The sequence below is a fragment of the Megascapheus bottae genome, chromosome 21 (genome assembly GCF_031878675.1).
Source record: "Megascapheus bottae isolate mThoBot1 chromosome 21, mThoBot2.hap1, whole genome shotgun sequence".
Classification (NCBI taxonomy): Eukaryota; Metazoa; Chordata; class Mammalia; order Rodentia; family Geomyidae; genus Megascapheus; species Megascapheus bottae.
The window spans coordinates 21,308,529-21,452,707 of NC_143529.1; the positions used below are offsets into that span (position 1 = coordinate 21,308,529).

At 36.9% G+C, this 144,179-nt stretch overlaps 1 protein-coding gene across 1 annotated transcript; it reads right to left on the reverse strand.

The window, feature by feature from the left end:
- Positions 1 to 11,334: 11,334 nt before the first annotated feature.
- Positions 11,335 to 76,052, reverse strand: Bard1 (BRCA1 associated RING domain 1). Its single transcript, XM_090354759.1, has 11 exons — positions 75,819 to 76,052; positions 64,962 to 65,018; positions 61,451 to 61,599; positions 51,697 to 52,649; positions 42,551 to 42,631; positions 40,874 to 41,046; positions 29,239 to 29,347; positions 22,991 to 23,123; positions 22,343 to 22,435; positions 13,912 to 14,009; positions 11,335 to 12,825 (listed from the first exon to the last, which is right to left on the reverse strand). The coding sequence occupies exons 1-11, from the start codon at positions 75,962 to 75,964 to the stop codon at positions 12,493 to 12,495; spliced, it is 2,325 nt and encodes a 774-aa protein (XP_090210885.1). The 5' UTR covers positions 75,965 to 76,052; the 3' UTR covers positions 11,335 to 12,492.
- Positions 76,053 to 144,179: the final 68,127 nt, after the last annotated feature.

Genomic DNA, 144,179 nt, shown 5'->3' on the forward strand with positions numbered 1-144,179 from the left:
ATACACATTTTATAGGTTCCCATTTAATTTTTATGGGCATTCAGGGCATTATTATCCTTCTGGTACAGATGAGGAAACTGAATGCCAGGTTTAAAGCTACCTAACATAATTATGCAAGCTAATCTTTTCAAACCTAGAATTAACCAGTTATTGACCAATACAATATACCTCTTTTTGTTAACAGCCTTTCAGATAGATGTTGCTTCAGTAAGTTCAGGAGTTTATTCTTTGTCTCAAAGACTTTTTTGTGGGGGGGGTTCATGGGACTTGAACTTTGGGCTTGGGCATTGTCCCTGAGCTCTTAAGCTTAAGGCTAGTGTCCTATCTCTGGGCCTGGGGATTGCCCCTGAGCTCTTCAGCTCAAGGCTACCACCCTATCCCTGGAGCCACTGTGCCACTTCCTGTTTTTGAGTAGTTAATTGGATATAAGAGTCTCATGGATGTTAGTGCTCTGGCTGGCTTTGTATCACAATCCTCAGATCTCAGTCTTCTGAGTAGCTAGGATTACAGGGATGAGCTACTGCACCCAGCTCAAAGACTCTACTTCAGAAATACAGATGGTGAAAGTAGTAATTATTTAGGACCTGGAGTCAGTAGGTCTGAGTTCAATTTAAAACAGACTAAAGCTAGGTAGCTGCATGAGTTTGGTCAAACTCTCAGCATCTGCTTTCTTATCTGTAAAATGGGGCAAGAGGAGTACTAAGAAAATGGAAACTGTTTTGAAAATTATATATAAAACAATGAAACAGCCTCTAACTCTGGTAGACATACACAAGAGTATTCACTGCTATGAGTACTCCACAGTCCTTGCCTTGAGGAGTTTATACCATTAGAACACAGTTACTTTACTAATAAGAACCAAAGAACAAATGAATATTACTAGTTCTTGGAAAAAAAGATTTTACTTGTCTTGAGGAGTTTATACCATTAGAACACAGTTACTTTACTAATAAGAACCAAAGAACAAATGAATATTACTAGTTCTCGGAAAAAAAGATTTTACTTGTCTTGAGGAGTTTATACCATTAGAACACAGTTACTTTACTAATAAGAACCAAAGAACAAATGAATATTACTAGTTCTCGGAAAAAAAGATTTTACTTGTCTTGAGGAGTTTATACCATTAGAACACAGTTACTTTACTAATAAGAACCAAAGAACAAATGAATATTACTAGTTCTCGGAAAAAAAGATTTTACTTGTCTTGAGGAGTTTATACCATTAGAACACAGTTACTTTACTAATAAGAACCAAAGAACAAATGAATATTACTAGTTCTCGGAAAAAAAGATTTTACTTGTCTTGAGGAGTTTATACCATTAGAACACAGTTGCCTTACTAATAAGAACCAAAGAACAAATGAATATTACTAGTTCTTGGAAAAAAAGATTTTACTAACTTTTGATAACAATACTCCATCAGTGTAGAAGACCAAATTAGCAGCCAGTGGTAGAAAGAAAGAAAAATAATAAGTTAAAGAGAAAATAAAAACATAGTGTTCCACTCACTGAAGTAGCACTTCTGATCTTTGTAAAAGTAGGCAATCCCAAGAATCTTGTGCAGTGTGTGTATGTATGTGTGTTCAGAGCATGGGTTATCTCTGGGATGACAAAGCTAGAAACTAACTAGGGAGCATATAAATTGAGTTCTAAGCCTAAATACTACTAAACACTAAACAAGGATTTTATAAAAGGGAGGAAAGTAAGGGGGGGGGGGTTATCACAATAGATAGAAGGCTACCAGAATCAAAAAATAATTACAGCAAACCAAAGACAATGCGATCAGTCTTTTATTCAATATCCAACTCAGGGACAGAGGGCAAGAAGCCTTTCTATAGAAGAAAACCCTATTAACAATACCTAATGATTAGATTAGCTGAGAAAACATCCAAATACCAGATGGGAAAAACATAATGGTAACAAAGCTGTGAGCTCCATTCTGTCACATTTTAGCATGCATGTGGCATAAGACTTTTTTTTTATTGTAATTAGTAAAAGGGTTACATGATATTTGCCAGATAGAAGGTGCATTAATTCACATACATTGATACCCTTTCACATGTCTTTGTACCCGTTTCCCTCCCCCCCACACCTCCCACCCGTCTTGGTTTTCCCCCCCTTCCCTATCAAATTTCAAATATTCAAATACAAATAAATTCAATATATCAGATAACAAAGTGAGATACTATACCAATATGAGATAACCAAGGGACAGCAAAGGAGATGAGAGACAACATAGTACATTAAGGACAACATTCATTATATGGCTTTTGTTTCACTATCCTGGAGGTCCTTTCAATTAGCTTCACATTATATGTCCTTATGTATCAAGATTTTGCTCTATTGCAAATCTCTGCTAGTAGAGCCCAAGGTTTCTACTGATTATGACAAATGAGGGAAACCATTGAGCCTAAGTTCCTTTGAGTCTGGCTTACTTCACTTAATATGATTTTTTCTAAGTCTTTCCATTTCCTAACAAATGGGGCGATGTCATTCTTTCTGACAGCAGCATAGAATTGCATTGTGTACAAATACCACAACTTGTTGATCCACTCATCAACTGAGGGACATCTAGGTTGGTTCCATATCTTTGCTATGGTGAATAGTGCTGCAATGAACATTGTTGTGCTACTGGGTTTAGTATGTCCTTGTTTCTGGGTGGTTGGGTAAAGTGGCATAAGACTTTAAATAAGTGATAAGTAAAGCAGCATGCTCTTTTTATTGATCTTGATGCTCACCTACAAAGGAAAATGATTTACAAAGGAACAACATTTTGGAAAAGATTCAACACAAGAGAAGGAAATGGCTCACTATAAATATTTTAATTCACTATTTCCTGATACTAAGCATAGATTGACAATTTTAGTAGGTATGAGATCATTAAAGAAGTGTCTCCTCTTAAATTCTGCTTTCGTGATCTATGGATTCTTTTCTATCAAAAAATATTATATAACATTCCCTAGAGGTAACTGACCATATGTAATATTTCTACTACTAGTCAAAAAGGACTCAACTCCTACAAAACACAAATATAATGAAACCTGAACAGCTAAAATTTCTTTCAGATGGAAACCATACAGTTGCCTCCAATGAAAATCAACTCACCTGCCAACTCATAAGAATTTACAGAATGGCATAAAAAATTAAAAGCAATCATATATTCTTAGTTATTTTTTCCACTTTCTCTTTTGTATGATATTAGCCTGCTTTCTGCTTGATATTCCAGTCCCTAAAATGTCCAGTGGATCATCAATTGATAGCTTTATCTTTTGGTGTCATTATTAACTGATAACTTTCTTTTATTAGGCCTTTTAAAACTCATCCCCTTCTTCTCACTTATATGACTTACATTTGCATTTTAGCAGATCTCCTGTGAATATTACTTTTACTTCTGAATTGCAATTCAAAAATTTATAAATCTCTATGCACTAGTATTACCTAAAGGCAAATGCCTGGCTAGAAAGGCTTGCTACTATTAAAAAAAATAATAAAATAATAACAGGCTGAGAGTATTGGTGCATGTGTATTATCCTAGCACTCAGGAGGCTAAGGCAGAAAGAACATGAGTTCATGGTCAACACACACACACACACTCACACACATCCCCCTCAGGCCCTATGGGTATACTGGCATATGAGAAAAAAACATAGCTCTGATACAGCATTATGCCAAGGCCCAACTCTGATTTATTTGGGGGAAAAATGCTGAATTTTAATAAAAGATTGTACCATGGCTCATGTAACAGCTTTATTTTGTCAAATATTACTTTCAAAAGGCCAGCTGACATCATTTTAAATAATACTCTGCCAATTATTTCCAAATGGGACACATAATCTAAAGCATCATTAAACATATATGAAAGGTAAGAAATTCTGGTTTTTAGAAGAATAAGGATGAATGCTAAAGACAATTTTCCATTTAATGTCTCCTTTTCTGCTGGAAAGTCCTATTACAATAACACAATAGGCAACCAAATGTGACCCTAGACACAAGATATGGTGGAAAAAGTGAATCAGTTGAGATTAAGATCCACCCCAAGTCCCAATATAGGGATATAGACAAGAAAGTTGGTTTACCTCCACAAATCCCACTAAAGAAACCAATTTAAATTATTTGGAACCAAACAGGTGTGGTAGCAGGATGTAAATCTTTTTTCCAGGAAAAATATTCATAGCTATTCTTTTTCATGAAACTATTGAAGGATAAACACCAACAAAATATTAATGTAAAACAGACTACAGAGAATTCAAAGAGAAGAGAAACAGTGGGGTTGCAGGATGTTGGAAGCAAGAGTACCAGCAAGAAAGGAAGCAGCAGCCAGTCTGGATGGGAAGCAAGATGGAGAAGCTGCAGATTTAACCCTTCCAAGAAAAATGGTGGTCTGTCATCTCAACAGAGTTCTCTCTCAATGAATAAACATATTGTGAGACTATTTGCAATTTATGTCACTGAATAATGGAAGATTTACATATAGATTCAAAAGTTTAAATATAATTTTTAAATAATAACTTGTTGAAGAAAAAATACTAAAGCTTACAAAAAAGAAAAAAATGAAATTATAATCAATAGTTTGAAAGAACAATGACTATTTCCACAGTCATGGGGAAAGCTCTTGGAAAGAGACTTAAATGAATTATTGGAAAGATGAGGAATAAGAAGGAAACTCAGAGCAAAAACCATCATCTTCTCTTATAAGAAAATCAACAGAAGTTTAAATGGACGAACGAAGAGAGTGTAATACACTCACTGTGTAGAAGGTAGAGAACTAAACAAGCCACTGAAGAATACAAAACAGTGACTTCTAGAGAAAGGCTGAGAGGAACAGGTGACATTTTATTGTCTAAATTTGTTAGCACTGCTAGACTTCTAAAACTACCTATCAATTATTTTGATGCAAAATACTTTTTAATGCCAACAATCCATTTCAGACGAATGGCATTAAAAATCAACTCTCCCTTCTAATTCATAGATTTTTTTAAAATATGCATTTTTAAAAAGGTAGGCAAAATAAGCCTGGCTAGATTTTAATACTGCTTAAATTATCTTCAGGTTAACTTGCTAACTGAGCAAAATAAACATGGAGAACAAAAAATAAACTCATTTTGAATTCATGGTTTCAGCAAACTGCTTTTTACATTTCTGACTTTAACTCCTAATTAAAAGAAAAAAAGAAAACCTTTGGTAAATGGAATTCTCCTCTGCAAAAATACCAGAAATATTAGTCAAGGGGAATGAAAAGATGTTTAGTATCTATCATAGTGATTATTAATTTATCTGTGTCTAAGGTAAGGCTTGGATGTTTTCCCCACAAACACTTATGTCAGGAGCAACCTTGGTTCTTTTACCAAGGAAGTCATGGTTAACAAGAATGATTCATCTTGACTTTGCCAGGCCCATTGTTGCACAGTGCTCCAACAAGGCATTCTTCCTCCACAGGCTAACTGAGCCCTGCTTGGCCACAAAACAGTATGGATGCACTCATGCTGATTCTTCTGGCTTGTCTATTGAAATATATATAGCCACTTGTGGACCAGCGTCAGGTCTTCTGATTCGAAGTCTGATACCCACAACCTTCTCAATAAATATTCAATGAATCAATATACAGATGACTCAGAGTATCAGATTTGTTTGCAGTTTCCTTTAAACACTTAAAACTAAGCCTTTATTTTTAAAATAGTAAAGGATAAAACGCATATGTATAACCGCATGTGACTCTCTGCCTAGCACTATGTAAGAGGGTGCTTACCGGAAAAGTCAATTGCCTGCTCTTTATGCCTTCTGTCACATATCTGCCAAAGAAAGGTCAATAGAGAGAAATCTCTAGACTTCATTTACTTTCCAGAATCTTAATTCTATTTTAATATAAATTAAGCATTAACTGTGTTAATCATTACTTCTACAAGCAGGAAAGTAATTTGAATTTACCACCAAGTGTCAGAGCTTCTGCACTCATACAATAAAGGAAATGACTATTAGAATGAGAATAGCAGTGACCTTAAAGCAATCATCATATTCTATTGCAAATTTCATATAGCTTAGCTTAGAATACTGTGACTTGGGGAATCAGATACATACAGTACCTTGAATCAAAAAATATAGTTCCCAAATGGTGTGACCATAACACAGGTAATTCTGATTATAAATAATGCTAAAGCAATAACCTATAACTGTGGGAAGTAGACCTTGAAATCTCTCCAAATCGTATCCTTTATTCCCATGCTCCTCTCAGCCTTTGGGAGTGTCTGTTACCACTCCTACATTCAATTTGGACCATGGGCTCCAACTGAGAGTTCCTTTGTGCTGAGCCACAAGGACTGATTGTTGAGTATTTTATCAATTTCCTTGGAGTTTAAAGGAAACTTAGCTTAGTGATGGTAATTTCCAGCTGGCAAACCAACTTGAGCAGTTAAAAGTTGTGGTTATCTGCCACAAGAGATGAGAAATACATTAAGGACCATTTTGTTCTCATAAACCAAAATATAGTGATAGGTATTGTCTTGTTGGGATGGCAATTTCAGCTCAAATGTGATCTTTCACCCTCACTGACCTAGACTAGACTAGTCCAGTAAGATCAGCTAAGTACACGTAAGATCAGATCAGGGTCCCTTGAATAGCAAATGCTTTAACAGACAAAAGACACAAGGTACCCCGCGAGGTGGCATGACACAAGAAAAAGAACAGCTGCATCTGGTGTAAGCCCTACCATTAGTGAGAAGCAGGATGTTGGGCTCCACATCTTGTCTAAAGCCCCATGGGCCTCTCCTCATCCTAACCCAGGAACTCTTCATAGAAACATCTCAGGTCATTCCCAGAGGCTGCTTTCTTCCCATTCACCCCATTATATCTCTGGGAATGGCTAGTGTTCTGAAGCTCATCATCTCACAGAAATCACAGCAATCACATTTTAAGTAGAACTACAAATATTAATTTAAATGTGTAAGATGTACATTCTATAGTACTGCAGTCTGATTCTGACTTGACTTGATACTTTTAAGAATCTCTGCTTCCCTGACCAAATATTATTCTGTATTTTTACAGATTTATAATGAAACAATGCAAATCCTCAATAGAAGAAACTTGGTTCTTCAACAATATACCCTGTTGATAAGGGATACTATATATTTGAAATTCTGTACAGTTAATTGCATGGGAAAGTAACAGATATAGGGAAATAACCCTTCAGTTACAACAACTAGTCAATCCTCCATATTGTTTCTCCACCCAAAATTCAGCAAATCTGCAAAATATTCAGAAAAAAATCCATCTGTACATTAACTTCTTACTCGTGTCATTATTCCTGAAATATAGTACAACTACAATTTACATAGCACATATATGGTACTGTGTACTCTTAGATGACAACAGTACATAGAAGCATTTGTACATAAGCTTATGTACAAATGCTATTCAATTTTTTATAAGGTACTGGAGATAATGCAGATTTTAGTAGCTAACGGGAAGTCTTCGAACAAATCCCCCACAATACTTGACAGTTGATTGTATGCATGCTTAAGTAACAGTTATTATTCCTGAGTTGTGAACTGAATGGCATTCAGTAATTTTAATACCATAAAATCCACACACAAGTTTGTTAGTTACCAAAGTATTTGGAACTATTTTTTTGAGGCTTTGTAGCTGGCAATGCTTCTACAGTTAACTATACAGTATTTTCATTTACAGTTTCTTAAAATTTCAAATACAGCCATATGTATCAGTGAATTTCAAAAGAAAACCATTATGACAGTACTTAACTAATTATTTTAGCTAGTAGACTCACAGGGAGTTGACAAATTTATAGAATTATTAATAAAAATATAAGAGCCTGACAAATTATAAACTAAATGTAGGCAAAAATCAGCATATACTTTTGCTAGAGTTATGCACTGAAGTGGCAAGGGCATGGTCCAGAAAGTTCATAGAGATTTCCAGAGTTCCCTAAGGAACATGCTTAGTGGCCTATGCAGTCTTGGTATTCACAGTTTGTGCATCCAGGGATGAAAACTAAACAAAATATTAACAGAAAGTGTTAAGACTCAGGACAGTTAGCTTGGTAGCTTTCTGGGTCTCCCATACATAGACTATAATCCAGATATCTACCAATGCCTCCCGCTGGACTCTTAATCCCTCTAATCCAGCCCTAGCCCCTCACTAGTTACTCTCAACCAGTCTACCATACTCTCCACTATCCAGTTACCCTAGAGACTCCCTTTCTGCCTCCTACCCAGTCTTCCTTCTTTGAAATGGACCAGAAATGGAACTTTTCTAGCTTATGTCCAGGGTGTGTTCTCCTACATCATTCATGTTAACTGGTCCTGTCACCTTATCAGCCTTTTGCTTAACCTTTCAAGTTCCCTTCTCACAGGATAACAGGCCCTCACCAAGGACAGCATCTGGGAATAAGTCAAGGCCATTCTGTTACTACAGACAACTTGAAGCTTCATTTACATTGCCTTGCCCTGCACAGCACAAATATGGATACTACCCCAGCTCCAGTGACTCCTTGACACCCTCAAGCCAGGGAAGCTGGTAACACTGCCCTGCCCTGCCCTGCCCTAGAACAGGCGGACCCACCAGCTCCCTTGCCAACATGGTCTCCTCCCACCTGCTCTCCCTGCACACCTGGTTTCCTGCCTTTAACCTGTACCTCCTAACTACCTGGGGCATGGCTGCCATCCCTCTCTCTGCCCCTTTCCCTCTCCTGGGCCAATAGGGCCCTCCTAATAAAATACTTTATTCTCCTCCAAAAGTTGGAATAGGGTTAGTGAGAGAAGGGGTAGGAGAGGCTATACAGATGATCAGTGCAGATGGGAGGACAGATCAGACAAGAAACTAATCAGACATGCCAGGTTCTTGTTAAAAGATAGCAGTACAGCAAGGAAGGAGACAACAGCCTGGACTCATAGATTGAGAAGAGTTGCTTATTAGAGACATCTCTGAGGCCTCTCGCTTGCAGTAGTACTGTGTTTACCATGTGTTCAGTACATGACATGTGTCAAAGGACCATATATCATGGACTAAGGGGAAGGATGGTAACTAAAGGACCTCAAGTCCTATGCAGGATCCTCCTCACAGGCTGAGTAGTAAGACAGTATGCCAGGTCAATGTCCAAATAATCCAGTGATTTCACCTCTTTTCCCATATCACCTCTAAAAGAAATCTCCAGGTACCAAAAGTATCTGAAGGGTCATTTATGCCTTAAAAAACTATAACTTAATCAACAATCCCTAATTCACAGGGAATATGTAGCTTAATAAGACAAGACAGTTGAAGGTAGGTTGTTTTTGTGAAAGGTCCTAATCCCATGTTAGCCTGGATCTCTGTTTAGCCAAAATTGGCCTGAAACTGTTTTCCTGCCACATGTTTCACAGTTCTGGGATTATAGCTATGTACCATAATGGTCTGCTAACACATACTGCTTAACTACAGAAAATTCAACCTCTCAACTAAATAACTGCTTTGTTTTTGCAAAGGTAGTTTGTAGTAGGTATCTTTGAATAGGATGTATAAACGCTCATATTAAGATCACAAATTGTAGTTCAATTCAATTTCAAAGTGACATTCAGTAATAAAATAAAGGTTTTTATCTCCTGTCATTTTAGTTTACTCTGACTTGGAAAGCAGACAAAGCGTAGGCACCTTTAAAACACAATTCTTATTTTTTTTTTTTGACAGCCCAGTAAGACAGTAACATCACGTGGAGCACCCACTGTTGAACCTTATTCCCATAGGATATATTGGGCCTCCCAAATATAATCTTCACCCATGTGTATGCAGGTCACTTATCATGTTTACCAAGCCAGGAGTGCAAGAAATTAAGACAGAAAAAATTATGTTCATGAAAATTTGAATATCAAACTCAAGTGATTATTGGAACTCTTACATTTTTTACTCATTTACCATTTTTTTACTCATAATCCTTCCATACTTCCTATCTGCTTCCCTTATTTTAGGAAGGCCAAGAGAAAATAATAATAAATTAGATATAATAAAGTACTAGAGATGGAAAAATCTTAGCAGCAGCAGTAGTCGGGGGGGAGGGGAAGCTACAAGCATATACAGAACAGGATCAGAGCTCTGAAATAAAGTGGGACAGCTCCAACCTTTGGACTCCAATAGAACCAAGACAGGATCACTGTAATGGATGCTCTCCCAGTTAATGCCAAGCTATCAGTTACAGTACATTTAGAGTAATTTATTGAATATAGTAAAGTGTCTAATATACTTTAAAGTATTTCTACTCAAAATTAAATGTTCAATGCTCAAAAAGACAGTTGAAGGATTTCCTCACAAATCATACTGAATCACTTTCTTTGGTACATAGAAAAAGGCAGTTTTAGACAACAGAAGACAACAAAAACATGAAAACACAAGTTAACTTTAATGATTTATAGTAAATACAAAGGAAGCTAGAATCTGATTGGAAAAAAAAATAATTATAAAGAGCACCATACAGCAAAAAGTACAACCACATTTCAAGAGGTTAACAAATCACATGGTGTTTTTAAATAAATATTTAAACAAATCAGAAATACTGTTATTTAGTAGTGGGGAAAGAAAAAAATCAGAGAGGAAGGGGGATAAGAAAGTAAATGCAGATTAGGCACAGAAACCTCAATTATGATTTCCTGATGAGGAGTCACAGCGAAGAACAAAGTGCAAACCTGCCTAGGAATGTGGCCTATGAGGCGGCACTAAGCTACTGGAGTCAGATATAAATCAAAAATGACAACCAACACTCCAATCTTCAATTATTTAATCCAGACATTATCTTACCCCTCAGATTTGTTTGGTACAGTGGCATTCATCATCTATGAGGAGGAAATATGCGACAGGTACATTAATAGTGGTAGAGTTTCGAAGCAAATTCACACTGGAAGGTCAGGGTCAGAAAAGTATTTGTTCCATATTGAGATGGAATAATAATATGTCAAAAAAAGGCACTGATGCAAAATGTATTCTCAAAAGAGAGCAGCAGAATTTCAAATAGCCGAATCTCAGAATGTCAAAAGTAAGTGAATCATAAAAATGTTAATTAACTTCAGACTCTATTTTTAAATATGAGGGCTGAGTGTATCTATTCTAGAGTGTATCTGTCCTCAATGGCTGAAGAGGAATGAAACTGGCAGGTATTCAGTGTTTCCTTCCTACAGCATAAGAGCATACATATGTTTAATTTCTAGAATGATATAAGAAAGAATTCTGCTCCTTAAGACTATTTTAAAATTATGTAATCCACCCTGTCAAGTCACAGGAAGAACACTTGGACCTTATTAAAACAAAGTCAGCTCCCAAATCAGGCTAATCTGTAGTGGCCTGTCTACCACTTGACCTTGACCTTTAAGTGCTAGGTAGAAGAAATGCTTTTTATTCCTTATCCAAAATGCCAAATGTAGAGTATCTGGGGAAAATCTGTTCTAAATTAAGTAATCAACATCAGCTTACATACTACCCTAAAAACTTAAGTAAGACTAAAACAGAGGTGGTGTGTAGCTCAGTGGTATAGCACTTGTCTGAAACAAGTAAGTCCCTACATTCATCACTGGTACTACAGAAAAAAATAAAAAAGCAAGAAATTAAGATTTTCCAAAAATTATTTTACTAAAACCTAGCAAGATCTATAGAAAACAACTATTTCCAATCTAATATACTAAAATTTAAAAGAGAATTTTCTATACTGGGAAGACCTTGTAAATGTTGGTATGAAAATATTCTAAAGATATACACATTATACAGTAAATAAAGTTATAAAAAGATGACTGACAATAAGCAGATATACACAATAGAAATATGTGCCATTAGCCTAATATTGTCTCTTCCATCACAAAATAATGGTATTATGCTTTGAACCATGATTTTCTAAGAATGCACAGGATTTTTTAAAAAGGACAAAAATTAAGAAACCAAGAAAATTTTAAAAGCTAAATAAATAGTATGTGCAATAAAGACAACTGCAGATAGAATTTAACACTATAGTGTCACTGTTAAATTAAATACTCTCTTTTCATCACAATAAAGTAAAAATAAATCATTTGATAAATTCTCTATTTACTAAAAAGTGGAAAGCATTTTTGCTGGTGACAAAGACTTTGTCATCAAAGAACATTAAAAGGTTGAATCAGTAATGAGATACCCCATAAATTTAACTAACAGTTCTGATATATTTGCATTCATCTTTGATAACTAACAAGTAGGAAGATAAATTGATAAAAAAAATTTTAAAAAGTCAGTTTTAAAAAGAAAAAAAATAGGATGTTGGGCCTGAACCCAGGACCTTGCACTTTGACCTTTAGCTACTCCAATGTTCTTAAAAACACTCATAGCATCTATACAGTAAAAATAATTCCTAATCTGGCATAAGACTCTTTAATTCAAAGAAAATAATGTGAATGAATCTACTTATCTGTAAAGTGTGAATGATCAAGAATAGTGCAATGGCTAGATTGCCACAAACTATGCAAGTTCAGTGTGAAATGTAGCTGTTGTAAAGTTTCAGCTAGCTGTCAAGTGGAAGCAACTCAAATGACATCACAGAGCTTATAATCCAACTCGAAGGAGCCATCCAGACTTTGCCCTGTCGAACCCTTTCTGGGCAGTAATCAGACAAATCTTCATAGACGATGTACTGTGTGCAGAAGCGCTGATCAGAATCAGGCTTGGCATGGTACGAGACTGTATTGATGGTCTGAGTCACATCACTGTCTGGCTTGGGTTTTCTACTGAGGATTTTACCCCCTCCAGCAGTGACAAGCTTAGTAAGGTTGTCTTTTGGATGATGTATGAAGGTTCCCCAAAAGTAGAAGTAGCATCCATCAAACAGCTTTGGCAACTGAAATAAGAAAGTATTTGTTAAGTGCAGATCAAAAATATTTAAAAACTGTCTATTAAGAACATAAACATAGTAGTCTTGAGTAGTTAAACAATTTGAGGTGCTGGTACCAACTAATTGGGTCAAAAAATAAATAAAAAAAGCAGAATGGTAGCAGCTATACTTCTAACTCTATCTACTACTTAGGAGGCTGAGCTAAGGATCATGACTTGAGACTTTCTTCCCAAAATTATTAACAAAAACACAGCTGAATGTGTGGCTCAAGTAGAACATATTCTGAGCAAGCAAGGCCTAAGTTCAAAGCTCAGTACTGCTCCCTCAAAAAATAAATGTGTACAAGTAAGAGTTCTAAATACATTTGCAAGTATCCTCCTTAGATTCACTACCTCTACTCCTTTTTATTCTTTTACAAATGTAAGTATATTCTGTACTAAGAAGAAGAAAAAAGATCTTCATCAAACATAGCACCATTTCTACATACCATCCAACTCAAGTCACGACCACCAACCTAAGGTCCCTGGGCAGCCGAGCCAGAGTAGGAGCGGGGCTTCTGGATTCCAGAGATACATTACTGGGCGTATCCATTATTAAGTCATGGATAAGGATCCAATTAGCCAAAAAAATACTTATGAAAAATACTTACTTCATGGAAACACAAGGCTTCACAATTTCCTCCCATGAAAAATTTTGTCATTTCTAATTTACTTATACATATCAACAGAATAATGGAATAGTATCCATTAAAACTGCAATATTTGGCAATAAAGACATATGGTAACTAAATCCGAGCAGCAGCTGTAAGTCTTCTTTCAAGCTCCTTCCTGCATCTGCGATTTACCTCAGATTCTGAAAGGTTTATGGAAATGTTCAAGATGCCAAAAATCCATTAACAGTAGGAAATTATTGCCTTCTGGATTTTACTGCACATCGTAATCATCTTTCAGAATCAAGTGCTTGAAGTAAGTACAATTAAAACTCTAATCAGTCACTGATACTTATTGAAAGGGCAGACAAAGTTTTCCCTGAAGGTGTTCAAAGTATAAAGTCCTAACAAGACCAAGGATAGGTGTATGGAAAGAAAAGTACCAGCAGTTCTTTGTTGATTCTGCTTCTCTGTGGACCTTCAGCAATTTCATACATTTCTTCTTCTTCAAATGCTTTTGTTTGTAAACATGCCTTCACCCCTAACAAAAAATAGGGACAAATCAAATGATCTGTCAGGCAAAATATGTTTCAAAGAAATTAAGTAATTTACCTTAGTTTCTATTGTTGTTATGTTTGCCTTTTCATGGTTCTAAAACAATATTCTAACAGAAAGTACAATATAACTAGTCCAGACATAGTGGCTGGCAACTTTATTCAAGTTACTTTTTGGGTAGAGACTGGAAGATTACAGTTGGAGCACTCCCGGGCCAAAATGCATGCACGCATGCACGCACATGCGTGCACACGCGCGCGCACACACACACACACACATACACACACACACACACAGCTCCATTTGCAGGGAGGTAACTAAAAGATTTGAAGTCAAATGACTTACTTATCTCAATTATTTGCTTTGGGATAATTAAACTCTTTAAAAACTTAAGGCTTCATTTCAGCCTTAGCGCCCTAGCAGATGGGAAAAAAAATTCCACACTACCACATATTTCACAAAACCGTAGGGGTTAGGTGTGGTAGAGGTATGCCTGCAATCACAGAAAACCACGAGGTAGAAGCGAGAGGATCTCCATGTGAGGCCACCTGGGAAAAAGCAGTGTCCAGACTTTACCTGAGAGAAAAGTAAAAGGTCTGGAGAAATGGTTCAAATGAGGATTGTGGAGCATGCAATAGGCCCCAAGTCCAATCTTCTCCAGTATCAAGAAAATTTAAGAGCATTTCAGCCAAGTAAGTATCACTACTTTTCTCGAGTGTTGTGAAAAATCAACATTCGGGTTGTAAAAGCAGAGTCTGTTTGAAAGTGTTATATATTAGACTTTTTAGACAAGTAGACTATGGTAACACTAAAGAACACAAAAATCTGACAATAAAAAGAATGGAAAAAACAATGTTCCTATGAAATGAAAGCTGAAATGTAAAGTTAAAAGCTAAATAATCTCTTCTTAACATCACAAATATCAACAGAAATTACTGTGATAGTTTATAATTGGCTACTTCCGGAAGCTCATGTAAAATATATTTCCTAATAAGATAAATGTTATGCGTATTTTATTTAGAACATATACAAAAGCCATAGTCATGTTCCATATAAAGATGTAATGAATATTTTAGTTTATGGATACCCAACCACTGCTCCTCAAGTGGTAACATGGGGTTATGTTCCAGTGAGTCTTTGCTTATAAGATTTTTGTCAACTAATCACTACTTCTTGCTTCATGGCAATGTTTAAATGTCTTAGTTATTCTGCTGTGTTGCTTTGTTACCAGTAAACAAAAGACAGCAGCAATATAATCAGGCTTTGTCAAAGCTTCTCCCACAAGTAATTTCTCAGGAAGGCACAGTTTTCAACACGAAACAACACTGAAGCTTCATACTTGGGGACCATTCTAAACAATAAAAATCAAAGTCAATCAACCAATCAATAAGGGCAGGAAACTGAGAAAAATGTGGCTTTGAAATGGACACTTATTTCCTGTGAGAGCTATAAAAAAGAATGTAAATGGCCAGGCGTAGGTGGCTCATGCTTGTAATTCTAGCTACCCATGAGGCTAAGATCTGAAGATCATGGTCCGAAGCCAGCCTGGCAGGAAAGTCCATGAGACTCTTATATCCAATAAACTACTCAGAAAAAGCCCGAAGTGGCACTGAGGCTCAAGTGGTAGAGTACTAGTCTTGAGTACAAAGAGGCTCAGTGGCAGCACCCAGAAGCTGTCAAAAAAAATTAAATTTATAAAATTTAAATAATAATAATAATTTTTAAAAAGAGAGGTAAAAGCATCAACTTGTTTCATCTCTGCTGGGAAAATGCTTACTAAGCAACTAAAATTCTGAGTTACTCCGTATGTCTACAAAACCCTAAGAATTGACAAATACAGACCCCAGAGCCATGAGAACATACAGTACTTTATTTGCACTTCAGCCAATTAGTGATTGAACAGAAATCTGAACCCAAGTCTGCTAGTTTACTACAGTCTATGGGTTTGACACTAAAATATAAAGTGGGCAGGGCACCAACAGCTCACGCTTATCTTATTCAAGAAGCTAAGATCTGAGAACTGTGGTTCAAAGTCAGCCTGAGAAGGCAAAATCCATTAGACTCTCATCTCTTATTAGCCAGAAAAAAAGCCAGACCTGGAAGCATGGCTCAGGCAGTCAGCTTAGAGTGAAATATTTGAGAAAAGACACAAGGCCCCAGTTCAAGTCCCAATACTAGCGCTCATACACAAATAAAACCTGGGTTTTAAAAAGCATAAATGTGAATGTGTCAAATGCTTTAAAGCTGTTTTAAGTGTTCCAGAATGTTGCTTTAATAAAAAAAATTTTTTTAAACCTCAGATAAATGTTTTTCTGGTTTTCTTTTTAAAATTTTATTTTAGAAGCCGGGAATTTGGCCTAGTGGTAGAGTGCTTGCCTACCATGCACCAAGACCAAGGGTCGAGTTCTTGGTACCACATACAGGAAAAAAAAGCTAGAAGTGGTGCTGTGGCTCAAGTGGCAGAGTACTAGACTTGAGGAAAAAGCCCAAGGACAGTGCTCAGGCCCTGAGTTCAAGCCCCAGAACTGGCAAATATATATATATATATATATTCAAAAAATATTTTATTATCAGGGTGATATATAGCAGGGATACAGTTAAATTCATAAGGTAGCGAGTATATCTTGAACACTGTTATCCCTTCCCATGTTTTTACCCATGTTCCATCCCCCCAGCCCCCCTCCAAGTTGTAAAGTTCATTTTCAACATATTGTCTTGTAAATATTGCTGTTACATTGGTTCACCCTTTGTCTTTTATTTCAAAAAAATTTTAAAAGCTAAATACTCCATTTCTTCCAGAGTTCTAAAAAGACACTGCCTGCTTGAGACTACCAATGTATATTCAGATTCAAAAGGCATTAATAATTCTTTATCTTGCAATTTTAAATTTGTTTTTGCCCATGCTTTGGTGCTCAAATTTCCTTCCTTCATTGTTTTTAATTATAAGAATCAACATAACTCAAGGTTGCTATGATAAATTTTTCAATCCTATTACTCTAACTTATAAATCATTATATTTGAATGTTCTGTAGTAAATTATTTTTAAATAATCAAATCTTAAGTTGCTGAGAAAAAAATTACCTAGTAAATTTAATATTGAACTAGTAACTTTACTGTATTTAGAAATGGAAAAAAAAAAATTCTGAACAGGTCAGAATACCATCCTAGAAAAGGTGCCAATGTGCTGGCCTTATAGCTTTTCTTTTTTCTTCTTCATGTATTTTTTATTGTAATTAATAGAAGGGTTATATTATATTCGACAGGTAGAAGGTGCATTAACTTCACATACGTTGATACCCTTTCTCATGTCTTGGTCCCCATTTCCCTCCCCCCACCCCCACCCCTCATCATGTTTTCCTCTCCAACTTCAAATAACCAAATACACATATATCCAATGTAACAGCTAACAAGGTGAAATACTGTAACAATATGAGATAACCAAGGGACAGCAAAAGAGATGAGAGATGACATAGTACACTTAGAACAACAATTACTGTTATATGGCTTTTGCTTCTATATCCTGGAGGTCCTTACATTTAGCGTCATACTATATGGCCTTATGTATCTAGGTTTTGTTCTACTGTGAATCTCTGCTAGGAGAGCCCAAGGTTCCTACTGATTATGACAAATGAGGGAAACCATTGAGCCTATGTTCCTTTGAGTCTGGCTTACTTCAGTTAATATGATTTTTTCTAAGTCTTTCCATTTCCTTACAAATGGGGTGATGTCGTTCTTTCTGACAGCAGCACAGAATTCCATTGTGTATAAATACCACATCTTGTTAATCCACTCATCAACTGAGGGGCATCTGGGTTGGTTCCATATCTTTGTTATGGTAAATAGTGCCTGGCATTATATCTTATACTGTTTCTACACCAACCTACTGGGGACAGGTAGCTTAAGCCTTTAATCCTAGCCAGTTGGGAAGCTGAGATTGATTGGGAGGACTGTAAATTGGAGAACACTACAAGCAGACCCCTTTGACTGGACTGGCATTGAACATAGATCCTTTCCTTCTCCAACTCCTGAGTCCCCGGAATTATAGGCATGACTGACTACTGTGCCATTTCTACTTTCTTTTCACAGGTGCTGTTATAAAATTTCAACTAAAGCTTATCACTTTGCAGAAATAACACGAGGACCAACTTATCTATTAAAAAGAACATTTTTTCGCCTAAATATATTCTTGATCATGCTTACTATTTTTTTTTTTTTTTTTTTGCCAGTGCTGGGCTTGAGCTCAGGGCCTGAGCACTGTCCTTGGACTTTCTCAAGGCTAGAGCTCTACCACTTGAGCCTCAGCACCACTTCCGGCTTTTTTCTATGTATGTGGTACCGAGGAATCGAACCCGGGTCTTCATGCATGCTAGGCAAGCACTTTAACCACTAGGCCAAACTCCCGGCCCCAATGCTTACTATTTCTTATAAGCTTTCCTTTGCCTTTGCCTTTTCCTTATTACTTTCTTATATGTAGGTGAGCAGTCTAATTCCCAGGGTACTATTTAACTCAGCCATTAACTCAAATTCATTAAGATAGCTCTAGCCATGTTTACAAAGCATGGAATCTTTGCATACTAATAATGTAGCATGTGAATTTTTTAAAATTATATTTTAAAAGAAACTAGTACTATATAAAAAGATATTCCTTTATTCTAAGTCACCCGACAACTCTTGCCTTTACCTCAAAAAAAAGATCAAATGGTAGTCTTAACGTGAGCTTCTTGAGGAATCTCCGCAGGGGCTATCCTTACACTGCTACCAAGGGCATATCAGGAATCTTCTTCAGCACTTGTTAGTATTCCTGATGATGGTCATTCTGATTGGACTGAGATGGAACCTCAGTGTTGTTTTTATTTGCAATCATATTATGGTTGGGGATGTTCAATAACTGTTCACATATTTATTGGCTCATGAGTACTACTTCTGAGTAGTAGTAACTTGGCTATTGATTCCTAGGGGGTTTAGTTTCATGAGCTCCTACTATATTCTAGTAATTAGAACCTTGTCAAATTTATAGCTACCAATGATCTCCCATTCTGTAAGTTGTCTTTTTAGCTGAGTGACTATATAGTTCTATTACAGCATTTTTTATATCCGTTTTAAAACAGCGAACACTGGCCAAGAACAATGAATATATTAGACTGACTATGAGATGTAAACCACTGATACAATGGTTTCTGCTGTTTCTCAACAAAAACAAAACCTGACCTATCTGGACTTTTCTCAGTTCACAGACATTAAGTCCAGTGTAACATGTCTGGCACATTCCTCAGTAATTGCTTTAGCTGCTGAAACCTGTAAAAATTCTACAGCTGTAATGTTATTTAAACTTACATAAGAGAGAGGGGAAGAGGAAGAGATTAAAGAAAAGATGACAGCCATCTGCTTTCCTTTCACAAAGAAGTGCGAAAAGAGGGTGCAGACTTACATTTGTTACAGAAGAGGTTAAGCTAAAGGAAATTTTGAAAGCATACTAAAAGAACTGGTAGGTAAAAACATCTTGAAGGACAACTAGCATCATTAGGATGCAGTTTTATGGTGTTTACATTCTGTGACATGTATTTTTATTTTTTCATTTCAAACACCAGTTTATCAAAATTTCTATGCAAACAAGGGGCGGTTATTGGTTGTTTCTAAGGAATTAGCAACCAAAGTAGGACAAAACTAGTCTTAGCTATAACTTTGGTTGACTCTTTTAATTTTAGCTGAAATTGAATCCAGTCCCTACCATGGAAGTCTGTCATCAGATCCCCACAAATTTCCTAAAATCGATTTAATTGTGGCTTTCTAAGATATTATAAAAAGTATGAAAATAACAACTATTAACCAGCTACTATGAACATTTTTAAACAGAAACTTCGGGAAGGGAAGACAATGTTTCAGTATGTAGTGTAGGCTGGCTTCAGTTTATAGTGATGGAATTACATGCGTGCTTAAAAAAAACTTAGATTAAAAACTCTCCTACTAATTATTTTTGTTAATTTGTGTTGTTTCCCATGTAAATCAATAATCTACAGAATAAATTTCAATTAAAATTCTTCTTGAACCTATGTGGTTTATGCAACACCATATAAAAAGTTAAAATTAATTAATAGTTAATCCAGTAAAAGTTTGATGTGCCAGAAAGCTAATGTCTAGACTTGAAACATAAAGCCTAGTTTTAGTAAATCTTTCTCTTTTGGCTGCACTGGGAGTTGATCTCAGAGCCTCATGCTTACAAAGCTTGAGCCATGTCTCCAATTCTGTGTTGTGCTAGTTATACTGGAGAGATAGTCTAGCAAACTTTTCTTCCTGGGCTATCCCCAAACTATAATCCTCTACATTTTAGAATTCTGAGTAGTTAGGTTACGGGCTTGAGCTATCAGCACCCAGCATAAATCTTTATAATTAATTTTGAAAGCTGTGGTCCACTTCATCTTTCTTTAAATGATTTTCAAAGAGTTTTGAATTGCTCTGAAACACTTTGAAATCAAACTGAGATCCTTGACATTAAGAACAAACTGTGAGAAATCTATATTAGGAAAGAAGGTACTTGAGAGTTCCTGCCTTCTTTTTATAAACCAAGTTTTTTAATAAACTTAAATTATTTCAAATCTTGAACCTATTTCTGCTTGGAGTCTACACTAGAAAACAAAGATTTGAATTCAGTAAGAGATTCCATTTATCTTATATCCTAAGAGAATCATTTATATTAAAAGATTTTATTCACTACTGTGAGAATCACCAAACAGTAAACTATTAAGTCAGTCTGACTCTGTCAGTGAATCTATGAAAATGACATGGCCAAGCCAATAAAGTGACCTGAGAAGGTAGACCTGGTAGGGCAGAATCATTAAATCTGTATATGGAGTCAAATTCCAGTTCGACATATTCTCAAGAAACAGATTCACTTAAGTAACATTCAACATTTCCACATGATTTCTCTATCCTCAGACATTATTACTATTATCACTATAAAAATTTATTCCTTTTTCTCATCAATGGCAAGTTCGGTGGCTCAAGACTGGTAATCAGTACTAAGATAATCTATAATCATAAAGCCATTTTAAGTAAGCTTTTCAAATATTGAAGTTCTGGAAGGTTCATCACAAATTTGGAAAGGAAAAGAAAGCACAATAATACAAAGAGAATCTCTTGTCTGCCCATGCAAATTGTCAAGCAGTCCAATCACTCATCAGGTTTCTCAAACCGGTCTTGGGAGTAAGAGGCTGGTAAGGACAGACAGAATGAACATCATTACTAGTGACAGCTGCTTGGCTGCATCATGTGAAGACAAACATCACCAGAAAGACACAGAAGCTGTGCCTAAAAGGAACACAAATACAGACTGCTGAAGGAAAGTTGTTATTTAAATCATATCATGATCAAAATAATAATTATGATCTTGATGACTCAAGCATTCTATTATAAAAACCTTGAAAGCACAAAACCATAACTCAGTTTTTTACAGGAAAATGTAGCCCATCATTGCTTCTTAGAAATAGTTTCATTAATTGTACTCACTACTACTTTTAACTTTTTATTTTGAAATAATTATGGTCCTAGCAGCTTACAGAGTAAAGAGAAGTACCATTTACCTACTCTAATATGTAGTGTTAACAATGTATGTAATAATCAACACTAGAACAACAAACTGACATGGTCAGAATCGAGAACAAATGAATTAACGTGGATGGGGACATGCAGATCTATGATACAATATCACGTATGGAGCCTTAGGCATCATAGCTCCCACAACAATCGAGATCACAGATCTCCTCATATAGCCACCAACGGTTTCTAAGCCAGTTTAAAAAAAATAAGCCAATCCCTTTTGTTAACTGTAATATCTTTCCTCTATTGAAAGTGAAATTAAGTCTGAGAGAAACTAGAGTTAAGAAAAGCACCCAAATGCCAATAGAAATGACAGAAGGTAGTTCTGAAGGTAGTGGTGGTTGCCCAGAAGAGAAAGGGACATGCTTCGAGTAGAGGCTGAGTTAACAGTTGCTATAGTAATTCCACATCAGGTAGTAAAAGATAGTGTAAATTTCCCAACAGCTTCTTAAAAAATACTGAATTAGCTGAGAGAGCTAAGGGTATGATACAGATGATATTTTAGAAATCTTAAAGGAAAAGCAATAAACCACTTTCATTTCCCAGACTTGTCACAGAGTATATATAAAATATGAGCATATTAAATTAAAGTTGCCATGTTAGCAGTAATAAGGATTATTTCAAAGTACAATGATGAACAGGAGGTAAAAAAAATCAGTGTAAGTTCCATAAGTAAGAAATTATAGTACTAACTAATCTTATAGTTTTCTCAAATCCAAAACTTACAGTCAAACTTGAGAATCCAGCATCCATTGAGAATCCCAAGCATACATTTCAGAGTACTTTGAGCCTCATCACCAGGAACAACGACATGTGTTACTAAGAAATAAAAAAAGCAGTAAAATAATTCTTCAACTTATAACCAGTTAAACCCTTTATTTTTGTGACTCTTCTTCAAAAGCAACACTTTTTTACAGTTCTACTTTCTTTATATAGTATCATTCTCTACCTGAGCCATCAACAGTGAAAAAATCAGAGTACACATGACATATTTAGTCACATTAGCAACCACAATTTTTCTGTTATTTTTAAATTGTAGCTGAAAAATTATGCCACTATATCGCACTATAATTTGTTATTAGAAAACTTGCAAATTGTCTTATTGACATATTATTAGTCCTAAAATATGTATAAGGCCTTAAAGTTCACACTGACAATCTACATTAAGCCTGTGAATAGTTTATTACTGTGAAACCACTTTAAGATTTATTATGAAATACAAAGCATACAGCCATCTCCTAATGGCGAACACATATATAAATTATCAAAGGTAGTTCTCCAAAGGGATTGTCTATTTAATTTTTTTGAAAAGCTAGTTTATCTGTTCTCCTTTTGTAAAAGATGTTTTCCTACCAATAAAATCAGAATGCTCACCCGTACTGTCAAACTCAGTACATTTTTTAGCCTTCAGAATTACTGCAAGCTCACTGAGCATCTTCTGTTGTTCTGAAGAAAGCCCACTGCCAATAACTACAAGAGGTCCATCCCTCCGTGACCAGCTGCTCATCTAGAAGTACAAAAAAGATGCCACAGTGGAAACAACCCCGAGACAAGAGACATTCAACAGACCTTAAATGAAAGGCTGAATTTCATTACTCAGTTTACTTTAGTTAATAACAATGAACAAGATGCACTGAATCTGCACCAAGAACCTTTATGCTAATGTATTTAAATGTTATTTAATTTCTACCCAGGAAAACTCAATACCCTGGGAATCTCGCTACATGCTGTAAGGCTTTACAATTTCATTCTTTTCCAGGAAACCCTGTTCCCTAAAGTTATCTAAAACGTTTACATAAGATCAATTTCCTATCCCTACTCTAACCTATTCCAATAGAGATAAACTCAAACTTGGTCTATTTAGTTTAAACTTGGGGTGGCTGAAAAGTCAAACAATGATGCTTCTAGCATAATATCAAAGAAAGATGGAACTTTATCATTAACAAAAACAAGTTAAGATAAAGGCAGGTAAGAGAATTCAAAAGTTAGGAGATCAAAGTGGTGCTGTTAAGAGCTCTAGGGCAGTACCCAGGCCCACAATTCAAGCCACCACCAACCAAAAAAAAAATAAAAAAGTAAAAAATGGGGCAACAAAAGTTAGGAGATTACATTCATAAATGGTGTTCCTGAGAAGAAAAACACTGCTTTACCTACCACTGACAGATTTCACTTTAACCTCTAGACTTATAACTTCAATGAGATAAAAAAAAAAAAAGAGAGAGAGAGACAAAGTACCACCGAACAGCATTAAAAAGGACGAGTGAGTATTCAAAGTAGTAGTGTGATGGCTACAAAAGAAGACAACAGGGGCCAGGAGTTTGGCTCAGTGGTAAAGTGCTTGCCTCGCATGTACAAAGACCCGGGTTCGATTCCTCAGTACCACATACATAGAAAAAAAAAAAAAAAGCCAGAAGTGGTGCTGAGGCTCAAGTGGTAGAGCTCTAGCCTTGAGAAAGTCCAGGGACAGTGCTTAGGTACTGAGCTCAAGCCCAGGACTGGCAATTTAAAAAAAAAAAAGAAAAGAAGTAAACAGGAATTTAATAAATGGAATAGTAATGGAAAGTAGCCAAAGGCTTCCTGATGGAACAGAGGTAATGATCTCGTAAAGAAGGCAAACAAACCAGCAGTATTCTATTAAAGGATAAGATGCAGAACACACCAGTGTTCAAACACAAGACTGGGTTGTGATATGAGTGCATATGTACAGTGGATATTTGGGCTTTGGAGACCTGTGAAGGAAATAATCAAGCCATAGACACCAATGTAATTCAACAATTATATGGGAGAAAGCTAATATAAAATATTCTCTTCACAAAAAAAAGAATATTCTCTTCACATATAAGAAGTGATAAATTATACAGTCTGACAACCTACATATATTACATATAAATTGTTGGCTAAATTCTAATATCCGCAATTCATTTACTCAAAATATACAGTCTGTAAGATTTCCATAAAAAGTTGTTGCTTCTTAAATAATAGTCTTTAGCACTTTAAAGTTCAGCTATCTGAATTCCTTACTACTTTAAGACTTGAGAGCATAATACACATTTCCACACACATGTAATTATGGTCATTTCTATTCATGTATTTAATCTCTAAATTATAAGATAATATAATCATTTCTAGCATATATAGTGTAAATACATCATAATATGAAAATAGCTCAGAATATTTCATGAACAGTTCAGGTACATTATAATATTAGGAAATTACTGGATTGAGAAAGTGGCTCAACTGGTAAAATACCTGCCTAACAAGTGTGAGGTCCTGAGTTCAAACTTAGTATTGAAAAAAGGTCTGAATTCTTGTCAGTTATATAAATACATACCACAAAAATAGCTCAGAATAGAACATGTTACTTCTGAATTTATATAACTCCACTCATTAGGTCCTGGCCCAAAATAAAAGAGTGAAAAAATATCATTTCTAAATATAGCATATGAAACTATTTGTAACAACAGGAAAGCACCAAAGTGGGTCAAGCATTTTTATACTGAATGTTTTTAATTTACATAAAAATGAGACCTATGAAAGTTCTCATAGTTAAGGGATGCTGTAATAACATCTAAAGCAAACAGCTGCCAAGTCACATGTCCTGTGTTCGGTAGGATGGTGTGGGAATTGGGGGTCAATTTGACTGAGAAGAGGTCTCAGAAGCAAGAAGCTCAAAATGTTCAAAACTTTAGATATTACATTGTCATTAAGTAAGCTCTTATAATTCAGTAAATACTCTTAAATTTTTATTTTTTTTGCTGGAACTGGGGCTTGAACTCTCAGGCCTCATGCTTGGATGGCTTTTTTATTTGTAAGTGGCTCTACTACTTGAGCCCTATCTTCAGCCTGGCTTACTCAGGATGGCTAGGACCCTCAAGCCTTCAGAACTCAGACTCCTGAGTAGCTAGGATTATAGACATGAGTCAAAGGCACCAGGCTAATTTCAGTTATTCTCAATTAATGAATTTGAGTGTGGGTTTAAAAAATAAAGAGGATAAATGTAGTGTTAGAAAAGGGAGAGAAGTCCCAAAAAACATTACAAGCAAATAGATTTTTAATCCTTTAAGATCAAAGCTTGATCATATATTCCAAACCATGTCTCCAATAGCCATTAACCTCAGTTACTTGATATAACTGTAACCCTTCTGTACATCATCTTTATATTAAAATAAATTTTAACCATTATAGAAACAATAACAACAAAAAGAATTCTAAATGAGTGAGAAGAGAAATTCAAACCCCATCTACCTACCATTCCTTATCTTTTCCCTGAACACACTTCCCCAAAGTAGCTACTGCAAACATCCTGCAATGCATTAACTTAAAGGGTCCTAACCTCAGCTACAAATCACAGGTGCTTTTTTAAGGTATGAGCATGAATCCCCCAGGCACTCTGGGCTCACTAGCATAGTCACACACACTTACTGAGCACTCAATACTCACCACATTGTTCTCCATGTCAGGGCCACTAAGGAAACAAGAATCAGTCCCAACACTTACATTTGAGAAGGTAATGAAAAATACATACAACACTGGACATAAGTTGACCAGCAATATGATCAGAGCAGTGAGAGGGGTGAGAAGCAGTAAGAGGCTGCTATGTAAAAGACAGTGGTAGAGTCAGATCTGTATGATGAAGCAGACTACGGGATTAGATGGACTCAGGACACACCAAGGCAGTCCACATGTCTAAAGAAGAGTAAAGAGGAATCTGGTACTGGACAGGGGTAGCACATCACAGATCTTACATCTCAAGATGGAAAATAAACTATTTCCAACTTACCTATAGTTGCTCTTTTCTTAGCTTTTCCTAAGCTGCTATCAACCATTGGCAGTCAGTAAGGATACTTGTATTTCATATAACATGCACAAAATACACCATTCTTTTTTTTTTGCCAGTCCTGGGCTTGAGCTCAGGGCATGAGCACTGTCCTTGGACTTTCTCAAGGCTAGAACTCTACCACTTGAGCCTCAGCACCACTTCCCGCTTTTTTTATATATGTGGTACCAAGGAATCGAACCCGGGTCCTCGTGCATGCTAAGCAAGCACTTTAACCACTAGGCCAAACTCCCAGCCCAAAATACACCATTCTTATATCTCATAACAAAATCTTTTGCAAAGGGGATTATCATCTTTGGACTCTAAGAATATCATAAAGATATATTTTATCCTGACAGACTTATAATAATCTTCCAACTTTTACATAAAAGGAGCATTGGGAAATGACAATTTAGATTCGCTATGTTCTGCCAGGGGATTTTAAGTACAAATGAATAAAGTAAGTATCAATTTACAGTTAATAAATATAGTGGAACTGAATGAGAACTGACCTAAGACTTAAGAAATTTGAGTTCTAACTGGTCCATTACAATTATTATTTTTGTAATCTCTGGTTAATAACCCTGGGCAAATCACAACCTCCTCAGGTTTCAGTTTTCTCATTTTCAAAGAAAGAAATTAAAACTTCTGACTTCTAGGTTCTTTTCTAGTTCATTTCCAAAACTATAATTTGGAGCACATTTATAAGGCCGAAGTCTGAAGTAGAAGATAAAGGAATCTTAAAGTGTAAAGATAAGTGGACTGTGACAGCATCCATGACTGTGTCAAATGATAACTACCTCAGGCCACCTCCAAAACTTAAACAAGGGCATCAATCACTACTGCTCTGCCCTTCTGAGCCTCAACTTGCACCATTCCCGGGACCAGGCAGTTGCTAGGATACAGTGAGTCTTTCATATCTAGCTAGATCTTCATCCCGCCTCTAGGCCTTCCTTTATTCTCCATTCCCAAATAACTGCCTCAACTACTTCATGCCTCAACTGTACTGGACATTCTCCTAGTTAAGCATCACACTTTTCCAACTGCCAACTACTGAATACATAGCAAAGGTGCCCCTATTAAGTCCAAACAAGGGAAACTGGCCTAGTAGGGAGGTCAAGGTCTTTCGTAAACTGGTTCCAATTTAGTTTTCTACCCTGAATTCCACACCATAGCACACTTCATGCCCCTTTATATTAAATCCTATCTATTTAACTTTCTAAAGAGCTTTATAATTCCTTTCCTTAACAGTAGCAGTTCCTCAGATTTGGATTGCCTTTCCCCTGTGCATAACTACAGTGTACAAAGATGGCTGTCCATCTCTACTTCAAGACCAATTCTGTTCAAATATTTAACCTTCAAATATTACTCCTGTCTCCAACCTCAGGTTAAGCCAATTGGTGACAATTATCTGACAAGTTCTGCTTAATAAGACATACAAAATGTGTGCAGAGACCCCTAGAAAGACTAGTAGCTCTCTTTTTTGGATGGTCACAGTCACCTCCAGGATTCTGGCAATCACACTGTAATCAGGGCAAGATGTAAGAAAGGGTAGAGCTGCCAAATCACTAATGGCTAAATAAGCTAAACGCATAAAATTCCTGAATTAGGATTCTCTTCATTTAGATAATAAAGCATCTTTAAGCAGTTTATACTATCTTAAATAAAAAGGTTTTCTGTTACCATCAATCAACATAATCACAATACAGGTTAAAACTTTAATCTTTAAAAAAAAACTTAATTTGGTTACCTTCTCTGTGCAGCTCTTTCTGAACACTCCTAAAGTTACCTTTGGCCTGATCCATGATTCTACTGCACATATTATAGCTTCTATTAATTTATTATATGAAGTATTTTTACACTATATTCTCTACTAAGCTCCAAGTTCCACGGATTAGACCTTCTTTCTATTTTAGATTGCACCTCTCTCCTAGGCTCCAAGCTTTACATCTCCATTTAAAGATTTAAAATTGACATACAGGACTACTGCTCTTTGGAAGCAAATGGCGTTACCATCTATTCTTTTACCCATGCACCACATAAAACACATCACACTGTTCTAATTCCATCAAAAGGTCATGCTCTCACAAATCCAAATATTTCTTCTTATAATCTCTAAATCCAAATCAAGTTGGAATCTTTCTCTTGACACAATCCTGAATCATCTTGCTGCTTATGCTCATCTCTCTCCAGCCTCACTTTTAAGTAGAGAGAAAGCAAAGAAAACATTGTCATTCCCTCCAACGATTCCTAATTCCTCCAAGGCCCTCAATGGTCTTCTCCAGCAATAATAAACTTTCCACACTTCACATACTTCATACAGAAGGGCCTCTATCCTGTGTTATCTTCCACAAAGCCACTGGCTGCCTCTGCATAGCGAACAGGATTTGATTTAAAACCATTCATTCAAGCCCTTCAGAAACTCACCATTTCTACCCAACCATATTTTACACAAGTTTCTTTAAAGAACTCATGTATAAGCTCATGAAATTAGTTCTTTTCTATCAGGTTACAGTCAAAGCCTGTCTCCTCTATCTTTTACTAGCAGGTAAATTTCTTGAAATAACAGTTGTATCAGTCATTCACTAAACTATGTATGTTGCCTAAAACAGACTAGGTTTCAATAAATATTTATTGAGTTTTCTGCTGATTATGCCTTTGGATCCACAGTAGCTAATATTCAGGAAGTACTTAATAACTGGTTAGTGAGTCAAAGCAATTTGCTACGGAATTTTTTTCCTTATGCTCCTCTCATAACCAATTTTAATAAAATACATAAGTATCCCAAAGCTAAATTCATACTTACGACTGAGTGATAACAAGTTGAAGATGATTCATTCTCCTCTGGTAGCAGCAACAATGATTTTATATTTTCATTGTCCGTACAATCCACAGGCCGCAGACCAAATATGTTACTGGTAAAGTAAATACAGATGAATTTAAGTAAATAAAATGTGTGACTTGATTATTAAAAAAAGAGTGCATGGAACTTTTTTCATTATCTTTAATAATATAGACTCACACAGAATGAGTCAGAACTCACATTAGGTATAAGGCCCTGGGAGCAACAGCTTCCGAATCCAATGGAAGAAAGATATAAAATGTCAATTTGACATCAGATCATAACAGAACATTTTTAATTGCATATTTTATAATTTACATAATTTCTATAATTCTGTATTATTCTGTATTCAAATTCATATTTTAAATTGTAGTTCTTAACGATTAATCACTATGAGCTAGATGCTTTCAAACACAATACAAATCATTTACTACAGCCAGTATAGCTCCTACACTATATATAAAAAAAAATGTAAAAGTAGAGTAATTTATAGGCTAGGAATTTGATTCATTAGAAGGAAAACCATGACACACAATAATAAAGTAGTGAACAGTGTATTCTAAAAATTAACTTTAATATTCTATTTACTCAAATCTAATCAACAAATTAGTATTGTTCTGAGAACAATTTGATGCAAATTTCTCAATAAGTACTGATTTACAGCTGAGCGTTACAATGGAGATTTTATTGATCACACTATGATCGTGTTATTTTTTATTGTTTTGTAAAGGTGATATGTAGAGGTGTTCCAGTTAAGTAAGTCAGACAATAAGTACATTTCTTTTTTAATTTTCTCCAGGTTTTCCCTCCCAAACCCTTACACAAGTTGTATAGTTCATTTTCAACAGTGTCTAGTGCATATCACTGCTGCATTTGCTTGTCCTTTGTCCCACCTTTTCTGTGTTCTCGTTTACCCTCCCTACCACAAATAAACTTATATACAGGACTAAAGGTACAGAAAACAAAAACAGTGACAAAGTAGAACAAAAACAAAAACAAAAAGCAAAATAAAAAACCTTGTTTCATTTCTTGGACTTCATTTCACATTTTATATGATCATATGCAGATACCTATTAAGCTTTTGTAATCCTCTCCTAAGAATATCCTCCTTTAGCCTCAATGTATGAATGGCTATAATCCTATATAATTTATCATGTCCCAGTGTATTTTTAGACACATGATAAAAAGTTCAACATCTCTGGTCATAAAAGAAATGCAAATCAAGACAACATTGAGAGCCCAACTCATCCCAGTTAACATGGTCATTTATCAAGAAAATTAACAATACATGCAGACAGGGATGTGGCCAAAAGGAAATGCTAGTACACTGTTAGTGGGAATGGAAACTTGTTCAGTCACTCTGGAAAGCAGTATGGTGGTTCCTCAAAATACTAAACAAAAAGCTTCTCTATGATCTATCAATTCCACTCCTGGGCATTTGTTGATCCAACAGACCACAAGACCACACTAAAGCTGCCAGTACTACCACGTTCACTGTAGCACTGCTTATCATAGCCAAGATATGGAATCAACTCAATCCAGTTGCCCATCAGTGGATGAATGGATCAATGAAGTTTGTTTTACATACATACATATATGTATATATATATATATATATATTTTTTGCCGGGGCCTACCGGCAGCAAATTGGAGTTCCTGAAATAGGGGGCAGGGACTGGAAAAAATAGAAGAGAGATAAACACATGGGGTCCGGGAGGTCTGCAGCCCAGGTAAAAACTACAGCCCCGTTTATTATCAACTCAAGGCTTATATCCCTTCTTGAAACCAGGGAACTTCCAGGTGTTACATTCATATGGTAAATCTCAGGTCATTTAAACAGAATAAGGCCAGAAAACAGTAAGACAATAAAGCAATTGTCTGATGCAAATCAAGGTACAGTTTGAGTCCACTCTGGCTCCCAACAATATACAATGGGATTCCAGGCTGCCATTGGAAAGAATGCTACTGTATCATTTATTGGGAAAAAAAATGTATTGTGCAAAGTAAGCCAGAACCAAAGAATGATATTATTTTTTTTATATGAAGAAAATAGAGAGGAACAGGATCCAATGACTTGACGAAGGATACATTCTCTTTGTAAATTCTGTCACTGGAGGATGAAGAGGGGTTCTCTCACCTTAAAGGGTTCCACAAAAAAAAAAAAAAATTGAATTAAAAAATTACAGTTCACTGAGATCAATCCAGGAGCTCTTCCAGGTATCTCAAAAGATGAATTGTTAGCACAGACTTACTTTGGCATTACAGGATTTAAACAGGGAAAAATTCTTCCCAAGTAGGAAATGGGAGTTAAGCAAATCAAAATACACTGATAAATACACTGATCATGTCAGTATAGCAACATGGTTTTGGATTAAGAAAAAGAGGGTGAGGACAACACAAAACTCAGGTATTCTTCAGAACTTCCTTTTCCCTAGATGATTTTCATTCTTTCAGGCTCTAATATATATTTAGTTCCCATGTTTATACTATTGCAGAGAAGAATGAAGATTCAAATAGCTCCTTATAAGTTACAAGAAGATACCCTGGCAACTTATCATTAACAAGGATGTATGGTAGAAAAGGAGCTTATCTGCCTATTTCTACTACTACTACTATTACTACTACTACTACTACTACTACTAGTAAGTAGCTATAGAAAAGAGTTGACATTAAACAAAGCAGTTTATCAATACAATGAATCTTGACCAATGTCATCTCTGTCATCATTCCCTCCATCCTTTGCAATCCCAACTTACTTAATTTTATAGAATACAGACTGAATTTTATGACTGTATTCTCTTCCTTTCCTCTCTTCATTCTACTCAATTTTGCTTGATCTCATCCCACAGTTTTTGAGTACCAGTTTCCCAGTATTTACTCTGTTAAGACTGTAAGTTAGCCTTTTTAAGGATAATCTGCTGTTTTAGTTTACTTTCTTTTGGTATTTGGTAATATTTGACAATGTAAGTTCCCTATCTCTTCATCAGTCTATCCTATCTCAATTCAATTAACATACATTACTGCCCAATTTTAAATAACTTTGTAAAACTGTAGAACTTTGTTATTCCTTATCATTGTGCTTTCAAAATATGATTTTAAAATATTAGACTACGGCAGTGAGTTTTCAAAATGAGCAACAGTAATATTTTATGGTTTTAAAGATCATGTCATGACGTTACCATTTGGGAATATGGGAGTGTTTCGGGATTACAGTGTAAACATAATGCTAATAGCTAATACATAGTCACAATGTTTACTTACCAGTTAATGTGGGTACACATGTCTATTAGAAGCCTAGTGATGGTGTTTAATTAGGTCAAATCTACTTATATCAAATTGTATTTTTTATAGAAAATTGCCATCCAAAAAAAAAGATCATGTCATTATTTATGTACATAGAGATCATTAAAATTGATATAAAGGCCAGATTGGTAAATTTCCATGTATGTGCATAAACCCATTCTTAACACTGTGAAAGAGAAAAAAATAAAACAACAACAATAAAACTAGTGAAAATTTACTGTGTTAAACAGGACATGAAAAATCAACATCTTGCAATACCAATTTTGTAAACCATACTAAATGTGTAGAAAGAGTCCTGAAGGAAACAGAACAAAACATTAAACATGAAAAAGTGTGAACTATGATAAAACAGAGCTCATATGCATGAGGTATTTAAACCACTCTTGAATTTATAGAGATAATCTCATCAATATCAAACAGGGAGACAACTAATAGATTACAGTAGGAAATGGTCCACAGAAAATGTCTTTATGATGACTGGTATTGATGGCTATTCAGGTCACTGTTGTTCTTTAAACAGTGCTAGATAAACACAGCCAAGTTTGTATTCTCAGATTCTCCACTTTACAACCAGGTCCACAACATTTACCATCCTCCAGCAAGTCTGTTTCCAGCCAAGGTAACATGCAGTTGATTCTACCTCCACTTCCTGAGTTAAAGAGACAGAAGTCACTGTTTATGTTTAGCCCAGACAATCTCAGGGTATTTCAAAAGGAATCTCATCCACTCTACTTGATGCTTCCCAATTTCATATTCTTTAATGCTCACATACCAACAATACCATCTCCTCACATACACGGGCTATAAATGACAAGCAAAAAAACAGAAATCTGAGTAAAAGAAGCAATATTCTAGCTCTTAAACTGTCAAGTGCAAAAGTGAACAATAAAAAACTCACATAATATGCTATCAAAAAAATCACTACACATATAAGGGTTTTTAACAAGACTAAATTTTATACTTCGTAGAAATATATAAGAGCCCAGTCAAGTATACTTTAGTGCAGTGATAGAAGATATTAACAGTTATTTTACACAAATACGAGTCTACTGTGACAACATGAAAAATGTTTATAGACAAGAAAAAAGACAATCTATTCCCATCAGTTATGACTTTACACCAAAAATAAAGCAACAGTCTGATCCACTTGAATTTTAAAGCAGTGTTTTGTAAAATGACAAGCAAGATTCCATTTTACATTTACTACACAAAACTTATTTCATGGGGCCAGAAGTTTGACCTAGTGGTAGAGTGCTTGCCTAGCATTCATGAAGATCCCAGTTCAATTCTCATTACCACATATATAGAAAAAGCCAGAAGTGATGTTATGTCTCAAGTGGTAGAGGTCTAGCCTTGAGAAAGCCCAAGGACAGTGCTCAGGCCCTGAGGATAAGCCCCAGGACCAGCAAAAAAAAAAACAAACCCACAAACTTATTTCATGTGGTCTTAAAACACACAATCCCTCCACTCAAATTATAGATGGTTTCAGTGCCAGTACTGGTAACATACTCTGCAAACAAGGCTAAAGATAAACTAAAAAAACAACCAGTTAAGGCAGTCATGATATATGCATATCATAACCATTAAAGTTATGTGAGAGCTAGGTCCTAAGGCATGGAAAATGGCACCTAAGATATTCTGACACATTTCTGCTTTCTCATGGACCACGTACATATTTAATTAAGCAGATTTACATGTATAAACTTACAAAACAAACAGCAAGAGAAGATAGGAACAAATCTAAAATGTCTCATTATTTGGCCAAAACAAATGATGGTTTCTTTCCATGGTATCTGATTGCACCAACACACTAGAGTTCAACATGTTATTACAATGTATCAGGTAATATCAATAGGGTTGCTAACAGAAGATGATGATCCATCACTGTAGAAGGAAGAATATTTCTTTGATTTGTCAAACATTTTGGACTTAAAACAGGCACCAACAATTTAACTTGCTATTTCTTAAAAATCAGAAACAGTTATGAAGGGAGAATACACAATAATGTTTTTCTTCTCTTTCCTTTTCTTTTTTGTGCCAGTTGTGGGCCTTGAACTCAGGACCTGGGTGCTGCCCCTGAGCTCTTTTGCTCAAGGCTAGCACTCTACTACTTGAGCTAGTGCTCCACAAAAATGTTTTTCTAAATATTAAATATGGCACATTCTCTGCTTTCTAGCATGAAATCTAAAGCAGTAACATTGAAATGAAGTATCAGGAAATATTCAGGACTATACTCCTACTGAGAACAAGTTCACACTGCACAACTAAGTATCAAAGTGACAAAATAGAAGAACAAGTAGGAAGTAAAATGTGAGAGGGATCACATGAGTAAAAGAACACCCACAGGGGATGAAGTTCTCTTAAGCCCAGGACTAGTAGCTAACATATGGGAGATGAATATGGAGAGTCTGGGGAGAGAAGCAGCATCATAATAGCTGAAATATATAGATATGGAAGAACATCTTCTATCAAGCTAAAGAATCCAATCACTGTGTGCTCATGTGTAGAAGTCAAATACAATCTGAGAAACTGATGAAGCAGATATAACATAATGGACATTAGGAGAAACAGACTATAGGCATGAAAATTAAAAGGCATGTCTATCTATTCATTATACTGAACACAACACAAATACAATTGAAGGTATTTTTATAACAGGAAAATGTCAACACTTTAATTGAATTCATACATGAGTCATGATAATATTTTATATCTTTTCTACATATTATATCTAACAATTAAGTTATTTTAGTGCCCTATCAAAGAAAATCTCTTATAATTCAGTGAGTACCATATGATTATTTACCGACAACATACCTTCCAATGTATCCTAAAAATTTTATTTTTCTGGTTATTGAAACATTTTCTTTTATCACTGACCAAATCTAGAGCTCAAGTAGGCCTTTCATTAATTTAAAATGAGCAAACAGATTTTATTTCTTCAATCAATCCAAGTGCTAAGCCCTGAAAAGGAATGGACAGAGAATGACTTTTGTCTTTTCTGGTTCTTAAGCTTCTTCCAAGATGAGAAGACTATATATAGTCCTGGTTACTGAACAACAAAAACAACAAGCCTACAGATTAAATAAGATGCAATGATCAGAGAAAAAGGGACATGGCTTGCCAATTTTGATAAAAGGTAGCTTAGAAGGAACAAGATCATGGAAAATCTCCTTCCCATAATCCTTTACTCCAGGCAAAAGAAAAACAAAATTATGTAATTTGCAAGAAAATGAAATGGAATTGGAGATGTGATCATGTTGAGTGAGATCTGTGAAGCTCAAAAGGCCAATTATACATGTTTTCTCTCATTTGTAGAATCTAATCTAAAATTACAATGGTAATGGTTGCTCATGATGATGATAATAAGACATGAATGCTGAAGGAAAACTGTCTGGGGAGCTAGAGATCAGGAAGCGGAGGAAAGAGGGAAGAAAGGAAAGGACACTGCAGAATAATAAGCATGGAAACTCTACCAGTAGGCCGGGAGTTTGGCCTAGTGGTAGAGTGCTTGCCTAGCATGCATGAAGGCCTAGGATTCCTCAATACCAAATCCATAGAAAAAAAGCCAGAAGTGGTGCTGTGGCTCAAGGGGTAGAGTTCTAGCCTTGAGAAAACCCAAGGACAGTGCTCAGGCCCTGAGCTAAAGGCCTAGGACTGACAAAAAAAAAAAAAGTATGGAAACATATTACATATATAAACTGAAGGGAATATAATGGGAAGGGTGAGTTTGTCCTGTATGCATATACGAAATGGTCACAATGAAACTTCCTCATATTATTAACGTATGCTACTTGAAAAGAATGAGAAAGGGACAGAAATGAATTTTATTTACTCTCAGGATGATATCTAGAACACTGGCAGGCACAGGGAAAGAGAAGTCTCAAAAAGTGTCAAGACTACAGGAAGTACTTTGGGTAGTCACAATCCCATAAAAAGTATACTGCCAGGCACAGTAGCTCGTGCCTGTATTCAAGCTACTCAGGAGGCTGAGATCTGAGGATCACAGTTCAAAGCCAATCAGGGCACTAAAGGCCCTGAGATTTTTATCTCCAGTTAACCACTAGAAAACAGGAAGTGAGGTTGTGGCACTAGGGCAGGGCAGTAGCCTTGAGCTAAAGAGCTCTGGGATAACGCGCAGGCCCTGGGGTAGGTCAGAAGCCTTGAGCTGCAGTAGCTTTAAGCTGAAGAGCTCAAGGACAGCACCCCAGGCCCAGAGTTGCCCCAAGACCCACCAAAAAAAAAAAAAAAAAAAAGTAGAATACCATGGATATCAGATGGAGCATGGGACATTCACTCAGACAGATACAAGGAACCAGTTCTACTACTCTAGAAAAGGTGCCAACATGGAAATTTAATTTTAGACATTCTTGTCGTACAGTAAAGTGGTAAAGGTGACAATTTCTATTTTTCATCTGACAAAAAGAAAAAGAAATATCCTAATTCATTGAAAAACTTACTAATTGTGTATATATAAATGTGGGTACAGAGCACTTTGCAGAAGGACTGACATACCTGCCTACAATAAGATGATGAGAAACATACTACCACTCAAATTCTACAGACATGAGCAATTAAGAAAGACAAATTTAAAAAAATCAAGATGAACACAAAAATAAACTGATATTACCAATGAGAGTTCCAGGTAAAGAGTAAGAACATATAAAGGTTAGGAGGCTAGACAGTGTGGGACATTTTAAGCTATTGCAAATTAATTAAATAATTAATTTGTAAAATGCTCTAAGGAAAGGGGTCAGGACAAACTGTGGGAAGATGGTAAGTGTAGGGATTCGTAGCATTAGACCATCCAGGGCTTCATAAACCATGTTTTGGAGTTGAAATTCATTTTAAATATATTATGAGGAAGCCATTGAAGACATTCGAGCAAATATATGATTTAGTCAAACTTGTACTTATTGAAGGTACTCAGGCTTCAGTATGAAGAATGAATTAAAGAAAAGCAATCTTGGGGCTGGGAGTTTGGTCTAGTAGTATGCTTGCCTAGCATGCACAAAGACCCAGATTCAATTTCTTGGTACCACATACATAGCCAAACAGCCAGAAATGGTGCTATGGCACTAGCCTTGAGAAAGTCCAAGGACAGTGCTCAGGCCCTGAGCTCAAGGCCCAGGACTGGCCAAAAAAAAAAAAAAAAAAGAAAAGAAAAGCAATTTAAAAAGAAAGAGGCCAGCAGGAAGCTGGTAAGGTCGATCAGGTGAACAGCCACTACAAAATAAAGTAAACTGCAGAAACACAGACCATTATAATCAACAGTGTGTAAAAGAAAGAACAACAATGTTTACAAGCAGCAACTATACCAGTGTATATTATGGATTAAACCTCATTTGCCCTCCTATCCTTATCCACGTCAACCCCAACCTCTTTCCAAAATCCTCCATCCCAACAGTCCTATTTGAATCAACTATCTATTCAACAGTCACTTAACAATGTGGCTATTAAATTAATTAACATTAAATACATATGAGGATTTAGTTTCTCAGGGACAGACAATATCCAAGTGTTCAACAGCTTAAGGTGATTACACTATTGAATGGCTGGCATGACATAAACGTTACACCTAGCAGAAAGGAATACAGGATAGTGCTGGGCCTATAAGTGCCAATTGCCAGGTAAACCCATGTAAAATAGGTATCTGGTCTCTATGAGACTTGTGAAGGGTAATCACTGTCTCATGTTCACTCCTTGTATATTAAGTCCCTCACAGTGTAGGGAAGAATCATGGTGTACAAAACACAAGACAGGCTCCTGGGTTTTGGCTCATTAATCCTCACTCTGCTGAGAAAATAGAAAAACAGCAGGCAGCACCCATGTTTTATAGGTGAGGACTCCAAGGCACAGAAATTAACCTGCTTGAGGCTATAAAGTCAATAATGGAGTCACAAATAAAAGCTGGATTCCCTAACACCCTGACTGGTGTTCCATTCATTAAAGTAGTCATGGCTGATTTAAGGACACAGAATGGAAACTATTTCATTTCACCTGACCCAAGAAACCATTTGCTTTATCAAATGACTTGCTAACCCCAAAGGAAGGTCATACCTACTGTTTCTTTTCATAGATATAAATACATGTTAGGTCCATGTACAGGTACACAGACAGACAGACAGACAGACAGACAGAAACACGCATACATGCATGCATACACACACACACACACACACACACACTTAAAAAAACAAAAACAAAAAATAGAAGAGTAGCTATCCCCTTTTGTATGGCAAAGGACGTAGCTAGTAAACTAATCAGGAAGCCTACAGAGTGGGAGAAGATCTTCACCAACCAAACAACGGACAAAGGCCTCATATCTAAAATATATCAACAACTCAAAAAATTGAATCACTCCAAAACTAACCTCCAAAGTAACAACCATCCCATTAAAAAATGGGCCAAAGACTTAAAGAGAATCTTCTCTGAAGAAGAAACAAAAATGGCCTATAGACACATGAAGAAATGCTCAACATCTCTGGCCATAAAAGAAATGCAAATCAAAACAACTCTAAGATTCCACCTCACTCCAGTTAGAATGGCCAGGATCAGGAAAACGAATGACAACAGATGCTGGAGGGGATGTGGCCAGGAGGGATCACTACTACACTGTTGGTGGGAGTGCAAACTCAACCACTATGGAAAGCAGTGTGGCAGTGCCTCAAAAGGCTAAACATAGAACTCCCCTATTACCCAGCAATTCCACTACTTGGCATTTACCCAACTACCCAGAAACAAGGACATACTAAACCCCCTAGCACAACAATGTTCATTGCAGCACTATTCACCATAGCAAAGATATGGAACCAACCTAGATGCCCCTCAGTTGATGAGTGGATCAACAAGTTGTGGTATTTGTACACAATGGAATTCTATGCTGCTGTCAGAAAGAATGACATCGCCCCACTTGTTAGGAAATGGAAAGACTTAGAAAAAATCATATTAAGTGAAGTAAGCCAGACTCAAAGGAACTTAGGCTCAATGGTTTCCCTCATTCGTCATAATCAGTAGAAACCTTGGGCTCTACTAGCAGAGATTTGCAATAAAGCAAAATCTTGATACATAAGGACATATAATGTGAAGCTAAATGAAAGGACCTCCAGGATACTGAAACAAAAGCCATATAATGAATGATTGTTGTCCTTAATGTACTATGTTGTCTCTCATCTCCTTTGCTGTCCCTTGGTTATCTCATATTGGTATAGTATCTCACTTTGTTATCTGATATATTGAATTTATTTGTATTTGGATATTTGAAATTTGATAGGGAAGGGGGGAAAACCAAGATGGGTGGGGAGTGTGGGGGGGGAGGGAAACGGGTACCAAGACATGTGAAAGGGTATCAGTGTATGTGAATTAATGCACCTTCTATCTGGCAAATATCATGTAACCCTTTTACTAATTACAATAAAAAAAAATAGAAAAGTAGCTATCCTCTGAATTTGCCAACTACCTGACAAAAACTTGCATGGGAAAATCAACAGCACAATGTACGGTATATTCTTGCATTATTAGTTTTCTTTTCAATTATGTTAAATAGTTAACCTACCCCCAAAAAATCAGAACCTAGAAGTTCTATTTTGCAATTCTTATATGCTGTGTAACTTTGCTTTTCTATGCTCTTTTGAAACCTATAGAAGCCATGGGGGCATGATTCTTGCATTTTCATTTCAACTACCTAATTAACTAAAGAAAGTAAAAATAACATATAGGGAGATATGAGCCAAGTTACAGATTAAAGATATAAAATCTACATACAGCATTTGCTTGTGATACTCTTGACAATAGCAATTTTAAAATGCAGCCGCCAGCATTCACTAATGGGCCTCTGTGCCCTGACACTGCAAAACAATTTACTCAGAGCCTCATTTGAATAATGTGAAAAATCTGGGAAATAACTCAACTGCACTAGCCCAATATCCAAACACTTTAACTCTTGCTATAAAGTTCTGAAATAATTCTAAGCATGAGGTATCACAAATATAATTAAACTTATGATTTTGATTAATAAATATGAACCAATGTATAGCACTAAGTGAATTTGTCCATAAAATAAACTTTCCAAAATGGATTGAACACAGCCAATCTCCTTCAAATACTTAAAAAGTCTCACCAAGGAAAGAGCACAAGGGCTCTTTCTTTAGATGCAACCATTAGGGTTGCATCTAAATTGTAACTGCGGAAGAGAAAGTGCAAGAACCATCCATCCAATAGGGGGACTTTACTCAGACACATACCTACCCTCAGGAAGACAAGTCAATTTGCAAACAATTATGTAGACAATACTTACACAACATTCCTGGAGGCTCCATGGGACAGTAAGAGCTTTACTATACTGAGGTGTCCATTCCGGGCTGCATCATGAAGTGGGGAGTCGTTGTGGTAGCCTGTGCTGTTTACCAAGGCCTTATGCTGCAGCAGCAGTTCCACAACCTTCAGATGTCCATGATTGCAGGCCTCGTGCTAATTTTTAGCATTTTAATTACATTAAAAAAAGGTAGAGACAGTGGTAAGAACAAATGGTAGTACAACAAGACTGCCATTTACCCTTGAATAAATAAATAGAAAGCTCCGTCATAAATGCATTATTATATAAATACTCATGAAGACCATGACTGTTCAGAAAATAAAGGCTAGTAGTAACCCACCATGCGATACATAGTGATCAAGATCTGTATAATTCACGGAAAAATAAGACTCTTAAATCAAATGCTTACTTATATTTCTGAAATTCTACAATAATGTTAAAACATTAAAAAAAAATAAGGTAATATTTAACAACGAGCTACCCAGCATTCACAGGTGGGAGATGTAGCTAAGTGAAGAATACTTGCCTGGCATGTTAAGGCCCTGAATTTGATCTCCAGAACTAGAAATATTTTTAATATGTAAGTATTTTTTAAAAGGAAAAAAATTGAGGGCTAGGAGTCTGGCCTAGTGGTAGAGTGCTTGCCTAGCACTCTTTGGTACCATATACATAGAAAAAGCAGGAAATGGCTCAAGTAGTAGAGCCCTACCCTTGAGAAAGCCCACAGGACACACTCAGACCCTAAGTCGAAGCCCCAGGACTGGCAAAAAATAAAACATAAAAAAAAAAAGAAGAAAGAAAGAAAAGGAAAAAGAAAAAAAAATTTAAGCATCTCGCTCATTCTGTCACATTCAATCACTGCAAATGATTTAATTCAGACTACACTGACCAAATGGCTAAGAATCTGGAAGAGAAGTCATTTCGTATACCTTTAAACTTTCTATCATTTGGCCTAAAGAGTCTCATTTCTGTGCTGAACTTCTGATTTACAGTACAAAGCAACCATTTTCTTTATTTATATTCCTATGCCTGTGTTCAAATCTCATTTTTAGTGCATTAATAAAATTATCCCATTTCCAAATATTTTTGTTGTTCTATTTCCAGAGTCTTCTTCACATTGCATGGAGAATAACAAAGACTCAGAAATGTTGAATGTAATCAAAGCTTTCTACTGCCTCAATTTGCAACTGGACGAGATATAAACGAGGCTAAGCTAGATGCTCAGGAAAAAGCACTCCCTTGTAGTCACATTCCCCACTCCATTCTTCTGATTTCTCTTTGTGAAATCAAACTCAGACTCAGTGCTACACGATGGAGCCTCGTCAACTGCAGGAGTTCCTTCGTGCATAAGCCAAAACCAGAAATGCTGCACCACTAGGTTTCTAAACCTAAAAGTAGCCACAGTAGTTTATTATTTTCCTGTCAACTGAAAAGCTGAAAAAAAAAAAGTAACCATCTATCTGTCTACCTACCTACCTACCAATCCATCCATCTATATAGATAGATATTCTCATATAAGGTGAAAATAACAACTCTTCAGACTGAGTATGTAACAGTAATAGGGATGATTTGCAGACTATCAGTAGCAATAAGCATAACAAAATGAGAAACCAACAACAACCACCACCACTGAAAAAACATATAAACAAATAAAACTACCAGTGGTGTCCATCCAGCATGGTCTTTTACATTTGGGTCATTTCCATTTTGCAAGAGGTATTCAACAGAAGGTATATCGCCCTGAAGAATAACAACAAAAAACACATTAAAAACCATCAAGAATGAAAGGAAAAATATTGACAGTCTGTCTTCAATCTATAAAATAAAGTCAAATTACTTAAATGTCTTTTTTTGTTCATAAATTCAAATGTATTAACTATGTATGAAGAATTCCATGATATGCAGTCATACTGCCTATACCCGAGTATAAAATAATCCATAAATTTTCAATCTATACTCAAAGTTCAAGGTATTAAATACAGAATGGTGGTCAAAGATCTTCAGATCATAACGAAGTTTAAGTCTTCATTCTGTTTATAAAAACATCCTTTTTGAGCACCCATGAAAATAGTTCTAAGTACTGTTTAAAACAAAATTATTTAAAGCCTAGAAGGTTAGCCAAGGAAACCAATGTTACAACTGCCAAAATAACCTGATGCTTGATTAACAGTTACTCTATCTTCATTCATTGTGTTTATATTTACATAATTTGCTCAAAGTACTTTTGTGGCAGAATCAGTGGCTAAGTTTAAAATAGATGAAGAGGGATCAAGAGAAGCTAATTCAAACAACTCATGAAATCAGCATTTAATTTTTATTCCCTGGCTCACCACTCATTCATTAGCAAATAAGTGAAATATAAGAAATGTAGTATCTATCAAATCTATGATATTGATTACAAACCTTTCCACAAAACTAAATCGTTTTTAACCTTTGTGTATTCCAAAATTCTGAAGACATAGTCAATACTTTCATAATAGCGGCTTACTAGAGCAGTGAAGAAGGAAGGGAGGAAAATAAGTAATGTCATTGCTTTAGATTAAAAATTTGGTTTTGAAGGAGAAACAAGATACAGTAAAATTCAAGTCCCCTTCCAATTTCGGCTTCCTGTGTTTTACATATCCTTATATAACTAAATCCTAATAAAGGTTAGTGAATGTTATGATAAGCTATCTTCTGAGAAAGAAATGGGAAACATACAGTAAGCTTCTACTACCAGCCTCCAAAGGAAGTGAACCCTGTAAAAGATGTGCAGAGATGCAGATACTGCTTCTCATTTCAGTGTGAGAAATACAGTCTTCAAACTACTTAATACCACCTTTCCTCTTATTCTAGTCTAATGCGGAAAGACCTGATATCTATCTTTTATATTTGATTATTAGGTATTGGTCAACTCCTTTTTGTTTATCATTTGAAAATGCTAAAAACAGGGGTTGATTACATAAGGAAGTACCTTCTTTTGTGGACACTGTCACCCTTCCCTTGCTCTCTCCTACTTCTTCCTTCCCATCCCCACCTATGAGTTGTAGAGATCATTTTCAACATAGTGTACAGTAAGTACCACTGCTGCATTTGTTTACCCTTTATCTCTCTATTTCTGGGCCTCCCCTTACACTCCCAAAGATATATACACAAAAAGATAAACAGCAAAAAAGATGAAATCCTCTTGCTTCCATTTCTTAGAGTTCACATAAATAAATATTCTATATGACCAGACATACATGGGCATTGTGCCTTTCTTTAGTCTCACTTAGTATGAAACTGGTCAACTCTTACAAGCCAAAAGAAAAAAAAAAAAAGAAACTAGTGATAAAATAATATATTGTACCCCCCCCCGACAATGTCAGGGCTTTAAAAAAAAAAAGATGGCATTTATGCAGAATACAGTAAACTTCCTTGAGATGAAATTATCAGTTATAACAAATCAAATGTAACTCAATCAGTTCATTTAGGATTAACAGGAGAAAAGGACAGGACCTAGGAGGCCTAGGAAGATCAAAACAATTGAAAATACTATCAAAGCTTACTCTGAAAATGGCTGAACAAATGGAACTCAGATATGACAAAAAATTATATATGCAATATAGTATACAATTGGTTTTGTGAAAGGAGAATGAAATCTCTCATGTTTTGCTCCACTACCCAATGCTCCTTTGTTTTTCTGTTTTTGTTGGTTTGTTTGGTTTATTTGGTACTGGAGCTTTACCTCTGGGACTGGCATTCTTGCTTGGCTTTTCGCTCCTGACTTTTACTGGTTAACTGGAAATAAGAAGACTTTCTACTAAAATCATCCGATTTTGGCCTCCTGAGTAGCTGGGACTACTGATGACTGCACCCAGCAATTTCACTTCTAACTGTTAAAACTGTGCTTGGTTAAAACATTGGGTAATAAATCCATAAATTTAGTGGGCTTACTATAAACATAAATGAAGAATCCAAATCCAATAGGGTTGGAAAATATAAGCAGGATCTATTTTAAGTTGGTAGAGTACTGCTATTTTCTTTCAAGTCACCTCTAAACATTTTCAAAAGTGACTTCAAATAACATTCCACTCTCTTAAATGTGTAACTGATTAGCTAACCACTTGCTTTTTATACCAATCTGTTTCTCCACCCTATTACTTAAAAGTTAGTCATATTTTCATCTTTCTACTTTATGTAAATTTAATGTCATGCACATAAATAAAATTATGATAATTTGGTTCTACAGTAGCTGAATAGGTTGAACCAATACAAAGTTTCCAGGAAATAAATAAACCACTGCTTCTCATTGCTTTCAATTACTTTCTTCCCTAACAGGATATTTTTTTGAGTAAGAAGCACTCACAACTTTAAAATACAATTGAGGTTTAATGAATCCATAGCTAAACTAAAAAAAAGAAAAATAATCATCTAAGCAAAGTTTTTATGAGATTTATTACAAATTTCATATGGATTTTTTATTTTCGAGTAAACTTTAAAGGCTGAAACTAAGTGAATGTGTCCCACTGAATTTTTCTACTATCCATTTCAATGAAAGGCAAGATTCTCTCCATTAATTCTGTAGTATTTTGTGGGTGGATGTGAGAGAAAAACTCAAGAATAGAGTGACATTGTCCAAAAAGAAATGTCCCTTTTACCTCTCTTATGTAACTGTAAAACTATTTTTAAAAAATTCTTGCCAGTTTCTGGTGGCTCACATCTGCAATCCTAGCTATTTAGGAGGCTGAGATCCAAGAGAACAGACGGAAGCCAGCACAGGCAGAAGAGTTGCCAGGAGACTCATCACCAATTACCCACTCAACAATGGGAAATGGAGGTGTGGTTCAAAGTGATAACATGCTAGACTTTAACTAAAGAGCTCCGGAACAGTATCCAAACCCTGAGTTCAAGCCCCACAACCAAAAGTAATAAAATCAATTCTTGCATACTGTAGGTAAATGTAGATATATGCATAAATGGACTTTCCTAAAGTAAACACACACACACACAGTCTAAAGTCCCATTAGTAGTAAAAAAGAAAAAAATGATCTTCACAAAAACAATATGGAGCATTTTTATAATTAATTCCAATAAAAACTTTCTCATCATGATCAAGCTTTTTAACACAAATGAACTGACTCGGTAGCTAAAACTTCCTTATTTAGCAATTAGATGTTCATTTTTTTAAAAGAAAAAAAGACATTTAAAATGGAGCTCTAAAATATGTTGAACACTTCTCTGGCTTCTTAGAATTTGCTGAGTAAAACTATTTTGGAAGTAACTGGTAACCTGGCCAATATATCATAAAGGCCAGGTTTTTCTTTTGTTATTTTCTCGCAAAAATAACAGGAGTATAACAATAGCATGACTACACAAAATGTAACACTACCGTATAGTATGCTTATAAAGCCAAACCCTAAATTAGACTCCTCTTAAAAGGTGTTCTCTGCACCCAAGATATCACCGCCTTACCTCCACCTTTTTTATTTTCACAGCAGACCTAAAATACTATATACTATGTCTGCATGTTAAATACCTATGGCATATCGGTGGCTTTAAGACACTGTACCTCACAGTAAGTTCACAGCTGTGATATAAATTACAAATAATCATTGCTTGTAAATGCTAGCTTTTTTTTTTTCTGTTTTGCTGTGTTTTCTTTTTTTGTTGTTGTTGTTTGTTTGCTTGTTTGCTTTGTTTTTGTTTTGGGGGGAATCTTTTGCTAATGTCACCAAAAATCACACAGAAACTACATAAGAGAGAGAAGATATTTTTGCTCATGATCTGGGAGATTTCAGTCATCGAAGGAGGAAGTATATGGAAGAGCAAAATATGTCCCCTCATGGTAGCCAGGAAGAAGAATGGTACAGTACAGGAAGAAGCGAGGGACACAGAGATTAGCCCAAGGACACACTCCCAGTCATCTGCTATCTTCAACCAAGCTCCACCTTTTGTGGTTCCAAACTTCTGGTCTTGTTTAAATTCTGAATCCATCAATGAATTAAGTCATTCATCAGGGCAGAGCCTAATTCTCTCATTTCTGAAAATTTCTTCAGACACAGACACAGACAGAAACAGAGGCAGTCTCTTCTAATCTCCTAGGTATTTCTCTACCCAATCAAGTTATAATCACAACTGCTAGGTTAAGAATTTGTGCTAAACAACCTGGTAATTTATTATTGTATTTACAAATTCTCAAGAAACATTTGCTTCACAAAAATTAGTTATGCCCCTAGTACTTTTACTAAATGAGAACACAAGTTATGTGTGATTACCTTAAGTTTCAACTGAGTAATAATGCTTTCTCATAAAATCCTAACACAATATTCTCACTGGCATCCTAACTACAGGTTAGACATATAAATAGATAATAACATGGATTAAAAAAAAAATAAACAAGAACAGAATACATGTGAGGAGGGAAATATCAAGTTTTGACTTGGTCTAATTGCTCTGGCTGTCATACAAATGGTGCTAAAAGAAGGATGAAGGGAAATCTAAGCATGAAAACTTACTGCAGTGATGTTGACCTCAAAATAACTACAGCCAAATCTCCATACCTTGGAATATGTTGACTTACTGTGCAGAAGAATTCTGCAATGTGTTTGGAGACTGGGACCTTGAGATGGAAAGATACCTTTGCATTCCCAGGCATTCCAAAATCCAATCACAAAATCCTTTCCTGGCTATCAGAAACACTCAGCCTGAAGTTGCTGGATTTGAAAGTAGAGAAAGAAAAGCACCATCTAAGGCCGGGAGTTTGGCCTAGTGGTAGAGTGCTTGCCTAGCATGCACGAAGATCTGGGTTCGATTCCTTGGTATCACATACATAGGAAAAAGCTGGAAGTGGTGCTGAGGCTCAAGTGGTAGAGCTCTAACCTTGAGAAAGTCCAAGGACAGTGCTCAGGCCCTGAGCTCAAGCCCAGGACTGGCAAAAAAAAAAAAAAGAAAAGCACCATCTAAGGAATGTGAGCCTCTAGAACCTGGGCTCAAGCCCAGGACTGGCAAAAAAAAAAAAAAAAAAAAAAAAGAAAAGCACCATCTAAGGAATGTGAGCCTCTAGAACCTGGGAATAGCACTCAGGTGTGGTGGTAGCCAAGAAGCAGGCTGGGACCAGTACAATGGGATTCCTACCAAATAAGCCAAATAAGCCGGGAAACATCTTCCTGTTGAGCTTGCAGAAAGTAACATGGCTGATAGGCTGTCCAGAAAAAGCTTGAAGTGATGTTACTGAAGCAACAAAAATTAAAAGAAGTTGTCAGTGCAACAAAAATCAGTTGCTAATACTAGAGTGGTAACTAGAGAAATTATGGTGAATGATGATAACTAGAGGCTCAGGGCAAGATGTGAATAGTGTAAGTGATAATGTCCCCAAATTCAGGGATGCCTGGAAAGCCCTAAGTGCTACGGAGGGAGCTAACCAGCCTCAGAGAATAGTAAAACTACTGCTGTGCTCTCTGCTCTCACTGCACTGCACAGACTAAGCACTCTCAAAGCCAGAGAGGAATGAATGCAACTATGGAAACTGTGGGTCTGCCAATGTGCTTTTTAAAGAAAAATAACAGCTACAACAACAACGGGGGGGGGGGGGGGGGGAGAAAAGAAAAGAAAACCTTATCTTTTGACAGCACAAAACCTGGTACTTCAACTTATTTGCTTTGGCTGCCTTAAAGGTCACCAGATCCAAATTCATTATGCAGAAGTAACTCCTTCCTCCATCCCCACTCTGTTTCATTTTATGGTAGCTTTAACATTAAAGCCCCTTCAAATTCTTTTCCAAAGTAGGTGGGCACAATACACAAATGAGACAGCAGAACTGCAATATTTGATTTTCTAGTATACTCAGATTATTTACTCTTGACTACAAGTGAGAAAACTAGAGTAAGAATAAAATAAAACTATTTCTAACAAGGTAACTAAACTAACAAATCCACTTTCTCCCCACCACTAAACATCTGTCAATTAAGATCAAACTTGGAAACTGTGAATGGAGCTTCCTGGCAGAACATTTACTTAGTACACTAAGGCCCTTTGGTTGCTCTCCAGCAATGAGAGGTCAAAGTTAGATGGCAGAGTATGCTCAGCCTATAGTCATTTTGTGTGTGTGAGGGTAAGGCAGGGTCTTGCTTTGTAGCTCAGGCTGACCTTAATGTAATGATCCACTGGACTCAGTGTTAGGGTAAGAATTTATCACCAGACCTGACATCATAATAAAAAGAAATTTAAAGAATACTATGATTTAAAAACAAGGAAGTCAATAAATTTGTCTAAATGTACTGCACTGTAATCTTCCAAGTAATGATAATAGTAGTATTTGATAACAATAGTAATTTCAATTAAATTCAATAAAAAAGTGGGCAATTATAATAATTCTGGCCAGACTTTCTAAGTAAACTGTATCTGGCAAAGCTGATATGAAGCAATCACAAACATATCTATGATGAAAATGCACTAAGATGCTTTTTTCTCATGCCTAGAATAATACACTATGAACTACGGTTTACTGACCAGACATCTAAATTAGTATATAAAGGGTTATTGGTTTCTGTATTGTCTATGACTGAGTTTTCTCTGAGGACCTATGAATTACAGTTGTAAGACGACCTACACATCTTGAAAAGCTGAAAATATTTACGCCACCTACCCCTTAAGAGTTTATGAACTTCTAGGCACTAGAGATCTTCATTACTAAAGATAGATTATTCCAAACATAATTAAAAGAAAAAAATTCTGTACCAACATAAGCACGTTTGCATATTTAGTCTAAAATTCATAGAAAACAAAAATTTAGAAACTAAGGCAGTCTATATTCTTACATATCAGTACAAAAGAAAAAAAAGAACAAAAAATACTAATTACTACACCAGCTACTTATGTGTACGAAGTGTTACTGATTTTGTAACAGTAAGACTGCAAAGCAGGCCAGGAATGAGGCCTAGTGGTAGAGTGCTTGCTCAGCATGCACAAAGCCCTGCATTTGATTCCTCTTTGCCACATACACAGAAGAGGCCAAACGTGGTATTGTGGCTCAAGTGGTAGAGCACTAGCCTTACGAAAGGCCAAGGACAGTGCTCAGGCCCTGAGTTCAAGCCCCAGAATTGGCACACACACACAAAAAGACTGCAGAGTGTGTGTGTGTGTGTGTGTGTGTGTGTGTGTGTGTGTGTGTGTGTGTGTGTGTGTGTGTGTAATATGTATATCCATAACAAAAATGGTTACAAGTCACAGAGTAGCCAATTAAAACTATGTCTTGCTCCCTATCATGGGTCATGTTGTATCAATTTGAAAGATGTACTCCAAGAGCACATCATGCTCGGAAAATGAATCAGGTTCAAAAACAACAAACGGGGGCCAGGAGTTTGGCCAAGTGGTTAAAGTGCTTGCCTAGCATGCATGAAGACCCGGGTTCGATTCCTCGGCACCACATACATAGAAAAAAGCCAGAAATGGTGCTGAGGCTCAAGTGGTAGAGCTCTAGCCTTGAGAAAGTCCAAGGACAGTGCTCAGGCCCTGAGCTCAAGCCCAGGACTGGCAAAAAAAAAAAAAAAAAAACAGTACTGAATCACAGGCACAAGGTCAATAATTAAGAAAAAAAAATTAACTTCAATGAATAACCCAGAACAGAAATAGCTCACTGTGGGTAGAAATCAGCTCCTTTGGGATAACCTGCAGAAGCCATTGCTGGTAGTCAAATATTCAGAGATCTTCCATCTCCCAGATGCTAGCAGCACCCTCTAGGACGTCAAGATCAGATAAACACTACTATTTGTGTCACACTGTCTCTAGTTCTTTAGCTAGATAAAAACATGCTACCAGCAAAAACTGAGCAATGGTCTATATTCATAAAGTTTGAAAAGAACAGGTACAGGCACTGGTGGCTCACACCTGTAATCCTTGCTACTCAAGAGGCTGAGATCTGAGGATTGTAGTTCCAAGCCAGTCCAGAAAAGAAAAATCCATGAGACTTTATCTCCAGAAGAAAAACTACCAGGGAAAATCCAGAAGTAGCACTGGATGTCAAGTGACAGAGTGCTGGCCTTGAGCCAAAGAAATAATTCATGAGCGTTCCATCCCAATCAAATATCCAAATATTGGTTTTCTCTACCAATAATGTCTCCCTGGATCCAGGGCCACTGCTTTAACTAAGGTAAATTAATTTTGTTTCTCTAATCCAAAGAAAATACTGCCATTTGTAAGTTAAATAACCTCTTAGCCTCTTGACAATTTTCTAAATTCCTTAGAAATTGCTTTATGTTAGGTCTCTACTATTTGGATCTTCCAAGGTCTCCAAAGGCCATGTGGTGGACATCTGGTTTCCAGTATGATGGTATTGGGAACTAAGGGAAACTTTAACAGGTAGAACCTAACACATCTTCAAGTCATGAAGGCCCATGCCCTAGAATGAGATAAAGGGACTCAGTGCCTTCCTCTTCCTATCATTTGTATTTTACAGACCCCAGGTAAACAGCTTTCCTTAACTTAGTAGCCCTGCAAAGACACAGGTCCACAGAACCAGCCTTATCAGTCATAGGCTGAAACTCCCAAACTGTGAGCCAAAATAAACCTTTTCTTCTTATAAATTGATTATCTCAGACACTGTTAAGTAACAGAAAGCTGATTAACAGAGTCTCACTTCAATAGTACATTCCAGAGTAAGTATCCTACCTATATAGAAGCAATATGAAGCAAAGTCTTTCAATAGTACATTCCAGAGTAAGTATCCTACCTATATAGAAGCAATATGAAGCAAAGTCTTTCAATAGTACATTCCAAAGTATCCTACCTATATAGAAGCAATATGAAGCAAAGTCTTTCAATAGTACATTCCAGAGTAAGTATCCTACCTTTATAGAAGCAATATGAAGCAAAGTCTCTCCTCTATGATTTCGTTTCCCAACCACAATGCTACTACTGGGAGAGAGCTTTGTTGTTGAGGGGCTGGACATCATTCGTCTGTAGGTTGAACTATTCAATGAAGAAGGCAGTGTTGGTGGTGAGAGGCTAATGGAGTCATCTGACATGTTACTGTTTCTCCTTGTGGGTGTGCCACCTACTGGCTGTTTGCTTGAAGATGGTGAACAATCAAGCAATTGTAGGTTTTCTGAATATCCTGTTGGCTTAACAGAACCTTTAGGAGTGCTGGGAACCTTGCTTCTATTCCTTTTAGGAACAGGCTGAGAAAGTCTGTTACTAGATCTATGTTTCCCATTACAACCTAAAGTCAAAGATGTCTTAGAATCCTTTTTATGGGCCTTCTCAGGAGTCACTTCATTCTTACTCTCAATGTCTGGAGACACAATATGTTCATCCAATGGCAAGGAAACTTCGGTAACATTTCCACAACATTCAGACTCTGATATGGAACAACATTCAAGTAAGTCTATTCCACCATTTTCCTCTGGACTAGACAAAACAGATGGCTGGCTACGGAAGGAAACTACCCTTTCCTTAAATTCATCTTTAGACACAAGGTCACTGCCTTCTTGTTCTGACTCTATGTTCCATTCTTGGTTGATTTCTGCTAAAGTTCTATTTGTTTTCTTTTTTGCAGGTGTTGTGGATGCCTTTTTAGTTCTCTTCTTAGCAACAACTGTGGGAGGAGTTGTAGAAATGAAGTCATACATTGAAGTTGGCAGAGTTTTATCATCTGTTGTCTTTTGAGGCTGGGTTGCCACTGAAACTTTATTTACAACATATCTAACCTTCTTATCTCGAGGACTAAAGAACATTTTTATTGAGTTTTTCTTGTTTTCTGCATCATGAAATATACTTGTCCTAGATGTACCTTCTTTCACATCTGACAGAAAAAAGAAAGAGAAATCTGTTAGAGGGCTTCATCTCTTCCTTCTTGAGCAACTGAAGGATTTTGTTTATAATTCTCCTAAGTGTGTGACATTTCATCTGAGTGCTCTTGTCTCTACTCCCAAGCCATGGACAACCTGAGAGGTGAATAGTCAGTCCCTCACTCCATTGAGGGTACACAACAGAAAAATAAGAATACAATATGCTAGATGGCAAAACAATTATAAAGCAAATTCATATATTCTTATTCAACAATAATAATAGCCAAGAACAAGAATATATTCATTTTAAAAAAGGACAGGACAGAAGTGGGATTTAATAAGCATAACACAGTAACTCACGTCTAATTAAAAAAAAATACTTGCAAATCAATCAACATAATTCACTAGCTAACAAAAGGGAAAACACGTGAATTTGCTCTATAAGCAAATTTTAACAAAATATAACATCTATTCTTTAAAAAAATAATAATAAAATTCAGGTTGGTTCATGCCTGTAATCCTCACTACTCAGGAAGCTGAGATCTGATGACTGTAGTTCAAAGCCAGCTCTGGCAGGAAAGTCTGTGAGATACTCCTCTCCAGTTAACCACCAGCAAATCAGAAGTAGAGCTGTGACTCCAGTGGTAGAACGCTGGCCTTGAGGAAAAGGTGTTCAGGGATAGCTCCCAGGCCTTGAGATCAAGCTCCAGAATCAGAATGATAATTTTGAAAGAGGAAAAAGTGAAATGTAACATAAGGTGATAATCACAATGTGTAACTATAGGATCATGACATTGCATCAGCAGATGCAATTCCAGTGTGTGATGCTAAAGATAGCAGAAACTATGCATGGCTGTGACTGGGGCTCACATGAAATGTGAATGGGATACTCTCAACAGGTAATGTTGATGCTTACCTATAGCAACAAATAAAACAATGAATTGCAAGAACCAGATGAAAATATGAAAGATTCTTAGATCAATTTTCTCATTTTAAAGATGAGGAATGAAGCTGGGCCCGGCAGCTCGAACCTGTAATCCTATCTACTCAGGAGGCTGAAATCTGAAGATCAAGGTTCAAAGCCAGCCCAGGCACTCAAGTCCTCAAGACTCTTATCTCCAATTAACCACTAGAAAACCAGAAGTGATGCTATGGCTCCACGGGGCAGGGCAGTACCCCTAAGCTGAAGAGCTCAGGGACAACGCCTAGGCCCAGGTCCTAGGTCCTATGACCCACACACACACACAAAAAAAAAAGGAATGAAACTGGAAGAAAAAAGGTAGCAGAGAAACTGGACAAACAACCTAAGATTTTTTTATTCCGATGTATAACAAAGGATTTTATACAGCTATCCTTGTCAAAATTACCAGACATATTAATCTCCTCTGACCAAGTAAACAACTTCGAGTATCTTTTGTTTTAAAAAAAAAAAAAAAGGAAGAAAAAGGCAACTACCCGAATTACATTTTCCTCCTCAGAAATCACTTCTCATTCAAGCCAAGGAGATCTATGTGTAAAATCTTTTTTACATTACAGAACCAGAACTGAAGGGGGGAAAATGTGATGGAACAACATTCTAAAGACACTTTACAGAAGCAAATGAAAAAAAAAGTGTCTCACGCTTCTGGTCTGTTCACTAATACCCATAATGAAGGAAATATACTACATAAAAGATTCAAATCTGCTTATTATTCCTGAGTTCTAATTCTCCAGAGACACCATTTTGATTGTAACTCTACTGTGTCTGTGTGTGCATATACATGGGTGCGGGTGAACACACATATCCAGCACTTGAACTCCCTGACTTTTTTGCTGAAGGCTAGGGTTCTACACCACTTGAGCCACAGATCCACTTCAGGCGTTTTGGTGACTGAGCTGGTTTCAAACCCCAAACCTCAGACAGATCTCAGCCTCCTGAGTAGCCAGGATTATAGGCAAGAGTCATTGGTGCCAAACTAATTTTTCTATTTTTAAGAACAAAATTTTTTCAGTATTCTCATGCTTTAAAATGCTAGTAAAATTATGTTACCACTTTCTTTAATCACTTTTTCACAAAAAAGTTTTATTATTTATAATCTAAAATCACAGTTAGGTCAAATTTTAAGTCCTACAATAAATTCTTATGTCTATTCTTTTACCTCCTATTTCCTGGTTGTTTAAGTGTAAATCGCCTACCACAAAAAGGACAAAACTTTAAGTAGGTAAGAAGAAATGGAAAATACTGAATTGTGAAGTATACATGACTTGTATACTTTTTTTAAAACCCCAGACACAATGACAAAAAAATATCAAACTACATTCTAAAGGACCCATCACTTCTACCTTGTAAAATCAGAATACTCTAGTGAGAGCAAGTAAGCTGACAAGCCTATCTGGTGCGTGAGTAGAGACAGCAAGGTGTATTTGAGTAGAGACAGACTCTCATGTAACTTTTTCATGCTTATGGTAACTGTATATTTGCTACTCTATAAAGTGTTACAGAGATGGGATTTGGGAAATCAAGACAATCAGAATGACATATCCATTCACACAGAGACTTTACATCTCAATTCAACAAAGATATTTCTTTCAGTGATAAGTAAATTTCAAAACCAAATCACTTCTGATATAATCTCAAGCCTAGAGGAAAGGTCAAAATGAAATGTTGCCAGGATTACTTTTTAAGAAGGCCTCAGGATTACAAAGACTTAAAAGGTTAATCCTCGGGTAGTTCTATTTGATATTTTAAGCAGAGATGATGACATTTTCAATTAAAAACAAGTCAAATCTTAAAGTCCCTAATGTTTGTTAATTCTTATAAAATGTAGAACTGGGCATCTAAAAGAAAATTAAAGCTTCTAAACAGTATTACCATATTTAAGTTCCAACAACTCCTAAATCTAAAAAGTCAACAAATTTCATATTCAGGTGTATATATCTCTTAACTTATGAAGGAGTATATGATGAATTCCAAGTACACACTTGTATATTTTGTAAATGCACAATCATTTTACTGGCCATCATATAATAATAATTTCAGTTAAGGTCTTAATTATTTAACTTTGTATAACTAAGCAAAGACCATAAATTGGTCTGAATATTCCAAATTTTACACAACAAATGTAAGATAAAACTAAAAAAAAATTTTTAAGGGCTAAACTACAAACTGCCTGAACATAAATCAAACTATTAACAGCTACAACCATTTTTTATGGGTGAATCATTCTAAACTGATAAATTATCATATTCATGGTAGGAAGAGAAAAGTTGTTTTTTTTCCCCATAGACAGTAAGCTTCTTAATGATGATATTTAAAAGAATCCTATTCTATGAATTTCAACAATTCAGGGTATACCACAAAGTACTGAGGACCGTAGATGCATGTCTTATGAAGAACCAACTGAGCCAAGTTAGTCTTTATTATTTAATAATAAACTATTTTTAAAAAGTGAGAAGCAATTAGAAAATGAGTTCACCATCATTAATCTACATCAAAGGATTATAATAATGTATATTGTGTGTCTTTCAAATTATTCTCTATTGTAAGTTTCCCAAAAGTTGAGAAATCTCTTTGATTAACTAGTCTCTTATTTAAAAAAAAAATCAAAGAAAAATACTTTGCTTACCATCTGTGTAACATTAATGCTTTTACTGAAAATATCTATTTTGTGAGTAAAGAATCTTTGTCTCTCTTAAGAAAAAAAAATAACACAGCAATTCAAACACTCATCTCCACTATTATAAAAAGGTATAGCATATATGAAACACTGTGTAGTCACTTCAGAAAGATAGCATCCTCTATCTAAAACAAAAAACATAAAAAGAAATCATGACCCAATGAAAGCATCATCAAAGTAGGTTTTTAAGTGTCATCAATACCAACATGTTCTACAGAACTTAACTAGCACCTGCAAGATCTGATTTAATAGTGAAGTTCAAGAGAAAAATGAAAAACTTTAAATAACTCCTATTAGTAGAAAATGGACTATGTTATAGAATAAAATAAAATTAGTCATAAATGGCCATCGAAAAATTGACAATCTCTTCCCTTCAAGTTACAATGAACTGAGAAAAAAAAAATCTGTTGAGAATTTACAAGCTCATTTTAGTATACATTACTATAAAACCAGGCTCCTTTATCTCCAGTATACCTTATTCTATCCATGATTTGACAAGTTCTAATTGCCCACCTTAATTATAGTAATTACAGATTTTATAGTAAATGCAAGTACCAAGGTTTATTTGAAGAATAAAATATAGAATTTTTAAAAAGAGAAAATGTGAGCAATGTTGAATTATTCCACTTAATCATCTTCAATATGTGATCATATAATAGAGTTATGTAATATAGGAGCTAAACTTTAGGTATCACTTAATCTAATATCTCTATCTTATAATGAGATCATTTTCCAATCTTATTATGAAAATCAACTATAATTGTTCCCAATTATTAGTTTCTTCTATTTACCATATAATTTACTTTATGCCACCTAAGTTTATCTAGTATTTACTTTCAAAGCAAATGCAAAGAGAATACATTAAATTTACTAAAATATATTATAAAAAAGCAAAGAAAAATCTTCCATTTAAACAATCCCAAATACCCACCCAAGTTGGTTTAATTTAGAGAGCTGTGAGGGGAAAAGTTAGTGACAATGAAATTTATACTAAAGCAGGAAAAACTCTGCTCCATGCAAGGTAATGTGCCTCAGTGAATATTTTTCAGTAGGTTTATACTCTAGTTTATTGTCACTTTCATCAAGGTAACAGAGGAGCATGTCACCATGGATTGATTATGTAACCCCAAATAATTTTTTAATAATTATTATTTTTTATTGTTGTTGGTCATGATCATGGGACTTGAACTCTGGGCCTGGGCATTATCCCTGAGCTCTTGAGCTCAGACCTACCACCCTGCCCCTTGAGCCACTGCCCTACTTCCAGTTTTCAGGTGGTTAAGTGGAGATAACAGTCTCACAGACTTTAGTGCCCAGGCTGGCTTTGAACCTAGATCTTCAAACTCAGCCTCCTGAGTAGCTATAATTACAGGCGTGGGCCACCCCACCCGGCTTTTAAATTATTTTAATTGAGTTTAGTCTCTAAGATATAATTTTCATACAACTCAATTCAGTACATATAAGTAGTATCTTTATTTCCAACTAAAAAAGAGTTATTCTAAACAGAAAACTAATAAACAGGAAATGTCAAACCTGATGGTTCTGAGCAACCTTAATCCTGAATCTCACCTACCAAACAAGGCATAAGGATGACCTTGTAACTCCTAAAATTCTGATTATATGTTATCTAAAAGAAGAAATCTCATATTCACCAAAAATAAACTTGACCAAATAATGAGCCTCCTCTTAATGAAAACCACAGCTTTGGGAAAGGCACAAGGCTTGGGAGAAGGACGGAGCACCTGCCTAATCAGTGACACCAGCTGAATCATCCCTGCTCATCAGTAGAGTGGCAGAGGTTGTGGCAAGATCTTATCTTCATTTGAGTCTTAAGATGAGAAAACAGCACAGCACAATAGCATCACCATCATTCTCCCAAGACTATTTCCACTTAGATGAGAAAGACAATAGATTAAAAGGCCTAGTAATACCTAGAACCTTGTTTGAAACTTACTTTTCCTAAATGGTTTCTTCAGTGATGAATTACCAAGGCATTTCTTGTTCCATAGTAAATAAAACATGAAAATTATACCAACAATGCTTTTTTTTGCCCAGTCCTGGGTCTTGAACTCAGGGCCTGAGCACTGTCCTTGGGCTTTCTCAAGGTTAGTGCTCTGCCACTTGAGCCTCAGCACCACTTCTGGCTTTTTTTATGTATGTGGTACCAAGGAATCGAACCCAGGTCTTCATGCATGCTAGACAAGCATTCTACCACCAGCCAAACTCCTGGCCCCTATATGAACAATTTTTAAAAGTTGTTCACTACAGTGAAATTTCTAGAAGTCTATCTTATTCCTCTTTGTATACCAACATACCTAGTACCATAGTATGTAATAACGGATGACAGTTAATCTACAAAAGTTACTGTCTCCTTCCATTTTACAGTAACTGAAAATAACAAATTACTCCTATTTTTCCTCCTATCTCCTCACTTTGAGACCTAAACGCCTCAGAGTATAATCCAACAAAATGGGTTATTGGATGTACTTAGTTCTAATAAGTTTTATTGGAATGTAGTAGAATGATTGAAATCCTTAAAAAGAGAAATTTGAAATTTGATATAAATACTTAAGAACAATATGATAAAAATAAGACCTTTACATAAAAATCAAGATGATAGGCCCAAGACAGACCTCAGAACTAACCCTGTAAACTTCTTGATCTTAAGACAACTAAAGAGCTAGAAACATTAAAAAAAAATTATCTTATTTAAGCCACTCAGCTAATTTATTTCAGCAGCTCTAGTAAATGAGAGTCAAATCAAAATATCATGATGTTTTCAAAGTGGCATCCAAATTTCAATGCATGGTCAGTAGTCCTAATGGATTATATACCCTTAGAATATAGCAAAAACCACTCTTTTGTTTATGTTCAAAATGTACAATTAACTCAGGAGTTTCTGGTTCTTCCACACTGACAACTTTGAGCACTGCTACATTAAACCAAAGAGTTTATGAGAGATGATAAAGCCAGATCACACACCATTCTTTTCAACTAGAAAATCAAGAAACATTATCTTTAAGAAAAGTTGAGTTGATTTAAAAAAGAAAAAGAAAAAAAGATCCACTATGTTCTTACTATTCTGTTAAAGTAGGGATTTCATAACTACATTTGAAGATAGTAAACCAAACAATTCTACAGTATATTATATCATTAAAAATGAGTCTACATCTAGAAGCCACTCTTGTAAATCCTAGTTACAGAGGCTGAGATTGGAGTATTGCAAATGGAAACCAGCCCAAAGACAAAAGTCTGGGAGACTTCTTTCTCCATTTAACCAGCAAAAAGCTGAAAGGAGAATTGTGGCTCAAATGGTAGAACACTAACCTTGAGCAAAAAGGCTAATGGACAATGCCTGGCCCTGAATTCAGGCCCCAAAACGGGCACACACACATACAAAAGACTAATATAAATCATGTTGAGTGAGACAAGTCAAGACCTAAGGAACAAAAGGCGCATGGTATCCTCAATATGTGGCTATTAAATCCAAAGAGTACAAGAGCGAGGACTCAATAACTGCATAACCAAAGCTGTGGACATGGTAATGGAAATATAAACATAACTATATAGACATAAAAACCTATGACTCTATAGACACAATGTTTTTTTATTTGTTTGTGTTTTTTTTGCCAGTCCTGGGCTTGAGCTCAGGGCCTGAGCTCTACCACTTGAGCCTCAGCACCACTTCTGGCTTTTTTCTATGTATGTGGTACCAAGGAATCGAACCTGGGTCTTCGTGCATGCTACGCAAAGCACTCTACCACTAGGCCAAACTCCCGGCCCTAGACATAATGTTTTATGTCATAAATTAATATGTTTCAATGACATACAAACCCTTAGCCTAATTTTAAGTTCTAAATACTAAGTACCAGGGATTGTAAATAGAGATTCCCTCCTCGAACACTTGTTTGTTAAACTTGTCATTTAAAATATGATGTAAAAATCAACGTTAATAAATTCTTTAAGTAAAAAAAAAAAGTCTAATATAATGATAATGATCTAAACGGAAACTTTTCAGACAAGTTATCAATTAAACTACTTCTAAGAATATGAAACTCTGTTTTTGTTTTCTTCTTTTGTCCTTGGTAGCTGATAAAGATAACACTATGTCTCAACTCAAAACACAAAATATTTAGGAACACAAACCCAACAATTTTAAATTAGCATTATCAATCATTCATAGCAAGAAAAGGTTCTCCTATAAACAAATACATACTAAAATGATATGATCTGGTCAATAAAAGACAGCTCCAATATCCAATTATGATGATTCAAAACACTTTTGCTTTCTTTTCACAGCTAATTAATTCTCAGCAGAAAGCACAATAGGAAGATATATAGTTAAGACACAGAGTCTAAGAACAATTTGAAAAGCATTAACCCCCATTTAAATAGAAAATGAATATTAGATTTTTGCTCTTTCACAACGTGCTTATCTAATTAATACAGTCTAGAAAATCTATGGAAAAATACTGCAGTCTATCTTGCAAAAGTGTACTTAAGTAAGTTAAATATTATGGACAAAATCAGTATTCCATATATATTCTACACAAATTATCATAACTATATAAACCAGCCAGTGTAAAATAGTGAAAAGGGCTCTTGACTGACAAAAAAATGGGGGAAAAAAATGGAGCTGGGTGATAGCGGCTGGCTCATGCCTCTAATCATCACTACTCAAGAAGCTAAGATCTGACCATCACAATTTGAAGTCAGCTGGGCCAGAAATGTCCATGGGCTTATCTCCAATAAACCTAGAAGTAAAACTGGCACAAATGGTAGATCATCAGCCTTTAGCAAAAAAGGAAGACAAGAGTAAAAGGTAAGGACTCAAGTCCAAGCCCCAGCATACATACACATGCACCTCTGCTCCTCAAAAAAGTAACACACAGAAAAGAAATGGGCTCTCTGCTCCTGACTGCTTTTAATAAAATGGGACTGAAGGCAAGACCACTTAACTTTCTGGACCTTGCATCTCATTTGTAAAATAAGAGTGTTAGGCCTATCATTTCTGAAAATGATTTTAAAATAAACATTATAGATCTTGATATCTAAAATATCATTCAGAATTTCAGAATGATCTTTTACTTCCTTTAAGTGTGACTGATACAAATCACTAGCTACTTAACTAAGAGAGAGAGAGAGACAGCATTTCTCACCTGAAAGCTCTTTGTCTTGGAGTAGATTTCGAAGCCTATTACAAAGGTGGATCATGCTGTCCAACTGTCTGTTTATCTTGACATCTAGTACCCAGGCTGGAGTGTAACACACAGGACATCCTGATCCAATGCAGTCATTTACACAATCACTTAAAAAGAATTAAAAAACAATTCAGCAAAATCTGAACTTCAAAAAACAAACACTAGCCAGAGTATAAGGAATAAACGAAGCAGTTGTTTTAACATAAAAATGTTATTTTTGTTTTGTTTTGTGGGTCATGGGGCTTGAACTGGGCCTGGGCACTGTCTTTGAGCTCTTCAGGTCAAGGCCACTTACTACCACCCTACCCTAGAGCCAAGCCCCACTTCCCGTTTTCTAGAGGTTAATTGGAGATAAGACTCTCAGGTCCTTTTGTGCCTGGGCTGGCTTTGAACCTTGATCCTCAGATCTTAACCTCCTGAGAAGCTAGGCTTACAGGCGTGAGCCACCAGTGCCCGGCACAAAATACTGTTTTAACAACATTAAAATAGAATGCAGTAGGGTATGACACACACATAAAATATAAATCTAAAGTTGCATATAATTTGCTATGATGAAACTTCACTTAACCTGGCATCAATCTGTGTAAATTCTCCTTTATATAAAGTTATAGTTTCTTAAGATGTTGAGACATCTCAACATTTCTTGCCCTAAACCTTCATACTATTTACTACTCTACTTCATGGAAATACTACAGTTAGTGCAAACAGCCTGGGACATGTCTATGTTTGTGTTTGGCCAAGTGTCTAAAGTACTTGTTCAGAAAAGATCTCTAGCTCTTTTACATAGCATTATAACTGAAGACTCCATTAGCTCAGGTTATCTATTTAAATGTTGTACTGTTATAGTGTCATAGTTAGGAGTTAGAAATCCATCATCAATTTAATAAAAAAATATATATATACATACTACTGTTTTTGAATAGTGGGGTGAGGTAGTTCACAATAGCTCCTGAAGCCCATTCGTGAATTCTGAAGGCTCAACATATCAAATCCTTCCAGTGCATTACTAGCCATACTAAAAAAACATATCTCCCCCAAGCATTAATCCATACTCATCTGTAGATACAAAATTTATATAATACAAACTATCCTGACAAACCCTGTGGTATTTCTAATTTTGTATTCTTGTCACTTAGCATGATTGCTGAAACAAACTACTCAGAAAAAAAGAAGAAAAAATTGAATATAAATCTGCAATCCATACTGTAGCCAGGAGAGATTAGTACCTAGTTCAATAAATACCCAAACTGTAGCAAAGAAACTTTTGTGAGTTTGTTTCCTTGTAGTTAAGAGCTCTAACTTGAGCCGGAAAATGAGGGAGATCACTTCAGCCCAAGATCAGTTTATACAACACAGCAAGACCCTGTCTCAAAACAGAACACACACACACACACACACACACACTCAAGCAAAGTAAATAAATTTTTATGCAATACTTAATTGTTCGAACCATACCACTGAGATACAATTTGAAATCCACTCCTCCAAGACCACCACCTCATTTTCAGCTGAAGGAAATGACCACTAGCTCAGTCACTTGCTCAGTATCCCACTAGTACTTCTGTCTGTATGTTTTATGTGCAGGTTCAGGTTCCTTCATCCAAACTGTTTTAGATTTTTGGAGATTTTGAAATATTTGCATATACTTTATCTGTTGAGCATCATAATTTTCTGGATAGTTTTGGCTTCAGAATTTTAGACTCACAATGTTCCATTTACATTGTTTGTTTTTTAACTATACTTAAATTACCATATAGACATTAATCTTGCAATCTGGAAATTAAATCATTATGTAGACCCTCATAACTCAGTGAGATAGTATGTTTTTAAAACCATCATAGTGTGGGGCTGGGAGTTTGGCCTAGTGGTAGCGTGCTTGCCTAGCACGCATGGAGACCCAGGTTCAATTCCTTGGTATTAAATACATAGAAAAAAGCTGGAAGTGGTGCTGTGGCTCAAGTGGTAGAGCTCTAGCCTTGAGAAAAGTCCAAGGATGGTGCTCAGGCCCTGAGTTCAAGCGATCCCTTACCTATTGTAGGAGTTACATTCCAGAGACTGCAGAAACAAGTGAAAATCTGCAAAATAGCTTTATATAGTCATCCCTCAATATAGCCATCATTTATTGCTATATTGCAGATTTTCACCTATTGTGGTGATCTCTGGAATGAAACTCCTACAACAGGTGAGGGATCACTATTTACATTTTTTTCTAAATCTGGGATACAATGAAGCCACAATAATTGAACGGTGATATGGAAAGACAGATGACTGTATGTGAAATCATAAAATCATGCTAGGTAAAAGATTGTGGAAGAAGTGGAAACTAGAAGAGGCCTACCTAGAGGAAGCATAATGTTTGCAAGATTTGCTGGGTCTTTAATTCCTTCCTCTCTATTTCCTGTCCATCATGAGGTGAATAGCCTCCACCTTCTCCTCGTTTCCATTGTTATGATGTTGTCTCATCACAGGCCCATAATGAATAGAGCCAAGGACTGTAAATCAAAATCATGAGCTAACATATTTTCACCCCTTCAGTCACTTATGTCAGATATTTTGTCATAGTGCCTAGCTAGCAACCTATAAGCTAGAAGAGGCATGAAACAATCTCTCCCTCATAGCCTTGAGAAGGAATAAAGTATGTTGACCCCCTTGAACTTTATCTTGTGGCCTCAGAACTATTAGACAATAAAATTGCTATTGTTCTAAAGCTAGGTACCAAGAGTTTATTCCTGTAATCCTAGCTTCAGATCTCAGGAGGCTGAGATCTGAAGATCAAAGTTCAAAGCCAAACTGGGTAAGAAAGTCTTATCTCCAATTTACCACAAAAAAACTTGAAGAGGAAGTATGACTCAAGTGATAGAGTGTTAGACTTGAACACAAAAGCTAAGGGACATTACCCAGACTCTGAATTTCAAGTCCCAGGTCCAGGTCTATTGTTCTAAACCATGCAATCCTTGGAATTTGATATAGAAGCTCCAGGAAATTAATACAATAGTTTTAGAAACTATATTTTCATAATTTTAAAAGTACTAACAAAAAACTGGGAGATAAAAAGTATTTGAGCCAGGTGCTGGTGGCTCATGCCTATAATACTAGCTACTCAAGAGGCTGAGATCTGAGGATCAAGGTTTAAAGCCAGCCCAGGCACCAAAGTCTGTGAGACTCTTCCCTCCAATTACACATCAGAAAACCATGTGGCTCAACATGGTAGAGCAGTAGCCTTGAGCTGAAGAGCTCAGAGACAGTGCCCAGGCCCAGAGTTCAAGCCCTATAAGCAGCAGCAGCAACAACAACAATAACAAAGCATTTGAATAGCTCTTGTTCATAGGTTAGTAAATACTTTGTTTTCTTACTTGAAAATTAAGAGATCTGTAAGAATCAAAATGAGATAATATATAGTCAATATGATTACAGGACTGCTATCTAAAAAAATACAGCTAAAGTATATCCATCAGCCATAATTACTTACCTACAGAAGATGTGCTCACAGCCTCCTAGGCACACAGGGTCCTTCAGAATATTAGTGCTGTTTGGAAAAAAAAGGAAAATAAGGCATAAGTCACTGCTAGATAAACGATTTGTCCCCAATATTTCATATTGGATCCTCAAGATCCAACACTGCCGTATTTCTTTCTCAACATAGGAAGTATGAAGGAAAAGTTGTTATATTCCTAGTGACAAACTCCAACATACCTGCTGAGTTCCAGTGGCACCTACCAAACTCAGTGCCAAATTGTAATACATTTTACCATTTATTTACTGGAAAGCTATACAAAGGAATGATTTTGTTCAACTACCTCTAAATCTCTAATTGAGAAACACACACACACACACACACACACACACACACACACACACTCACACATACACACTGGCTTCTTTCAATTACTAAGGTACATATGTACCAAATGACTCAAAGTAAGGACCATAAATTTCAAAATATGACCTGCAATTAGAATGACATCATAATACACCGCCCAAAAGAGAACATTTCTGAGTAAAGGTTTTAATTGGACAGGATTTTGGGACAATTGGTACAATCAGGATTGCCACAGGAAAAGGACTGTGGGTCATCTTAGCCACAAGAATAAGAACTGGGTTCCCATTTTTAAAAAAGTATATTTCTTGCTATTAAGTAGCCATCTACTTTTCACAGCTGTCTTATAAAAGGACGGTCATTTTTTTAGTTCACAGCAAGTGGATTATTTTGTTCTTTAAGGAACTGCAAATGGAAAGCAAGGTAGCAGACAAAAGCAGAGGGAGTAAGATTCACTGCACTGAAAAAGAAAAGGAACTATTCCAAGTGATGCCCATCAAAATCCCTGCGCTCTGATAGCCCTAAGGAGGTCCTAGTGCTAATAAACCCACTTGACGTCATTCTCCTCAGTGGATACAAGAGCACAGCAGAGAACTAAAGCCTTTAAAAGTTGATTTATTACAATAACCCCTAGGACCTTTAGGTATTTACACCATTATTATCCAATTACCTCTGCATACAAACCACATTATCAATAAACAAGTTTTTCACATTTCTTGAAAGATCAAAAGTATCACATTGCACATTTTAGTAGATAGGACCATTAAAGTAAAATTGAGCTTTCAGCAAATGGCATCAAGAACAGAGCACACAGCCATGTTATTCTCCAATCTACTGAAAATGTTGCTCACTGACATTATGAAACACCTTACTTTTCACAAATTTACAATATTTGATTTCAACATTACACAAAACGTCCTGGTAAAAACAGGACTTCTGTGATTTCAACAATTAAGATGTTCTCTTTTATAATGTTCACACTGCTCCTATAACTTTTGCGCATAATCTGACCAACGAAATATAACCTCCTCCTTCCCAATCCAGTGGATTATCTACTTACTACTTCACGGGAAGCTTTACCCATAACACCCCCAAAGTGGTGTTATTGGACTTCATTCTATCACAATATCTTTTCTGTGTCATCTGTCACATCTTCCTGACCAAAAATGACTGTTCTCTACATAGAGAAAACTCTGCTTTCACCTCATAGTGGCCTGGATTGCCTAGGCTTACCTAGTAAGAGAATCAAGTCACTACCCTATTTCTGCTGACCATGTAGACCTTTGATTATCAGTCTATAATATTACTTAGGGCACAGAATCTACTTTCTCCTTGCCCTCCCAAACTAGCAATACGATGACAAAAACAGCAAGATGGCCAAGCACAGTACAGGAAGATAGAGAGTGCTAAGGCCCAATCTGGTGCTACCTAGGGAGTTTGAGGCCAGCCTCAACCACACAGCAAGAATCCTGTGGATTTTCTAGGAGTGAGGGGGTTGAGGGTGAGGATGAGATAAGGAAAAGGAGCAGGAGGAAGAAGAGACCAAATGATACATAGGTGATCTCTAAAAACCTGGTAGCTTCCTCCCAAAGTGATATATTACAATCCATGTGCAAACCTTCTTACACTCATGGAAGCTAAACACACACAACTAGCTATGCATCTTAACCTCATTCAGTTCTCAGAGGAAAAGAACTCCTTCAGTGATTTCTCCCTGTGAGGGGCGTTTTTTCTCTGTGTTGTCTCTTTTCTCTTCTCTTTCCCTCCTCTCCCCATCTCCCAGCTTTCTTCAGTGCTTGATTCTCATCACTACTCACCTTTGTTCAACCACTCACATCTAAACACACTCAGGTAGTCCTTCACCCTAAAAAATTCATACTTCCTTTTCATACTGCTTCACATTCTACCTTTTGACCCTGCTACTAGGTCTTAAACAAATAAAAGCTTTGACTTAATTATTCTCCACATCCACTCAAACTCCCATCTCTTTCCAATCTCTCTGTCTGACTGTAGACCATCTGAAACTACTCTCCAGAGAACCTTAGGTCTCCTCCTTGCTAACCTTCCTAAGAAGTCACAACCATCTTATATCTTCTTTCCCAAAATGTTGCCTTCCAATAAGCTTCCTCTGCCCATTTCAGCATTCCCTCAATTGTTCTTTCCTACCACTGAAGCTGCCTCCTGGAGGCAGTACACAGCCTCCTGGCTTGGTACAATAACACTTATTCAATGCCTTTATTCTCATTCTAACTTTTGAATTTCCTTCCAAACATGACTAAATTCTCTGAGTTCTTATGTGTCAGTCTAGCAATAAGATGTTCTGATGTAATTAGCAGTGACTAAATATCTATGAATAATTAATCAGTAGAACAAATTACCCTAATTAGTAAGCCAGACTATGTTTTTGAGGTTGTTAATAGATGAAGGAAGGCATGTGTGTACACACACATGCAGGACATAGGAGAGCGTGATGGCCAAGTAGAAAGATAGTGCCAACCTCAAAGGATACTCATAAAATAGTTCTGAGGCAGACAGTGAACTGAGGTGGCACTTTTCTGTGCCAATATTGGACTCTGGAGAATGTCTACAAGATAGTTGATGAGAAACTCCAGACTAAAAGAATTTTCCCACAACTAAAAGAAACTGACTAAAAGTTTACATGCATCAGACTTCAATGCAACTATTCCTCTAACTGCAATTTATCCTTCAGGTATAATAGGTACTTAAAAATAATGAAACTACAAAGCACCAAAGCTACCCAGGTCAATTCTAAAAGCTTCCGGAGATTAAATTAGAGTGCCATCTATCCTGCTTAAAACAGAAAGCAGGATGATGTAATACTGAAGAGTAGTAAGAGATGAGACAGACATATGGCAAGTTGCTTTTGATCTTGAATACTGTTATCATACTGCAAAAGTACAAAGTAATAGCTAGGAAGAAAACTCACCTTTGTCAGTAGGAAGTAAGGAAATAAATACATAGGCTCTAAAACGGAAAACAATCTAGTAGAATGGCCTGTTCTCCTAACTACTAGGGAGGCAGAGATAGGACGATGGCACTTTGAAATCAGCCCGGCCCCCTCCCAAAAGAATGTTATAAAGATCTTAACCAAAAAGACCAAGTATGGTGGACACAGAAGAATTGCAGTCCAACATGGGGCAAGACAAAACCACAACAACCTACCTAAAGTTAAAAAAGCTGAGGCCATAGCTCAAGTGGAAAAATATACGCCGAAGAAGCCTGAGTGGAAGGAGGGAAGGGACTTAGAGAACTTGCCTTTACTCTTGGCTTCTCAAAGAAAACGCTACTCTGGTCAGGAAAATATCTACAGCTTTCCGCTATTGCATATCCAATTCCCACCTCCAAATTTTCTTGGCTAGTTTCCAAGTCCAAAATGTTCTTCCTTCTCTCCATCAACTAGTCAAATACAACACACTATACAAGCACTCTAATAAATTTTTTTAATTAAAATAAAAATGATAGTAAATACAGAAATTTACAGAATTAGTGTCCACAATACCACCTGGGCAAAAGAAAAATCAACAACACACACCAAATATGTTTTAAAAAACACACACAATAACAACAAAGTGGCCATTCTTCCTACCAGGCAAGCAATCTAGTAGGGTAGTTATAAAAACCAAGTTCATGTATGGACTTCAAAGAGATAATATTCTGAAGTTCTAAAGAAGAGAGATGACATATGGTTAAGGCTCTGGAATTCAATGTTGAAAGCTAAGTTGGCTTTTTTGTTGTTGTTTTTAAATTTTTATTTTCTCTACCCAATTCTCTATTTTCCTTATCTCCAAATAGACTGTAGCCTCTCAGGCAAGAGATATTCACTTTCATTTTTTTCTGAGCTCCTCATTCAATTACTTGCCCAACATACTGCTTTATGAGAGCAATATTTCAATACATTTTTAGTGAATAAACCAGATGAAAGAGTACATACAAAAATGCACTTATGTTATCAATTCCATTTTATTGTTATTCTATTTTCTTTGGTATACATACATATACATATATATATATATATTAGGAAGAAAAAAATCCAGATGAGTAACATATTTGCATGGTAACAGAATTTCTGTACCTTCAAAATTCAGCTGCACTGCTTATTCCCCATCTGCAGCCAACTGCTCTCTAACTTTAAAGGCAGTTGGTTTGAAAAGACTAGTAGAGTCTGTGGAACTTAGGAAAGAACTAGGGAAATTTAAAACATATATAAATATATATATATTATATGTACAGTAGAATGTGCCTGTCATCAGAGCTATGCAGGACACTGTGATGATCACAGTTCCAAGCTAACCTAGGCAAAAAATTTAAGACTACATCTGAACCAAAAAAGCTGGGGATGGTGGTATGCACCTATCATGCTAGCTACAATGGTGAGTATAAATAGGAGGAACATGGTCCAGGCCACGCCGAGCCAGCTTAGACATAAGTAGGAGATGTACCTTAACAATAACCAACCAGAAAGAGGGTGAAAGCATGACTTAAGAGAGCAATTCTAATAAAAAAATATATATCCTTAAAAAACAAGAATATCTACCTATCATGCATAAAATCAAATTTAAACTCCATTAATAAAAAAATGTGTATGTATTTCTTTGTAAAAGAGAACTCAGTTTAAACTATAGTCCTGAAGCATAAGTATTTCTTAACCAAATGGCCCCCTTAAGCTCCCATGAGCTATGAAATGCTATTATCATTAGTGAGGACAACGACTACAGGGCACTTATATTTTAGAGAACCCTCAAAGTATTTTTAAGTTGTAGACATATGTATTTAACATGTACAAGCTTTCCAGCACAAACCATTTGCTATATTATCACTAATTTTTAAAGTCAGTCTTCAATTAAGTAAAGGGATAATGCTACAAAAGCAACCTGCTCCGTGTGGCTATTCTGTAAACCAAACTCAAGAAAAATCATATGAAAATAAATTTAAATTCACACCTAATTGTTTAATGTCAATAAAAGCTGAATGAGTGAGTCAAATATCCCAAAAGTCAAATAAAACTGTGTTAATGACCAATCATAATGGTCATACAAATCCTAGAGAAAAATAGCATAGATCTGACTCAAATCATCGCGGTCATTCATCTTCTATTCTCTTTCCTCCAAAATAAAACAGTATCTAAGTTCAGGCTTTCCTGACCTTTAAAGCTTCACTGTCACCTGAAGTCCAAATGATGAATACCAACATTCACACCTAGACATTCCTCTTTTCCCTCCTCACCTCCAGAAACAGGGCTCAACGATCCTCGGTAATCAGGCATCTCTAAGGCTGCCACTGCAGTAACTATAAGTACTTAATTCCAGAGACAAGTGAGAATTCCTGCTGTTCAGGTGAATGAACTAGGATCCCTTGAACTGAGATCTCAAAATTCTATCTCATATGTTCATTTAACAAACACTAAGAGACCACGTCTGGGACTGCAGTGAAAACTTTATCTGTCTTTACGAGAAATGTATATGAAGTTATCATTGGAGACAGACATCGATCGATCAAAATGTTATGGAAATAAATGAATTCCACAAATAAATGAATTCTAATTTGGAGGCTATAATGCAAGCTGAATACTAATAACCTGTGCCCTTTTCTGCATGGATGTTAAATTTTGATAGAAATTTGTATACGTTAGATCCATCCAATACACTCTAATAATCTGTAATATTGAAAAGTCAACTAATCCTCTTTCCTCATTTTAAAGATAAGGACACCAGAATCCCAGGAAAGCTACGCTTCACAGGAAGCTAAATATGTGAACCAACTAAACATCTGATTGTTAGACTACTCTAGTTGATCTTAAGTCCTTACTGATCTGACCCACTCCGTTTATCTTACATCCTTTTCAGGATGCTTATATACCTTTCTACACTATTATCAGTAAGACCATTTATAAAATGTTTATCTGGACCTCAATGCCCAATTCCAAAGCCCATGAAGCTTTCCTCCACAGGACCCACCCACACACTTTTCCACATCCCTTTAGCCCTCATCCTAAGGTATTGTGAACTGTATGTACACAAATATCCCTTAAAATTAAGCATAGAAGCTTTAAGGGTAGAAGATTCATCACCATAACTTCTTGTTTTAATGAGCAACGAATTCCAGAGCACATCAAACGGGGCAATCACCCTGCTACTCAGCCCTGGCCTGCAGGAGTGCCCTGATCATGCAAAACACTGCAGAGAATGGCAAAAGGTGAATGCTGGCTCAGGAAATCTACGCTTTATCTTCACAACATTCACAGAACACTAAGTAACAGGCAATACCATTAACAATCCTGTGGTTATTAACTAAGCCCATTTAATTCCCAGGACAACCTAGTAAAGGAGAAACTACTACTAGCTCATTTTACAAATGAAGAAAATAAAAACCACAAAGATCAAATAGCGTATCCCCAAATAACTGAGCCAGGATTTTTTTTTTTTTTTTTTTTTTTTGCCAGTTCTGGGGATGGAACTCAGGGCCTGAGCACTGTACCTACACTTTCCCAAGGCTAGAGCTCTACCACTTGAGCCTTAGCACCATTTCTGGCTTTTTTCTATGTATGTGGTACCGAGGAATTGAACCCAGGTGTCTTCGTGCATGCTAGGCAAGCACTCTACCACTAGGCCAAACTCCCGGACCCCTGAGCCAAGATTTTTTTAAGCTAGGGTGTCTGACTCCAGAACCCATGCACGCAACAAAATTAACTTTATTGCTTTTTAAATGACAACATTCAAGAAGAGAAAAATGACCTATCCTAAACATTATGATTCTTCAATATAAATAACTCTAAAATACAGTTGTCATAGATGCACATGCCCAATCTCCACAAATATTCCAAGAAATACCTGATTATTTTATTTCACAATAAAGCATCACATGACAGCTTGGCCTTTCACAAGGCAGCCCCATTATCATTTCTGCTTTCTTTAGGAATACATTATTACTCTACTTTGAGGCAGATTCTCAAATAATAAGGTTTTCCTGCCTCATTTTCCAAATCCTTAGTTTCTAGCTGGCAATGAGGCTTGGCCATAACACAAATGTTACATCTGGCTTTTGAACACTTTTTTCAGCTTCACCTTGAAGCTGTACTCATGTTAAAAGGCCAAGGGAAGGATGCCCTGTAATGTAGCCAATCCAACCTCACCAGAAAGCAATGCTTGCTGCAAAACAGAGCCAATGTACTATACAAGACAGGTGACAGCTGGGGATACCAGACAGATGACAGCTGCAAGCTGAATGTGAGGGTAATGGGAATAATCACCAGTCCACCGAGTAGGACTCCAAAACTATAAAAAAAAAAAAAAAAAGACACACTGGACACGATGTCAAAATAACATGACAGTGCTTAGAAAAGTAGGAAGAAAAAGCAAGAGGCAGACTTCTTGAGTAGCTCCTTTCCAGCAATGATGTCAGGCCTCTATGGTAAAGAGAAAAAGGAACACAACTGCAAGAAGGTGCAACTGGTCAGGCTCACCAGGTGAGTGGTAAACTTGTAGAGACAAAGAAAAAAAGGAAATTGACATCATTTCTAGACACCAAATCCCCTGGAAGAGGAAAGTCTTTAAGATATTCTTCCTATTAAAGGTGAATTTGACTCTAGCACCAGTGCCTGTAATCTTCACTAGTCAGGAAGCTGAGATCTAGAGGAACAAGGTTCAAAGTCAACCTATGCAGAATAGATCCCAAAATGCTTGACTGGATGTGTCTCAAGTGCAAGTGTAGATGCCAAGCAAGCCAAGCAAGCTCAAAGGTCTCAGTTCAAACCCCAGTATTGGGAATACAAACTATCAAACAAAAGGAAAAAACTGAGTTTGGCAAGCTGTTACTGGCAGGCTAAATCATTTACACTATTGTCCCACAGCTCATGAGCAAAGAAAGATTTCAAGTTTGGTTTTCTGTTTTGGGGGGAAGAGGGGTTTGCCAGTCCTGGGCTTAAGCTCAGGGCCTAAGCACTGTCCTTGGACTTTCTCTACCACTTGAGCCTCAGCACCACTTCTGGCTTTTTTCTATGTATGTGGTACCAAGGAATAGAACCTTGCATGCTAGGCAAGCACTCTACCACTAGGCCAAACTCCCTGCCCCAAGTTTTTACTTTTTAAGTAATGGAAAAAATAGAAAAAAGAAAGAGAAACATGGCCTGCCAAAACCTAAAGTATTTAAGTATTTACCAGTAGAAACTTAATAGAACAGACCCCTATATGAAAAATACACAAAATTAGAATTCAGTCATCCTGTCAAAAGTTCATATACTTAAAAAAAAAAAAAAAGAAAAGAAAAGAAAATCACTAGCTGGTCCCGGTGGCTCAAGCCTGTAATCCTAGCTACTCAAGAGGCTGAGATCTGAGGATCAAGGTTCAAAGCCAGCCAAGGCACAAAAGGACCTGAGACTTATCTCCAATTAACCTCTAGAAAATGGGAAGTGGAGCTTGGCTCAAGGGTAGGGCAGTAGCCTTGAGCTGAAGAGCTCTGGGACAGCACCCAGGTCGAGTTCAAGCCCCATGACCCTCCCCCCCCCCAAAAAAAAAAGAAAGAAAAGAAAATCACTGGAACCCACTATTCTCTGGTCAACTGGATGAGGTTGTATGCTGAGTTCCGGTGCCATATCCTATTTTCAGTCCTTTAGCATCTGCTTAGAAACTGGAAAAATGTAAGAGGCACTAAAAAAATGAAATTAGCTTTAATAGATTTTAAGATTAATCTATAGTTTTCATATATCTTACCTATTCTTTTACGCTCATCCAGCACAGACCACATCTTTTCATATTTAATATTCATTAGTAATCATTTACCCTATGACAATCACCAACAATTCTATATATAAGTTCATTTAGTTCCTCCTCTCCCATATAATAAGGTCTATTAAGGGTTGGGATTTTTGTCTGCTTTGTTTACTAATGAGTTCTTAACAACACAACAGGTTTATAAGCCTTTCATAGGTGTGAAATAGTTTATTATTATTAAATCCTGGAAGCAAAACAAGCCAGAGTGAATAACTAAGCCCAATCAATAGTGTCAAAACTGGAATTTAACCCAGGCAGTCTTACTCTAAAGCCCAAGTAAAATTCTGTTTTCTGTCCTACTTTTGTTGAACTACTCAGGCATCAACTGTAATGGCTTCTGTTATCACAAATGAATGTGCCAGTTTTAAATCTTATTCTCACACAAATTGCCCACATGCTTCTTTCTCTCTCTCTCTCAAAACTGTCTTCATGTACTTGTTTCCAGTAAAACTGTCACTTTTCTAAGTAGTGTGATAGAATTTTGTCAGATGAAGGCTTTGTAAAGCAAAAGTTATGTGACAGTTGTAACAGCATTATCTGGCTTCTACATGTTAGGAGCTGGACCAAAAAAAAAAAAAATCCAAGTATGGAAAAGAAAATATGGTTGTGACAGCCACAAGCAGAGAAGATTCCAGCAAAACGGATCTCAAAAGGCATGGATAATCCTAGCTACTCTGTGGCTGAGATCTAAAGATCAGTTGGGAGCCAGACCAGGCAGGAAAGTCCATGTTCTTATCTCCAACTAACCACTAAAATGCCTTCTAAAAGCAGAGGTGTGGCTCAAATGGCAGAGTGCCAGCCTTGAAAAAAAAAAAGCTAAGGGACAGCCTCCAGGAAAGCCCCAGTAACTGACACAAAAATAAATAAATAAATAAAAATTGGGGCTCTGGGGGCCCTCAGTACCACATACACAGAAAAAGCCTGAAGTGGTGCTGTGGCTCAAGTGATAGAGAGCTAGCCTTGAGAAATCCCAAGAACAGTTCCCAGGCCCTGAGATCAAGCCCCAGGACTGACAAAAATAATAAAAATTAAAACCACCTCGCAAAAACACTCAGCTGATGCACCCAGAAGAAAGGCACTTCTTGAGTTTTCCAAAGCTTCTTTCTATACTACCAGAGAGGGTTTTTTTTTTTTTGGCGAGGGGGGGGTTGGGCAAACGGAAGGGAGAAGCAGCCATTAGGCGCCACTTCGACATGCAAGCCCTTCAAATGAAATAAAAATCCCTCCAAGTGTTTTTCTGTTATTTTTTTTTGGGGGGGGGTGGTAGCTTAGCCACAGAGTGCTGGCAATCCAGCCCATAATCTTTTGAGACCCACGCCCACCACACGGCCAACTTCAAGCTACCCCCCTAAGGAGGAGGACTGCAGCCTCCCCTCCCCTCGAGGCCCTGGCCAGGCCCAGGCGGGAGGGCGGAGCGCCGCACGCCAGCTCAGACCGAAGCCCGGGGGCGGAGCCGGGGAAATCCGAGGTTTCCAGCCACACCTCCCCGGCGGTTCTCCAGCCCGCTAAATTTGAGAACTGCCGTTCGCAAGCCACTGGCGGGCAGGGACCAGGCGGGAGCCCGGGAGGGGATTGAGGATGACACCGGCCACCGGGCAGGGCTCAAGCGGGACGGGAGCGACCCCGCCGCCCCGCGCCTCCCCCCACCCCCCCGCCACGCACGTCCCCGCGGCCTCCCCGGGCGCCCCGGCTCCGCGGCCTGTGCGCGAGGCTCGATCCTCACCACCGCGAGCAGAGCAGCAGCTTCTCCAAGCGGGCGAGCGCGGCGCGGCTGTGGGCCCAGGCCCCGCCGCCAACCTCCGACACCATGGCGGGCGCGGGGTAAGGTTCGTTCCCGGAACGGACCCTGGGCTGCCGGCTTCCCGGCATCGCCTCGCCGTCACGTAGAAAGCTTCTTGGAAGCTAAGGGGCTCGGCGGACTTACGAACCGCACGACCCACTACTAGGAAGTGGCCCGACCTGGCCACACCGTCCCTGCGTCCGGGGCGCCAGGGGGGCGGGGCGGCCGGAACGCGCTAAAAGAGCAGCTGCGCGCGCTTTCCTGGGGGCGGGGCCTGAGGGCACGCCCAGGGAAGGGGCGTGGCCTCTGCAGGGCGGGCCGCAGGACGCCCGGGGTTTGGCAGGTCACCTACCCCACTAGATCCTAGGCATGCAGCCTTAAGGCCATCCGATGTGAGGTCCCACAGCTGACTAGAAAAGCATTGTTAAACATCACAAGGAAACTTTTAATGAACCATTATCTACACGCAAAGTCGTTTTCCCTACTTTTCAACTTTGGAAAAGCTTTGCCCGGGACACTGAAGGTACTCATCTTTTTTCACTTGGAAAGTAATTTTTTTTGTCGTTTTTTTTTGTCCTTTTTCCCCCAGATACGGGATATAACAGTTCAGAATAGAAAAAGACGAAATTATGTTTAATTTTAACAGGTTGAATGTTTTAAAAGTTCTGGTTTATGCCTATAACCTTAGCTACTCAGGAGGCTGAGATCTGAGGGTCATGGTTTGAAAAGCCCATGACCCTAATCTTCAATTCTCTACCAGAAAACAAGAAATGGAGTTGTACCCAATCCCGGACTTCAAGCCCCAGAAACCCATACCAAAAAGAAAAAAATTAAAAAGTTCTGATTTTCTTTTTTAAATGTGATGAATAAAATTTCAGAAACATTATTGTTAAAATAGTGTGTTCCTCTTCCACTTAAGGATGTCAATATTATGTAGATAACACTACAGGAGCACCTCTGTGTTGCCCCTCCCCTAGCCTGTTATCAAATCCTTGTGTTTTGCTCCTACTTTCTCTTTATCCACTTCTGTCTCCACTCAGCACCCCAGTCAGTCTCTCTCCCAACTTGGGATTGTCACAGGGATTGTACTATAGCTTTACACCCAGTTCCCTTTCAATCTCAAGCAGATACTATGGTTCTCTAAAGCATTTCCAAGCGCAGAAGTCATCTCAGCACTGCCTTAATTAAACACTAACAGTATTTTTGCTGGTCTAATTAATATAACCTATTCTAGTCCTTGTGAAAGTATGCCCTAGTCACTGTCCCCTTCCCACGGTGCCTGACTTCAGGCCCTAAAAAGTCCCTCAGTCTCACTGACTCAGGAATTCTATACAAAGGTTCACCTTGGAACTTGGAATTGTCCTCTTCCTCAGGTTGACCTGGACTCCATCTGCAGTTCTCATTACCAATGTCAGTACTTCCAAGGCACTCATAGATGTTTCATTCTACCACAGCTAGACACAAATGTGAACATATGTTGTTTCCCACTCAGGCCAGAGTCCATCTGATCTGTTCCCCATTAAATTGCCAGCATGTAACACATATAATGTGTGGTTCTAAGTAGATGCTCAAGACTTGAGTCATTGGATTAAATAAAAGCCAGTTCTTACTGCCCGCTTTAAGCCTCTTAGGAATATTATGAAATAAGGCTGCATATTTGGGTTCATGTGTCAAGCTCCTAACCACCACAGTGATGGTATTTGAAGTTGGTGCCTTCAGGAAATAATGAGATTAAGATGAGATGTTGACAGTAGAGCCACCCTCATGGGTTTGGTATCTTTATAGAGAGAAGAATTTGCCAGTTCTTTCTCCTATGCCCGTGTGTGCCCGTGTGTGTGTGTGTGTGTGTGTGTGTGTGTGTGTGTGTGTGTGTGTGTGTATTAAATGAGCAGCTATTCTATGGTGATGTTCACCAACAATATTTAAAATTCTGGAATTCTTGGGTAACTCTGGAGTACAGCACATGCACAAACACCTGAGTTTAATCCCCAGTAAGTGAAATTCTTCTCTGGAAAAAAAAAATTCTTCAAGAAAATCCACCCCTAGAATAAGGTCTTAGTAAAGCCTTGCCTTATAGCACTAACAATATAACAATAACCTTTTCACATTTTACAAAGTCTAAGAGGAATCTTATTTCCCCTATAGAGTTTCTCCAGTGGAACCACTTTTGTCCGAAAATTTTAAGCTTGTTGTTTCTTTTCTTTCTCTTCTATTCTATGGTATTCTAAGCAGTATTTCCAAGCACTTAAGACTTTCAAAATTATTCATCCTACCCCAGAATAACATTCTGGTCATGGGAAAACTTTTGCATCATTTAAATGAGTTTATATTAGGCTGCTTTCCCCCTGCCCTTTCTCTCTCCATACTCTCCATTATGCGTCATCCCAGTGCTTCAGTTACCTTCTGTAGCTCTCCTTATGTACAAAGGAATCTCAGCCTCAGATTCCCCCCCCTAATATTCACATTCAATAAAAATTGTGGAAAACCTTTTCAGCATAATGATTTTGGGGTTTCTTTTCCATTGTCAAGGGTTTTACAAGTCGCAAATCTTTCTCATAGTCACTTGCATAAGCCTTTATAGCATGGAAAACAGACTATCCATCACACCTAGACTCTCTTCCCATGGAGTATGAAGATACTTTATAAATCCATTTTTTCCATTTGTGAGACTGGAACTCAGGGCCTGAGCACTGCCCTTGGGCTTTCTCAAGGCCTATTGCTCTACCACTTGAACCACAACACCACTTCTGCTTTTTTCTATGTATGTGTTACCAAGGAATCAAACCTAGGTCTTCATGTATGGTAGGGAGGCATCTTACCACTAGGCCAGACCCCAGGCCACACAAACCAAGAGCTATCAAATACATTAGTTCATAGACTGGAACAACCAACCACAAAATCTAGGACAGTTCTGGCCATTGGGTATATTTAGGGGAAGTAATAACCTTCCTATGACAACATCGTATTAACCCATGTGAAAGTGATACCCTGAAGCTAGAAGCTTGTGGCTCATACTGTAATCCCAGCTATAACAGAGGCTAAGATCTGAGGACTGTGGGTCAAAGCCAGCTTAGCCAAGAAGGTCTGTGAAACCTTTATCTCCAATCAAACATGAAAAAGCCAGAAGTGGAGCTATGGCTCAAGTAGTAGAGCTAGCTTTAGGCAAAATAAGCTTGGGGACAGTGTGTAGGTTCCAAACATCAAGCCCCAGGACTACTCCCATGACACATCCAAAGTAATATGCTTTATTCTCTTTTGATGTGTGTGAGGGAATCTAGGGCGACATGATTTAAGTACAGAATTTAGAGACACAAAACTGGGCTATATACCAAGGACTGCTATTTTCTAGGATTATTTTCTTAAGCCCCTTGTTCAAAGAAATTTGGAAGTTAGTTTTATCTTGTGTGAATTTAGTGTTACTATAGAACCAATCTTAGGACTGATATTGTGCCTCACTAATAGAGTGCATACTTTGCAAATACATAACCCTCCCTGGGTTCAGTACCAAGTACCAAAAGAAAAAAGGGGAAAGGGGAGAGGAAAATGGAGGAACAAGGAGGAGGAAAAGAAGAGCAGAATGTAGAAGGGAAGAAGGAAAGAATGAAGGCGTAAGAAAGGAAGCAAGGGAAGGAAGAAGGAAGGGAGGGAGGAAGAGAGGGAGGAAGGATGTACAGAGGAAGAAGAAGGAGGAGAGGAGAAGGAGGAGGAGAAGAAGAAAAGAAGAGGAGGATGGGAAGGAGAGGGGAGAAGGAGGGGGAGGAGGAAGAACAGGGGGAGGAGGAGGAGGAAGAGGAGTAGGAAGAGGGGGAGGAAGAGGAGGAGGGGGGAGGGGAAGGAGGAAGAGGAAGGAGAAGAAGAAATAAGAGAAGGAGAAGGAGGAAGAGGAGGAGGAAAATGTGTCTCAATATCATGCGCCTAAAGTAGTTTTGAGAATGGCATTAGGGATTGTGAAATTGTCTTAAATGCAGTAGTGCAGTAAATAGCCCATGGAAATGATTCACGATACACTATATTGTACCTTCGCACATATATTAAAGCTTAGCTCACATTAAATCCTCAGTATATATTTCCCACTTTAGGATTGGCATTATCATTATTGACTTGAACTAAACAAGTTCTATGGACTCTAAAATTCTCTTGTGAAAGAATGTGTATTCCCCACAAGTGACATTTACTCATGCTGTCTCTATTAGGATGGAGATGCTTGCTGCAGCAATTCCTTTACAAAATGATGCAATAACCCTGAAAGGAAGTTTAAATCCTATCTAATGATCAAGATCTCTTTTAGTATCATCTTAAGCAAAACATCACCTGGATTCCTAAAACCAGGCTTGGCATGACATTAGGGCCTGACAATGAAAACCTTTATAATTTTTGTTTACGGAACTTAATGAACTTTATTTACATTATTTCATAATGCTAAAAGAAAAAGGAAAAATAACTTCATGAATTAAAAACTTCATGAATTAAAAAATAACTTCATGAATTAAAAACCCATGCCTGTAAGCCTAGCTATTTAGGAGGCTGAAATCTGCAGATCATGGTTCAAAGCTATCTTGGTCAGGAAAGTCCCCAAGACTCTTATCTTTAATTAACCACCAAAAGCTGCAAGTAGAATTGTGACCTAACTGGTAGAGTGTCAGCCTTAAGCAAAAAAGCTAAGGAACAGCACTCAAGACCTGAGTTCAAGCCCCAGCATGCATACACACACACACACACACACACACACACACACACACACACACCCTCATTTGTTATGTTGTCCCCATATTATGGACTGATTTTATAAAGCACATATACCAGCAGGACCAAAACAGTTGGTGGCCATCACCCATGGAAATCACAGTGATTAATATGGATCTTACCTGGATTAGTCCAGGTAGGCCTAGATGCATGGATCATGTGATTGGCTGTAGTGGACTGTTCTCACCTTTTATTGATTTTTGCACAGAGGTTCAGTCTCAAGGTCACATAGACCTGAGCAACTGGTAAAAGGTTATCCAAGGCTTTACAGTTATTTCTACTAGATGGTTTTGGGGAAAAGATGTTTGCTCAATTATTGTGGATACCTGACAAATTCCTGTCACCGCATCAGCAGAAACGAGTCTAAAGATATAGTTAACACAAATATGTCCCTCAACAGTTTCAAAGTTTTATTTTTTTCTTTCTTGTGTCTTCTGTACTTCTGTGATAATTTATCAAATTTGGTCCAGCACAGATATTTCACTGGTCATTGTTTTTTCTTCAGTAGACTTCAGAGTTCAAGCCCATTCCAGTGCCTTTTATTACTTGCTATTTTTAAGGAGACACCTCAGTAGATACCCCCTTTTTCTGTACAGTGTAATTACTGAAGCACATAAAACAGTTATAGCAGGAATTTATCACTTTCAGGTGGAAATACTCCCAGCCAAATAAAAGATAGAGTAGGAATGCCAGAAGCAATTTATAACGGGCTCAGTGACATTCTGTGTTGAGAAACTGCACCACTGAATAAGCATCAAGTCATAAATCTCTGTAAACGTGATTAAAGCAAGCAAGTTATTCTTTGAGGGGACACTATAATGAAAGATTGTGGTGATGCAAAGTGGGAAAATTCTGTTGACAAAAAAATCACCAAAAACAGCTGTCAGTAAAATTTACAAAACGCTTGCTTTTCTTTATTATTCTGTTGAATTCCAGCAACTGTTGGTTTGCACATAAAATGTTCATTTAGGAAATGATCACTGGACAGAGTTTGGGTGCCACTGTGCTTCAAAATTTTGTAATCCATTTAACCAAAACTCATGCATTAATTTAAATTTCTTTAAAGAGATGTGTGAGAACTAACCAATAGTTTTAAGTACACCTTAGTATGTTTAATAAATAGGAGAATAAGGAAATGAACGTTTATCTATCATTAACTACAAACTGTATTTTACCTTCAGTTTTTTTAACCATCCATAGTATGTTTGAAGTTATGTCTGATTTGTACTAGACCTGTTTTTTTTTAATTGTAATTAGTAAAAGGGTTACATGATATTTGCCAGATAGAAGGTGCATTAATTCACGTACATTGATACCCTTTCACATGTCTTGGTACCCATTTCCCTCCCCCCCACACACCGCCCACCCGTCTTGGTTTTCCCCCCTTCCCTATCAAATTTCAAATAACCAAATACAAATAAATTCAATATATCAGATAACAAAGTGAGATACTATAACAATATGAGATAACCAAGGGACAGCAAAGGAGATGAGAGACAACATAGTACATTAAGGACAACAATTATTCGTTATATGGCTTTTGTTTCGATATTCTGGAGGTCCTTTCAATTAGCTTCATACTATATGGCCTTATGTATCAAGATTTTGCTCTATTGCAAATCTCTGCTAGTAGAGCCCAAGGTTTCTACTGATTATGACAAATGAGGGACAAATGAGTCTGGCTTACTTCACTTAATATGATTTTTTCTAAGTCTTTCTATTTCCTAACAAATGGGGCGATGTCATTCTTTCTGACAGCAGCATAGAATTCCATTGTGTACAAATACCACAACTTGTTGATCCACTCATCAACTGAGGGACATCTAGGTTGGTTCCATATCTTTGCTATGGTGAATAGTGCTGCAATGAACATTGTTGTGCTAGTGGATTTAGTATGCCCTTGTTTCTGGGTGGTTGGGTAAATGCCAAGTAGTGGAATTGCTGGGTCATAGGGGAGCTCTATGTTTAGCCTTATTACTATTTATTACTAACTCTTGATAGTCTTTCATATATATATATATTCATTTGTTTTAATTTCTAGAAAAGGGTCTGTGTAATGCAGATTTATAGTTCAATTCTAGCAATGACCCAGTGATTGTAAAAGAAAAGCATTTCTTGAGTTGTTCAGTTCCTCAAGGTTTCAACTTATAAAGAGCAAAGCAAGGAAATGGGCCCAGGTCTGGCTGACTTCACTGCCTAAATTTCCAGTACCTTTGTAACTAGGTTTAATTAAGTTTGGCTACAAAAGACAATGTGTAAAAAAGTTGATTGAAATGTCCAAGTGCGCCTTGCTTTTTAGTATATTGGTACATTATCAAGTTGTGGAAGAAGTTTTAAGACATCGTCCCTTCTCTCAGAACATTTACTGCCTCGTAACTGCTAAGACTAGAACCAAAAACTAGGCAAAGATTGTGAGACAGATTATAATTAAGTGTCCCTATCACAAAAGGTAAAAAAAAAAAAAGAATGTTCCAATTGCTTAATGAAGATCAAAAGTGATGATAGATAGCTTTGTGGGAAGGGTGGAAGTGGGAGAAGATAGGTTTGAAGTAAGAGAAGGAAGGAGGATTATTTTAGATGAATAACATCCTAGAAGACACTTCACATAAATGACAGAGACATATTAGATCCAATTTGATTAGAGAGCAATGATGTTAGATACAAGCATATGAAAGTCCCCCTTTTAAATTTATTTTTACTGATGAAAAAGCCCTGAAACTAGGCTTTTGTGCCTACTGAGTAGGTTCTGAACCACTTTAACCAGGTCTTCTTTTTTGAGTTGATTATTTTTGGAGTCATGTCTTACTTTATGCCCAGAAAGGTCAGGGCTATGATCCAAGACATGTGCCCCCATTCTCAGCCTCAAGAAAATTTATTCCTGGGTTGGCTTCAAATCATGCTTCCCCTGATCTTTTCCTCCCAGGTTGCTAAGATTAAAAGCTTGAGCCACAATGTCTGGCTGAAATTGCTCTTTTGGTAGGATAAAAATGGTCAGAAAGTAGCAGTTTTCTTTGGCTCAAGCTAAACTGCTATATTGTAGCATCCTGATCACTTAATCACTAAATATAAATGATTACAATGAGTACACATCTGAATGCAGTGAAGAGTAAATTTGGGGAGAAATCAGTGAAAAGTCACATTCAGAGAGAGATTAACAGGAATAAAGGAACAGTGGCTGAGATTCATATCTGCTCATTTATATCACACCAAAAGAGATTTGGAAATATCATGCTTACATATTCAGAGAGCTATCTCTGGTTCAATCAAAGCAAATAAAATAAAATGAAAGAACTGAAATACATTTTTATACTTGCTTTTTTTCTGGGCAAATTGAGCTAGGGAATAAACATTGCCACATGATTAATAACAATCCATGTTTACCTGACATGGATTAGGTTTACCAGAATGGTTTATTAAGTCCTAAAAATTGTTATCAGTTCTCTGTTAAAAAAAAACAGTAATTTAAATCACATGTAACCTGAGAATTAAATCAATGATTTTAAAAGGACAAGCAATAAATATTTAAAATTCAGTACTTCCAAAATGTTTTACAACATTTTCCTAATTATCTAGGCTCTTGATGTTGTGTGTGTGTGTGTGTGTGTGTGTGTGTGTGCGCGCGCGCGTGTGTGTATGAGTTTTTCTTTTCTTTTAAAAACTTCTTTGTGGCAAAATACTACAGCATCTGAAAGGCCATTCGGACCCATCTCTCACCGTTTGTGCAATTACATCATAACAGTAGCTTGAGTCAGCCATGATGAAAAAATTTACACCATGGATGTAAGCCAATGCTACAATTAGGGCTTAATACACTGTTTTGATGGTTGTTTATTCCAGACTATCAGTAATATGGATAAGACTTTAAAGTATGTGCAGGTGGGAATATAGCTCAGTAGGATGCTTGCCCAACATGCATAAAGCCATGGCTTCAGTCCTCAGCGCACATACACACACACACACACACAAATCCAATACAAGCACAATCATCTATACCAACATTTATCAAGATAGATACTCAAAGTCTACAAGCATGTACAAAAGCATCATATGCTATGACAATTATATATATATGTATATATATATCATACCATATATGCTTTAACAGCATATAAGTATTATATACAAAGGTCAAATGAGACTCCAAGACCCTCGATTTAAACAAGCTAGGAACTTTATTAAGCCATGTGGTGTCCCCTTCCCACTACCAAGACAGCTGAATCACCATCTTGATAGTGAAGAAGGGCTCGGTGCTTAGGGTAGGGTAGGGTTTTATAGGTAAGGATTACAAAAGCAGACCAAGACCATTGTGCCATAATTTCATTGGTGATTATTTAGTGACCTTTAAGTCCATTTGTTCTTCATCATAAACATTAGATATCATAACTCTCAATGGCTATTTCTAATTGGAAGGCAATCGCATCTCCTGGTGGTGTTGCTGAGGCAAGAAAGCAAGCAGACACAGAAGCAAATTGGCAATTAGCATAGTGATACTGGTGTGCCATAAACATGGTTTCCTCATGGTTTCCTGATCATGGTTATATTAATGAGTTAGAAGGCCAAATACCACAGAATGCTTTCCTTCCTTGAATCCTCTCAGACAGCCTTCAGATCCTTCTGGGCCTTTCAGTTTTAACCCCTGACTTACAGGTTCCTTATTCCTCATTCATATGAGTCTGGGGTCTCTTAATTAGCTCTTTTTCTAAGGTGGAGTGACCCGGTGGTGACCAGATTTCACAATATGATCACTATAGAAACAAATTTAAATCCATGGATCATAAAGGATCCACCTCCCTAGAAAATGGAATGTAAACTATGTACCTGAGTATAGGGGGAACAAATTTCAGGTCCTAGTAGGTACCTTTCCTGCAAGCAAAAGTAACTTAACAGACTGATTACAATGTGACCAAAGGAGAAAGAGAGGTAGGAAGGGGAGAATGGAAGGAAAGAAAAAGAAAGGCAAGGGGAGGAAAGTCTTGCTTGAAATCCAATATTTTATCTCCAAATTGCTGTGTAAAAGCTTCCTCTCCCTACCCTTCTTCCTCCTTCTTCTTTCTCTGTGATATATATATATATATATATATATATATATACAATTTCCTGTCTCCCAATGGGAACCACCTTACAGAACAAGACAGACAAAGGCTCCTGAGCCAGTTATTTCAAATTTCTATTTTCCCACTCTTAAGAATCTCTTCCACCAACCTTAAAATGTAAGCTCATCTTGCCTGAGGCAAGAAACTACAGTCCTGTGGGTGAAGTGAATTAATGGAGGTACTTTTTTTCTGATCATGTTCTCTTCTCAATAGAGTTCTATTTTCACACCCAGTGCCTTCATGTCAAAGATTTTCACATCTTTCTAGTTTATTGCTTTAGGTGAATGTGGATGTTGTGATGGCAATAATGATCAAATCCAAGAAAGATCGTAAAAAGGAAAAATCCCCTTCTTTATTTTCCAGCTATTTTTGATGATAAAGAGTATTTCAGACTAAAAGAGAAAATGTATTTTCAAATGTGTAATGAGAGAATTCATCAGGGTCTGGACTTAGTGGACAAAGGAATAGGAGGAGGGAAGAGATAACTACCAATAAAATTGAAGATGAAACAATAGGCCTGTACTCTAGGATATACAAACTATATGTTCCTCTCAATCTTTATACGCTATTTTTAAACTTTATTAGTCAATGTAATAGTTCATCTTTCCAATTAACTATTCTTATGCATCAAATAGGTTTGGAGGGTTTTTCACATGCTACTCATGATATTAGGTTGCTAGAACTTCAAGGGTGAACAAATGACCCAATGGTATCTGCAAAGTTTATGACCTGTACTTCCCTTTTATTAACTCTAAGAGAAGGAAAATAATAATTGCCTTTTTGTAGTGTGGCTGAGAAGAAGATCAGATGAGAATAGCTTATGTAAAATCAGTTTGTAAACCATACATGTAAAAGATTATCATTAGATTTCCTTTTGTTCAGGCCTGAAATAAGAAGTACTCAGACAGCCCTACATTTGTTAAAATTAAAACAAAATTATTATCTTCTATTGTCAGAGCACAATTGCCTTTAGAAAAAAATCTTCTCTTTAAAAACCTAGGAAGGTTTTATGCAGCCTCCATTGTGATCAATACCTGATGTGGTTTTCTTTGAAATTTTTCTTCTATATTTCATTTCCAAAAGAATTAAATTTCTGTTCTTGAATTATAGGGTGCCAGAATAAATAGTTGAAGCATTGAACAAGCATCACAGTATCTAGCTATTTTGGTCCTGCTAGGTGAACTGGCGACAAGGGAAAAGAGATTGTAATTTGAATAGTGATATCCTCAGACATTCAGTAATTTTTTATTATACAGTTTCAGTACAAAAGAGTAAAAAAATCCGTACCTAAAATATTTTAAATATTGAATTAAAATAATCACAGTATGCTCACTCAAAAAAAATGTAATTTTGAGTCAAACAGAATTAGTTCTATGTCTATTCTTGTTTATATACTATATATCTTTCAATTAAAAAATTACTTGCCAGGTAATCCTGACAAGTAATCCTGGCTACTCAAGAGGCTGAGATCTGAGGATTCATTCCATTCAAAACCAGCCAGGGCACTAAAGAAGAATTATCTCCAATTAATCACTAGAAAACGAGAAGTAAGCTGTGGCTCAAGGGTTAGGACAGTAGCCTTGAGCTGAAGAGCTCAGTGACAGTGCCCAGGCCCAGAGTTCAAGCCCCACAACCAACAAAAACCAAACAACAACATCAAAAAATATAGCACTTATAGGCTCACAGACCAAGCAGTCTTGATAAGCTCAGCTCTGCTAAATGTTCTAAAATTATTCAAAATGTATGAAGCATTACTTAAAATATGAATGTATTCTATATAAATAATCGCTTGTTGGTAAACGTACCAATTTGGAAATAGTATGATGTTGTGATGTATGTTTTTCTATGTCAATACCAGTTGTTTTGCTCATAGCTCCTTCATAGCCCTTGTACTTTTGTAAGTGATTACAGCATTAAGTGCCTCTTCTTAAACTGGTCTTTTGTCCTTAGTTCCTAAAACTCCTCTTAAATACTCAAAAGGTGAGAAAGACAGCCTCGTGACATTAACTGGATCTTTTCACCTACAGCTGAGCTTATGTTAATAAGGTAAATTTTGATAAGTCCTAAGATAACCATAGGATGGAGAGAGCATGCCAGCTAAGCCAACCAAGAAGCGTCCACACCTACTGAGGATGGGAAAGGAGGTTAAAGCTGAAGACTAAGCTGATCACAGACACTTACAGAATGCTTTGTTTTTTTTTTCTACTGTAAATTACTAAAAACAATTGGACATTCTGAAATACAATCATTGTCCACTTCTAGCATGAAGTAAAACCAGATCACTAAGTGAGGTTTACAAACTGTTTAACCACAGGTAATGCACTGTTTCCCTTTATAAAGCAGACATATTTTAAAGTCAATTTGTAACATGACAGAAAGCCAGTAGTGCTGTGATTGCTTAGTTCTATGCAAACATGAGTTAGGACTTCCATATTACATCGAGGCAGTAAAGAAAAGAACATCACCTTGCTAAAAGAGCAATAGTTTCTAGAAAACCATGAAGGTGAAGAGTATGGCCATACTTTTTGGAAAACAAGAGAAATACTATCATGTTCCAAGAAAGTTGTTATTTTGCCCATCTACATTTTGATCTTAGTTTATGTGATATATTCACTAAGAAATCTAGAAGAAACTTTGAATAAAAATATCATGCTCAGTATTTCATAAATGTTGATACATTATAGTAATAGTTAAAATGTTAATGAAAATCAACATTTTAACTCACAGAAATGAAATTGTTTTAAAAATAATAATAAACTTTGGGATGGGAGTTTGGCCTAGTGGTAGAGTGCTTGCCTAGCATGCACAAAGACCTGGGTTTGATTCCTTGGAATCATAGGAAAAGCTGGAATTGGTGTTGTGGCTCAAGTGGTAGTGCACTAGCCTTGAGAAAACCCAAGGACAATGCCCAGGCCCTGAGTTCAAGTCCCATGACTGCAAATAATAATAATAATAATAATAATAATAATAATAATAATAATAAACTTAAAAAATAATTTGAACAAGACTTTGCAAATGGAAATGATTTTTACTACTAAATATCACTCGTGTTCTGCCTTAAAATACTAACAGTATCATGAACCATTTATCAAAGATATTCATCATCACAAATGATGAGCTATAGTTTACCTAATAACCATTTCATTGAAATATAAACAAATCCTTTTTGAAGAATGTTTGTGTAAAGAACCGTCATTTTACATTTTATGATTGAAGTCATATTGTTGGCCAGACTTTGTTCAAAATAGTCTATTGAGATCAATCGTATTATCAGAGGAATGTAATTTGAAAATATAGATTGTCCTTAAGATTAGAACTCTAGCAGGTTGTGGGTGGTTCATGCCTGTGATCCTAGCTACTCAGGAGGCTGAGATCTGAGGATCCCAGTTCAAATCCAGCCCAGGCAGGAAAGTTTATGGGATTCCTTTCTACAATAAACAATGAAAATCTGGAAGTAGTTCTGTGGCTCAAGTGGTAGAGTACTAGTCTTGAACAAAAATGCTCAAGAATATCACCCAGGCCCTGAGGGCAAGCCTTAGGCCTAGCACATAAAAAGAAACTAGAACTTTGCCTAAAATTTATACTCAATACTTACATTTTATCTTCAAATGAGGAGTGATAGTGAGCACTAATTTCATATAGTTCATTAGAAGGTACTGTAAAGGAATGTGCCAATGGGTCTTGTTTCTCACTGGAATGGATGGCTTTGGCTCATGTTAATGAACAAGGTGATATAATCACATCCCTTTTCTAATCTCAGTCCAGAGAGAGGCTGGCTTTTATTGAGGCAATGAGGTTCTCTACTTCATAGATAATTTTGAAAAAATACAATTGATTGGAAAGGGATTTTTTAAATTCAGAATGAAAGAATTTTGCTTGTAAGCACACTGACATGACTACAATCTATTAAAGGCATATTGAGTACATGTTTTACCTGTTCTGTGTGTTAAAACTTGATTTTCAAGTACAAAATGAATTTGCTTTTGCTCAGAAAGTATTTTGAAAGATTTCTGAAATGTTATTTTTACCAGGTAGCCCATAAAACAGTTCAAAAACATGTTCCCTCACTTCCAAGTAGACAGTTTGGGTAAAGAAAGGACATATTTGGGGCAGGGAGTTTGGCCTAGTGGTAGAGTGCTTGCCTAGCATGCATGAGGACCAGGGTTCCATTCCTTGGTACCACATACATAGAGAAAAGTCAGAAATTGTGCTGTGGCCCAAGGACAGTGCTCAGGTCAGGCCCTGAGTTCAAGACCCAGGCCAGGACTGACCAAAAAAAAAAGAGAAAGGGCATATTTGAATATACCTGTTCTTTGTTAGGAGGTAAGTAAGATGATTAAAGACAAAATATTACACTTTGTTCATGAATAAGAGATATGATTCCTGGCACTAGTAATTCACACCTGTAATCCCAGTGACTCCAGAAGCGGAGATTTGAGAATCACAGTTTGAAGCCAGCCCTGGCAGGAAAGTCCATGAGACTCTAAAAACTACGTGGAAAAAGGCAGATGTGGCCCTGTGGCTCAAGTGGTAAAGCATTAGCCATGTGCACAAAGAGGCTTAGAGACAGCTATCACACCTTGAGTTCAAGCCCTAGGTCTGGCAAAAATAGAGAGAGTGATATAGACATAGACAGAGACAGAGACAGAGAGAGACAGAGAGAGAGAGAGAGAGCGCGCATTATTTAAAAATGAAAAATCTTAAATACAAACCTGATACAGTTCCTAAACCAATGTTATTACATCTGTCCTGAAGACACTTGCTTTTCTATCCTTTTTAGAATATCGAAGGTTGTGTGTGTGTGTGTGTGTGTGTGTGTGTGTGTGTGTGTGTGTGTGTGTGTGTTCCTGGTGTACAAAGGAGTTGCCATTTAACAAAGCAGTTTATGAACACAGTATATCTGGACCAGCAGAGGCTGGTCTCAGACTCGTCCGTCTTCTGCCTCAGCTCTCAAGTGCTGTGATTACAGACAAAACACTACACCCAGAGGAATACTGAGATCTAAGAGGGCTCTGACCCATTCCTTTTTTGGTTTTAGCCCAGTAGACATCGTGATCCAATACCATCTCTTAATATTTTGATTCCAAATCATTTTGGAATGGTCCTATAAGTGCTCTGGAATTTTCTTCTTAGTTGTTGTTGGTTTAATTCTCATTTGTCAGTGATTCTTAGAGTTCTCTATTAGTACTTTTGGAGGTTTCATGAAAGTATATCTTGTGCAGCATTTGCATTTTCACTTTGAATTGAATTTACTGATTTCTCAATATGTTTTCCAGTTACTGATACTTTAGACAACGGGAAATATAGAGCTAGTGGTTGGCAGAGAGAATTCTGTATTATTTGATGGATGACTAATTTCATAAATGTCTAGTCTTTTTTTATAATGGATTTGTGTGTGCTTGTATTTTTCGTCTCTATGTAATCTTGCATAAATCCAGAAAATTGATTACAAAAACTCCAAAGACACACTCTGATCTCTGAATAATCAAGAATGACTTGTCTTTCTAAACATCCTATTAGTAACTAGGTTTTAGTTAGAAGGAAATATAATCTTTGAGACCATTATTTTTATCTGAGTCTTAGAAATCTTGTTATATTTATTCCTAAGGCACAATAACAAATTTCAGGAATGTGTTCCAAGTTTTTAGCAAGTCAATTGTTCATCTCAAAATTTAACTACAAAATACAGAGCAGAAAAAAATAATTGTTTATCTGTCGTTCAAGAATGACTGGTGATTTGTCAACATATAGAAGATTCTTTTTTAATGAATTTTCTCTATAATAATTAAAATGGTGAAAAATCAGCCTGGAAATGATCCTGGAAATTAGTGAGAGAACGCCTGTCTACCATGCAGAAAGCTCTGAATTCAGGCCTTAGCACTGCTAAATAAATACATAAACAAACAAATACTAAAGCTTGCCAAATTGTGAATTTTGTAGAATCATAATTTACGATCATTCAAAGCCAGAATATGCCACACTACTATGTTCCCTTTGGCAAAAGGATCTTGAGCTGAAAGGAAATGAGAAAAGCAGATGACAGAAGAATCCCTGCCCTTTCCCGTCTGCCCCAACTGCAAAATCTTGAATTTTACAAAGTTTTCTCCCCTTTCTACCAAAAAGGACAGATGTTGATTGCTAAAGATAGGGTTGGGTTTTTTTCCATTTATTTATTTGACTGGTTTGCTTCCTAAGCCTCACTGTGTAGCTCAGTGTGGCCTCAAACTCTAGATCTTCCCACTTCCCCTGTCTGCATGTGGGGATTACAGGCTTGGACAACCATATCTAGATCTACAAAACATCGAAATACTCATTAGCCTGGAAATGCAACCAGAAGAATCTGCATGACAATCTTCACCAACTTCATTTTATCTACTATATATTTGCCTTCTCACAATTTACCATCTCTGGACACTCAAAAGGTATGATTCCTTGGCTTCTGACTGAACATGCTATATATGCCTGAGTTCAGAGTCATCTTTCAGCATTACTCATTGTCTGGATAGCTCTAATTCATATTAGAACCATACAGATTGTATTTCTGCTTGATTTCTCTGTCAATCTGTCTTTTGTCACATGGATACATCATAACTAAGAACTGAAGCAAAATTATCTTTTGCTCATTTATCATGTTACAATAAAGTATATCTTTAAGAAACATGTAATATTAAAACCAAACTTGAGATTAGGAAATAACTTTCTGAAATATCATAATTCAAAGTTTTCTTCTCCAATTAGTAACTCTTCAGGGTATATATTGATTCATTTTGAAAGTTTCTCTTGAAACAGTTAATCAAGATAATAAAAAATATAAATACAATTTAAGTCTTTCCAGTGCTTTTTAATAATGACTGGACAATCTGACAAAATTCCATTTGTCATTTTACATGCCTAAATTTTATGTTTATACTGTTGAGATAAGAAAGCCATTATAGGGGCCAGGAGTTTGGCCTAGGGGTAGAGTGCTTGTCTAGCATGCTCCAAGACCCGGGTTCAATTCCTCAGTATCACATACATAGAAAAAAGCCAGAAGTAGAGCTGAGGCTCAAGTGGTAGAGCTCTAGTCTTGAGAAGGCCCAAGGACAGTGCTCAGGCCCTGAGCTCAAGCCCAGGAAAAAAAGAAAGCCATTATAATGTATCATAAAATTCAATTCATATCTTTAATATTTCTATAAAAGATTTAATTTTGGAAAAATATCTTTACTACCTAAACTATTTTCCAATTACTGTCATTACAAATTAAGCTAGTGTTATCCAGTAGGAAGTCACTAAGTAAAAAGACATGAACTAACATTCTTAAACGTTCTTTAGTGCTTTTACATTCTAGCATTCTATTTATATTGTGGTCTTTTTTTTCCCAGTTGTGGAGCTTGAACTCAGGGTCTGAGCACTGTCCTTGGACTTTTCTCAAGGCTAGAGCTCTACCACTTGAGTCACAGCATCACTTCTAGCTTTTTTTTCTTATGTATGTGGTACTGAGGAATCGAACTCGGGTCTTTGTGCATACTAGGCAAGCACTCTACCACTAGGTCAAACTCCTGGCCCCTATTATGGCCTTTTTTAAACAATCCTATCTTTTGTTGTTTGTTGTTGTTGTTGTTGTTGTTTAGAGTTCTGAGGACCTTCTCAGTTTCCCTTAACAATAGATCATTTCTGACTATTGACTTATTTTCTCCACTTTTCCACAGGTGTGCCACAACATGTTGTAGCACTATCAGATATATTCCATCCATTTCCCTAGCACAGTGGGTATAGAATTTTGTTAACTTTGACTTACAATAGGACCGCAAAAAAAATCCTGTTTGTACACACAGTTCCTCTTACTTTCCAGCTAATGAGCAGCAAAGATGCATCATTGTGATACTTCTGTGACCAAGAGAGTAATGTAATCAGTGTCTTAAAATGGGTCTCAGTTTGTAGTCCATCTTGCTTTAAATTCCTTAATTAAATTACAGAATAGTTCATGCATATCAAAATTTAGTAAATTTCTAAAAACTTACTATTTCAAAATTATTAAATGATTTACAAATTTTAGTGCATCTTTATGAATATATGTACATATATATACATATATATACAACATAGATACCAAAATGATTATTAAAGAAAATCAAGACCATGATAACTGCCTTTAACAATCTGCATTAAAAACTACAAACATCATCTGTCATTTTATAGTATTTTCTTTTTTTTAAATTATTTGTCAGTGGTGAGGTTTGAACTCAGAACCTGTTAGCTATTTTTTTTGAGCTCTTTTTTTTTTTTTTTGCCAGTCCTGGGCTTGAGCTCAGGGCCTGAGCCCTGTCCTTGGACTTTCTCAAGGCTAGAACTCTACCACTTGAGCCTCAGTACCACTTCCAGCTTTTTTCTATGCATGTAGTACCAAGAAATAGAACCCAGGTTTTTGTGCATGCTAGGCAAGAACTTTACCGCTAGGCCAAACTCTTGGCCCCGGGTTCTTGAGCTTTTTTGCTCAAGATTAGTGCTCTACCACTTGAGCTACAGCACCACTTCCAGTTTTCTGACAGTTTGGAAATGAGAGTCTCACAGACTTCCCTGCCCAGGCTGGCTCCAAATTGATCATCAGGTCTCAGTCACCTGAGTAGCCAGGATTATAGGTGTGAGCCACCAGCTCCCTTCAGTGTATTCTCTTAAGTAGACTCCTTTTAATCTGACTGCCATTTCATGTTGAAAATCCTGCAGTAAGGTAAGAATATTTATTCTTGCCATTCCCAGTAAATTTCAGTCACCATCTTTCCATAAATTTTAACAGGTTAGTTTAAAAAATGGGAAAAAAAAGCAGATGACAAAAATAGCCTTACACCTGTAATCCTAGCTTTGTAGTATCTTTATAAAGATTTGAAATTCATGACTATGTCAATGTTAGGCATCAAATTATGGCAGCACAATTACTGGGAGGGCTGCTATATGTTGGACGCCCATCATGCAATTTCATGCTGTCTCTGTTGTGTTTAAATTCTATGTGCAGAGTTAAAGCAACTCAAATCAATACCACTTTCTTGGTAGTGGAACTAGAGAACAGTGTGGAAAGTATTGAGTGATCATGTGCATGGTGTGTGATATTGCTGAGGCTTTTAAAAGAACTTTCACCCACCAAAAAATTCACAATGTTCACAAAGTTTAGTTTCCTTTTTTATTGTCAGGATAATGTATAAAGGGGTTACAGTTACATTCATCAGATAGTAGGCGCATTACTTCTCACACATTGATACCCCTTCTCATGTTTTTGTCCCCATTCCCCTCTCCTCACCCCCTCCCAATCATCTTTTTCCCCCTTCCCTTTCCTATTTCAAATAAACATTTATACAATATATCAGGTAACAAAACCAGATACAGTAACAATATGAGATTAACCAAAAGGCAACAAAAGAGAAGATAAATAACATAGCACATTAAAAGCAACAATGAAACAATAAAGCTCTTGATTCCATATCCTAGAATTCCTTTCATTTAGTCTCATCCTATATGACCTTATGTACCTAGGTTTTGAGCTATTGTAATCCTCTGTTAGGAGAGTCCTAGATGTGTACTAATTATTACAAAAGAGGGAAACCATGTTTCTTTGGGTCTGGTTTACCTCACTTAATATGATTTTTTCTTAAATTTTTCCATTTCCTTACAAATAGAGAGATGTCATTCTTTCTGATAGCAGCATAGAATTCCATTGTACCACATTGTCTTGATCCATTCATGTATGGAGGGGCATCTGGGTTGGTTCCATATCTTTGCTATGGTAAATAACGCTGCAATACAAACTTTAGTTTCTATTGTATTTCTTCATCTGCTTTGCTTTGCTCCAGCATTTTCTTCTTTTTGCTTAAGTCAAACAAATTGCAATCCAGTATTTTTTACATCCTTCCTTTACTTTTATCTGATCTTGCATTTATTCAGCCCTTAAGTGTTTTTCTTTTCTTTTCTTCCAAAGAGAAGAAACTTAACTCATTCAAGGAACTTAAAAAATAATGTTTGGATAATCTTTCCACTCAGCCCTGAAGATAGCTATGACTGATAATGAATATTTAATGAGTTTGAGTAATCTCCTTTGGATTTCTCATATCTGAATTGATCATTCAAAATGATCTTGAATATCAAAAATCCATTCTTTTTCTGGAAGAAATTTTGCCATTAAATTGCCAGTTAGATAGGGCATCTTGGAGAAACTTCCAAACATGCTCTTTGCCTTCTGAGAAGTATTTCTGTGGTTAAATCTTTAATGCGAAACTAGACTTATTGGTACTTATCCTATACCCACTAGACTAAGCCTGGGAATCTTCTAATAGTATGATTGTCTGAAAAATTAGATGAAATGTTCATGAATCATTGGAAGTGTCACTATATGCTTGAGAACCATTATGCAATTTCATGCTTTATCTTTGTTTGCATTTCATGCACCAAGTTAAAGCAAACTAAAGCCAATAGTATTTTCTCAATGAAATTTGGAAAATACAGGGTGATTCCATGACATGTTAAATCCAGCAATCCTTCACCACTGCACCTGTTATCACAACTCTGTGGCAGGGACATTGAGGGCCTTGAAGACAGCCAGGTGCTGATCCCTTGTGTTTGTCTTCTGACAATCTCAAAGAGCATAAGAGCATCAAATACCTGAAATCATGGAATCAAATAACTGAAATCATGGAATGAGGATATTATCAATGTTACCTGGTACTGACATTAAACTTGAACCACAAGTCTTCCCATAAGAGTGAGGCAGGGGATTCACTGGCAGAAAAAAAGAATGATGTAGCAAAGAAAGATCTGAAAATGGTAGAGTACAAAAAGACCCATGAGCCAAGAAATACAAGAACTTCAGTTCTATAAGCTAAAAAAAAAAAGCCAAGGGAACAGATTAATCCTTACATCTTTCACAAAGATGTGTCCTTAGGAAGAAAGAAAGATGACTTTTGGCTCTCAGTTTCTGAAGATTCTATCTGTGGACATGTGGCCCTAATGCATTGGACCTTTGGCAGGACTGAACGTTCATGGTGTAGTATGTGTGGCAAAGGTGGCAGGCACACCTCAAGGCATTTGGGAAACAAGGGGATAGGAAAGAGCTAGAGTTTCACTATCTCCTTCAAGGACAGACCTCTGATAATCCAACTTCTTTCCACAAGACCTCACCACAGGCTGCTTACAAAGCTTTGAACACACAGTGCTTTGAAGAACATTTGAGATCCAAAATCCAAAGAGTGGTTGAAGGAGTGTCACACTGTGAGGTCCCTGTGAGGCTGGTGACTATGGCCAGATCTGTATCAACTCAGGGCCCTGGGGCAGGGTCCATGTAGGCTAGAGGTGCAGGCATACCTTTGGGCATGAGACCATTGATCACCTTGTTCTCACTTCTATCTGTTTGGTTCTGCCAAGGGAAAGTATCCAAAATAGCAAGACATGACCACCCAACATTCACTCCAGGAGTGAATGGAATGTAATTCATACCCACATGCATGCAGGTGGTTTACACTAGTGGTTCCTCTTTGGGTATCTGCTGGCCCAAGGGAAGGAGTCAACACTGTGCCTCAAAAACAAACAAACAAACAAACAAACAAACAACAAAAACAAAACAAAAAACATTCAGCGATAGAGGGAAACATCAGGGCAGAGCCAAGAATAAGATGGCTGGGAAGAAGCCAATTGGAAAGTAACAGAAAGCACAAACTCCACTTCCAAGTGCCAATCATCCCAAAAAGAATAAACAATTTAAAGCAACAATGGCAACATTCCCAATACAGGCTGCTGGCAAAGAAATTGATTTTACCAGAAGACTTGTTTCTTGAGCATACAGCCAACCTTAACAAACCACAGGCTGCCCATTACCCCTGACAATACAATATGTCCAAGACAGTATACAGGATACCTCACTGTTCCCAGACTTTAAAATGTTTGCCTTGAACTTTAAAGGTGTGACCACTTATACCTCTCATGTCAGCAGCAGAATGCTAAGCATATTCCATTACTGATGATGTACTGGAAGTTATTTTCTAACAACATCAACATCGAAAAGATGATGAAGTGTGCAATTTTAATATTGTTTTCAAATGGCAGGAACTTGGATGGGTGGACAAAAGGAAAAAAATTAAAAATTAAGGTATATAGTCATATATACTGTACCTCCTATATGATAGACACTCAATGGATGCTGAAATGACTTAGACCTTGGGAAGTGCTACTTTCTGAGAGGAGGTACACTTTTAATAAGAGGCACTTTCTCAGGGGCTACTAGGGAAATGTCAAGCCTTTTAAACTGCTGCCTAGAAAAATCTGACACTAGCAACATTAACCTTTAGAAGCCAGATTAGCATTTACTTGAAGGCTGTGTTTTGCAATGAATAACAGGCTACATCTAAAGTCTAATAACTTCTATTCCAATAACACAGGTTTAATAAAAATGTAAAATGGATTGATAAATTATCAGGAACCATAAGCTCCCATCTTAGGGCTCTGTAGTAGAGGACATACTGCCTAGTTAATCTTCTGCTCACCTAGTCATCCAGAGTTCACTTCCTCATCCCTAGAATCCAGTCAAATCCATTAGAGCGTGAGTTCTTACAGCTTCCAGAAGAGAATATCCTTCATCTGCCCAAATCCCTAGGTTTCTTTGTGGATCCTGTTTTTATTGTGTCACCAGGTGAAAGCTTATTTTTTAAAATGACATTTTCCTTGAGTGATTTGCCCTATTTTTTTAAAAAAAAACTAAAAAGCAAGAAAATAGGAAGCCTGGAATCAGAAGCAGTTCAATCAAACTTAACCTGTGCCCACCAAGCCATTCTCCCTCCCCACAGTTTGCCTAGAACTGTGGAGCTAATAAAAGAAGAACACAACACAAATCATTACATAGCACTATATTGTACCCATGTTGTAACACCTGTGATAACATTATAAAAATGAGACATATAGTGAGTAAATGGTGCCAAAATTTTGCTGCAAGTGAAAGCCATCAGCAAAGGTTTGATCAGGAAGTTCAAAATCTAGACTGCTGTCACGTGATAGTGGGTTTGGGGTAAAGGACCAGCTACAAAGAACTTGGGTCAGCCCAATAGCATGGGGATAATTAGGAGGGACAGACAAGCTTTTTCACAGAAACACATGAGAAAAGAAACAGGTATGATGACAACAGAGGCACAGTGTTCTCTACTTTAAAGTTACTCTTACTTTTTATAAGGTACAGAATAGATTAGTATGACCTTCATGGCAATTAATTATCAACTTTATTTATTATCATTGTTGCTTAAGTTTTGGTTACTAGAATAATCTCACAATCTGGGATTCCTAATCTCCCACAGCAGGAACTTGAAGTTGAGAAATGCTTCCCCTTCTGAACCAGTTAAGTAGACTCTAATTTATTCATGTTTAGACTTTGATCCCATCTCCAAGTTACCTTATTTTTCATTTGCAAGTATTCTAAGTTTTGAACAACAAAAATAATAACAGCAAAATTCTGTGATGGAATATATTTCTGGTCTCAACCATTTAATTTTTATTAAGAAAATTCTCATTCCTTTGCTCCCAGATTTTCCACCTGGCTGCTGTGGACACTTGTGTTTGAGAGTCCCAAATGGAATAATTTGTACAGAACTTGGTATTTTGATCTGGATTTATCGGATCTAAGTTTGAATCCAATTCAGAATGGATTCTACTGTCCCAGTGGTTTTTAAACCATTAACTATTGTTAGATGTTTACATTTGACCCTTTGTTCCATTTATCTAGTAAGGCAGATTATATATATATATATAATTATGATATATTAGTTACTTTCTTCATGATCACATGCTCTTATAATTATTTTATATTTCAGACACATTTACATATTTACCAAATATTTCTTCAGCATATACTATACACAAAGTACTTTTCAATTATATGTATATATATGTTTATTTAGCTCTGCTAGCAAAATATTTCCAAACTAATATAGTTGAGCTAAATGTACCAAACTGATAAAATGTCCTCTAAAAATTGTACAGTTCACTGTGCTTTCCTACATAACCACAATCACAAATTCCTCAAGTTGCAGCCTATTGAATTACTCATACCTACTTACATCTCTACATATAAGAAAGGTAATTTTAGAACAAATACAGTTCTTCTCTGCTTAATTGAAGTTCAGACTTATATATTTCATAAAAAAGCACCAATAAGAAAGCTCTGAGGCCAGCCATGGTGCTGAAGCTCAAAGACTCCATTTCTGCTGCATATGGTGGCATGTGTTCTGTCTACGTAGCAACTATAAGACTCCTACCTAAAGGAGGGAGATTGCAGTGCAGATGTGAAGTTGGGTAAATAATAATAATAATAATAATAATAATACCCAGCAAAAAACAGAACTGGAAGCTGGGCATGGTGGCTCACGCCTGTAATCCTAGCTACTCAGTAAGCTCGGATCTGAGGATCAAGGTTCAAAGCCAGCCCTGGCACTAAAAAAATGTGAGACTCTTATCTCCAATTAACCACTAAAAAACAGGAAGTGGTGCTGTGGCTCCAGGGGTAGGGCAATAGCCTTGAGCTGAAGAGCTCAGGGACAGCACCCAAGCCGAGTTCAAGCCGCATGACCCACAAAAAAAAAAAAAAAAAAAGTCAGGAGCAGTGGCTCACGCCTGTAATCCTACTTATACGGGAGGCTGAAATCTGAGGTTCAAAGCCACTGTAGAATATTACAGTAACTTCACTATTACTGTCCCAATGTCTAGCCTGGTAATTCATTTTTCAAAAGAGCAAAGAGAGTGATCGTGTAAGGATGATCAGATTCTATACTCCAGTGCTTAACACTTCAATGGCTGCTTTTCAACCCTTCAAAGCCAGCCCTTGATTTTTTTTTTTTTTTGAGATCCATGATAGAGAGCCCTCCCTTTGCTTCTAAGTTCAGGTTGACTGTTCTCCACTCTGCTTACTGAAGAAGCTCACTACATTGACTTCTTCCAAAGGCCCAAGAAAGCCAAATGGGATCCTGCTGATCCTGTTTTAAGAAACTTTGCATATCAGTTCATGTCTTCACAGGGGCTCTTTTTGGTTCTAAACTAAATTATTGCCCTCCTAACTCACCACAGTCTTCCTCAAACTGTCTGCTACTCAATTACCTTGCTTATCTGTTTATTCTCTTTCCATGCCTAAGTGGGTGCCAGGTACATAGATAGGCAAAATTATCATTATTACACTTAAATAATACCATTAAGTAATTATTATTTAATACTATTAAGTAACTATTATTTATTAATATTGTTATTATTTTGCCAGTCTTGGAGCTTGAACTCAGGGCCTAAGCACTGTCTTTCAGTTTTTTCAAGGCTAGCACTCTACCATTTGAGTCACGACACCATTTCTGGCTTTTCCTGTGTATGTGGTACACATACACAGGAATTGAACCTAAGTGCATGCTAGGCAAGCTCTTTACCACTACTAGGCTATGCTTCTAGTCTGCAATTTATTTTTTTGAATGAGTGAATAAACAAAGGAAAACTATGCAGAACACTCTCGGAATCTAAATTTGCTGATTTGTGTTGTTCTTTTTTCTGACACTTGAGCTATACAGCCATTATTGGATCCATGAGATAGGTTGATTGAGTTTAAGGAATTATTGAGTATGCTGCTTAAATACATGTTGTGAGCAAATATCATTGGCTGATTTGATTTTGGTTCAGAGGATTTGACCTATCTGCATAAGCAGGCAAATTTTTTCCCATATATTTTTTATTGTAATTAATGGAAGGGTTACATTATATTCACCAGATAGAAGGTGCCTTACTTCACACATGTTGATACCCTTTCTCATGTCATGGTCCCCATTTCCTTCCTCCCGTCCCTCCAATCATCTTGATTTCCCCCCTTCCCTATCCTATTTCAAATACCCAATTAAGCATATATAAAATATATCAGACAACAAGGTGAAATATTGTAACAATATTTCAAGGGAAATATAACCAAGGGACAGAAAAAGAGATGAGAAATAACACAGTACATTAAGGACAACAATCACTCATTATATGGCTTTTGTTTCTATATCCTGGAGCTCATTACATTTAGCATCACACTATATGGCCTTATGTATCTAGATTTTGTTCTATTGTAAATCTCTGCTAGGAGAGTCCAAGATTTCTACTGATTATGACAAATGAGGGAAACCATTGAGCCTATGTTCCTTTGAGTCTGGCTTACTTCACTTAATATGATTTTTTCTAAGTCTTTCCATTTCCTATCAAATGGGTCGATGTCTTTCTTTCTGGCAGTAGCATTGAATTCCATTGTGTATAAATACCACATCTTATTGATCCACTCATCAACTGAAGGGCATCTGAGTTGGTTCCATATCTTTGCTATGGTAAATAGTGCTGCAATGAACATTGTTGTGCTGGTGGATTTAGTATGTTTTTGTTTCTGGATAATTGGGTAAATGCCTAGTAGTGGAATTGCTGGGTCATAGGCGAGCTCTATGTTTAGTCTTTTGAGGACTGCCTTACTGCTTTCCATAGTGGTTGAAGGAGTTTGCACTCCCACCAACAGTGTAGTAGTGATCCCTCCTGGCCACATCCCCTCCAGCATCAGTTGTTATTAGTTTTCTTGATCCTGGCCATTCTAACTGGAGTAAGCTGGAATCTTAGAATTGTTTTCATTTGCATTTCTTTTATGGCCAGAGATGTCAAGCATTTCTTCATGTGTCTATAGGCCATTTTTTTCATATATTTTTATTGTAATTATTAGAAGGGTTACATTATATTCACCAGAGAGAAGGTACATTACTTCACACATGTTGATGCCCTTTCTCATGTCATGGTCCCCTTTTCCCTCCCCCGTTCCCCCGCACAACTTGATTTTCCCCCTTCCCTCTCCTATTTCAAATAGCCAATTAAGCATATATAAAATATATCAGATAACAAGGTGAAATATTGTAACAATATGAGATAACCAAGGGACAGTAAAAGAGATGAGAGATAACATAGTACATTAAGGACAACAATCACCCATTATATGGTTTTTGTTTCTATATCCTGGAGGTCCTTTCATTTAGCATCACAGTATATGGCCTTATGTATCTAGATTTTGATCTATTGTGAATCTCTGCTAGGAGAACCCAAGGTTTCTAAAACAATTATTATTTTTTTTTGCCAGTCCTGGACTTGAGCTCAGGGTCTAAGCACTGTCCTTGGAATTTCTCAAGGCTAGAGCTCTACTACTTGAGCCTCAGCACCATTTCCGGCTTTTTTTTTCTATGCGTGTGGTACTGAGGAATTGAACCTGGGTCTTTGTGCATGCTAGGCTAGCACTCTACCACTAAGCCAAACTCTCAGCCCTCTATAGGCCATTTTTATTTCTTCTTCAGAGAAGACTCTCTTTAAGTCTTTGGCCCATCTTTTACGGGGATGGTTGTTTCTTTGGAAATTAGTTTTGGAATGATTCAATTTTTTGAGCTGTTCATATATTTTTGATATGAGACCTTTGTCGTTGTGTGGTTAGTGAGGATCTTCTCCCACTCTGTAGACTTTCTAGTTAATTTGCTAGCATGTCCTTTGATGCAGGCAAATTTTTATCTAGCATAGATCATATTCATAGAAAATAAGGGCTGGGATGTAATTTAAAGTCAAAGCATTCGTCTAGCATGCACAAGGATTTGGCATGATACCAGCATGGAAAAAATGAATTAATGAAATAAAGATCCTTTTCTTTTAAAACAAAATTTATTGCTTACTGGCTTCAGGGAAAAAGATTCATAGGGATAAATAGGAAAACTTGAACTACTTGAAAATCTTTAAAGAAACATTCAATATTGGTAAGAAATCATTATTTTTATCATGTAATTTCATAATATTTGATCAAAGGAAATGTGTAGTGCCTTCATGACATACAAGAAATATGAAATGCATGCTGTTTGAACTGCATGTGTTTGATATGACAGAAAAAAATGTATTTTTTAAAGATAAGGCTCTAGGGCTCTGTGTAATTTAACTATATGAAGTACAAAATCTTTTCCTCTGGAGAAACTAATCATTTTTTATTGAAAATGAAGAAATGATTTATTTTAATAAATATCCAAGTTCAGTTCAGAATCCCATAGGGGAAAAATATTTTAAGTCATATAGAAAAACAAAATGCTTTCTGATACAAAAGTAAGGAAAGCTTGAAATGACTTATTTTAATAAATATCAAAGTTCAGTTCACGAATCCCACAGGGAAAAAATATTTTAAGTCATATAGGAAAACAAAATGCTTTCTGATACAAAAGTAAGGAAAGCTCGGAAGATTCCCACTGAGACAAAACAGCAAATTCAAAGAGATTACAAAAAAAAACATCACTCCACAACACATGTATTGTTTTATTCTTAAAGAAAATGCTTTCTTGATTTATGAAACTAGTTTGAACCTGTCCCTAAATCCACATGGAATTACAGCTTCTACTGAATGCAGAACAGAATAAATCAACTTTGAGAGATCTGAGAGTTATGAATAAGAAATCTCCAGATTTGCCTTGAATGTTAAATTCATATAACTTACTAATAATAGCACTAGCATTTGTGTAATACTTTATACTTATGGACACTTTCAAATACATTATCTCATTTGGCTTTCAAAATAACCCTTGGGAAAATCAGAATACATTCTGCATTATTTTACTGGTAGAGAGAGGTTAGGGCAGGCTCAAAGTCGCTTGTTACTGAACTGAAATAAGTAAAATCTTTCTCCTTGCAGTTTAACACCACTTTATTTGGGAACAAAGTATTTCATTCCACCAGAGAATCTAGTTTAGCCTTCAAATGCCCTGGCAGACTTCATGTATCAATTTACATTTCCACTAAGATGCAAATGAGAGATTAGAAACCATTCCTAAGGGAAGACTGGGATTGGATTGAAAGCTCTCAGCTCTTAAAGAGGTCCATTCCTTTCCAAGAAAAAGTCAATGGCAAGGAATGAGAGCCCTTGAAAAGAGACATAATCTTATTCATACATCCTCAGAGGTCATTATGTCACTATTCCAGAGAATTTCAGGTATGAGGAAGTATATTTATGTTCTTGACATTTTTAATCTATGTTGATTTTTGAAATAACGCATCAAGCCAGAGTAGTTTACATTTATAACGATATTTAAACTAAAATGACAGGAAGAGTTAGCTAGTTAAGTAGAAAGGGAAACAGATAACATCACCCACTGTAGCAGCACTTGTGTGAAGGTCGGAGTCAAAGGTCATAGGTAGACCATTTCTTTACTATGTACCAGAGTAATCCATTGAGATATTTGAGGGATTCACCCCTTTCTTATTCCCCCATGTCAAGCCCTCACATGCTTGGCAGCGGCCAGATCATACCAACCTTGGCTTAGCTGAAAGTTACCTCACCCCAGGTGGAACATTCCATTTTGGGTCTGGCCTAAGGTGCCCTTGGCCACCAAGAGACCATAGCCTGTTTTTTGTTTGTTTGTTTGTTTTTGTTTCTTTAATTTTCTGTTTCTTCCGTTAAGACCAGTATAAGCTAGACCCTCTTCTCTACCTCCTCCTATCACCTACAATCCTGCGATAAGGTTGTCTGCCCCTCACTATTCCTCAATAAAGAGTTCTAGCCTATTGAGAATCAAGTTCAACCTGTTCCTTCCCTTATCCTCTATTTTCCTAACAATGTTAATTGGTATTTTGTTTGTAAAGTTGTAATGATCAGAAATACCACTGGAGTCATTCTGTTTTCACTCTTTCATTGTCTATTCTTTAAAAAAATTATTGTATTTTAGGGGCCGGGAGTTTGGCCTAGTGATTGAGTGCTTGCCTAGCATGTACGAAGACCCAGGTTCGATTCCTCGGTACCACATACATAGAAAAAAGCCAGAAGTGGTGCTGAAGCTCAAGTGGTAGAGCTCTAGCCTTGAGAAAGTCCAAGGACAGTGCTCAGGCCCTGAACTCAAGCCCAGGACTGGCAAAAAAAAAATTATTGTATTTTATTGTCAGGATAATGTATAGAGGGGTTACAGTTAGTAGTCAGGTAGAGGTGTATTACTTCTTGAAACTTGATATCCCTTCTCATATATTTATCTCCCTTTCCCTCCCTCTTCCCCTCCCAATCATCTTGTTTTCCCCCTTCCTTTCCCTATCACAAAGATAAACCTCTTGTTTCCATACCCGAGAGTTTATTTCATTTAGTCTCATCCTATGTGGCCATATGTACATAGGTTTTGAGGTATTATGATCCTCTGCTAGGAAAGCCCTAGATGTGTACTAATAATTACAAAAGAGGGAAACCATGGAGCCTATGTTCCTTTGGTCTGGCTTAACTTCACTTAATATGGTTTTTTTCCAAGTCTTTCCATTTCCTTAGGAACGAGGTGATCATTATCTATTCTAAGCTAAGCTTCAGAATAGATATGATCTAGAGCTTGTCTTACACAGTTGGAGAAATTTTGTTTTATAAAAGAAGACAGATTGGGGCAGGGAGTTAGGCCTAATTGTAGAGTGCTTGCCTAGCATGCACAAAGACCCAGGTTTAATTCCTTGGTACCACATACATAGAAAATGCCAAAAGTGGTGATGTGGCTCAAGTGGTAGAGTTCTAGCCTTGAGAAATCCCCAAGGATAGTGCTCAGGCCCGGAGTTCAAGTTAAAAAAAGAAGGAGGAGAGGGACAAAGAGGAGGAGGAGGAAGAGGAGGAGGAGGAGAAGAAGATGGAGGTAGATTAAGAAAGCAGATGGGCTCTGTGACTCTGCAATCAGGAACTGGATAGAAGAGTAGGTGAACAAGACTCAGACCTTGGAAGGCTGACTATTGCAATTAGGACAGGGACCAGGTGTGCACTCCACCGCCTCACAGCCACAAAGGGAAAGGGTCAGCAGCATCAGGAAGACAGTCTAAAACGGTCCCTCAGAGCTCCCAGCAGTCACAGGAGCTCAGTGCCTATGCATGTTATCAGAGCCTAGGAAGTACAACTTTACCTCTGTTAGAAAAGAAAAAGAGCAGAAAGATGCACCCAACAGTTGAACAGGTTTTACTTAGGAAGAAAGCCTGAGAAAGACAACCAAGCTTCCTTTCAGTCCAGATGAAGGGAAAATGGGGAGTCTCTGTTACAATTAGGGGCTCTCTAACTATTAGATAGAAAAAGTGAGGTCAAGCAGTGCAGGCAGAAGCGAGTGAGAGGAAAGAAGGGTGAGAGTGCAATCTTAACATTGAGGAAAGGGTTGCACATTTTCAACAGCACCTGTGTCTGCTAGGGGCATCAGCAGCTTAAGGTGTCCAAGTGGCACTGTCCTCAGGCTCTCTTCCAGGACCCCCAGCGACATTTGTTCAGGGGAAAAGGGAAGTGAGATGATTCTGAAGGTCAGCAACAAAGACAGTTCTAAGTAAGTTCTGGTCCTTTGGTAGCCAAGATGTGTGCTGCTTACTTGCCTAGCAGGGGAAAGGTGAGTGCTTTCAGTTTGAGTTATTTTCAGTCAACCTCGATTTATCTTAGATTTTCAGATGAGAGGCATTTTAGTTTTGTCTGAGGCAGGTCTCACTATGCAGCTCAGGCTGTCCTGGAACTCACAATCCTCCTGCCTCACCCACCTAAGTGCTGCTAGCTGTGATTCTTGCTAAATAAATATTTAGAGGAGGCTTTTGTTTTGGACTGTACTCTCATACTAGATCAAAGTAATTTATTCATACCAAAATGCAGTCATTTATGCTAAATTCCTTGTTAGCATCCTCAAAAATCAATTATGATCTGACCTGAGAAACCAGGAGGATGCTCTATACATCACACTGATAATAAAATTTGAAATAAAAAGATAATAAAAATTGAAATAAAAAGAAAAGAAAAAAAAGACCAGTTACAGTGGTATAATAATAAAGTTCTCTTTGCCTTAACCTTTATCAAAAAATAATTACAACAATAATAGAATAATAACCTGGAATAAACTGAATTAACTGATCTGTTATAGTTCTGTTGCTCTAGTTTTGTTTTATTCTGTTTCTTGTTGGTTTTGTGTTTGGGATTAGGGTTATCATCTACCTATGCTGACCTGAAGCTCAAGATTCTCATTTATCAGTCTCTCAAGTACCAGGATTACAGTTCTGTACCCTCACATTATCTGGAAATGACCAGTCTTTATTTTTTGTGTTCTTGTTCTTTATATCTACTTTTTTCTGTTTGGATTTCCCCCTCCCTGCCCCGGCTTTAAAACCAACCTGTTCCTTGTTCTGCTTGTTTATTGGAACACATGTTCTAGTTTATGGATTGAAAAGTTGTCTGAATGTAGGATTTCATATAAAAATTAGAATCTTTAAAATGTTGACATTTTACATTTTCAAATGTCTTTATTTTAAAAAATCTTATCTTTAAGTAGCTACAAAGGAAGAACCGTATAAAAAAAGCAATTTTATGAATACAAGGCATTTTGTTCAGTAACACCCTTGCTACATTCTTACCCACTTCAACCCATCCCTTCATTGCATTCTTTTTCTTTCCCTTCTTTTATTTATCTAACCAAAAAAAGGATTAACAACAATAACAATAGTTTACTAATGCATGCAACATATCACAGGAAAGAAACTTTGAAGAGCAATTTAGCCCTACTGACACCAAATATATTCAAGCGGAGAATTTCAGCTTATACTAAAAGCAGATGGCAGGATAAGCTTATACACTAAGATTTTCCTGACCATGGAGTGGGAGTAGGAGATTACCAAAGATTGAGGAAGTAAGGACAAAAGAATGAGGAGATAAGGATGAGGCATTGAATCTTTGGCCCTACAACCTTATAAGAAACAGAAGATCTACCGGACTGAAAGCCATCTTCAAGAACCCTGATTCTCCTTATTTAATCCAAGGGTAACAAGTGCACAAGATGGCTGAGATATACTGAAGTATTGACTTCTCATAGCATATTTATGATGTATACTATCTTTCTCTGCCCACAATTCTCTTCTAATAAAGTTCTCTATCACTTTTGCTTCTGCTTCCATCTTGCTTGACGTCTTCTTTCGTAGGACACAAGAACCAAGGTGAATTCAGCTGCCTTAAATTTCTAGTAATGTATTTGGTTCATTGGCTGGGAATGTAAAGATGAAGTAAGTTTTTTCCCGACTTGAATTCACCGGAAAGGTTAACTCCAGCTTACAGAGCATTTTCAACAAAGACAAGACATATTCACAGAGAAATTGTCACTGGGGAATGGATAAGTGGTTTTTTTCTCAGCTTCTACCCAGAATCCTTGAGGTTTTTGAAATCCACTCATGAAAAGTAGTTCAGGGTGTTTTAGCAAGATTTTAGTTAACCAGGGTTTAAATAGGAAGAAAGAGAAAAAATAGTTCATATTCCCCTTGCAAGAAATGAGTTATGGACTCAAAATAATAGCTGTTACCTACCTTTATTCTTTTTAACTGGGCAAATGCATGTGTTCACCTTTAATCATCTCCAACCAGTAGATTATAGTCTTTCTTCCCCAATATGTGTGTTGCTTCTTTATCTAAAAGATAGAACTATCTCTGGGTCTACCCCAAGCTCAAGGACGATAAGTGAATTTTAGGGCTTCCTTTCCCCAAATCAGCTTCTCATCTTGCTGATTCTACTCATTTAAAGATTTGTTAGGGTTTTACTATTTCAAAGGAGGTGTCAGTTTTAGACAGTCTCCCAGTTTTTCTAATGTAACATTTAAATGGAGGAAAGTTAACTGCTTTCTCAGATGCTTTATGGTTTTAACTTCTAGTCTGACCCTTTCTATATTTATTTAAAAAATATAATTTCCCTGTTCCTTCACCTCTATCCTTGCCTCACAATGACAGAGCACTGGAAAGTGGTTTCAGGCTTCTAAGTGTGGAAAATTGGGGGAAGATAAATATATGGGAAAGAATAAATGGAGTGAGTAGATTCCTCTAGTACCAGGTCTGTGCTGATTTTTCCTCCAGGCAGGCAACAAGAGGGTTCAAAGATTTTCCTGCATTTTCTGTTTCTTAACTGCCTTTAGCTCTAAGTAATTTCTATGTTAAAAGAAAAATTTGAAAGTAAACATATTCTAGTTGTCCCTTCCAGTTAAAGCCTCCTTTCACCCCAAACCAAGGTTTGCCTAATAAAATTGTGGAAACCAAAACAAGAAAAATGGAGTAGGTTTGGCAGGGGGCTATGTTTTAGATTTCATACAAGTGTGCAATTGCTGTAAATACTCAGGGGATATCAGTTGTTTAGTTTAAATTCTGAGATTTGAAGCTCTAAGATCTGAGCCAGGCCCTTAGAAGGTGACCAATTCTACTTAATCTTGTTTCCAGAGTTGCTTGTTTCCAGATTTCTGACAGTTTCGGTATCATCATTTCTTACACATTCTATGCATTTGGAATTAGAAATATTCATTGTCATAATAATTTGGTAAGCTCTACATTTTATATTTGTTATAGACACAGTAGCAGAGTTCTATGTAAAGGATGATCTGACACCAGATGGTGTCAAGATACAGCTACCCTAAAATATTGTACCTTGTTTTTAAAAAATAGTAGAACAAGGCTAATCTCATATCCCTTGCTGATACCATAAGATGTTTTTGAGAGTTTTTCCAATACCTTGGATAAATAAATAAATACATAGATAAATACATAAACACTAACAAAAGTAGCTTCTTATCTCTGAAGATACAGAAAGGAATCTGAAGAATATGACATGCAAAGGTCCTCTAAGTTGATTACCGTAAAGCCACACTCTTTTGACCTGCAATCATAATGATTCAGGACTATAAACATTTCATTAAATCTAAGTATAAATATGAGACCAGGGGCTAGGAGTTTTGCCTTATGGTAGAGTGCTTGCCTAGCATGCATGAAGGTCCAGGTTCGATTCCTAGGTACCACATATATCGGAAAAAGCTGGAAGTAGTGCAGTGGCTCATACGGCACCAGTATAGAGCTCTAGCCATAAGAAATCCCCAGGGCAATGCTCAGGTGCTGAGTTCAAGCCCCAGGACTGGCAAAAAAATGAGACCAGTTGACTTGTTTTTATCTCCTTATGATGTTTTGGTGTCCCATAAGCCTTACATCAAATAATTTTGTATTTTTCTCTTATTAATCTTTTCTTGTTCTTCCTGTTGTAAAAACCTTTAGGAGTTGAAGATTATAAAAAAAGAGAAAAAATGACATCCAAACATACCACATGGCTCTTTTCCAAGCTATGCCATAGTGATTTCGCTACATTTAATCTCATAGTTGTAGTAACTTTTTAAGTAGATGGTCTATTTATTTTCCATTTAACTAATGTTAAAGAAACAGCTTACGGATGAAGATGAGACCAAGTATACAACATTTCCAATGAGGGAGAAAACCACATGGAGTCTTTCCAGAAGGAAGGTAATTCCTCCACCCAAATCAACTTGATGCCGTTTGGAAGGAGTGTCAAGTAGGAGAAGCTATTATCTGCACCAAAGTTAAAAATGAGCCCGAGCACAATCTTTACAAGATAGAGGATGGATGAAATGATTCCATGGACTTATTTTGGTCTCTGTTTGGGGGAGTCAGTTGCTTTTTATGCATAGACTTTTTCTGGCAGTATCCTTCTTGGGTTTTCATTGAGCAGTTAGTGCTGACTGCAGTATCATCAGGTAGCAGCACTATCCTGAATCCAGTCACCATTTGTTGGATACCTAAGGGCCTCCCACTGATTGTCATAAACCAAAACATTCTGTAGCTGGAAATTTTAGGGAAATTGTTCAATAGACTCTACTATCCAATTTATTTTATAGCAAAATCAATCACCAAAGCATTCCACAAATTAATCGGGCTTGACTGCCAGCAGAGCCTAGCCTTATTGTATTTTCTAGCCCCAGGGTACTACAGGAGTTTGTTCATCTGCCATTTGTATTATTCTCATTGTCTATTGCCAGTGACAAGACTCACCTAGGCAACATTGCCAAGAAGCCAGAGTTCATTATAAGAGTCCTACCTTCGGTTCATGCACACTTTCCCATTTGTATTGTGTTGAGCCCCAGAATTTGTAGATGCTTACTGAACCTCAGTAGACTCCGGATGGGATGCTTCAGTTCTTGGATACTGAAAGCTTGCCATCATATTTAAGGTGACTTTGCCATTGCTAAAATCGTTTGTAACTGCTCAGTTTTTGAAGACGGATAGACAAGGAAAAAATGAGGTATGATCAAGCTAACAGAAAATACAGGAGCTATTCCTACAGATTAAGGGAACAAAATCCTTTGGGGAAAAATGAAATACGGTAACTTAAGGAAACTGAGGCCTTGTGAAGACAACTCAGAAATACAGTAGTTAGAAACAGAGAAGTGTTGTCTTTGCTTTAAAGAGACACAACAGGATGCACTCTTTTTTCATATATTTTTATATTGTAATTAATAGAAGGGTTACATTATATTCACCAGATAGAAGATGCCTTACTTCACAAACCTTGATAACCTTTCTCATGTCTTGGTCCCCATTTCCCTCCCCCCACCCTCACCCCTCAACTTGCTTTCCCCCCTTCCCTATCTGATTTTAAATAACCAAATACCCATATATCCAATATATCAGATAATAAAGGTGAAATACTGTCACAATATGAGATAACCAAGGGACAGCAAAAGAGATGAGAAATAACATAGCACATTAAGGACAGCAATCACTCATTATATGGCTTTTATTTCTGTATCCTGGAGGTCATTACATTTAGCTTCATACTATATGGCCTTATGAATCTAGGTTTTGTTCTATTGTAAATCTCTGCTAGGAGAGCCCAAGGTTTCTACTGATTATGGCAAATGAGGGAAACCATTGAGCCTATGTTCCTTTGAGTCTGGCTTACTTCACTTAATATGATTTTTTCTGTCTTTCCATTTCCTTACAAATGGGGCGATGTTGATGTCATTCTTTCTGACAGCAGCATAGAATTCCATTGTGTATAATATTGATCCACTCATCAACTGAGGGGCATCTGGGTTGGTTCCATATCTTTGCTGTAGTAAATAGTGCTGCAATGAACATTGTTGTGCTAGTGGCTTTAGTGTGCTTGTTTCTGGATGATTGGGTAAGTGCCAAGTAGTGGAATTGTTGTGTCATAGGGGAGCTCTATGTTTAATCTTTTGAGGAACTGCCATACTGCTTTCCATAGTGGTTGAATGAGTTTGTACTCCCACCAATAGTGTAGTAGTGATCCCTCCTGGCCACATCCCTCCAGCATCCAACAGAATGCATTTTTTTCTGAGAAAATTGCTTTTCTAAACTTGGGCCACTTCCTCCCTCAAGTGCATATAAAAGGGTGCTTCTTTATCTGGAGGATAAGGATTTGTTTTAAGGCAGGATGCATTCTTACTTGGAAACTCAGTAACACCAGGTGTAATTAAAGCAAAGACAAAGCAGCTATCTTTACATAATTTTGAAGACAGATGCCCTGACTTTACCCAATAAATACCCCAACAGCCAAGGAGCTGTCTCTCTCTCTCTGTCTCTATTTCCCTATGAGAGCACCCACACTTTGTTACTGTGTGCCCTTGCCCTTCCATTTGTCTGTTTTATCTGCCTGCTGTCTGTCTGTTTGTTTACTTACTCAATAAAGACCCACCAAGTTTTCTTGCCATTTTGACCTGTCCAGAAATTCTTATTTGGTAATCGAAGTCAAGGACCCTAAATAAAGAGTTTCTACTTTTAAGGGAAAACTTCACCAGCTCTCATCTGCACCTGGTGACATTCTTATTTATTCTGGCTGAGCAGTATTTGAGACAGCTCATCTAGTATTTTTCTTATTTTGTTTTTCTTTCAACCTCTTGGCTTCCTGAAAGGCCCAGTTTTTGGTTTTCTTCCCATTCTGTTGGGCCTTTTTGAAATCTTATCTGTTTCTCTCTCCAAGTTTTAAAATCAGAGGGCTCTAGTTCCCAGGCTTTAATTATCTATATTTCTGCACTCACTCTCTTGATTATCTTATTCAATCTCATTGTTTGAAAAATCATCTTTATAATAATGACACATCTCCCAGTTCTCTCCATCTGCCTACTTTAAAATGTCCTTTAAGTATTTATTAGGTATCTTTAAGCTTAAGCTAACTGGGATTGTACTCCATTTCATTCCCTTGAGATTCTCAAGTTCTGTAATTTTCTATCAGTTAAAAATGATTATTACAATTAATCTAGACAAAAACTTTGCAGAATCCTTCTTTCACTTATCACACACAGGACTTCATACTTCTAAAAGAGATCATCTACTCTTGATCACATCTAACTACCTTCCACCTGTTAAAAGATAGATTGTTGGCACATTAACATTTTAAAGACATTTTGTTCGAACAAAAAAACATATCATGAGTTGGGTGGTTTGAGACCACAATAATTTCAAGGTTTCATAAAAAATGCAAGAAGAAAAGACTTTTAAAAAGTCAACAAGAAACTAGAAAAGTAAATTAGGAAGCAAGAAAAGGAGAGTATTTGACTAAAGTGGCCTCATTAGAAAGTCTCAATCATGGCATCTGATCAATAAATCTTACTTACTAGTGGAAGGCTCCTAGTCAGAGGTTACTTGGTATTGCCCACTGGATTAAGAAGTAGGTTTCAGCTTGCTTACAATAAGAAACAAGGATTCTGGAGCTGCTTCATTTGACTCTCAAAGAATTAATAAACACTATTATCTTGGTTGTGCTATCAGTTTCCTGTCTGTATTATTCCAATATATTATAACTAATTTTATTTCTACCTTTATTAATATCTTCATTTAAGTTCCTCTAGTAGCAGTTTGTGTATAACTTATTGGGGAGGCCATCTTTAATATAGAGAGTGGTATGGAGAAAAGGGTAAAGAGAGAAGCTGATTCAAGATTTAGTGTTAATAAATTGCCTACTATTATAGACTGATATGTTTTGGTTTTGCTGGGACCCTTGAAGAGACTGAGTGGAATATATCTTTGCATTGGCCCAAGAAATATAAGATATTGGATCTAAATAACAAGCAGCTTCCGCATTCAAAGTGGGCTAAAGCATTGGTCTTCTTTTACCTTTTGATGTAAAAGCTACACAGCACAATAACTTTTTTCCCCCATTGGAAGTGTCCTGGGGTATCTAAAAATGTTGGACCATAAAAATATTCCTGATGCACCCTGAATTTTTCTAGTGCTTCTCTACTTTCCATTTATCAAATGACTGACCATTCTCATATGATTGTGCATTTGCAAAGTCAAGCTCACCATCTTGATTGACTTGGTGTCATTCCTGTAATGGGCCAGCATGATAGACTCCATCACAAGAATGGGACCATTAATGAAGGCCTGGGGAAAACTCTGAACTTGCACTTCCCTGAATCCAAGTGGATGCTTACCTGCTTTCCATTTGCTTTCCTGATAATAATTAAAAGTTCTTTTTCTAGCCCAACAGCAGCTGTGTCAATTTGTTCTAGTAGCAACATGCATATGACATAGCAGATGATATTCAGGATACTGCTTAGTCAATTTTATGCTAGTCTTGTATTATTTACTATAATCAACCTGATTTTTGAAGGTGTCAGAGCAGTGAATTTAATGAGAATATGATAGGCTCTTCATTTCTTTAATGTAACGATGGCACACCTTTCTGTAACTTTAAGGGGAATAAATTGCTTTTAATTTACTCTTTCTTCCAGGTTGAATGAATGGTTTCAGCAACTTCTGGCCTTCCCTATAACCATGGCATATTTAACCACAGGTCAAGGAACCAATATGGAGTGCCTGTTATCCAGCAGGAATATAAAATTCTGCATCTATATGAGAGCAAGGATTGCCGTGGACTCATTGAAATCATTGAGAGACGGATTTGTGATAGTATTCCATTTTTCACTTCATGTATCTCTATTTTAACAGGAACCATAAGACCCTAGCATCAGTATCACTTTTGACTCTGCCATCAGTACTCAAAAAACCTGGGTATTACCTTCTGCCAGTGTAATGAATGTGTAAATAATTAAAGGTCAGGTATACTTTTGATGAAGTGTTAGTGAAATATTTATTTTACATAATTGCTACATTAGGCTCATTTAAAATGAACCCTAAGTCTGAAAACTGGCTCAGCTCTAGACACCAAGTAAATGATCATGGTTTTCGATTGCAATGACCAACCATTTGATTTTTATATTTGATTTTTTTCTTATACAAGTGACATTTATTAGTTATTTAGTTATGTAATTCCAAGACTGCTTTGATTATTTTTTCAGCACCACATATGCCCGAAGGCCAGTTTCCTTGACTATCATTATCTCCTGTATCAGTGATAGTTGTTATGTCAATCTTCCAATAATAAAATGCTGACACCGATTCTTTTATTCCAGAATTTTATTATCTCAGTTATTATTAGGAATTTCCATCTCATATCTATTTCCTCTGCTATCCAGGCCAAGAGTTGAGATGTACCACCATTAGTTTTTCAATGATACCAGCACTTTCTTACTACTGTATGCTTTATAGTTTTGATAGATATTGTGGGCCAAGCCCTTCCAGGTAACATTGCTGGTCTTATGTACAAATTCATCTCTTTGGGTGTTAGAACTTCTTCTTCACTCTTCTGCTAAGTCACTTCAGGATTCTTTATTACAGACCATCATTATCTTCAAATTTCAAGTAGCTATTTCAGGAGCATATTAGAACTAGCTCCAGGCATCTTTGTTGAGTTGTTATATTCTAAGTCACAGAAAAGGGTTTCTGTCAATAATTCTTTCCTATTAAGTTTATATTTTATATACACATACTTCAAACACTTTTAAAATGATTATTATAATACTCTCCTGGTTCTTGCTAATGCATAGTAGATTCTGAAATTCTTTAGATGAATGACCTGTTTTTTTTGGTTTTTGTTGTTTTTGTTACCATTTTTTAATGTATAGAAAATTTTTTCCTGAACCACTGTAAGACTTACTTAACCTTAGCCATTTGTCTAGAAATTATTAGAGAAGCTGAAGGCAGATCTTGAAAAGGGCAAACATGATTTTGTAAAGCACCAGTCTCAGAAGAGGCCTTTTTATGACGTCTAGGTAAGAAGAACCAATAAGGAGTGGGATTTCTATGTTATTCAGAGATGCTAATTAAAGAGTACCATTAACTACAACCCATTTCTTTCTTTTCTTTTAACTTAATTTTATTGTCAGGGTGACGTACAGAGGATAAATGAGATGCTCAAACAGGGCAACCCATTTCTAAATAAGAAAGTGAAAAAATTGCTTCTTGTGACTCACCCCACTAATAACATAATTCTTAGATTTACTCCACACATTCTTCAGGTTTTATTCTCTATTTTCTATGTAATGTTCCTATAAGTAGCAACCACTTATAATGGTATTAAATGAAAGATATATACATACATAACTCCTGTACTAAACATTTTACAAGAATTACTTGTGTCTTCCTAAGGAAGAGAGGCAAATAAAAAATTCATTATAACCAGATACTTATTGCTAAAAGCAGAAAACATGGCTTTTGTACATATGTGAATTGCCTTATTGGTATTTGTTTTTTTCTGATACAGAATATCATTAAGTATCCAATAATGGCCCTGACTTTGCTATCCTCTTTCTTCTGAATGCTAGAAGTACAGGTATATGCCACCATGATTAATTTACAATTATGTTTGAAAAAACCTCATAATCATGTTCTTGGCTTTAGTTTGAAGATTTAACCTAGTCCATAGTATCCTAAAGAACAGTGTTTTCATGAGTTATTGCCTTTGCATTGTTTTTTCTAGTAAAGAGGGTGTACTCTACTGTTTGTAGAGCTAGCTATCTTCATGAAATATGAGAAGGTGAATATCAGAAACTCAGAACCATTTGTCTCAAGTTGTATGTAAAAAGTGAAACTATCCAGATGCCATTGGCTTACACCTGCAATACTTGCTGCTCAGGAGTCTGAGATCCAAAGATCATGCATGGTTCAAAGCCAGCCTGGGCAGAAAAGTCCCCTTACCTCCAATTAACCACTCTAAAACTAGAAGTGGAGCTGTGCTTCAAAGTGATAGAGCACTAGCCTTGAGTAAAAGAGCTCACGGACAACATCCAGGCCCCTAGTTCAAGCCCCACAACCAGCAAAAAGAAAAAATCAAACTGTTTTGATATATTATACATATTCTATAATAAAAAAACTGGCAAGTTATACAAGTAGATAGCTTGTCCTTTAGTATGTAGAAAGTTGTCCTTCATCAATATTAACACCTCCCACTTCCACCATATTATACGAATTAGTATCCTTCCTCATAGAACTGAAAGGACAACAAGAAGCTTCAGGGGACTCTGCTACTAGCATCCCTCCAATAAATCTGCATCTTTTCCCAAAAGAGAATTCTGTCATAACAGCTGCTAAGAAGACAAGTTTTTTTCTACATATATGTTTTTTGTAATCAATAGAAGGGTTACATTATATTCACCAGATAGAAGGTGCATTACTTCACAAACCTTGATACCCTTTCTCATGTCTTGGTCCCCATTTCCTTCTCCCCACTCCCATCCCTCATCTTGCTTTACCCCCCTTCCCTACCTGATTTCAAATAACCAAATACGCATATAACAGTGAAATAACAAGGTAAAATACTGTCACAATATGAGATAACCAAGGGACAGCAAAAGAGATAAGAGATAAAATAGTACATTAAGAACAACAGTCACTCATTATATGGTTTTTGTTTCTATATAATGGAGGTCCTTTCATTTAGCTTCATAGTATTTGGCCTTATGTATCTAGGTTTTGTTCTATTACAAATCTCTGCTAGGAGAGCCCAAGGTTTCTACTGATTATGACAAATGAGGGAAACCATTGTTCCGTTGAGTCTGGCTTAATTCACTTAATATAATTTTTTCCTAAGGCTTTCCATTTTCTTACAAATGAGGCGATGTTATTCTTTCTGACAGTAGCATAGAATTTCATTATGTATAAATACCACATCTTGTTGATCTACTTATCAACTGAGGGGCATCTGGGTTGGTTCCATAGCTTTGCTATAGTAAATAGTGCTGCAATGAACATCGTTGGCTAGTGGATTTAGTATGTCCTTGTTTCTGGACGATTGGGTAAATGCCAAGTAGTGGAATTCTTGTGTCATAGGGGAGCTCTATGTTTAATCTTTTGAGGAACTGCCATACTGCTTTCCATAGTGGTTGAATGAGTTTGTACTCCCACCAATAGTGTAGTAGTGATCCCTCCTGGCCACATCCCTGCCAGCATCTGTAGTTAGTAGATTTCTTGATCCTGGCCATTTTTAACTGGAGTGAGGTGGAATCTTAGGGTTGTTTTGATTTGCATTTCTTTTATGACCAGAGATGCTGAGCATTTCTTCATGTGTCTATAGGCCATTTTTATTTCTTCTTCAGAGAAGACTCTCTTTAAGTCTTTGGCCCATCTTTGGAGATTAGTTTTGAAGTGATACAATTTTTTGAGCTGTTGATATATTTTAGATATGGTTTGTGTTGAATGGTTAGTAAAGATCTTCTCCCACTCTGTAGGCTTTCTAGTTAATTTGCTAGCTATGTCCTTTGCCATACAAAAGCTCTGCAGTTTAATGCAGTCCCACTTATCCAGACTTTCTCTGATTTGTTGTTTCTGGGTCCTTATTAAGAAAGTTTCAACCTTTGCCAGGGAGACCTAGTGTATCTCCTATTCCTTCTTGCAAAGTTTTCAGTGTCCCTGCTTTTACCTCAAGGTCTTTGATCAATTTGGAGTTCATTTGGTGCAGGGTGACAAAGAAGGATCGAACTTAATTTTCTGCAGGTGCTTAACCAGTTCTGCCAGCACCACTTGTTGAAAAGAGGCTGTCTTTCTTCTATCATGTTTTTTTGGCTCCCTTATCAAAGATTAGGTGGCCATAGGTCTGTGTGTTAATATCTGGGTCCTCAGTTCTATTCCATTGGTCTTCAAGCCTGTTCTTGTGCCAGTACCAAGATGTTGTGGTCACTGTAACTCTGTGATAGAGTCTAAAGTTTGGAATTGAAATTCCTCCTGTGCTGTTCTTTCTGCTAAGAAGTGTTTTTGCTATATGGGGTCTTTTATTATTCCATATGAAATTTTGAATTGCCTCTTCTATTTTTAAAGAATGACATTGGGATATTGATGGGTATTGCATTGAATTTGTAGATAGCCCTTTTTATAGATTGCCATTTTCACGACATTATTTCTTCCAATCTAGGAGCATGGGAGGTTTTTCCATTTCTTCAGTTCTGCTTTAATTTTTTTTCAGGGTTTTAAAGTTTTCATCAAAAAGGTCCTTTACATTCTTAGTTAAGGTAATTCCTAGGTACTTTATTTGCCTTTGAGGCTATTGCAAAAGGAGTTGCTTTCCTGACTGTTGCCCCATTCCTCTCATTGTTGGCATAGAGGAAGGCAGTTGATTTTTGAGGGTTAATTTTTTTTTTGCCAGTCCTGGCCTTGGGCTCAAGGCCTGAGCACTGTCCTTGGACTTTCTCAAGGCTAGCACTGTAGCATTTGAGCCTCCACACCATTTCCATTTTTTTTCTATGTATGTGGAACCGAGGAATCGAACCTGGATCTTTGTGCATGCTAGGCAAGCACTCTACCAACTAGGCCATACTCCCAGCCACTTTGAGAGTTAATTTTATACCCTGCTTCCTTGCCAAAGTTTTGAATCATCTCAAGCAGTTTCCGAGTGGAGTCAGTAGGGTTCTTTAAATACAGAATCATGTCATCTACAAAGAGGGAAAATTTCACTTCCTCTTTCCCTATTTGGATCCCCTTTATGCTTGCTTAAGAAGACAATGTTTTTCTACAGTTAAGAAAAATTTTCTCTCCAGGTACTGTATTTGCCATCTTGACAAATCTTGTATCAGCTCTATCCCTTTCAAGTTGAATGAATGAAAGAAAAATGGAAGAGTTATGTGAGGTTTTTAAACTGCATTCATGTCAAGATCAAGCCAATCATTGTAGGATGAGTAAGTACTGAAAAACAAGAGTTAGTTCAATTTAGCCATCCTTTTCACCCTTGCTGACCTCCAAATCTGAAGAAATCTTCTATGGTTCATACAGACGGACAACTCAATTTTTTAAATTTATTTGAAATACCCTTGGATACACCATTATTTGGAAGTCTAGGTGCAGGTTGAGTCCTCAGTTATTCCACAGCCAGAATCCTGATCTCTGTGCATTTGGGATAGACTCTGATATGTCAGCTACTCTCTCAGCCTCTTTGTCTTCAACAAGAAGGTAAGAAAGTGGGAAAATAGTTGAGCCTAACTAACCAGCATACCTAAGATCCTCTTCCTATCTTATTTTTCAGGTCTCAATTTCTAGAAAACCTTAGTAAAGTCTGCCTCACAATTTTACTTTGCTTGAAGATGATTTGTTTTCTATGAGTTCTAGGTGTTATGGGCTGGACATGGTACTTCCCCTAATTTATAGATTGAAACTGTAATCCCCAATGAGATGTTCTTGTGAGGCAATGGTACATTGGTTAATGCCACCACCAGAAGAGAAAGGAAAGTTACTTCTCACTTTTTGTTCTCCAGTATGAGCATACTTAGTAAGATTATTGTCCTTCTCAGACTATCACCACACCATGGACTTTATCATTTCCCAAACTGGGAGAAATAAATATTTATTGTTTAATCCACCTATTTCTTATTCCTTCCAAACCAACTTCATTAATAGTGGCAGCAATTTAGGAACTTCTTTTTCATTTTGATTCTGTGTCATAGGACATTTGAGCTTCTTAAACATATCTGAGTGTCAATTGCTTTTAAAATATTCAGTAATAGGATTTTTTTTACTTGCTCCATAGCAGCTGGTTGGAAAATCTATTTAGACTTTGTCTCTAGTCCAAGTACATGGGCTCTGGCCTGATTTCTTGTAAGATTTCTTCTAGATGTTGGAAATCCATAGTATTTTAAATCTATCTGTTTGAGATCACAAGAAATTATGAGACCTGAGACCATGTAATTTTGAATGTCTGTATTTCCTTTTTATTTATTTATTTATTTTTGAGACAAGTTTTTACTGTGTAGGTCATACTGGCCTCAAACAATTAATTCTCTAGTCTCAGCAGTCTCCTGACAGGAGAGATGATACATGTATACCGCTGAACCAGGCTTAACATTTGAATTTAAGTAAAAACTTTCTCCCGTCTAGTTTTCCTCACTAGGTACCTTAATGATTCTTATATTTGCCAGGAAAATGTAGCTTTGATTTGATAAATGCCTGTTGCCTATTTATCTTTCAGTTGCTGAAGGGCAGAAATGGTTCTGAATCAACCCATCTGTCTTTGCCACTGATAGTTAAATCTTTCAAGTGGAACTACAGAACTACTCCACTTCCATTTCCAACACACATGCATGCACACACACCCCCCCACACAAATACAACAACAAAAATAACAACAAAAAAGACCCATGAACATTGCATTAACCCTCAGTTCTTACTTCATGAGATTGTTTCCTAGACTTTCTCAACCTTGACCTAGTTACTCAATGATGCAGCTGTGTGATTTTAGTTAGACTAATGACCAATACAATAAATAGATTTTTAATGGCACTGGAGTAATCACAATTATCATATGCTTCATCATACATGAAGCAAGTCCCAGGAACTGACAATCACCATGAACTATTCACTGAAGGGCTGATGAAGGTATATCCACTCTTGATTCATATTAGGAAATGTGAAATAGAGGAAAAGAGAATTCCATCACAGAAATAGCTGGTGTCTGTCTTGGCTTGACCACAAATTGCATAACTAAATCCACCTGACTTAACCTCTTGGTGTGTCATTTCCCTCATATATCAGGAAAGAAACAATGATAACTAGATTAGTTGTGAGACAAAATTTAATAAGGAAAAAGTACTTAGAAAAATGGAAAACTACCAATATACAGTAATTTCATTATTGCATGGCCTAGGTTGCTTTGGTATTCCAATTTCAATTGACAATTGAGGATGAAACATCAATTTCACAGAGGTAATACGGTAGAATGAACAGTAAAAGAGAGATCAATTTAATTTAGACTTCATATTTCTATTATGTAAAAATCACTTTTAAAGAGATGACATCTTTAATAATAATTTTAGTTTAAGAGAGGAAATAAATTGGAAGAATCGCAAAGATCTGGGCCATTAATTATATTAGATTTTGGCATCATTTAAATGTACTTCAAAAAAGTTCAATGCTTATGTCTTACCAAACAAATGATAAGCTTAATATGATAAAACTATCCAAGCAAAATTAAGGTTTTCTTTTGAAAACATAATATATCTAAAAATGTTGTTAATTTTGCATTTGATTGATCATGAATCACAAGAACAGCAAGCAGCAATGTCTATACTTAAGACCTTTTGCTACTCAAAAATTGAAAAATTTTCATTTTTTTATGCCACACTTAGAACTTGAACTCTGAGCCTGGGCACTGTCCCTAACCTTCCTTTGCTCAAGGGTAACATTTTACCACTTGAACCACAGCACCTCTTCCAGCCCTTTCTGTTTATCTGGTACTGAGGAATTGAACCCAGGGCATCACACCTGCTAGGCAAGCATGCTACCACTAAGCTATATTCCCAGCCCCTACTTTTTCATTTTTTATCTGTATAAATAACAACTAAGCTATATAATATTTTATCCTTCCTGATAATTGCTGTTGATTCGCAAACCTTCAGTCAAGGTGATTCAGCAACTCCTCTGCTTGCTTAACATAATTTGAATTCTATTCACAAACACCAGGGTGAGCAATCACAATATAAAGAAATCCCTAAACAGTCTTGTGTTCAGACAGCCTTTCTATCTTGCTGCTTTGTATGATGAGGATCAGAACACCTCCTCAAAGTAGACTGGTTGTATTGTATTACGCTTGCATTTATTTATACTACTAAGAATTTATGAAAATTGTTTGCTTATCAAAATGAAATATAAAACTATTTCCAAATCTGGTGTCTAGAGCCCTGGTTTCTATGGTGAGGTCAATTGGAAAATAATAGGTGTTTCTAGCTACTTTTCATCATAAAAATAAAGAAATTAAGCTTTTAGAAAAAAAATACTATTAACAATGATGCTTTTACATAATAACTAGTGTAGCTATACACCAGTTTCCAAACTGGACATGCATATACACACAAGGGGAGAGTGTTTATGATTTCACGTATTTGGAATTCACTGAAAACTTCTGGGGGAGTTATATGATTAGAATTGTTTATGGAAGGAATATTCTGTCATCCATGGAGATGGGTGAATTGGAGGAGGGAAAAACTGAAAAGAGATACTATGGTCTAGATCTAGTAGAATCTAGGATCATATGATAGGAGATAAACTTTTCAGATCTTTTTTGTGTGTGAGAGAATTTATTTCCTAATCTCCTAGAAGTACAATTCTCAGACAATTGTTCTCAGTTCTCAGTCCTATGACTTTGGCTGAAGAGAATTGTGTTTTCCAAGGTCATTCTGCATATCCATGACATCTTACTTATAATAAATGGTTGATGCCATGGAATAAAAGTTCTTTATCCTTGCTCTTGAAATAAGCAGAATTGTAACATCCTATCCTCCAAGGTTCCTAACCCCTGGTGCATATCCACAGCAGTTATTCAACCAAAGATAAATATGAATTAGTGTTGTGAAAGAATTCTGTGGATATAATGAAGAACAGAAATTCACTAGCGTTAAACTAGGGGAATCTTCTGAATAAGTTTAACCTATTCAAATGAACCTTTAAAGGCAAAATTTTCTCCAATTGGTTGGCATAGAGTCAATTTGAAGTAGAAGATGCATTAGACACGAATTTTTAGATTGAGAGAGAGTTCTCCTTATGTCAGAGTCCTAGTTCTAGTGTTCTAGTTGCCAATCACAGCTACTGTATGCAGCTGGCAATACACACACACACACACGAACCTCAATCCTACACCTTTAAGAAATAAGTTTTGCCAGTAGTAGCAATTTCTTGTCTATAAGTGCCTCAAAAGACTAAACATAGAGCTCCCTTATGACCCAGCAATTCCACTACTAGGCATTTACTCAATCATCTAGAAACAAGGACATACTAAATCCACTAGCACAACAATGTTCATTGCAGCACTATTTACCATAGCAAAGAACCAACCTAGCTGTCCCTCAGTTGATGAATGGATCAACAAGATGTGGTATTTGTACACAATGGAATTCTATGCTGCTGTCAGAATGAATGACATTGCCCCATTTGTTAGGAAATGGAAAGACTTATAAAAGATCATATTAAGTGAAGTAAGCCAGACTCAAAGGAACTTAGGCTCAATGGTTTCCCTCATTTGGCATAATCAGTAGAAACCTTGGGCTCTCCTAGCAGATATTTGCAATAGAGCAAAACCTTGATACACAAGGCTATATAGTATGACGCTAATTGAAAGGACCTCTAGGATATAGAAACAAATGCCATATAATGAATGATTGTTGTCCTTAAGGTACTATGTTATCCCTCAGCTCTTTTGCTGTCCCTCAGTTATCTCATATTGTTACAGTATCTCACTTTGTTATCTGATATATTGGATATATTTGTATTTGGTTATTTGAAATTGGATAGGGAAGGAGGGAAAACAAGATGGGGGGTGGGAGTAGGGTAATGGGGACCAAGACATGTGAAAGGGTATCAATGTATGTGAATTAATGCACCTTCTATCTGGCAAATATCATGTAACCCTTTTATTAATTACAATAAAAATATCAAAAAAACCCCCAAGAATCTAACCTAACAGATATCTAAGCTTTCAGATTTGCCACACCCTGAGCAGAAAACCCTGCTAAGTATGCTGGACTTTTGACTGACACAATTTTGAATTCAGAACTGTTAACTACCCCCTGTCCTCTAGTATTCCCTGGGAAATGAGTAGACTGCAGGCAGGAATGCATTGCATATGAGACTGAGAAAAATAAAGGAAGGGGTAGGTGAAAGGGGATGAAGATGTCGAAAGGTTAACACAGGTCAAAATTCATTGTTTACATAAATTGCTTTGTTATATGGCAAAAATATCAATACATAACCTAAAACTAATGAATAGATATCTAGGATTCTCCTTCCAGAGGATTACAACAGTTCAAAAGCTAGGTATGTATGTCATATAAGATGAGATGAAATGAAAGGAACTCTAGGATATGGAAACAAGAGGTTTATCTTTGTGATTGTTTTCTTAATGTACTATGTGAAGTTCTTTCTTTTCTCTTTTTTCTCCCCTTATGGTTAATCTCAAGTGTTAATGTATCTGACTTCATTACCTAATATATAATATATCCTCCATTTATTTATTTGAAATAGAGGAGGGAAGGGGGGGAAATAAGATGATTGGGAGAGGGTGGGGAGAGAGAAGTGGGGACAAAAACATGAGAAGGGGTATCAATGTGCAAGAAGTAATGCACCTGCTACTTGATGAATGTAACTGTAACCCCCTCAATACATTACCCAGACAATAAAATAAAAAGAAATTGAGGGAAGGGGTAGAATAGGAGGAATGGTGAAGATGTTAAAAGGGGTGACATTAATTAAGAGACACTGTGTTCATAAACTGCTCTGTAGAATGTCAACTACCTGAAGAAAATAAATATGTATTTAAAAAATAAGAGAAATGAGTACTGCCTTCGATCACTTATTTGGAAGCATTTCGTTTTGCAGTAAATAAGAAATTACCATACTCTCAAGCTGCTACAGGATTTATTAAAAAATATGCTGGCAGAAAGTAAATATTGCGCATGGAATGGATTCTGAGAGCTTTGGATTAAAGGAGAGCAAAAGATGAAATTTTTTTATCAAGTTGATAGGTTGTTACAATATACAGAATTTAATACTTGGAAAAGACCCCCTGAGTATAGTGGGTTTTTTTGGAATCATGAAAAAAGTGATGGCTCATAAGTGATATATGAAATACCTTAATTTCAATAGAGAATGTTGAAGAATTAAATAGACCCAAAGAATTTGACATGCTCGGAAGCAGTGTCCCTCTCAAGCCAATAGAGCAAATCAAAACCAATATCACATTCCCAATAAGTGGCAGACATTTGTGTGACCCTGTAAGGTCTTAAAGATGCAAGGGTGATGTCTCTTTATTTCTCTGTTCAAGTCACCAACATTACAGTTGCTAAACCTATACAGGGCAATAGCTCTCTGTCAAAAATTCAAACATGTAGCCTCCATAGTTTCAGTTGCTGGGTCAGTGTGGGATTGGTTTTATTTTGTTTTGTTTCTGGTAGTGCTGGAGCTCAAACCTGGGATCTAGTTTTTGCTACAAGCAATTTTTCTACCAATAAGCCATATCCTTGTCTCTAGTGTGGAATCTTTGCTAGACCACAGCAAAATTATCACAGGGAAATGATTTTCTAGCCAATGAGCTAGAAAACTATATTTTTTCTACCCTTATCATGGAGAGTCCAAAAACTTCTCCTACACTTGGAGCAGAAATGAATATGTTCAAGGTTATGTCAGCTCTTCCAGTCATTGACATATTACTGATTACATGATAGTCAGAACAGAGACTAAATGTGAACAGAGACTAAATGTGAACAGAGAATAGTGGGAAAAAAGAGAAAAGAAAAAACATAGCACATTAAGAACAACAATCACACAAGATAAACCTCTTATTTCCATATCCATTTAGTCTCATCCTATATGACCTTATGTGCATAGCTTTTGAGCTATTGTGATCCTTTGCTAGGAGAATCCTAGATGTGTACTACTTATTACAAATTTGGGAAACCATTGGGCCTATGTTTCTTTGGAACTGGCTTACTTCACTTAATATAATTTTTCCAAGTATTTCCATTTCCTTACGAATGGGGCAATATTATTCTTTCTGATGGCAGCATAGAATTCCATTGTGTATAAGTACCATATCTTGATCCATTCATCTACTGAGAGGCATCTGGATTGGTTCCATATTTTAGCCCTGGTAAATAATGCCTTTGTTTCTGGACATTTGGGTAAATGCCAAGGAGTGGGATTGCTGGGTCATAGGGTTGCTCTGCCTAGTCTTCTGAGGAACTGCCATACTGCTTTCCAGAGTATTTAAATGAGTTTACACTCCCACCAACAGTGTAGTAGTGATCCTTCCTGGCCTGTTCGTAAGACTCAAATATCCAATCTTCCACCGACAGAAATGAAGAGTCCTTGAATATGGCAGTTCTCTGGAGAGAACATTCAGACCCTTGGAAAAAGTTGGTAATTTTAGACCCTTTTTGCCCTTCAAGGAGCCATTGTTCGTTTTTAACATGAAGAGATCAATATTTAAAGTATTGATTTGCTTTTCTTATATCCACAATGTCTCTGCCAGCAGCACTCCTTGACAGCTTATGTAGGTTTTATTCAACTTCTGTGGTATCCTGCCTGCACATGCTAGACTAAAAGACCACTTTTGGTGGCAAACAAAGTAGGAGGTAGGTGTATTAGTATTGGATACACTGGGCATAGCTGATGCATTGCTTCAGGAACAATACTTTGGGATTATAGGAAGTCAACTTCAGGGTATACATTCAATAAACATTTAACCAGTGGATCTCAACAAATGGTGATTTTTGTACCCCAGGGAATATTTGACAATGTTTAGTTTCCATTCTGGTCATCACAAGAGAAAGCTATTACTACTGTCACCCACTAGATCGAAGTTACGGAATACAGTTATTTTATTTTGTTAGTTGTGGGGCTTGAACTCTGGGCCTGGAAGCTGTATGAGAGATTTTTCTCTCAATGCTAGCACTCTACCACTTTGAGCCATTGTGTCACTTCTGGCTTCTAGTTGGATATAAGAATCTCATATACTTTCCTGCCTGAGCTGGCTTCAAATGACAATCCTTAGATATCAGCCTACTGAGTAGTTATGATTACAGGTGTAAGCCTCCAGCACCAGGATGCTGTTATCTATTTTATAATGCATTGAATAACTTCTCCCATAGTAAAAAAAAAAGTCCCAAATGCCATAGTTCCAATTTTGGAAAATTCTATTTTGAGTCTGTTTTAGTTTAAGAATCATAAGAAACCAAAGCAAGCGTGAGGGGTGAGGGTGGAGCTTTTTATTTTAGCAACTCCAGTATTTGTGAATTTAGAGATCTGATTCCCAAAGGGAAAACTCTACTGCAAAGAAACCCGAGTCTCATTTGCCTGTAAGCTCTTCACCTGATGCTTGGATACTTCATTATGCTTGTAGCAAGGGACCAGAATGGAGGAAAGGGAGCTGCCATGTTTGTAGGGGGCAATTGACACTAGTAATTAGAGAAAATGTAGGCCTCTTTTGTCTAGCAAGGCAGGGAGGAATGCATTTGACACTTTGATATCCCCTTAAACTTTTCTTGGTAAACTCCAAATTTGATATAAGAAAGGACAAAGAAAAATCAGAGAAAGGCTGGATAAGTGGGACTGCATTGAACTGCAGAGCTTTTGTATGGCAAAGGACATAGCTAGTAAATTAATTAGGAAGCCTACAGGATGGGAGAAGATCTTCACTAACCATACAACAGACAAAGGTATCATATCTAAAATATATCAACAGCTCAAAAAATTGAATCAATCCAAAACTAATCTCCAAAGTAACAACCATCCCATTAAAAGATGGGCCAAAGACTTAAAGAGAGTCTTCTCTGAAGAAGAAACTAAAATGGTCTATAGACACATGAAGAAATGTTCAACATCTCTGGTCATAAAAGAAATGCAAATCAAAACAACTCTAAGATTCCACCTCACTCCAGTTAGAATGGCCAGAATCAAGAAAACTAATAACAACTGATGCTGGAGGGGATGTGGCCAGGAGGGATCACTACTATACTGTTGGTGGGAGTACAAACTCGTTCAACCACTATGGAAAGCAGTATGGTAGTTCTTCAAAAGACTAAACATAGAGCTCCCTTATGACCCAGCAATTCCACTACTAGGCATTTACCCAACCATCCAGAAACAAGGGTATACTAAATCCACTAGCACAACGATGTTCATTGCAGCACTATTTACCATAGCAAAGATATGGAATCAACCCAGATGCCCCTCAGTTGATGAGTGGATCACCAAGATGTACACAATGAATTCTATGCTGCTGTCAGAAAGAATGACATTGCCCCATTTGTAAGGGAATGGAAAGCCTTAGGAAAAATCATATTAAGTGAAGTAAGCCAGACTCAAAGGAACATAGGCTCAATGGTTTCCCTCATTTGTCATAATCAGTAGAAACCTTGGGCTCTCCTAGCAGAGATTTACTATAGAGTAAAACCTAGACACATAAGGCCATATAGTATGATGCTAATTAAAAGGACCTCTAGGATATGGAAACAAAAGTCATATAATGAGTGATTATTGTCCTTTAGTTACTATGTTATCTCTCATCTCTTTTGCTGTCCCTTGGTTATCTCATATTGTTACAGTATCTCAGTTTGTTATCTGATATATTGGACATATTTGTATTTGGTTATTTGAAATTGGATAGGGAAGGGGGGAAAATAAGATGAAGGGTAGGGGTGGGGGAGAGGGAAATGGGGACCAAGACATGAGAAAGGGTATCAATGTATGTGAATTAATGCACCTTCTATCTGGTGAATATAATGTAACCCTTCTATTAATTACAATAAAAATATATGAAAAAAAGAAAGGACAAAGACAATTACCCCATTTATAAGGAAATGGAAAACTCAAATTAAGTGAAGTAAGCCAGACCCAAAGGCTCAATGGTTTCCCTCATTTGTAATAATACACATCTTGGTCTCTCCTAATAGAGGATCATAATAGCTCAAAACCTATGCAATAAGGTCATATAGGATGAGACTATAGGATATGGAAACCAGAGGTTTTATCTTGTGTGATTGTTGTTCTTAATGTACTATGTTATTTCTCTTCTCTTTTTTTAACTTATGGTTAATCTTATGTTGCTACTGTGCCTGACTTTGTTACCTGATATATTATATATATGTTTCTTTGTTTATTTGAAATAGGGAAGGGTAGAGGGGAAAACAAGTGGATTGGGAGGGGTTGGGGAGGGGAATGGGGACAAAAACATGAGAAGGGGTATCAATGTGTGAGAAATAATGCACCTACCACCTGATGAATGTAACTGTAATGCCTCTATACATTATCCCAACAATAAAATAAAATAAAAAGAAAAGAAAGGACAAAAACAGCACTTGAGGCCTGAGAAGGATATGCTGACTGTAGACTGAAGTCTCCACATGAATATTGTATGGGTTTGGTTTTTTTTTTTGCCAGTCCTGGGCTTGGGCTCAGGGCCTAAGCACTGTCCTTGGACTTTCTCAAGGCTTAGCACTCTACCACTTGAGCCTCAGCACCACTTTCAGCTTTTTTCAATGTATGTGGTACCGAGGAATCCAACCCGGGTCTTTGTGCATGCTAGGCAAGCACTCTACCACTAGGCCAAACTCCCACCCCTTGGATATTGTCTTTAGATCATAACATACAAAAATACATGACATCTAGCAGAGGAACTCATTAAAGGTAAGAATAATCTAAAATGTTTATCAGCAAAAGACTTTTGGTATCAGTTATGGCACCAGCTACAGAGATGAAGGTTTTGTTCCTCTGCTTTCCCCTTATTGAGCTCTTTTAGGAAAAGATGCCAATGTAATTTTGGAGGAATTGATGATAGGACTTTTATGGAGTGTATCAAAATATTGCAAAAAACAGACTTTAGTAGATGTTTGTGATGTGCTACCCTTTAAACTTGAAAAAAATTCTTCCATGTGATAATTCTGCCAGCAGAAAGTTCTTAGCGACCAGACATCTCAGAAATAACATAGACTGAGCAGCCTCTTGTAACTCTGAGGTCCTTCCCCAGGTCACATTCAATAACTTGTTTATATAGGGAAATATAAGCCTTATCCCTTGCCCCACTTTAGTATGGTTCAAGATGACCATCTCCATGTCAGAACACTTTAAGGATTTTGCTGAAGTTTTTCCTGAGGGCACCAGAGTACAAGATTTCTGTATTCAATTTTGGCTCCTTCTTTCCCCTTTAACATGCTTCAATCTCAATGACACACCCTAGTAAATGTCTTACATATAATCTCTGGCTCAGCTCATTTCTTTAGAAACTTACATCAGTTACATGTGACAACTTAGCCAGTTACATATGACAAATTAGTTGCAGTAACAGTTGAATCAAAATGGGATCTTTAGGACACTTTAAAGAAAAAAACAGAGATTAATACCAATGGGTTGTAGAAAGGAAAGAAAGATGAAAGAGTTAATTATAATTTCCAGATTTCCTTGGATAGCTGGGTAGTCAATGGTATTTTCATCTAGATGAATAGAGGAATAGAGGAATAGGGCTAATATTTTAGGGGTGATCTATTCTTTCTTACATTTTTTTCAGTATATAAAGAAAAATACAATGACAACATATGTAACCTTATTGAGTTAAACCACAGTGCTATTGGCATTTATAGGTAGAACTTATTAAATACAGCCAATTTGAAAGATCAGCTTTGTAATTAAATATTAGCTTCTACAGGGTAAATTTACTATTTTTATTCAAACTTATATAAGCCATAGATGATTTTAGAAAGGTAATATCTGTCAGATTCAAAAGATAATATTTTAGATAATGATATATCTTTTATATTTAAGCTTCTAAAGGAGGAATATAAGTCATCTATTATTACTTTAAGGCACATTAGGGGATCTTGATGAGACTGGAAACTTTGATGTACATCAATTTTCTTGTAGGAGTTGACATAATTACCATGAAGAGAGCCAGTAAAGGTCACAGACAGCTTAAATTTCTATGCCAAAGCTTTCTAAAATATGCTATTATCTCTCATAAAAATAATCTAGGACAAATTTGGTGTCCTGTGGCACTTGCTGTCTATTACTGGCTCATTGCAGAGCTTAAAATATCTCCATGCAGTTTTTAGGTAAAATGGAAACTCTAAACAGAAGTGTGACTTCACCTGGGGATGCAACTCATTTCACATTCATGGCTCAAAGTCTACTGGATGTACCAAGGTAACTTAATAATCCAACATTATCGCATGTGGCATTGATTGATTACAAACATCTAACCATTACTGATACAGCTTATTCTAAATGGTATTGATTAAAGACATCTAACCATTACTGACATAGCTTATTCTAAATGGTATGTTGGAGGGTAGAGTTGGAAATAGGCCCCCTGGAATTTCATTCCCCTTCCTTTAAAGTATATGCAGTGAATAGATATATATTAATTGGATCAAAGAAAGGCAAATAGTCACAACTAGAACTACATTAAACTACTGATTTAGAGAATTAGAAAAAGTACATGCAGAATGAAAAATAACCATATTCTTGTAAAAGTTAAGTGTCTGTCCAGAGTCCTGGACAGAGCCAGGAACATCATTCATCTGCGTGACTGGAAAATATATGAGAAGTCTTAAAAAAACTGTTAAAGTTTCATCTGGAATGGACTAAATGATTCTGAAAGTTATAAAAAAAAATCCTGATAATCTGTATGTTTTGAAGTCACTAAATTTGTTTCTTGATAATAGTATAAGCCCAAGGCAACTTAAATGTGGTTTTACGGTTCTTACTCCAGATCCAGGTTGAACAAGTTCCACTGTCAAGAATTTAACAAGTTGTTAAAGGAGAACAAAATGTGATGAAGTGCATAGTGACTTCTAATGCTTTATCCAGAGTAACACCCATCTCCTCTCACTCACACTTCTTGACTGATGCAAGTTCATTGTCACTGTGTAAGCTTATCACATGAATGAAGCTTCGATGTTTCAGACACAGACTATTATGAGAGGTGCTATTATTTTTCAGTGTGCATAACGTCCTAGATTTTTAATAAACCTTTCTCTTTTAAAATTTGATTCTATGGCCCAGAGTTTGGTCTAGTGGTAGAGTGCTTGCCTAGCATGCACGAAGACCTGGGTTCAATTTCTTGGCACCACATACATAGAAAAAAGCTGGAAGTGGTGCTGAGGCTCAAGTGGTAGAGCTCTAGCCTTGAGAAAGTCCAAGGACAGTGCTCAGGCCCTGAGCTCAAGCCCAGGACTGGCAAAAAAATTGATTCTATCAAACTTGTATTAGTTGACTAACACATTTTCAAACAAGAGAGACTCCAGTTTATGGGGATTAGAAGTTTGATGGGAAATTAGTATTCTGAAAGGGCCTGGCTTGTATAATCATTTGTCTTCTTCATAATATGGAGTAACTTGCAGTATAAATTCATCTGCAGAGATTCCAAATTTGACTAAATTGTGGCCTGGAGATCTTACTTTGTTGATAAAGTGAGAGATACATAGACAAAAAAATTTTACTTGCATTTAATTGCTCATCAAAATGTTACTTCTATATTAATTTTCACTGGCTTTCCTAGCATTTATACAATTAATTGTAATTTATTAATACAATTATTCATTCAGCCAAGTATTAGCTACTATATGAATTTGTATTATTTTAATTAATTTTACAAAAGGCATTTGCAAGAAAGAAACATGCATGGACACATTTAGGTGAATTGATAACATCCTGCTTCTTAAAAGTCTCCACAAAAGTTGGGTGCTGGTGGCTCACACCTTTAATCCTAGCTTCTCAGGAGGCTGAGATCTGAGGATTGTGGTTCAAAGCCAGCCAGGCACTAAAATTTGTAACACTCTCATCTCCAATTAACCACTAGAAAACTGGAAGTGGCGCTGTGGCTCAAGGGATAGGGTAGTAGCCTTGAGCTGAAGAGCTCAGGGACAATGCCCAGGCTGAGAATTCAAGTCCTAGGACCAATAACAACAACAAAAATATCTCCAATCAAAAGGGAATAACACTTTTCATATTCTTCAGTTTTATATGCATTTTACAAATAGAATTTATTAAATAACAAAGTGAGTTGGTTTAGTAAATATTACACTGTTAGGTTTAACTGTATTTCTAACATATATAGGTAACAATTTAGTTACTGGATATGTTCTTAGAACCTTGTCCCAGAATTACCTAAAAAAATCTAAATCAGAAAGTTCTTAAATTTTATGTAATATGGCCCTCTAGAATGCTTCTTTTAGAATTCCAGAAGAACAAAAAGTCCCCTATTTTTCTGACAATTAAAAAAAAAATCAAATAGTGTCCTTAAAGCAGGTAACAGTAAAACTATACCTCAAAATGGGTAAGTGAATGGTTGTTTCATTTCTAGTTAGGTGAAGCATTTTGTTAATAAAAAAAGGGAATAAAAGGGAGTTTGTATAGTCTTTGAGGTATTCCAATATCTATAATAATACCTTTTACAGATTAAGTCTCAAATGTTTCTCAAAATGAATTGAGAAGGTGTGTGTGTGTGTGTGTGTGTGTGTGTGTGTGTGTGTGTGCAGTTGGGAGGGGTAAAGAGGGAACGGAGGAATGTAGGGAGGAAAGGTGAGCCAAGGCAGTCATTGCATTCAACATGTATTATATAAAAAAATAAGCTATGTAACTTGTCAGTAAGTAGGGATGGGGGGCAGAAAATAAACAATGGACAAGGTGATATTGTCCAAGAAGCATTGTGCTCATAATCTGATTTATGGAATTGAAATGCCTTTGCTCCACTACTTAATCAAAACAATTTAAATTTTTTAAAAAATAGATTACGTTCTCTCAAACAAATTGTGTTTAAGGAAAACCAGTCTTGGATTTGGGAGCAAGATGGTAGCCTGAAAGTAGATACCAGTTTTACTCTGTGAATGAGAAGAATCCAGTGACACAAAAAAGTGGAAGAAAGGGGAAAATACAAGGCAGACCCAGGAATGTACAGAGGAGCAAACATAGAAGAATAAGAATGGTTCTGAATCCTGAGCCAGCTCCTGGCTCTCCCACTGTGGGAAAGAAATTAGATGACTGTAACCCTGGATAAGACCGAACAATTGGCTCCCTAAGGCATCGCCAAACTCAGCAGTGGGGAAAGTAAACACAACCCCAAAGTCTTCTTCTGCTCCAGGAGGTATGGGTTAATTTGTTGTAAGAGGTTGAAATGAGGAGAACTAAGACATTCTGTGTTCTTCACGTCTCTAAAAATGATAGAGATTCATCATCTTGAGAGAATTTCTCTAGGAGCCCAGAGCTGACAAGCACTCACAGGTTAACATCTGATAGGTAATTTGCTATAGAATTTGTGCATCCCTTATAACTATAAGGGATGTGTCAAGGGAGGTTGCAGTGGGTGAGAGGCAGCAAAAGAATTTAATCTGCCCAAAAGCCATATTGTAGCAGAAAGCCAGAGCCCGCAGAAGCTGGTAAACAGCTGTACTGGGTAGCGGAAGAACATGGATTTCTACCAAACCAGGGAGCAAGGGCATTTAGTGACTGTAGTTTCTTCACCCTAGAAAGAGCTTCAGTCCCCCAGAATCCAGATGCAACTGGAAATTCCTATTAATTGGTTCCAAGTTTGTCTTCTTATTTAGGTTCAGTTATTTTGAATGTTGAATTTGTTGAGCTGAATGGCTTTTTCTTAAAACTGGTTAAAGGTAATTTACCTTTTACCATCTATATTCCAGCATAGACCTGTTACCTCCACCCATCTAATCTTGTGTTATACTTTTGAATCCTACTCTCTCTCAGTATTCCTTTCCAAATCAAAGCTTCATCCCTTGCCCCCATAGCTTCTCCCAATTTAGAATTTAGACCTCACACACACACACACACACACGTGCGTGCACAGAACTCTTCTATTACTTACATCCTCTCCTACCCTTCTTACATTTCTAACTGTTCCTCTTTACCTTATTCATACCTAGGTACTGAATATCTTTTTGTTATGAAATATGGATACTGGGTCTGAGCAATGCCATCTTGGCATCTTAATAGAAGATGGGGACTCTCTGAGAACTCTAGAGGTGAGAGGATATTCTTTGGACTGCAGATATGTCTCGAGTTGTTAAGATCCAGGAACGTTGTGCTTCCCCAAGATAACCGAGACCTGATTGCCCCTTATTATTTCTCTGGATAGTTGGCTTTGCTTATGTATAATACTTTTCTTAGATTTCTCATACTGGTTATGTATTTTTTTTCCTTAAAAGCTTTGTGCTAGACATTCTGGGCTGTAGGCCTTTGAGACAGGAGTTTACCTACAGCCACCAGCTCCTAATTTGACCTCTCAAAATGTGGCTTCTCTGTTTCCACATGTCTGAATTCTGATACAACAGTTATTAGTGTTTTTGTAATTTGTTTTTGGATTTTTGTTGATTTGGTGTCAAATTTTCAAAATTTGTATTTCTATTGCCTGGTCACTTGCATTTTTTTCTGAGTAGAAGTCCAAGAGTGAAATAGCAGGGTAATATACTAGGTTTCTTTTTGTTACTGCTGGTTTTTGAGGAGCCTCCATACTAGTTTTCATATTAACTATACTAATTTCATTTATTCCCAGCAACAGTGTATGATTTCCTTTTTTTCTACATCCAAACCAACATTTATTGTTGTTTATTTTCTTGATGGTAGCCATTCTGATTATAGTGAATAGAATGTTAATATTATGTTGATATGTATTTCCTTTATGGTTAAGGTTGTCAAACATTTCTTCAAGTATTTATTAGCATGGTACTTTTGAAGCTATGTATTCAGTTTATTTTTCCATTTAGTAACTGAATAATAACCCAATTGATTCTTTTGGTTTATAAGTTTTGAGCTCATTATATTCTCTGGATATTTATTGCTTATTCAATGAAAAAAACAGTAAAGATTTTCCCCTATTCTGTTGATTGTGTCTTCATTCTGATAACTGTTTCCTTCAATGTGCAAAAGCTTTTTAGTTTGAAGCAATTCCATGTATCTGTTCTTGTTTACTTCCTAAAAAGTTGGAGCTCTAACACTTGAGCCACAGTACTGCTTCTCACTTTACTATGTATGTGTGTTTGATTCCCAAGGAATCAAACCTGGGTCTTCAGGCTTGCTAGGCAAGCACTCTACCATTAGGCCCCTTATTTTAGATTTAATTTGTGGTCTTTTTCCTACCTTAAAACTAAAGCTCAGATTACTGGTGTTTATTTTTCTCTAATTTATTTCAACTATTTTAGGCTACAAATTTCTTTTAAAACACTTTTTACTGTGTCCAAGTGTGTTTTCATTTTAGTTGAATTCGAAGTATTCTCTGGCTCTTCTTGTGCTTTTATTTCTATTAATTGTAGAAAATTTAGAAAGATGATTTTTTTTAAAATTTCTCATTATATGAGGCTTTTCCAGGCACATGTTTTCTCTTGGTTTCTAATTTAATTCTATGGTACTCAGAGAGTATACTTTGCAATTTTAATCTTCAATTTAGGATAAACTATTTTGTGGATCAGTTTATAGGCCATCTTAGAGAATGTTCCATTTGTGATTGAAATGAGTGTGCATTAAGCTGTTATATAAATGCTAGTTTCATGGGCTTGGTTGTATCACTCAGGTCTTTGATGTCTTCGTTGCTTTTTTTTTTTTTTTTTTTTTTTTTGCCAGTCCTGGAGACTGAAGTCAGGGCCTGGGCACTTTGTATGTAGTACTGAGGAGTTGAACCTGGGTCTTCGTGAATGTTGGCAAGCACTCTACCACTAGGACAAACTCCTGGCCCTCATCATGGCTTTAATGTGCTGCCATATTGGGAAGAAGAATTAACAGATATAACTCCCTGAAATGACATAAATAACAGATTCAGGGGTCATGGTTCCATAATATCTCCATTTTTTAGCCCCCAACATATCTAGATGCTTCCACAAACATGAAAGTAGACTACTACAAAGTCAATCAAATAAGGAACGCAGTAATTGCAGTCACATTACAGAAGAACATGGAACCTAGTCCTTAATCTACAAATTTTATCTTTTATAAAAATCACTATCAAGCTGGGCATCCATGGCTCATGCCTATAACCATATCTACTCAGGAGGCTGAGATCTGCGGAATACCAGTGGAAGCCAGCCCAGGCAAAAAAGTCAGAGAGACTCTTACCTCCACCTAACCATCAAAAAGCCAAAAATAGAGCTGTGAGAGAGTGCTAGCACTGAGCACAAAAGATCATGGATAGCAGCTAAGTCATGAGTTCAAGTGCAAAAACTAGCACACACATTAGAAGTTTCTATCAGGAAGGAAAGTTAGAAATAGTTTATATTCATGTGGGATAAACATATGTAGACTTATTCATCATGAGGTTAATTCTTGTTACTGTTTTGGTTTGTGTGTAAGGCTGCTTTTTTATGTTGGTGATTAATCCACACTTAGGAGAATCCTTATCATCCCCATCTCTCATTATTTATTCTCTTATGAAATTCCTTCCCTAATAACTGGCTTAAAAGCCGGTTATGACTGTAAGAAGATTATGTGGCAAATGTGATGGGATGTTATTCGGGGATGAGTTATACAGATCATGACTAGTTTATATTCTCTCATTCTCTGACTAGTCTTGCTCATTTACTTCCATGAAGCAAGTTAGCACATTGTGAGATGCCTTATGGAGAGGCTTCTATGTAAGGAACTGGAGCAGCATTTAGCCAGCCAATAAGGACTGAGACTCATGAAGAACCCAATCATGTCAACCATTCAATAGAGCATGGAAACAAGTCTTCCCCAAGTGATGATTGAGATGGATTTCAGCCATATCACCTTGGCTGTAGCCTATGAGATATCCTGAAACAAACTGAAGTAAGCTAATCAAGGCCTATTCCCAACTCATAGGAACTGTGAGATAAATGAATGTTATAGTAATCTCCTAATTTTGAGATACTTTGTTATAGAAACATCTAACTAGTAAAATAGCATATATTTGTATAGCTTTTATCATCTATCAAATATAGTACCTTGTTTTATAGTAGTAGAAAATTAATCCATTTATAACTGAAAAGATTAAATGTGCCTGTATTATGGTGAATGGTTGCTTTAAGATAGAAAGGATTTTTAGAAATAAAACAAACACAATGAACTGAAAACCAAGGCAAGATGAGTGTTCAATCACATTGAGATGTATTATTCTTCTCTAAAATAGTATGAAGTTTTCAAAGGTTTTTAAAGGAAAGAATACTGAACTTTAGCCACAGAGCTGTAAGGGGCTTTAAAGATGCGCTAATGGTTTCCGCTTATATTATGGAGGAGGGAACTAAGAATGTATTTTTAAAATTCATTTTTGTATTTTTTCATATATTTTTTAAATTGTAATTAATAGAAGCGTTACATGATATTTGCCAGATAGGTGGTGCATTAATTCCCATACATTGACACCCTTTCACATGCCTTGGTCCCCATTTCCCTCCCCTCCACCCCCACCCCTCATCTTGTTTTCCCCCCTTCCCTATCCAATTTCAAATAACCAAATACAAATATATCTGATATATCAGGTAACAAACTGAGATACTGTAACAATATGAGATAACCAAGGGACAGCAAAAGAGATGAGAGATAACATAGTACATTAAGGACAACAATCATTCATTAGATGGCTTTTGTTTCTATATCCTAGAGATCCTTTCATTTAGCATCATACTATAAGGCCTTATGTATCAAGGTTTTGCTCTATTGCAAATCTCTGCTAGGAGAGCCCAAGGTTTCTACTGATTATGACAAATGAGGGAAACCATTGGGCCTATGTTCCTTTGAGTCTGGCTTACTTCACTTAATATGATCTTTTATAAGTCTTTCCATTTCCTAAAAAATGGGGCAATGTCATTCTTTCTGACAGCAGCATAGAATTCCATTGTGTACAAATACCACTCATCAACTGAGGGACATCTAGGTTGGTTCCATATCTTTGCTATGGTAAATAGTGCTGCAATGAACTTTGTTGTGCTGGTGGATTTAGTATGTCTTTGTTTCTGGATGATTGGGTAAATGCCTAGTAGTGGAATTGCTGGGTCATAGGGAGCTCTATGTTTAGTCTCTTGAGGAACTGCCATACTGCTTTCCATAGTGGTTGAACGAGTTTGCACTCCCACCAACAGTGTAGTAGTGATCCCTCCTGGCCACATCCCCTCCAGCATCTGTTATTAGTTTTCTTGATCCTGGCCATTCTAACTGGAGTGAGGTGGAATCTTAGAGTTGTTTTGATTTGCATTTCTTTTATGACCAGAGATGTTGAGCATTTCTTCATGTGTCTATAGGCCATTTTTGTTTCTTCTTCAGAGAAGACTCTCTTTAAGTCTTTGGCCCATCTTTTAATGGGATGGTTGTTACTTTGGAGATTAGTTTTGGACTGATTCAATTTTTTGAGCTGTTGATATATTTTAGATATGAGGCCTTTGTCTGTTGTACGGTTGATGAAGTGTCAGGGTCCTTCATCCCCGGTCCCTCTTGAGGAGGGATGGGGAAAAACACACCCCAAACAGTCCAAGCCACGAGAGGAGAGGGCCCACTGTCCTCCTGCACTCAGCCTTGCTTCTCCGGAGCACGAACAGAAACGCTTCATCAAGGCAGGAATCTCTCTCTCTCCAAAACTCCCCTCCTTATATTGGGTGCGGGAGCCTATCAGCACAACAGGTGGGCAGGATAAAGAGGTCCACTTGTTTACCCCTACTATAGGTCTCAGTAGAAAGTTATTAGAATGGCGTTACTAGGCCCCCAAGATCTCCCCCGTTTTTATCTTAAAAAGGACAAAACTTAGTATATGTGGGGCTACCACCATATTAGATCGGCTGTGCCTGTCTTAGGTGTCTCCAAGCTCATTAGTAGGCTACCAGCTGTCCATTTAAGCAAATCAGACCTGAGGGGAGCATCTATTTCCATGGGAGCAAATGCCTGTCGCATTAGCCTTCACTTTCTGCGTTGACTTTGTAGGCAGGCAATAGACATATTACAATTATAGTGCATAAAAACAAATCCAAACTGATCAATCCCAAAATAGTGTCAAGATAACAATCACCCAAAGTTAGAATATTGTCATTTGTGCACATAACAATTCCAGTCCTCACATTCAAAGCATTCTCTGTAGGAACCACAGTGGCAAGGACAATACTCGCAGCAGTAAGGGCAGGAAAACACCAAAGTCTCTTTTACTGATGAGCAGGAAAGCATTCTCCTCTGCCTCAACAGGCACTAGTATATACTGAGTGGCTCTGACTACAACAGAGAAAATAGGGAAAACATTCCAACATTAACTAAGAAAACAACATTCACACAAGCCATAGTGAATAGCAGGGCAATGGAAGAATTAGAGGAGTCCTCTAGTCCCCCCCTTTTTGTTTTCCAAAAATGACTCTGGTCCCTTCATTTTTAGGGGGTTATGGGCGAAGATCCATTTTCTGTAACTTCTTCAAGCTGACTCAGGGACGTCGTCTCTATATTTTGTCAGGGACTTTAAAAAGCTTTAGCCTGTTTTCAACTAGTCTGAACCCAAACACAGGCTTTCTAAATCACTACCACTTAATTCTCTTTCTCAAGTCTGCGCTTTTCACCTGTTCTTAAACTGTTTACTCCCATATAGACTTAGATTTAGATTTATCTTACACACACACATTCACGGTCGTTCCAGTCTGAACCCATTTTGGTTCTAAAATCTCTTTCATTGAAAAGTAGAAAACAGGCCCTGCCCTCCGCGAGGTAATTATTTTTTTTGACATTTCATTAGAAAATAGGCCTCGCCCTACTGCTCTGGCCAGAGACTCCCGCGAGGTTCCTCCCTTCCTGGGACATTGCCTCACCCTCCACGAGGTTCCTCCCGAAGTGACCCGCGCTTCGGAGGTGATCTGGGAATGATTATTAATATCTGTTTCACACACACATTCGCTGTTTTTTCAGTCTTTGAGGAGTTTTGTCTTTGTCTTTCTCCCTGTGTCTGTCTTCCTCCCTATCTTTTTCTCTTTCCCTGTGAGCAATTTCAGCCTGCATTTTCCCTTCAGGTTTCCCTGGCCTTTCAGTCCCTTTTTCTTTTTCTTTGCATTATCTTCCTTTCAGGTTTCTCTGGTCTTTCAGTCCCTCCTTTTTCTTTTGTGTTTTTTTTCAGGCTTCCCTGGTTTTTCAGTCTTTGAGGAGTTTTTCTTCTTTGACTTTTGTAGGTAGTTGCTTCCCTTTCTCTTGTTTACCACCTTTTTTTTTTCTCTTTCTCTTTCTCCCTCTCTTTCTCCTTGTCTTCCTGTCTTTTTCTTTTTCCCTGTGAGCGACTTTAGCCTGTATTTTCCTTTCAGGTTTCTCTGGTTGTTCAGTCTTTTTGTGCCTTTCAGTTTTTCTCTGGTTTTTCAGTCTATCCTCCATGTATCTCTCACTTGGCTCAACTCACAGTCGTGCCCCTTTCATGCCCCATTTCGTGCCTCTTTCGTGCCCCACTCGTTGGGCGCCAGTATGTCAAGGTCCTTCATCCCCAGTCCCTCTTGAGGAGGGATGGGGAAAAACACACCCCAAACAGTCCAAGCCGCGAGAGGAGAGGGCCCACTGTCCTCCTGCACTCAACCTTGCTTCTCTGGAGCACGAACAGAGATGCCACACAGCTTCATCAAGGCAGGAATCTCTCTCTCTCCAAAACTCCCCTCCTTATATTCGGTGCGGGAGCCTATCAGCAGAACAGGTGGGCAGGATAAAGAAGTCCACTTGTTTACCCCTACTGCAGGTCTCAGCAGAAAGTTATTAGAATGGCGTTACTCGGCCCCCAAAAATGAAGATCTTCTCCACTCTGTAGGCTTCCTAATTAGTTTACTAGCTATGTCCTTTGCCATACAAAAGCTCTCCAGTTTAATGCACTTTTGTAATTGCCTTCTAAAGAGGTTTATGAGCTATGCGATGAATCCAGGATCATAACTTTGTAGCTCATCTTATCTTTGAAACCCAAACAGTCCAGTCCTCTGTAACCACTACTTTATGCACCAGTCTTGAGTTTTGGAAAGCGCTAAGAAAATATCAAATCTCCTGTCAAAGATGAAGATTTGCCACTCTTGGGGACAGTCAGAGAAATTCGCTTCGGTCTCTGAAAGCAATTTCAAGAGGAGTGCTAACACTATTTTAACCAGTGGCAGTATTACCAGAGTAATGTGTATCTGTGAAGAACTACTGTGAAAGGGGTATAACAATTTGGATCTGTAATATCTGATTTGCTTTTTGAGGAGTGGAAGTTCATTAGCTATCAAGTATACAGAAAATGATGATCATCTATTCTGTAACAAGTACTGCAACAAAAATTTACACAGAAAGTTTGAGACAGGCCCTCAATCCTTGCTTAACATCCAACACCTATCATTTTGCCTCTCACTTTTGATTTCTTTCCTATTTTCCTTCAATATTACATATAGATTTACAGTTAGGTAGATTGTCATTTCCCAGCCCCAATCCTTTCTCCTATACTTCAGACCTTCTCCACATTCATACACTTTGATTTGTACTCAAAATGTAATCACTATGGTTTTATGATGCATGAAAGTGAATTTTAACTAAGTTGTAAGTTACTCGTTCACTCTGTCAAGTTGTTATTGGTGGAGGATGAGCTGGGCAGCATTGGTTTGGAGGCAGGTTCTGTGGCGTCCTCTGATTTCTGAAGAAAGTACTTCATGTTATATTGTACATTTGCCATGATGAAAGAGAACAGGAGCCACTTTATTTTTGATGACTTTTGTTTGGATTGCTGCTTTGATAATTATGGCAATACATTTTTTTCTAAGCTAGATAATGTACTAATAGATTGCCAGTCCATTATGCCTTAGAGGGATTTTTTTCTAGTGTGGAAAACAACAGTTAAGCATGTGTTACGGGTGAGGCATGATAGAAAATCAAATAAAATTATTGCAAA

What these genes read in the sequence shown, in the direction of transcription:
- Bard1 (XM_090354759.1), bottom strand. Translation starts at nt 75,964, where the DNA reads ATGCCGGGAAGCCGGCAGCCCAGGGTCCGTTCCGGGAACGAACCTTAC. An exon ending in CCAAGACAAAGAGCTTTCAG is followed by an intron (nt 52,650 to 61,450) that starts GTGAGAAATGCT and finishes TTTTTCTGTCAG; the next exon opens with ATGTGAAAGAAGGTACATCT. An exon ending in TTCATATTGCTTCTATAAAG is followed by an intron (nt 42,632 to 51,696) that starts GTAGGATACTTA and finishes GTTATTCTTCAG; the next exon opens with GGCGATATACCTTCTGTTGA.